Here is a 144,179-nt window from a genome sequence, read left to right on the forward strand (position 1 = left end):
TCTACACACTGCAGAGCCACCTAAGCCTGTGCACCACAACTACTGAGGCTGTGTTCTAGAGCCCCTGAGCTGCAGCTAAGAAAGCCCACAGCCTAGAGCCTGTGCTCTGCAGCAAGTAAACCATCACTATAAGAAGCCCGCACAACACAACGAAGAGCAGCCCCTGCTCACCACAACTAGAAAAAGCCCATGGGCAGCAACAAGACCTGCTACAGCCAAATAATAAAATAAATAAATAATCTAAGGTACTGGTAATATAAAGCATTCACTGTGCTCAGTGTAAAATTATCCACTGTGTGAAAAAGGCATTTTTTAAAAAGAAGACAACTTGTTACAACAGGAAGTTTACATGTGTACTAATCTTAATGTTGCTATTGTAAACTCAAGTTATAATTGTGAAAATCTCTTACACAGTAAAACATAGTGCCTCAGATAAGTTGGCAACAGAAATTATTTTCATGTCTACAGTTTGGGCATGAGCTAGGTGAACTGGCTAGCATTTAGAGATGCTTCACCTAGCACTATTCTCAAATAGCTCTAATTATTTTCTTACCATCATTGAGTACATCTGAATGGCACCAAATATTTTAAATCTGGCCTATAAACAGCTTTATATTATGTATACCTGTGTTTTGTATAGGTTGACATTGGCTTAAATCTTGAAATAAAAGTCACATTTTTCAGAGGCTCTTACTCCATACGTACAGTGTGTTACCAAAAAAGATAGAGGAATAATTCTTAAATTCCTACAAAAAGGGAATTTAGCCTGTGTTTATTATATGACTCTTATATGATACCACCAGCACTACCCAAAAAACATGACCAAACTATGTTTACATAATATATCTTTAAGAGTCAATTTATTATAATGGTTGAAAGTTTAAAAGTCTTGAAACAGAATCTCTCATACACGAATTAAATTTTTCTTCACTAGTGATAAATAAAAATTTTAAAGTTAGAAAGTATGATTTTAGAATGTATGTTTGTACTGTAAGCCTGAATTATTTTCTCAACCAAACAAGTTGTCATGAATAACAAGGAGTAAGTGAGTAAGTGAAAGTCACTCAGTCATGTCCATCTCTCTGCGACCCTATGAACTATACAGTCCATGGAATTCTCCAGGCCAGAATTCTGGAGTGGGTAGTCTTTCCCAAGGAGAATAGAATACAATGAAAATTTCTCCAGTGTCTGTGCTTAACAGTGCTGTGAGGGATATTAGAAACTGTCGGCTTGAAAAATCTTCCTCTTAAGGAAACTGAGCTTCTAATAGGATAACAATTTGTCCAAAATAGTTACTAAATTAATGTGAACTAGAATCTGAGTCTGATAATGACTAATTTATAGCTTTATTTGACAGCAAGTTGCTGAAGACTGCATTTATCTTATGAAGCTACGCAGTTTTTTTCCAGCAGTAATATTTCTTTTTCCTAAATTTCTTTTGCTCTTTTCTTCAGGCGTATTCTCTTCTGGGATATTATATAAATTAAATTATCATTTTAGCATTATATAAAAAGTTATAAAAATGAGGCATGTCACAACTAGAGATTCTATTCTGAACACAAACTTGATAGTCACACTGAAATAGCATGATGACTCATCACCAGTGGCTCTCCAGAAAGGCTAAGAGCCTGTTTAAAAGTTAATAAAATTTTTCATCTTATTCTCATTAGTCTTGGCTGACAGTCTCAAATCACAATTTCATATAAAAATAGAATCATGGAAATTTCAAAAGCTGCAGGACCAGAGTTAAAATCGAGCAATGCAAAGAGCCAAGTCCGTGAGTTTGCAACATTTATTGAGTCCCTACTCTGGGAAAGGTTAAATTCTCATGACAATGATGAACCAAACTAACTCTCACTCCTTCTGCCTGAAAAAAATAATCTCACAGTCTAGAGACAGATAATAACTAGCAGCTGTTGAATTTTTATGTTATAAATTAGCATCATCTCTATCACCATATTTCATGCACACTCAATAACATACACTTCCACTCTCATCTACTAATGAATAGTACACAATTTAAAAAACACACACACACACAAAAGGAATTGAGGTACAGATCATATAATTGCATTGCCCAAGTCAATAAGCTAGTCTATTTGTTCAGCTTATATATTATCTATAGGCCGAAGATAATTAAATATAAAATTGTAGTCAGCTTTGGAGATACTGTTTTCTGTAGTTTGATACTTTGGAAATCATTTATTTTTCTCAATAACTTACTTTAAAACTATCAATTAAGTTACCTATCCCCAAATAACTTAATTACAATTTTCCTGCAAGTCTTTCTCTGGTTCTAGTATCTCTCTTTAACTTTTACCAAACTCCTGGGATCTATGCCTGGACCTGAGTATTATTCATCAGAAAGTTTATCAAAGATATTTTAGACTGAAAGTTACCCTAGAATTCTTTAGAATTAATATTTTCACTTTGTTCCTTCATGTGAGGAGACTAAATCTAGAAAAACAAAACACTTTCAGAACATGATAAAGCTGCATAGTTAATGGAAAAGTTTGGGGTAAGGAAAAGGATGAGGACTAAAACCTGGGTTCCTGTCTCTGATCTTGTATTGCTTTTCTGCATTTTATTGCTTGCTAGTAGATGCTAAGATAACCATTTTCACTATTTTCCAAAATAAATGCTAATAGATTTTAGATGTAAAACTGTCTTTTTAGTATTCTATTTCCATCCAAGTTTATTTTATGAACATTTCATTCTAAACACATATATCAGCTATTATTTTCACTTTTAAGCCACATGTTTTATTTTGTTAATTTAACAAATATTATCTATTAATCATAACATATACTGAATATTAAATAATATATATTTTTATTAATCTCTCAAAATTTAGTGCCTTAGTTACTCAAGATATCAATTCAACTACCATTTAATACAATTGTTCTTATCTTCAAATCAAAGTAACAAAAGATTTAAGTAATATAAGCTCATTAGAGAATATCAAATTTAATTTTTTGAATAATTAAATCGAGCAGAATTTTATTATAGTTGCAATAATAGCTAACATTTATATAGCATATAACATATGCTGGGGAAAGTGGTAAACACTTGACAAATATTTTCTAATTTATTCCTCAACATAAGCTATGGAACTGGCATTAATTTTATTTTATAAATGAAGTCACCAAAATTCAGGTAGGTTAAATAATTTACTCAAGGCCATGTGTAGCTCCCTAAAATGTAGAAATTCAAAACTTCTCATTTTTATAGAAATATCAGCTTCCTTTGCTTTATTCTCCCCAAAGAGAGCTGATTATGTTCCACAATCCAATATGTTTACTGACTTAAATGTCAGTTGCTAGAAACAACAACTTGGAATACATTTTCTAAAGATGATTTGTCATGTAGTAAAAATAGAATTTTAAAAACAATAATTTGATTAATGAGGAATTTGTACAGAAAATAAAATTCTTTAATAAGCCATTCTAACCATGTGGTTCTTGGATTCAAACCAGAGGTGAAGAAGGTGTAAACTAGGCATATGTCATCCATCCTTGCCAATCAAATTTGCAAATATTCAAACAAGATCAATTAAAACATAGAAAAGGACAAAACAGATCATATTTCTTTACTGTATATCTTTAAAGAGCTCTTAAGCTATGTTACCTACAACTATGACAACTATAACAATTTCCCAGGTATAATAATTTATCTGTACAGCTACAGATCTTCACTACAAGTTTCTACTAACTTAAAAGGATTTCTTGATAGAATATTTGATAGATAAAAAATACCTCAAAAGCCATGGAGAGAGCTTTTCACAGTTAGTGGATTTTAGCTTCAGGTTTGAGAAAAAATTTTAGGTTCGCAGAGTTTATTTGCTATATTAGGGCTGCTAAATGGGGACATGCTAAACTTTAATAAAGTCTTTCTGCTTTAATAAACATGTACTTATTTATTTTCTGTAACTATTTCTTTAAGATCAGGATTTGCAGGTATAACCGAGGTTTCACCTTGGATTGAAAGTACTTCCCCAAGGATTGATTGATATATATTTTTTAAGAGCTCCCACAACTCTGAATTATCATACCTAATAAATCTCACTATATTGGCAATCATGTTACAGCACACAAATGTATCAAAGTAACATGCTGTACTGTTCATAGGGTTCTCAAGGCAAGAATGCTGAAGTGGTTTGCCATTCCATTCGCCAGTCCATATAGTCAAAGCTATGGTTTTTCCAGTAGTCAGATATGGATGTGAGAGTTGGACCACAAATGCTGAGTGTCAAATAACTGATGCCTTCAAACTGTGCTGTTGGAGAAAACTCTTAAGAGCCTCTTGGACTGCAAGGAGATTCAACCAGTCAATCCTAAAGGAAATCAGTCCTGAATATTCATTGGGAGGACTGATGCTGAAGCTGAAGCTCCAATAATTTTGTCAACTGATGTGAAGAGCCAACTCACTGGAAAGAACCCTGATGCTGGGAAGGATAGAAGGCAGGAGGAGAAGGGGATGACAGAGGATGAGATGGCTAGATGGCATCACCGACTCAATGGACATGAATTTGAGTAAACTCCGGGAGTTGGTGATGGACAGGGAAGCCTGGCATGCTGTAGTCTATGGAGTCTCAAAGAGTCAGACACAACTGAGTGACTGAACTGTACTGAACTGAACAACTCAGTAAAGCTTTTTTGCTTAGCTTGAGATTCCCCTCTTTGCACTGTCCCCTGGAAAATGCCTTAAAGAGGAAAGGTCCATGTCTTACCCCAGATTACAGGTTTTACCACAGTCTCTCTTCTCTTAGGGATCACAGTTGATGCATTGCCTGTTGTCCAGGGTCTGAATAAAATTATTTCATACGTTTTTTGCTTTGTTGCCAGTTTTATGGCAGGAGGAGAAATCTGGCCTTGTCTTCATGTCCATTAGCAGAAGGCCTTACCCTTATTAACACATTTTTTTAAACTATTTAAAATCATTTTATATATTAAATAGTTTTTGATTTTTTTTATTTGTGGAAATTAGATATCTATCTGATTCTTATTTAATATACTTCAAATAACTGGCTTTAAAATACTTATATGATACTCAAAACTTGTGATTATCTGTCCTTTGCTACCTATCACTTCTTACAAGGCTAGTGAGTTCTTTCTTCATCAATCCTCTTATATATTTTTCATGGAAGAAAGACAGTGTTCAAACTCAGTTTGTTAAAGATTTAAAAGCGTCCCACGTATAAAGTGGATGAATAATGTAAAATAACTTACATAATTTTTTACTTATAATCAGGTAAATAATATTTTCAGAGTAGGATGACATAATTTAATACATACAAACCAAAGCTTCAGTCTTAGCTGTTGTTATTAGCTTTGTGTCCATACCCAAGTTTTAATCCTTTATGAACTGCAATATTCTCCTAAAATGGAAACAGCAATCCTTCTCTTAATGGGATTAAAAGAGATAAAGTATGAACTTCCTAAACAGTCAATATTATGATAGCACCATCATTTGTTTTTACTGTCATTTCTATTTTTATTGTGAGTTTCCTGAAAGGTATGTTACTTAACTTCTAAGTACAAAGGAAGAGAATGAATCTTTCTTTTATCCTTATAAAATGAATTGATTTTTGTTTTGAATTTGTGGCATTGTACAGACGCCACAGTAATCAGGGACTTTAAATATATTATCCTTTTTTTGGTATTAATGCCTCTATAGCTCAACACATCAAATTTATAGACAATTGTGTGCAGCAATGTAGTTTCTGAGCTACTTCATGTGTCTTAAGTCTCTGCTCCAACCACTAAGATGTATCCTTAGTATAACAAGAGAAACCACTGATAACACTGCAATACTATATTGAGAGATATCTAATTTATTGGTAATGTGTATATTTGTAAGAAAGGGAATATTTCCTGCCATATCAGTAAACAAGGATGTCACACTCATCAGTGATTCTAGCCCTCCGATGTGAGTTCCTGAGTCCTAAGGGCACTCAAGGAGAAGAATACCTGGCATCTAGTAGCCATCAGATTGCAGCCACTCCCTACTGTGAGCTCTGAGTAACTCGGGATGCGAAAGACAATGATACTGGGCCCAGATAACTGAGATGGATGTGAAAGGAATGATATCAGGAATCCAGACTCCTGCATCTTCCCATGCCTGGAAAAGCTGCTGCTGCTGCCGCTAAGGCTCTTCAGTCGTGTCCAACTCTGTGCGACCCCATAGACGAAGCCCACCAGGCTCCGTCATCCCTGGGATTCTCCAGGCAAGAACACTGGAGTGGGTTGCCATTTTCTTCTCCAATGCATGAAAGTGAAAAGTGAAAGTGAAGTCACTCAATCGTATCTGACTCTTAGAGACCCCATGGACTGCGGCCTACAAGGCTCCTCCATCCATAGGATTTTCCAGGCAAGAGTACTGGAGTGGGGTGCCTAAATTCCTTGAATTGGGATATCTGATTTCTTTTAACTAACAATAATCTTTTGATGTTCAGACTACTGGCCCTATGTTGCAAAACTTCTGTGTAACCTGGCTCCTCCCCTCACCTCTTTGGAGCAATTCTTTCAGGGTTACCTGAAATGCTATCTCCCAGGCTGGAAGTCCTAAAAATTCTTAGCAAATAAAACATAACTCTCAACTTTTAGGTTGTGAATATTTTTTAAGTTGACATTAGCAAAAAGATGAATAAGATAAATTATTCTGTTAGATGAAGGACCTTGTTTTTAAGGTCCCTACAGAAATGCAGAATCAGCTACTTTATTATTCTGACACTTCCTGTTAATGGTAACAAGTTTCAGTAAATTAAAACATTCTCTAGTGGGCTACACATCCATTATGTTAATACAGGTATAGAAACATAATCACAAAAGATACAAACTGTGGCAAATGTGACTGTGATATGCAAGGATGATTTTACAGACTGATTCTAACTGGTACTATAATACATGTTAGCTGGACAATTCATTTTAATATGGAAGAAATTGTGAAATTAGACATCAATAAATCAAAGATATAAACATAAAGTCCTTAGTGATCTATTGCAATTAAATAGAAGAAAAATTTTAAGAGATTCAGTAATCATAGAGGGTGATTTGGGAATATAAGAAATATATTTTCCATTTCAAAGATGGTATGTTTTTTAAACCCTACATAATAAAGCTTTCAATTTTATTGTAATAATTATTATAACACTGTTGGCCTGATTGCTAGATATAAAGGGCTAATTTGTCTTTTAAATATTTGTTTCTAATTATCAGCATCTGAGAGAGAGAATGAACTACCACCATCTTTTTTTCTTAATGAATGTAAAGGGTATTCTTAAAAAAACTAGAAGACATTACATCTATCTTATTTCAGTCACATAAAATTTACCATGACCTAAAGCTTTACAAAAAAAGAAAAACAAAGAAATATTAGAACAGGTATTAAAAAATGATGCAAAACAACCCTTGTACACTGTTGGTGGAAATGTAAATCGGTTCAGCCACTATGGAAAACAATATGGACTTTTTTCAAAAAATCAAAAAAGTAACCATTAATACCATACGATCCACCAATCTCATTTCTGGATATATATACAAATGAAATGAAAATAGGTTATAGAAGAGATATATGCATTCCCATATTTATTATAGACTTATTCACAATAACTATTGTGCAAACAACCTAAGTACACATTAGGTTTAATCCTTGGTCAGGGAGGAAACCAAGATCATGCAAGCTGTGAGGCACAGTCAGCAAAAAAGAAAAAAAAAAAAAAAAGAAGAAGAAAAAGATGTGGCATATACTATGGAATACTATTCAGCCAAGAGAAAGAAGGAAACTCTGCCATTTGCAACAACAGTGATGGACCCTGAGGACATTATGCTAAGTGAGGGAAGTCAGATAAAGATAAATATTGCATGGTATCACTTGCATGTGTAATCTAAGAAAGCTGAACTCCTAAATATACTCCTAAATATAGAGAAAAATTATAGTTGACAGGGACTGAAGAATGGAAGAAATGGACACCAATAATGACTCTTTAACAATGTGAGGTTTAATCTGCATAAAACTTATAGTTTACTCTTTTTCTCCACAGTTCCTCTGCATCCTCAGATTCAACCAACCACTACCACATAGTACTGCAGCATTTACTACTGAAAAACATCCAAGTATAAGTGGACTCCTGAAGTTTAAACCCATGTTATTCAAGGGTCAGCTGTATTGTATCACAAACGTCAAACTTACTAAGAAACTAGATCTTAATTATTCCCACAACAGCAACAAAAAAAATGACAATTATATAATGTGACAGAGATGCCATCTAACTCTAAAATAGAAATCATACTGCAATGTATAAATATATCAAATCAACATGGCATACATCTTAATCATAATGTTATATGCCAAATACATTTCAATAAAATAATTTGTAAAGTTTCTTTAACATAGTCCTATAATCCAATTTTTTTCTATTGAGTTATTTATTTTCTTGTGATTCAAAATCAGTGCAGATGTAACTGCAGCCATGAAATTAAAAAAAGCTTGCTCCTTGGGGAAAAAAAGTTATGACAAGTCTAGGGAATGTATTAAAAAGCAGAGATATTACTTTACTGACAAAGTTCCATCTAGTCAAAGCTATACTTTTTCCAGTAGTCATGTACGGATGTGAGAGTTGGATCATAAAAAAGACAGAGCACTGAAGAATTGATGCTTTTGAATTGTGATGTTGGAGAAGACTCTTGAGAATCTCTTGGACTGCAAGGAGATCCAACCAGTCAATCCTAAAAGAAATTAGTCCTGAATATTCATGGGAAGGACTGATGCTGATGCTGAAGCTGAAGCTCCAATACTTTAGCCACCTGGTGCAAAGAGCTGACTCATTTGAAAAGACCCTGATGCTGGGGAAAATTGAAGGCAGGAGACAGGGATGCCAGAGGATGAGATGGTTGGATGGTATCACTGACTCAATGGATATGAGTTTGAGTAAGCTTCAGAAAGTGGTGAAGGACAGGGCACCTGGCATGTTACAGTCCATGGGGGTCTCAAACAGTTGCACAGTACTGAGTGACTGAACAACAAGAGGTATAATAAAACTAAGGATCACTCTTTCTTGAGGAAATCACAAGTACATACAATAGTTTTGGACATAAGAATTATACTATTTAGATGGCCATTATGCCACACTTTTCAAATATTCATTCAGATTTTAATGTATACTACTTGGGCTGACACAAGCTATGTAGTATTTTAGTTAATAGAATATTTATAAATAATCTATATACTATATTTGGTTGTAGGGCAAAATGTTTTTTCACTTCTATTATTAGAAATTAAGTCTGTTGCTGATATTGAAATATATGGCAACATTAACTTTTAGAACAAAAAAAATTTAATGTCAGAAAATTACTTCCTTCAGAAAAGAGATTCCACTCAACAAATTAATCATGACATAAAAACGGACTATCTGAGTAGATAAAGATAACTGATTAACTTGACTATTAATCTGACTAGGATTCATCAGTCTTGCTCTCTTTAGAAATGAAATGGGAATTCAGACATTTTTCAACACAAAAAAGAATGCAGTCTAGGTTGGACCAAATCCACTGAAAATATATGCACATGGACTCTGCAATTGATCACTGGAAAGCAACTAATGTGAAAAAGTCATGCTTTAAAAGGAAAAATGGCATCTTTTTTTTTAAGGCCACATGTACATGGACCATTAGCATGATTAAACCCAAAGGCAAGTTAAATCCTGAGGAAAAATATATTTGCACGGATTGATCCTAATCATTAAACATACTTTTCAACTTTGTGCTTCTCCTACCCCCAAAAGAAAACCTGAAATAGTCATAGTCATAGTCAATTTCTACCACTGACTGGGTGGCTCATAAAGTATAGAAAATTATTTCTCACAGTTCTAGATGCTAGGAAGTCCAAGACCAAAGCAAAATCACATTCTGTGTATGATCAGATTCTGTGTATGATCAAAACCTTTTTGCTGTGCCCTCACAGGGTGGAGGACAGAAATGGTATGGACCTAACAGAAGCAGAAGATATTAAGAAAAGGTGGCAGGAAATCACAGAAGAACTGCACAAAAAAGATTTTCACGACCAAGATAATCATGATGGTGTGATCACTCACCTAAAGCCAGACCTCCTGGAATGTGAAGTCAAGTGGGCCTTAGAAAGCATCATTATGAACAAAGCTAGTGGAGGTGATGGAATTCCAGTTGAGCTCTTTCAAATCCTGAAAGATGATGCTGTGAAAGTGCTGCACTCAATATGCCAACAAATTTGTCAAACTCAGCAGTGGCCACAGGACTGGAAAATGTCAGTTTTCATTCCAATCCCAAAGAAAGGCAATGCCAAAGAATGCTCAAACTACCACACAATTGCACCCATCTCACACGCTAGTAAAGTAATGCTCAAAATTCTCCAAGCCAGGCTTCAGCAATATGTGAACCGTGAACTTCCTGATGTTCAAGCTGGTTTTAGAAAAGGCAGAGGATCCAGAGATCAAATTACCAACATCCTCTGGATCATGGAAAAAGCAAGAGAGTTCCAGAAAAGCATCTATTTCTGCTTTATTGACTATGCCAAAGCCTTTGACTGTGTGGATCACAATACACTGTGGAAAATTCTGAAAGAGATGGGAACACCAGACCACCTGACCTGCCTCTTGAGAAATCTGTATGCAGGTCAGGAAGCAACAGTTAGAACTGGACATGGAACAACAGACTGGTTCCAAAGAGGAAAAGGAGTTCGTCAAGGCTATATATTGTCACACTGCTTATTTAACTTATATGCAGAGTACATCATGAGAAATGCTGGGATGGAAGAAACGCAAGCTGGAATCAAGACTGCCGGGAGAAATATCAATAACCTCAGATATGCAGAACACCACCCTTATGGCAGAAAGTAAAGAGGAACTAAAAAACCTCTTGATGAAAGTGAAAGTGGAGAGTGAAAAAGTTGGCTTAAAACTCAACATTCAGAAAACGAAGATCATGGCATCTGGTCCCATCACATCACGGGAAATAGATGGGGAAACAGTGGAAACAGTGTCAGACATTATTTTGGGGGGCTCCAAAATCACTGCAGATGGTGACTGCAGCCATGAAATTAAAAGATGTTTACTCCTTGGAAGGAAAGTTATGGCCAACCTAGATAGCATATTGAAAAGCAGAGACATTATTTTGCCAACAAAGGTCCGTCTAGTCAAGGCTATGGTTTTTCCAGTGGTCGTGGATGGATGTGATAGTTGGACTGTGAAGAAAGCTGAGTGCCGAAGAATTGATGCTTTTGAACTGTCATGTTGGAGAAGACTCTTGAGAGTCCCTTGGACTGCAAGGAGATCCAACCAGTCCATTCTGAAGGAGATCAGCCCTGGGATTTCTTTGGAAGGAATGATTCTGAAGCTGAAACTCCAGTACTTTGGCCACCTCATGCGAAGAGTAGACTCATTGGAAAAGACTTTGATGCTGGGAGGGATTGGGGGCAGGAGGAGAAGGGGACAACAGAGGATGAGATGGCTGGATGGCATCACTGACTCGATGGACGTGAGTCTGAGTGAACTCTGGGAGTTGGTGATGGACAGGGAGGCCTGGCGTGGTGCGATTCATGGGGTCGCAAAGAGTCAGACACGACTGAGCGACTGAACTGACTGACTGACTGACACAGGGTGGAAGGGGCCAGAGGGCTCCTGAGCCTCTTTTATAAGACCCCTAGTCACATCCTGAGGACACTACCCTCACAACCGAATCATCTCCCACATCCCAATGCCACCAATCTGGGGATTACATTTCAGTGTACAAGTTTTGAGGGGACAGAAACATTCAGACCATAATCTCTTACAAATGATCAGTAGTATCATGTAGATTAAGCCAAATGAAAGAGAAAAAGGATTACAAGGAAAGCAAATAAGCTCTGAAAGCAGGGCTTCTCCAGTGGCACAGTAGTAAGGAATCCACCTGCAATGTAGGAGACACAAGCTTGATGCTTGGGTCAGGAAGATCCCCTGGAGGAGGAAATGGCAACCCACTCCAATATTCCTGCCTGGGAAATCCCATAGACAGAGGAGCCCAGTAGGCTGAAGTCCATGGGGTCATAAAAGAATCAGACACGACTTAGGGACTAAACAACAACAATCTCTTAAAGGATAGGGGAAAGAAAGGAGAATTGGGTATGAAAAACCTCAAAACATCTGCAACTCCTTAGTTGACCAGGAATAGTGAGTCCTTGTATTACCATGGTGCTGTTTCATTGATGAGGACTTTCTAGGATGCCCAGGCTGAGATGATAGGCAGAGGTGGACCCTTCACACAATCACAGCTATAGACTGTGGCTACATTCCCACATTGGTTCTCTGTTTGCCAGTTATCTGCAAAGCACACTTTTATGGCTGTCATATTATATAAGCTTTAGTTGAGAGGATACATCTTTGGGTGGAAGACAGAATAATTTTTTTTCGAGGGCAAGATGACACAATAAGCCTTACATGGCCACAGTACCATCCTTACAGATGTATACAAAATAACCTTACTTGAAGACAGTAATGAGACAAAAATTCCAAATTTGAGAAAACCTACCATATATGGAAATCATATGTTCCAAACCAAGGTTGGGTTTTAGCTAACACACTCACTCTCAAAGTTAAAAGATTAAAAGAACTAAGACTGGAAAGTCTATTAATGGGGCCATCCAAACTGACTGCAGGTAAATTTTTAAAAAGATTTTTTTCCCTAATAATGTATGCATTTCTTTATTTTTGTTTATTTCTTTCTTGTTGCTAGCCTTCAGTTCATCCTGAAAAAAATATATAGATTTTCCAGAGTGTGATCAAGATGATTAGGCAAGAAAGTGTGGTGATGCAGTCACCTATCTTGGTCCAGTACAGGAGTTGCCCTGGTGGAACTAACAGAGAAGTAGAAACAGTAGTTACTAAGGATGGTCTTCCATTTGGGCCATATTCTCACAGGCAATTATCAAATGAAATATCCTTACACAGTGCGGAGGAACTAACATAAAAATTAGGTAAAAAACAAAGAGAAAAGAAGACTAACTTACATCTCTGTCCAACTGTCAGGTTAAAACATGTATATTAGTGTTCTATTGTTGCAGTAACACATTACCACAAATCTAGTGGACTAAAACAACACACATTTACTATCTCACAGATTTTGTAGGTCACAAGTTAGGGTGGGTCAGGGTTTCATAAAGCTGAAATCAAAGTGTTGGCAGGGCTGCCTTTCTTAATGGAAGATCAGGAGAATAATCTGCTTCTAAAGTCATTAAAGTTGTTTGGAAGATTCTACTTCCTTGTGACTGCAGGACTGAGGTCCCCATCTGTCTCCTTTGCTGTCAAAGATTTGTCATTGCTCCTTAATACTATCTGTGGTCTTTCTCATGCTTTCCACATGCCCTCCAATAACAGTGGATCAAGCTGCTCTCTTGCTTTCAATCTCTCTGATATTCATCCTGTTACATCTGACTCCAGTTTAGAAAGTTATCTGCCTTTAGAGACTCATGTGATTAGACTGGACTCAGTGAGATAATCCAAGATAATATCTCTATTTTAAGGTCTGTAACTTTTAATGACAACTGTAAAATCTCTTCTGCTGTATAATGTAACATATCCATATATTCTAGGGATTTTGATGTACACATTTTTGTGAATCTATTCTGATATACACACAGCAAATTTCCTAAGTACACTTTTAAAATCAAAATAAAATTATCTAAATTACTCAAATTTGAGTATATGTAAAATATTTACACATGTATATAAACTTATATTCATGTAAAATATTTACACATGTATATAAACTTGTATTCAATGCATGTGTACATGCATTTATATGTCTAAATCACTAATGTCTAAATCACTGATGTCAAGGTACATTTTTCCATCTACTCCCTAATTGCTTCAACTCTACATTTCATTCAAATGTGTGGAAAAATCAAAATATATTTAAAAAATTCAAACACCTTTGAGCAATTTTGATATAAAAAGGCATCAAACAAATCTCATTAACAAAGCATCAAGGGACTCTCACAATATTTATATTTAATTATGTACCTGTTCATCAACACAGATAATAATTCTTCCCTTTTCTATTGAAGGATATACTAGCTGGTTCCAAATTATGGTTAGATTTTATGGCTTATATTCAGGTAAACAATATTGTTTTAAAATAGACTGCATCAGCTTGCATTTCTCTGCAGGAAATTCTGGAAGAAATGAAAATGATTTTAACTACTGTACCACTGCCTACATCAAAATAGAATTATAATTATGCTGTAGGTAGCAAACTACTCAAGGTACCTGCAGTGTGCAGATAAAGTGCTTCATTGGCCATCCATTTCCCAGGTGGTTTAGCTTAATCTGCAGAGTACGTATAATGCATATTAATCCAAACAGACCTGAACTCCAGCCATTTAGAGAAAGTACACCTGTTTTGTAATATGATTTTTTTCCTGGTTCTAATCATTAGTACTGGGTATTTTTAAATGTATCTGGAAGCCCATATTGTTACTCTGAAAACACTTATCCAGAATTTTCACCCTTTCAAGATTACCCTACAACAAAGGGAGCGATGATGCCCTGCATGCATGCCTGCATGTTGTGTCAGAAGATGCTCAAAGTATCACATCATAGCTAAAAATATGCAAACTCCCAGTCAGCATAAATATATCAGGTAGATAACTCCAGTTAAGAAGAAAATTCCTACAGTATGAGTTATTATATCCTTGTTTAAAATAATAGTGTCAGAAAAAGAACAAAAAAGCCCATTTCTACAAAAATATTTATGGTCTATATACCAAACTTTCACATATATTTTAAGATACTATGACATTATGCCAGATTGGCTTGTTCATTTGCTCTGTTGATTACACATCATGTATAATAGGTTGACAAGTAGCTTGTGCCTTGAAACACAAATAACAATCTAACAACAAGCAAATATGATGCCAACTACCATTTATAAATCTATGTTAGCTCTAATTTATTGAGATTTACAGATTGGCATAATATTTTTCAGTTTTCAGCTGACTGTTTCAATGTATTTCAGGTAAAATATCTATAAAGATTCCTTAATTCCAAATACCATTTTTAATACTTTAACACTTCTTGAATTAAGCTACAGAACAAAATAAAATATTATTAAATTAAATATATTTTATCTGGAAGAGAATTCTAAATAAAAATAACTTTTAACAGATTTATCTGTAAAGTCTTTCTACTTTATGATTTCTAGTCAAATTAAGACTGAATGATTAGACTTAGACATGGGGAAATTTAATTTTATTATATCAGCCTTGAAAATTATCTTTAAAATATTCAAATTTTTTATATAGTTCACAGGCTAGCAAGGTAATGCTCAAAATCATTCAAGCTAGGCTTCAACAGTATGTGAACTGAGAACTTCGAGATTACACAACTGGATTTGGAAAAGGCGGAGGAACCAGAGATTAAATTGCCAACATCTGGTGGAATACAGAAAAACTGGATAATTCCAGAAAAACAACTATTTCTGCTTCATTGACTATGCTAAAACCTTTCACTGTGTGGATCACAACAAACTGTGGAAAATTCTTAAAGAAATGGGAATACCAGACTGCTTACTTGCTTCCTGTATGCAGGTCAAGAAGCAACAGTTAGAACCAGACATGGAACAACAGACTGGTTCCAAATTGGGAAAGGAGTATGTCAAGGCTGTATATTGTCACCTTGCTTATTTAACCTATATGCAAAGTACATCATGTGAAATACTGGGTTGTATGAACCACAAGCTGGAATCAAGATTGCAGGGAGAAACAGCAATAACCTCAGATATGCAGATGACACCACCCTTATGGCAGAAAGTGAAGAGGAACTAAAGAGCCTCTTGATGAGAGTGAAAGAGGAGAGTGAAAAAGTTGGCTTAAAGCTCAACATTCAGAAAACTAAGATCATGGCATCCAGTCTCATCACTTCATAGCAAATAGATGGGGAAACAATGGAAACAGTGGCTGACTTTATTTTTCAGGGCTCCAAAATCACTGCAGATAGTGACTGCAGCCATGAAATTCAAAGACGCTTGCTCCTTGGAAGAAAAGCTATGACAAACCTAGACAGCATACTAAAATTGCCAATAAAGTTCTGTATAGTAAAAGCTATAACTTTTCTCAGTAGTCACGTATGGCTGTGAGAGTTGGACCATAAAGAAGGCTGAGCACCGAAGAATTCATGCTTTCCAACTGTAGTGTTGGAGAAGACTCTTGAGAGTCCCTTTGACTGTAAGGAGATCAAACCAGTCAATCGTATGGAAATCAATACTGAATATTCACTGGAAGAACTGATGTTGAAGCTGAAGCTCCAGTAATTTGGCAACATGATATGAACAACGTTGGCTCAATCATCAGAAAAGATCCTGATGCAGGGAAAGACTGAAGGCAGGAGGAGGAGATGTCAGAGGATGAGATGGTTGGATTTCAACACTGACTCAATGGACATGAGTTTTGAGTAAGCTTCAGGAGATGGTGAGAGACAGGAAAGCCTGGCATACTGCAGTCCATGGGGTTGCAAAGAGCTGGACATGCCTGAGAGACTGGACAACTATAATAAGTATCCATGAATCACACCATTATACACAAATGACACTTTTGGCTAAGTTTAGTTGCTCCCATTTTCTCCTCAAGAATCTTATTTAGCAGGGAAACAAAACATAATTAAGGTTTTTAATAAATATGTCTGCCATTAATAAATGGAACTTTTCAAATAGGTAAATATTAAAAGGAAAGTAAGGAAAAAATTTTTTTCATTTGACTTTAGAGAATACTCGCATTAAACTCATCATTTTTCTTTTATTCTTGCACTTACAGGCTTATATTCTTGACTGGGATAAATCTTTACCCAGAAAATTAATGAAACATAAAGATATAATGTTTTATCTATTTTTTTCTCTCAAGTTAAAAAATAAATTTTAATTAATTTTAAAAGGATTTAAATCTATAAAATAATTTAAATATATTCTATAATATACAGAAATGGTTTTAAATTTTTTAACATAATTTTAATTTTGTTTTGATATAATTTCACAACTGAAATCAAATAAAATTAATTTTATGAATAATCCAAAGAAAATAATGTTACATATGAATTAACTAAGCATCAGCCCTGATATACAACTTTTATTTTCATACTTCTTGTATAATGTGAAAGAAATCTCTCCAACTCAGTCAGCAACAATTTTTATAGCTGGCATCTTCACTGCATAATTTGAGGGTTTGGGGAATGCTTGAGTGACAGTGAATGGGCTTGCTATATCTCCATCTAAAAATTAACATTCTAATTGAAAATTAAATGTTATTACTTCCAATCATTAAATGATCATCATTTAAAACTTAATTGGCTCACATTTCTAAAACAAGTATTTTCAATGGATTTTGTTGGGATACAAAATTCCAAATGATAGAATTTTTGTGAATACAATGATAGACTTCAATCTCAAAAACACTAAACAAGTCAGTAATAACTGTGTTGAAATCATTATTTTCTGGTATATTTCATGACTTCTATAAACAGTGACAATGCTGTCTTTGTTCATTTGGCCATCCTTCAAACCTGTCACTGAAGTTTCTATTTGAGTCCTTATCCCTTTCTATTAGATTCCAGGGAGGAAGTTTTTAAATTCATTTTAAAGTCTTGTCTCTTAATCTTAGTAAGGCATGTCCAGTCTAGACAAATCCTTGGCAGACATCTCCATAGTATTATACGCAGTTAGTTGAGGGAAAATATATTTTGAATACTTATTTGGCATCTGTGAAAGATTTCAGTGCATTATTATCTAGGACACAGTGCCTGATACTGTTGTACAAGAAACACCAATGACTAGCAAACATTGAGGACCCCATTCTGATGGGGAATGGCAGCTTTTCATACTATTCTTTTTTATGCTTTCTACAGGTATGATTCCTATCTTTAAATATTATCTTAGGATGCATAGTGAAGGACATTGTCTTTCTGATACCCTTTATTACCTTAAAAGTTATGTCTAAAGTGTTTATGGGTATTAGTCTATGGTTACTTTTTTCTAAATATTTACCTAATTGGAAATGTTTACCATGATTTTCTAATTTTAAATGTCTACAACCTTTGTATATCACTGTATCTTTCCATTGTTGGACATTTAAACTATTGGAACTGTACTAACATTAGAGAATGTTTGTTTTTAAGATTAGTGTATAACTCATAACTTTTCTCACTTTTTTTTCAGATTGCACAATTAACTTATCATTACCTAATCTTATATATATAATATGTACATATATATTATATGTCAACACAGTATTATAATTGTCCTTTAATTAAAAATTAAAATATTACAGAATTCTTCAAAAGAACAAAATCAGTGGACTAGCACAAATATAACCAAGCACAATTAAAACAGTAAATAAGTGTTAAATACAACAAAAACAGGCAGGCCAAACAGTAGAACAAAATTTAAAATAGAGATTAATTAAAATAGATACAAAAATTAAAGATATAATTAAGGCAACATCTCAAATCACTAGTTTTTTTATGAAAGAAAACAGCTAAAACAATAATTTGTATGACTTCTCTGAACATACCACATGAGACTTTCAAATACAATATAATTTTGAATAAGTCACCATCTCTTTAGTATTGCACCCATTTCTGTTTTCCTCTCTTTCCTTCCTCACTCCCTTCTGTCCTTCACTTTTGCTTTACTGAAGCTATACCCCTTCCCTTAATAAAGTGTTAGCATATTATAATTTTCTCTTGGGTTATATTTTCCAGGTAATCTAGGAAATAAAAATATTTCTTTCATTAATTTTATATATAGGAAATATTTTGCCTTTTAAAAATAATTTTAGCATAGAGATGTTTAAATTTTATACTATCAATTTATCACATAAAAGATTTTCTCTAAGAAATATTATTTGGAATCCATTTTTTAATGCATCAAATGTCATCTTTAACAATTATGAATAAATATTGTGGTTTCTGCCTTTGGATTAAACTAATACGCTTTCTAATACTGAAGCCTATTTTCAGTGCCTTTAATGAGATCACCTTGGTTTTGATATTTTATTCTCTTAATATACTAGTGGATTGTACTTGCTAAAATTTTATTTTAGGAGTTGTTACTAGTATTTATATTAGAAATTAACTTTTGTATATATGTCAGTTTTTATTATTAATGATATCCTGAATTTACATAAAAATAAAGCATCTCTTCTGCATTCTGATGAAGAATCTGAATAGAAATGGAATTATGTTTTTCTTGAGGTTTTGATAGAATAATTATGTAAACACATGAGTCTGGTACAAAGCCTTGGGCAGAATATCCTTGATTCCATTCTTAAATACTTTGTACAAATGTCTTAGGTGTTTATTACAATTGGTAAATTTTTATTTCTTTGTATTCAGTGTTGCTTTACTTATAATCTATTTTAGTTTCCCCTCATTTACTACTTGTCTGGAGACGCCAAATATATCACTGGCTTTTGGAAAATCCCTGAATAATAAACATATGGCCAATCCTAAGGGGAGCAGATAATAACCAAAAACTCACTCTCTGGGACAAGAAATTGTACAAGCACCCCTCATTGGCCACTACCCCACTTTCCTTTTTCAAAAATGCATAGGATGTGAGTGTATTCACTTGATTGCAGAACTAATGCCATCTGCTTGACTTATGTGTATGGCTCTTTATTGATTCCACACTTGGATACTCGGTTTTTTTTTTGTCCATCTCTCAAACTTATAATTTGAGACTTTAGTTTGCACTTAGATAAAGGAGAATTTCAGTATTTGTAATTATATGCTGTTTGAGCTTACAGAATTGAGGTAAAGACACTCTGCATTGAAGTTTGCCACCAAAGTCATAGCCAGTTAATTGTTACTCTGTTCAGCTGGCTCTGACTTCTATACTTCTGCATATGTTTTCACATATGCTGCATATGTGAGCATATGTAGCTCACAAGGAAGAATGAATGGTTAAAAGCAGGATTAGGGTATATGGCAGTCTCCTGATACACACCCACTCCAGTATTCTTGGATTTCCCTTGTGGCTCAGCTGGTAAAGAATCTGTCTGCAATGCGGGAGACCTGGGTTCGATCCCTGGGTTGGGAAGATGCCCTGGAGAAGGAAATGGTTACCCACTCCAGTATTTTGGCCTGGAGAATTCCATGGACTGTATAGTCCATGGGGTCACAAAGAGTCGGATGTGACTGAGCAACTTTCACTTTCACTTTGATACATAATAATGCCAACTCATTCTTTTCAGTATTTCTAATTTTGTAGTACCTGTTATAAAGTCACCTCATATACTGAATCATTCTACTTTCTCCATAATGCAAAATTTGCTATTGCATATGAAGATACCCTGTTTTCCCTTCTTTGCTAGTATTCTGTATCTTTAGACCAGCTACATAAGATGGATCAATTCTTTAAATCCTTTCAGGTACTCAAGACAAGCATATGGTTTACTCTTTCACTGTTTATTTATTTTGCTTTTTATTTTGTTCTGAAATACATAATGGAAAAGAGGAAGGCAAAACTACACAGACGTGCTACTGGCATACTGCAATGAACCACAGGTTAAAATGAAACTCTTACACATTTCTTAGACACAGCTTGACTTGTATATTTTAAGACTCCTTCAGTTGGAGAAAGAAATTCTATCATTGGAGTTGACAGAGACATTTGTAAAACAGCAGTGAGAAACAGTTTTTTCTAGGCAATTATTTTATGAAGGGAAAAAAGAAATAATTAAGTCCAAGTTGGAACCAACTTATTTGGTTTAGCATTTCATAGCTATATCTAACGGAGAAGGCACTGGCACCCCACTGCAGTACTCTTGCCTGGAAAATCCCATGGGCGGAGGAGCCTGGAAGGCTGTAGTCCATGGGGTCACTAAGAGTCTGACACGACTGAGCAACTTCACTTTCACTTTTCACTTTCATGCATTGGAGAAGGAAATGGCAACCCACTCCAGTGTTCTTGCCTAGAGAATCCCAGGGATGGAGGAGCCTGGTGGGCTGCCGTATATGGGGTCGCACAGAGTCAGACACGACTGAAGTGACTTAGCAGCAGCAGCAGCACCAGCTACATCTAAAACTAGCAGTTTTCAAAGTATCTTACTGAGGTAATTAATATTTTTTGTTCATAATTATATATTCTAAAAGAAGGTATAATTCTCATATGATTTAAAAATATCATCTATATTTCAAGTGAGTTTCCTTTGACAATGGCAGGCATTGATTTTGCTCTATTTCTTAAAAAACTTAATGACATTAGAAAATATTTTTTATGATGAAAGATGGTATGGGGAGGGAGGTGGGAGGGGGGTTCAGGATTGGGAACATGTGTACACCCGTGGCAGATTCATGTTGATGTATCACAAAAACCAATACAATATTGTAAAGTAATTAGCCTCTAATTAAAATAAATAAATTTTAAAAATTAAAATAAAAAAAGATATGACTCATAACTCTACCATCTGGTAATCAGTTAATATTTAAAAGACCAGAACATTTATTTATATATATTTTATATATATATATAATGCATGGCTTAAAAAGTGTTTAACGTTTGGTTGCCACATGCATGGAATAGTTTTTTCCATTCCTTGACTCTGAGCCTATGTTTCCTTAAAGCAGAAGTGAGTCTCTTGCAGGTGGTATATAGCTGGCTCTTGTTTTATTTTTTTTAATCCATTCAGCAGCCCTATCCTTTGGATTGGAGACCTCAATCTATTTACATTTAGAACAAGTATTGTCAGGAAAGGACTTACTAATAACATCTTATTAATTAGTTTTTAGCTATTTTCTAATTTTCTTATTCATTTCTTCCTCTCTTACTTTTCTCTAATGATAATCTTTGATTCCTTTCTCTTTATCTTTTGTGTATTGACTCTAGGCTTATCCTTTGTGATTGACATGAGGCTTACACAAAACATCATACAGATATAACTATTTTATGCTAACAACTTTGATCACAGACAAAAATTCTAATTTTTTCCCTTTTTATGTTTTCGATTCTCACAATTTACTTCTTTTTATGTTGTATATTCATTAAGAAATTATAGTAAATGTAGTTATTTTTAACAATTTTTTCCTTTAATCTTTGTACAGGTTTCCCCTACTATTAAAAAGTAGAATGTTACTATGAAAACTTTTTAAAGCTGAAATGGCATGAAGTGAAGAAGCAATTACTTTTTCATTAAAGAGAAATTATCTCTATGGATTTCTTTTGTTTAGGAAAAAAATAGTAGATCTTTCATAAAAATGAAGTGTTGTAAAGGGAGCTTTTGGAAAGCAGGAGATACCTGCATTAGATTTAAGTGGTTAACATACTACTATATGGACTTCCCTTGTGGCTCAGCGGTGAAGCATCCAACTTCAGTGCAGGAGACACAAGTTCAATCCTTGGGTCAGGAAGATACCCTGGAGAAGGAAAAGGCAACCCACTCCAGTACTCTTGCTCAAGAACTCTCATGGACAAGGAGCCTGGTGGGCTACAGTCCATAGGGTCACTAGAGTCAGACATGACTTAGCAACTAAACCACCATACTACTATATTATAGTAGTAGAGTATGCTGATTTTTACTATGTATTTACCTTTACTAGTGTGTTGTGTGTTTCCATATGTTTTCATGCTGCTAATTGGCATCCTTTCATTTGTCTGAAGAATTCCTTTCAACACTTTTTGTAAGGTAAGTCTTCATGTTTGCTAAGTTGCTTCTGTCATGTCTGACTCTTGCACGACTTTATGGACTGTAGCTCGCCAGGCTCCTCTGTCCATGGGATTCTCCAGGCAAGAATACTAGAGTGGGTTGCCATGCCTTCCTCCAGGGGATCTTCCCAACCCAGGAATCAGACCCACTTCTCTTATATCTCCTGCATTAGCAGACAGGGTTGTTTTTTTTTTTTTTTTTTCCCCCACTAGCACCACCTGAGAAGCCCAGTCAAGGCAGGTCTAGCCTTGCCTGCATGATGAAATTTCCCAGCTTTTGTTTGTTTGGGCAAGTCTTCATCTCTTCTTTATTTCTAAAGGTCCACTTTACCAGATAAGAATCCGTGGTTGGCAGTTGTTTTTTTTTTTCCTTTCAGCATATAGAATATATCATCCTGTTCTCTCCCAGCCTCTGATGTTTCTGCCACTGAAAAGTTGCTGATAGTGTTATATGAGTTCTCTTGTAAGTTATATGCTTCCTTCTTCTTGATAATTTTAAGAATCTTGCTTTGGTTTTGACTTTGACAGCTCTATTAAAAATGTCCTGGAAAAATTCTCACTGGATTTTCTTGGATACCTATGAGCTTCATGAAATTGTATATCCAAAACTCTCTGCAGATTTGGAAAGTCATTAGCCATTATTTCTTTAAATAAGCTTTCCCTTCCTTCTCTCTTTCCTTTATGGGACTGCAATAGTTCACTGACTGTTTCTCTTGATGATATTCCGTATATCACACCGGCTATTCTCACTCCTCTTTATTTTCCTCTGACTAGTTATTTCAAAGGTCCAGTCCTCTACATTATATATGCTATTTTCTGCTTGATCCATTCTATTGTAATGGGTGCATTTCTGTTGCTTTCTGTTGATGCTTTCTCTTCCATCTTTCAGTTCATTCACTGTACTCTTCCTCTGACTAGTTATTTCAAAGGTCCAGTCCTCTACATTATATATGCTATTTTCTGCTTGATCCATTCTATTGTAATGGGTGCATTTCTGTTGCTTTCTGTTGATGCTTTCTCTTCCATCTTTCAGTTCATTCACTGTACTCTTCCTCTCTAGGATTCTCTGTGATTTGTTTTAGTATATCTCTATGGTAAAGTTCTCTTTTATTTGTGTATTTTTTTTCTAATTTCATTAAATTGTCTTTTTCTGTTTTCTTATGGTTTATAGCTCTAAACTTCCTTAAAAGATTTTAGGGAACTTTTTAGGTTTGCCCCTGTTCCCTGCCCCATCCCCTTCTCTCACTTCTTCTCCAAGTGGTGATAAAGGGGAGGCAGAGTTAGAGCAGCCATGCTCGCTGTAATGAATGATTCTCCCACCTTGAGGGTAGGACTCCATGTGAGCCTCTGCCCATGTGAGAAGTGGGACTCCCCCCCAGGTGTCCAGAACCAGCAGCCCCCACCAGGTCCTTAGAGGAGGAGGAGGAGGGACAGGAGGAGAGGACTGGTCTGTCACCCATTCCATTTTTCTCTTTTATCTTACTGTTGCCACAGCAACACTAGAATTGGCAACATGGCAGAATTCTCTCTGCCCCAGTATGAGGTGGGTTCTTGGGACAGCCATTCAGCCAACACAACTCCTGTGGCTTCCATGGACTCTCCTTAATTTTGTAAGGACTGGAGAGCTGTGGAGGCCCAGCTTGCTGAACTGGTAAGGCCATCTCCCAGAATCCCCACCCCAGGAGTCGGTATGCAGATTGAAGAGTGGCACTATGGGGGCCCACTGGGTCAGTCCCAATGATCCAGACCTAAAGAGAACAGTAGGTCCACCCAGGCTGTGGAGTGGGATGGGGGTGATAAAAGGACAGAGCAGTAAGATGGCCAGTAAAACCAAGGCCAGCCCTGAAGGTGATGGCCCAGGGCCACCTTCTGGCTAAAGGGATGACTGGTGTTCACTATTAGATCCTGTGCTGTGTGCTAAGTCACTTCGGGCGTTGTCCGACTCTTTGCAACCCCATGGACTGTAGCCCACCAGGCTCATCTGTACATGGGATTCTCCAGGCAAGAATACTGGAGTAGCCATCCTCCAGGGTATCATTCTGACCCAGGGATCGAACCCACATCTGTTATGTCTCCTGCAATGGCAGGCGGGTGCTTTACCACTACTGCCAGCTGTGAAGCCCTGACATGGATGTAAGACTTGGCCAGGTGACTCTGTGAAACCCCTGCATTGCCCCAGGATAGCTTTCCAAGAGCTTCAACTTTAATACCATGCATGATGGCAGCTCAAAACAGAGACTTATGTGATGAAAATGTGAGAGCCTCAGTAGACTCACTATTTCAGGGTTTCAATGGCATGGTATTTGTTTATGGCCAGATAGGCACTGGCAGGACATACCACGCAGGGGGCCTGGATAGAATCCAGGTGACAAGGTCATCCCCAGTACCTCTGAGCACTTCCTCTATTTCTTGCATTCCTACTCTCAGCAGTGCCTGGTCCAGTCCTCCCACCTAGAGATATACCTAGAAGAGATTTGAGACCTGGTCTCCAAGGAGTCCAGCAGGAACCTAGAGCTGATGGAGAATGATGAGGCATCTACATCAAGGATCTCTCCTCCTTTGTAGCCAAGAATGTCAAGGAGATTCAGCATATGATGAACCTATGAGAGCAGACTCAGGTCATGGGCAACACACACATGGATGAAATCAGCTCTTGCTCCCACTCTACTTCCTCACAACCATGGGGTACAGTGGCTGTGATGTCCAGGACCACAGCTGTTTGGAAAAACTCAACCTTGTTGAACCTGACCAGGAGCAAGAGGTAGAACAAAGCAGATCTCTACTTAACTGAAGGGACAGCCACACAGTCCATGGGTAGTGATGACACTGGAGGTGGTGGAAGAGAATGGCATAAGGAAGCTTCCAAAATAAACCTCTCTCTGTCTTTCCTGGGCAATGTAATCACTGTCCTGGTGGGCAACAGGAGCACCCACATCCCCTATTAGGATACCAAGCTGATTTGGCTGCTCTAGAACCCTCCTGGGGGCAAAGATAAGATCATCATAGTGGCCACACAGGTGCCAGTTTCTTACTGGCTACAACAAGAGCCTCTCCAACCACTGCTTTGGCAAACAAAGACAAGGAAATCAAGAACAACCCCTGAGTGCATGAGAACCCCAAGGACATATTGCTGTATGAATTCCAGGAGATCACCTACTTGAAGTCTCATCTGGAGAAGAAGGAGATGCTGGAAAACTGGCTATGGAGGAAGAGCAGCAGCATAAAGAACACTAACATAAAAAGTAGCAGTATAGAAAGCACTATGTCAGCCCTCGGAGAAAGCAATGGCACCCCACTCCAGTGGAAAATCCATGGACAGAGGAGCCTGGTAGGCTGTAGTCCATGGGGTCGCTAAGAGTCGGACATGACTGAGCGACTTCACTCTCACTTTTCTCTTTCATGATTTGAGAAGGAAAAGGCAATCCACTCCAGTGTTCTTGCCTGGAGAATCCCAGGGACGCCGGAGCCTGGTGGGCTGCCATCTATGGGGTCGCACAGAGTCGGACACGACTGAAGTGACTTAGCATAGCATAGCATAGCATGTCAGCCCTGGTAGGTTACCAGGAAGGGCCAGTAATCAAAGTCTGGGAGGTCAAAGAGGTGGATAACAACATCAACCACCACCACAACCACCTGCCCCAGCCTCCTGGAGCTAGCCTTGGATGAAAACATGTTTAATTACCTTCAGGTGTAGAAGCAGTGGCTCATGGAAGAGAAGGTGACCAGCCAGGATGACTGCAGTCTTATGAGTGAGAACAGGCAGAAGCTGCTAGGGATGAAGGAGAGGATGCTGCAAGACCTATGGCAGGAGAAGAAGGCCACAGAACTGCTTGCAGTCAAGTACAAGGCCATGGAAAGTGAGCTTCTCCATTGGGGCAAGAACATCAAGAATCACACCAAAGAGAAGTAGAAGACATTGAAACTGAAGAGTGATGAGACTTCAGAGCAGAAATACCATGAGCAGGAAATACAGCAGGAGGTGATGATCTGATATGAGGAGGCAATGTAGTTTCAGGCTATATACACAGCCATGCAGCAGGACATGGAAGTAAGACCCAAGAAACTCATGAAGTTCCAAGTCAAACAGCAGGTTGTGAAGGCAGAGACCTGGAGCCAGCATGATGAGTATATCCACATGTAGCAGAACCTGAAGAAGGCAAAGAATGAGGAGACCTAGGAACTCAGGTTCAAGTATGTAATCACTGAGAGCTTCATCCCACTTGAGGAGAACAAGATTATAAACCTGCTTTTCCTGGACTATGAAGAAAAGCAATAGAAGGGCCAACCAGTTGTGCCAGGTGGATTTAATAACAGCCAAAAGAAGCATCCCATGTCTGCAGTGGGCTACACGAGGTCTATCAGCCAGTACTCTTGGAGTGCCTTGCCACCCCAGCTACCTGGCTGAAAGTATGGGTGGACCTTTTTGGAGCTGGATATATCCCCTCCAGCTGTGTTTATGTTGGAATTCTCTCATGGTCAAGAACAAGACCCCCCATGCATTACATATGGAAAGGCTCATGCAGTTAAGACAGATTTGTGGAAAGAACATCTATCTGTAAAGTCTGAAAGTCCAGATCCTGGTCCCAGAGTCCTCAGTGGCCTCCAGGTGCCAGCATACATACCCCAGTGGCCTTTGCTATGCTGCACACCATGACAATTGTGGACCAAAATGACAGTCTTCAGTCAGGCTACCCATCTGACAGACTCCTGGGATGATGCAGCTAAGCCTAGGGATCTGTCCTGAAAGCACAACTGGCAGTGACCATGTCTCCTCCGAGCTGACCGATCCATTGACCAGCAGGCCAGACACTAAGCTCTACCTGCAGCAGTCTGCCGGCTTTGCCCTCATTGTGCTCTTGAAACAAAAGAAACCCCAGAATCTTAAGTTCAGAGTGTTAGGTAGTTAGAACAGGGAAAAGGAGTCCAAAATGGTGGTGGCTAAAAGACAAAGAAGGGAAAAGCCTCTGAAAACAGAACAAAGGAAGGTCCGAAGACTGGAATGAGGACCTCAGGTAAAACAAACAGCACTCCTGGCTAGTCCAATTTACAAAGGGCAGGCCCAGTGGGAGGAGAAAAAGCATATATAAAGAGGAGCCAAAATTGTGCCAGAGTCTCTCTTCTCTTTGTGTCTTTTGGGTTGGCATGCCCTCACACCTCAAGGATGTATTTTCCTTTACCTTCTAAATAAAACTGAGCTGTAACACTGCTCTGTCACTTCAAATTTTTGTTGCCTAGAGGCAGAAGAGAACCAAGGAAATTACACACTCTCCTGAGTAAGATGGGGGCAAGGGTGGAGTGGAGGTGAGGGTGGTCTCCTTATTGACCTCTGACTTCTGGAACATGTCCATCCCTGAGATGACAGGGTTTAACACGGCTGACTCTCACCTTCGTGGATATGCCTGCTGTGCTATTTGTGTATGGAGTTTCTGTGGTTGTTGCTGTTTTGCAAGTTTACTTTGACACCTGGGGTGTAGATAATGGTTTCCTTGTTGTTGACTTCATAAAGTTCTCTTTCCTCTATACACGAAGTCCCTAGAGGAAGGAAGCACACCTGTTCAAGGCTGCAACAAGCGGGGAGGGGCCTCCAACCTCGGCCGACGGGATGAGGGGCGGGGACCACGCAGTTCGAAGAGGCTGGCAGGGCTGGGTTACCGCAAGAAAACAGGCCAGTGGCCTGGCAGCCAGAGAGAATGGTGCTCTCAGAGAGCTGGGACTGCTGGCGTGGGAGCGGCTGCAGCAACAGAGAGTGGGTGCGGGTTCCCCCCCCCCACCCCGGGGTGCAGCGGCTGGCTGGTTGGCTTGCTCAGGTGGTACTTGTCCACCGCTCTGAGGAGCTACCCGCAGGTGGGCCTCGCAACTTCCTGCGCATGCCCAGTGAGGCGGGGCCGCGCCAACTCTCTTGATGCACAAACTTCTGGAACTCCTGCCGCCGGCAAAGGTTCCTATACATGGTGAGGTCTCAGCCCCCAGACTTTCTCACAGCCTGCATAATAGCATTTGGGCTTCTTTGAGGAACCGAGGTCAGTGCTACTTCGGCCCCGTCAGTAGCCTTCTTTGAGGTCAGGCTTGCTCTAGCCTGGTTTCTTGCTCAGGCTCCAGCTCCACAGGGGCTGGAGATCAGGCTTGTTTCTCGCGGGGCTCGCTGGAGGGGGCGGTGGGGGTGGCTGCACTGCCGCCCAGGGGCGGGTGGTGGAGCGTGGTGGAGTGCAGAGGCAGGGCTTCCTCCTACAGGCCTCCAATTTGCAGTCTGCAAGGGCGTGCGGCTGCGCTTGCTGATTGAAGTCCTCTGGGACCCCTGCTACTGGAAAGTGGAAAGCCATGCCCTTGCCTTCTTGCCGCAGGGCAGCGTGATGTCAGCAGCTTCCTGGGCCCTTCTGACCATGTGCAATCGAGTACCCGAGCAAGGACAAGAAAGAAACAGAATCAACTTCTAGTTATAAAATAAGTAAATAATAGGGATGTGACAGTACAACATGGAGACTAGTTAATACTTTTTGTATGCTTAAAGCTGCTACGAGTGTGGATCTTCTCACCACAAGAGAAAAACCCAGCTATTTTTAATTCTTTATCAGGATGTTTTGGGAATTGATTACTAGAAGATTGCTGCGATCCCCTGTTGGGGTCATGTTTCTTTTTTTCCTTAAAGTTCTTGCAGCTGCTGTCCTTCCATTAGAAGTTGCAGGCACTTTCTCCAGTCTTTACTGGCTGACTTTAGGGAAAAAAATACCTTCCCACTGCTGTACTGGGGATTCTGAGGCTTCCTCAGTCTCTCTGTGGTTACACCTGGGTCATACTTCTTGCTTCTTCTTTTGGCAAAAATTTTAAGCTTCTTTCCATCTTGCAGTTCACCAGGTGGGTTGCTGACAGCTTCCCTTTGACTTTTCCAGTGGTAACTCTAAAGCTCAAATTTGTGGTTGCTTCCTGGTCTGCAGATTGTGGCTGATTTTCTGCAATGCTTACTAGCCATCTGCCAAAGCTTATTCTTCCTGCCATTAAGAGTATGTACAGGGAACTGGCCACACCGTTAGAGGGTGTGTGGGTGAGTTGCACAGAGCACTGGGGGTGCCCATGGGCAAGCTGGGAAGAATCACAGTTAAGCCTTCTCCAGGGGCTCTTGGATGGGCTTCTTGATGGTGCACAAGAGGCATTTAACAATTTCTGGATCCACATCCCTTCAGTGCCCTCTGCCACTCTCCCAGCATCTTCCCTGCCCCAAGTAGTACAGCTCATGACTCAGTTCTCTGGATGAGGTGAAAAAGAAATGATCCTCTGGGACTGCAACTCATTTGCCTGGGGAATCTTGAGTACTCATTCTCATACTTTCACTTTCCCCAAGTGAGAAATCATGGTCCAGGGTGGTCTTCTTTAGCACTAATGTGTGCTGCCTTGGGGGAGGGGTTGTGCAGGTAAAGTCAAACTGGCCTTCTTTCCCTTTCCAATGCATCCAAATTCATACGTATGTATTTTTTAACCTCCAACAGTTTGATGGAGCTACTCAACTGGATTCCTGGACTTCTGCAAAGGATCTCTCATCCATGGGTCTAACTGTTCTCTGGGAGGGCATGCTGAAGAGCAGGAGCCAGTTAACAAGGTATTGCAGGTTCTACCACCAGGACCAAGGTATGTATGCATAGTACCTGAAGCACTTTACGGTGATTGATGTGGACTGGGTCCCAGTGACACTGACGTTCTGAACAAACAGAAAACCCAGCACATTCTGGATGTCCTGATTTGATTTGTGATTGGTTGAACTTTGAATCATAGGAGTGTGATATTCTCATAACCACTGAAATTAATATTCCATGGATCCTTAAAATCAAAAGAAAACCAAGTTCAGTGTTATTTTTCTGTACAGCAGTCCTATTAGTAATTACTTATAAATAGACTAGATTATCTAAAGTTAAAAGAAGGATACTTGATATTGCTTTTGTGTTTATTGCCTTTATTACCCTTTGTGGTGCCATACGGACTTGAGTAAAATTGGTAAATATTTTTTATAGACTCCCACTGTCATTGATTCAATAGATCTATTAACATTTACTCAGTGTTTATTACTTTTAGTGAGTTTTCAAGAGAATATCATGTTTGATGTAATTCAAAATATTGAATATCTTCTTTTTGACTTTTCCAAAAGAAATAGGTTTATTATCATTTTTTAAAGTTTTATTGGAGTATATTTAATTTACAATGTTGTGTTAGTTTCAGGTGTCCAGCAAAGTGATTCAGTTATATGTATATTCATTCTTTTTTAGATTCTTTTCTCATGCAGGTTATTGCAAAATATTGAGTTGAGTTGAGTTCCTTGAGCTATACAGTAGATCCTTGTCAGTTATCTATCTTATATACGTGCTAAGTCGCTTCAATCTTGTCTGACTCTGCAATACTATGGATTGTAGCCCTCCAGGCTCTTCTGTGCATGGGATTTTCCAGGCAAGAATACAGGAGTTGGTTGCTATTTCCTTCTCCAATCTTATATATAGTAGTGTGTATATGTTAATCCCAGTCTCCTGATTTATCCCTCCTTGCCACATTTCCCCTTTGGTAACCATAAGTGTGTTTTCAATATCTGTAAGTCTGTTGAAGTTTTGTAAATAAGTTCATTTGTACCATTTTTTTAAAATGAGATTCCACAAATGAGTGAATTCATATGATGTTTGTTTTTCTCTGTTTGACTTACTTAGTATGATAATTTCCATGTCCATGCATGTTACTGCAAATGGCATTATATCATTCTTTTTATGACTAATATTCCATTGTATATATGTACCACATCTTTATCCATTTCTGTGTTGATGGGGATTTAGTCTGCTTCCTTTTCTTGGCTATTGTAAATAGTGCTGCTACGAACGTTGAGGTGCATGTATAATTTTCAAATTATGGTTTTCTTCTGATATATACACAGGAGTGGTATTGCTGGATTATATGATAGTCCTATTTTTAGTTTTTTAAGGAACCTGCATACTGTTCTCCATAGTGGTTGTACCAATTTACATTCCCCCCAAGAGGGTAGAACAGTTCCCTTTCCATCACACCCTCTCCAATAAGCCCCTTTACTGTTTGTAGACTTTTTGATGATGGCCATTCTGACTGGTGTGAGGTGATAACTCATTGTAGTTTTGGTTTTCATTTCTCTGATAAATTAGTGATGTCAAGCAGTTTTTCGTGTTCCTGTTGGCCATCTGTATGTCTTCTTTGGAGAAATGTCTACTTAGGTCTTCAGCCCATTTTTTTTTAATGTTTTATTTTTTTGATACAGAATTGCATGAACTGTTTGTATATTTTAGAGATTAATCCCTTGTCAGACGTTTCATTTGAAGATATGTTTTCCTATTCTATGGATTGTCTTTTTTTTTTTTATGGTTTCCTTTGCTGTGCAGAAGCTTGTAAGTTTAATTAGGTCCCATATGTTTACTTTTGGTATTATTTCCATTACTCTAAGAGGTAGATTAAAAAAAAAAAGATATTGCTGTGATTTATGTCAAAGAGTGCTCTGTGTTTTCCTCTGTGATTTTTATAGTGTCCAGCCATACTTTTAGGTCTTTGATTCATTTTGAGTTCATTTTTGTGTATAGTGTTAGAGAATATTCTAATTTCATTCTTCTATATGTTGCTGTCCACTTGTTCCAGCACCAGTTATTGAAGAGACTGTCTTTTCTCCACTGTGTATTCTTTCTTCTTTTGTCACAGATTGGGTGACCATAGGTGTGTGGGTTTATCTCTGGACTTTCTATCCTATTCCATTGATCTATATTTTTGTTGTTGTTTTTGCACCAGTATCATACTGTTTTATTAAGGTAACTTTTTAGTATAGTCTGAAGTCAGGGAGCCCGGCTCCTCCAGTCCCATTTTTATTTCTCAAGATTGCTTTGGCTATTCAGGATCTTTTGTCTTTCCATACAAATTAAAAAAAATGTTCTAGTCCTATGAAAAATCCCATTGGTAATTTGATAGGGCTTGCATTGAATCTGTATTGCTTTGGGTTGCTGTTGCTTGCTGCGTCGCTTCAGTCGTGTCCGACTCTGTGTGACCCCATGGACTGCAGCCTACCAGGCTTCTCCGTCCATGGGATTCTCCAGGCAAGAACACTGGAGTGGGTTGCCATTTCCTTCTCCAATTGCTTTGGGTAGTCTAGCCATTTTCACTGTACGGAGTTACTGCTTTGTGCTGGATCCTAGTGTCTGTAATTTTATGTATGCCTTCCAGGAGTGGAGCCTCTGTTTCCCCCAGTCCTTGAACCTTCTGCACTCAAACCCCACTGGCTTTCAAAATCTGGGTGTTCCTCCTCCTGATTCCAGACCCTCAGGTGAGCCTGATAGGGTTCAGAATTCTCACTCTTGTGGGAGAACTTGTATAATTTAATTGTTTTCCAGTTTGAGAGTCACACACCTGGAGGGTGTGGGATTTGATTATGTTGTGACAGCACCCCTTCTACCATCTCATGTGACTCCTTCATTGTCTTTTGAATGTGAAGTATTCTTTTTTATAAATTCCAGTGGGTGTGGGGGTGTGTGGGTGTGTGTGTGTGTGGGTGAGATGGTTGTTCAGCAGTTAGTTGTGATTTTGGTGTTTTCTTGAGGGAAGATGAGTTTGAGCTCAAGTCATTTTACTTCATCATCTTTTCTCGAATAGAGGGCCTGCTTTTAGTTTGGGTGCTTGCTGTCTCTCTTCGGTGTGTGCTGGCCATTATCCCCTTGATATGGGGTGTGCAGTTACAGCAGCCCTTGTGCACTCTTGGGATGGTAGGGCAGCACTTGGCACCTGCTTGTGGGTCTCCTAGGCTGCAGCTGCTGTCCATGCTTTCCCAGTTTAGTGGGGGCAGTGCTTTTTGCCTGCTCGTGAATCTCATAGTTGCAGCCTATGTTCACCTCTGGAGCCCATAATGTGGTGACAACTTTGGAGAAGATATTTAACTCTCTTGGGAAATAGAAAAAAAATATTATGTTGATACCATAAACAGTGGTCCCCAACCTTTTTGGTGCCAGGGCTGACTTCATGGAAGAAAATTTTTCCATGGTTCAGTGGGAGGGATGGTTTCAGGATGATTTAACTGCATTATATTTCTTGTACACTTTATTTCTATTATTTTTACATCAACTCCACTTCAGATCATCAGGCATTAGTTCCCAGAGGTTGGGGAGCCCTGCCATAACATACATTTCCCAAGTGCTTCTTCTAACCAAACAGTGAACTGTTCAGGTATATTCACTGCATGCCTCATTGCAAAGTTGACATATAATATTTAATTCATGAATGAGAGTGAGATATGTCACTTGGAATGCAGTGGTTTTCAAAGCAATCTTCACAGAAGACTCAAAATCCTAAGGCCTCTGCATTAATCTTAATATGAAATGCAAATAACACATTTGAACAGTTGTTCTGCCTTAGGACAAAATATTTCTGACCTAATGCTAAAATAGGACTTCAGTATAAAGGCAAGAATGAAGGTTCTTAAATAAACACACAACAATAAATTTCATTGATTTTTGCCTGTACTTTAAATATTTATGTATACCATTAGGTTGTGATTCAAATGATTAAAATGTATTAGTTCATCTCGTTTCTGCATTTCAGTACATGATGGATACTCTTTGTGTCAACTAATGATTACTTTGCCTCTAGTTAACATGCTGTATTATTTTTGTTGTATGTTAAACTGAGTTCATCATATATACATATACTTATATGAAAGTAGAGAGATTTTTATAATTCACTAAAATGTTACTGAATTCTGATGTCAAGTAAGTTTGTTTTTCCGTTAGTATATACGTCACTTAGGGTACTTACAGTGGTGACATCACTGACTCTCAGAGTAACTTAAAATCAATTAATTTCTGTTCAAATTATTGCAGAAATTGCTCTTTTAGCTGACAAAGAGTAATAAAAGCTAACATCCTTCCTCAGCATCCATCTTAATTGCTTCAAATAACTGCTTAATTTATCTGTCTCACTATGAGGTTATTATGAATACTCTGGCCAGTCGGTTTCAGGTTCATTTCTGTAGGTTGAGGTAAATTACCTATCAAATGAGTGAGTAGCTTTTCTGAAACAGAAAAAAAAGGTTTTCATTATAAGGAAAAAGGATAATGCATTTTCAGAGGTAATAACACTCAGTTTCCATAGCCTGATTCTATAGCCTTATCAACGTCAGTCTATCCTTCAGGGATTTGGCTTCAAACTATACGCATAACCTCTGACAGTCTTGGGAGCTTTGATCTTTTTCAGTCTACTGCTGCTTTCTATACTCAGTAATATTTGAGGAAGTCGACTGTAGGTCCCAAGATTGAAAGTCCTTCAATTTCTGCAGTACAGAAAGAGCTAAGGGTTTTGTTGCCTTGATGAAAACTCCTGAGCCCTTCATTGCTCTTAGTATAAATCTTATCATAACTCTTTCTTTTGGTTTATTTTCTTATTCTTATATCTTTCCAGATATATCTTTCAAAAACTCCACATCTAGAGCTCTGTTCTTCAGTAATATTGAATTTTTTAGTTAAAAGTACTATAGTCATTTAACTCGGTTTCATTTGACTTCTGAATATGCTCGTCCCTCTGTTAGGACCCACCTATGTGCTTCAATGTCTTCACTAAGCTAACATATATAGTCACTAGTATGATTTTACCATATATCATTTAATCTGAGAAGTGCATTCCTCTGAAATAAAGCTGGCAGCCAATTGGTCAGCTTTTCCAGTTACATTATAAATTTGATCCTGTCCCTTTTTTCCCAACATTATATGCATACTTTATAAAATAAAAATAAAACACATATTAGGGCCAAGATATTAAGATGCCCATGAATATGAACACACGCCCAAGTCTGAACTCTGTATACTAAAGTTTAGGGCAAAGGTCTTCATGTTATCATTAGCAAAAGTTATACTATGAAGGCAGTTTTCAAATTCTGGAAACTATGGGACTTTCCTATTTCTCATAGTTCTAGTCAGTGAAATGGTTGCTTTAACTTATAAAATTATGTATATGGATATATATTTTTATAGTTATGCCAAAATGTAGTGTGACTCTAAACTTTAAAGTAACAGAATCAAGATAAGTTCTCCCCTTTATTCTTACAATGCTTCACAGTTTTATCCATGTCTGTGTGCTGTTTTTATATCCTCCACAATCCAATATAAGAGTTTGTTCCCACATGTTAATGTCAGTAACTGGATGGCCTCCTGATTTAGAGATAAGCAAATATGCTGACATTTCATGCACTCAGAAGTTAATAAATGTTCCTCAAATTATTGATAGAATCAGTTGTTCACTCTCCCTTGCAAAAATTTTAGAATAGTAAACTGATTCCTCAGCTATGCTCAGTGAAAATGTGTTAGTCACTCAGTTGTGTCCGACTCTTTGTGGCCCCACTGACTGTAGCCAGCCAGGCTCCTCTGTCCATTGAATTTTCTAGGCCAGAATACTGGAGTGGGTAGCTGGTCCCTTCTCCAGGGGATCTTCCCAACCCAGGGATCGAACCCAGGTCTCCCACATTGCAGGTGGATTCTTCACAGCTGAGCCACAAGGGAAGCCCTTACCCACAGTCAAAACATAAAACATTTTTCATCTCCCCAGAAAGTTCCTGTGTGTCACTTTTCAGGCAGCCCTTCCCTAATCCCTGATTCAGACAACATCTGCTGTGACTATAGATTAGTTTTGCCTCCTCTAGAATTTTATATACATGATATATTAATTTCTGGAGGCATCTATAAAAAAAAATAGCCACAAACTTGGTGGCTTAAAACAGCAGAGCATATTTAATTTATAGTTGCTCTGAGTAAATGGTTTTCTTAAATAGAAAATACAGAAGATAAATGTAGCAAAATATATATAAACACTGTATACTGAAAATACTAAACATTGGTAAAAAAAAAAATCTTATTTCCCTTTTATTTGGGGAATCCATCAGAAGGGTACACCTGAAGGGAGTATTAACATAAAGCATGAGATTTCACCTAACATTTTTGGAGGAAGTGGGAATATATGGAAACATGAGAAAGAAGGTGGGTGGCCTTTAGGAGCAAAGACCAATCTTTTGAGCTAGCAAGGAAATGGGTCCTTACCACAAGTAAGGAAGGTAAGAAAATTAATCCTGCCAATTAAATCAGTTTGGATCAGATTCCTCCCTAGAGACTCCTGAAATGAGCACAGACCTAATAGATATCATAAGCAAAAGCAGAGAGATTTATGGTATATTAGACATCTGAAGATGTCTAATGGAGAAGGCAATGGTACCCCACTCCAGTACTCTTGCCACTCCAGTACTCTTGCCCTCCTCATGGGCAGAGGAGCCTGGTAGGCTGCAGTCCATGGGGTCGCTAAGAGTCGGACACGACTGAGGACTTCACTTTCACTTTTCACTTTCATGCATTGGAGAAGGAAATGGCAACCCTCCAGTGTTCTTGCCTGGAGAATCCCAGGGACGGGGAAGCCTGGTGGGCTGCCGTCTATGGGGTTGCACAGAGTCCGACACGACTGAAGTGACTTAGCAGTAGCAGCAGTATAAGAGACAAGAGTCAGAAGTTACAGTGTATTTACTTTCCCCTTTTATTCCATGGAAAAGCCAGGGCTTATATTCCTGATGCTAGAGGGAAAAAAAATAGGCATAGCAAATGTTGGCTGTTAAGTGCCTTTCCTTCTGTTGCACTTTTTCTCATGCAAGTGAGTTGTTCCAAATTTATGTCAATAATGGACACTCTTTAGATACAAAAGAAACAGAAACAGTACTTGCCTGTGTAAACAAAAGGTTAAAATGAAATAACAAAAGAAAAGGTAGCTGAACAAAATTAGCTTCTGGCTGATTTATTTGCATTCTAAAAGTGTTTTTTTTTTTTAAACGGCTTATAATTTAAATTATAGAACTTTTATTAAAAAGTTTTATATGCCTCATTTTATTGCTGTAGAATTTAGAAAAGAGTAATAAATGATGGCTTACCCAAAATTGCAGCTAGAGAGGAGAATACTATAATCTGTAATAGAACCTAGGACCCCTATTCCTAAAGAAAGTAAATATCTGTTTCCAATTTTAACAAAAATATAAATTACATTTCTATACATTATATTTTGTTAGATAGTTGTATTTATATTCAATGGTTAATCTGAAAATGTTACTTTAAATTGTATGGTAAAAATGCTGAACATTAATACAAAATATATTAAAACAATCTATTCATTGCAAAATAACAGTCATTAATTTCTCAACACTGTGTGATTCTTTTGCTTGCTTATTGAGCCTAGTATTTGACTATAGTGATAAAATGCATTATAAAAGTTATTACAGTAGTTAGTCATGATGCAGCCGGTTTGGGAACCAAACCAGGCATAAATGCAGCAATAATCACAGAGTCCAGAGGACTAGTTTAATCTAAAATGAAAACTTTCTAATCATTCACATTTATTCCAAATTGAACTTACATGGTTAAAGAGTGTATCTAGAGAGTTTCTTTCATTAAAATTATCATTAACTTTAATTTTTAAAGATTATTCCTTTATATGACAAGAAGTATCTACTTAGAGACTTCTGTAAACCAATATTTGAATCGCTGTCAGGATTTATAATTGAAGTGTTTTAAATTTAATTATTGTAATTGCACTCCACTTGATGGTGTGAGTAGAGCTGACATGGGCTAATGTACATTTTGTGTCTGCTGATAGAGATCCCTGTATGTCTCCAATGCTGCATAATGTCTTGCTTAAGCATAGTTCTTTGGGAAAGTGGACAGAAATATGAAAAGCAAATGGGATAAAGAGAATAGTTAAAAAAGAAAAGAAATGAGAATGAAAACTCTTTACAGAGGAAAAATGAAGCGAATGATTTCTAGACTTCAAAGTCTAATTGCTACCATAAGATTGCATAGGTTACAGTAGTCTAATGTGGATTATCAACAAATGGAAAGTATTGGTTTGAGCAGACTTACATAGTGTTGGTATTTATGATAAAGAAACATGAGTTTAAAGAAGAACCCTCTAAACAGTGCTGTTGTTGTTTAGTCACTAAGTGGTGTCTGATTCTTTTTTTTTTTTTTAATTTTATTTTATTTTTAAACTTTACATAACTGTATTAGTTTTGCCAAATATCAAAATGAATCCGCCACAGGTATACATGTGTTTCCCATCCTGAACCCTCCTCCCTCCTCCCTCCCCAATTCTTTTGTGACCTTTTGGACCATAGTCCACCAGCTCCTCTGTCTGTGGGATTTCCCAGGCAAGAATACTGGAGTGGGTTGCCACTTCCTTCTTCTTGCTGCTGCTGCTGCTGCTGCTAAGTCACTTCAGTCGTGTCTGACTCTGTGTGACCCCATAGACGACAGCCCACTAGGCTCCCCCGTCCCTGGGATTCTCCAGGCAAGAACACTGGAGTGGGTTGCCATTTCCTTCTTCTTAGAGATGGCTTAAATGATGCCCTCAAGCACAGCACTAAATTCTAGGTGAACATTAGTATTAAACATAATATAAAGATGTGCTTTATCAAGGCACTCCAAGTTTTGTATCAAACATCATAAATATTTTATAATTTGATATACTTTGTATTATGTTATTTTGAATATGCCTATCTGATAGACATGAGCATGTGAAGAATCTTATATATTTATAGTAAAAGCTAACAGGTTTTTTTTCTTATTTCTAAATGTTCTAAGAATATCCTTTTTTAAGAAAATCCTTTACAGATTATTTCACTCATTCCCTTGAAATTCATCTCAAAATTTTCCTGAAATACTACTAACCCTGCATTTTCCTAAAATATTAAAATTATTATTTAGTCTTCTAAGAAATTGAGAACACAATATGATGATAAAATAATTGTTTAGTCCATGGAATCCAAAAGTGAAGATATAGTTTAAAAATAAAATAGCTACAGACTTTAATGTTGGTTTCTAAAAACATTCCAGATATTTATGTGTGAAGTCCCTTCAGTCGTGTCCAACTCTTGCGACCCCATGGACTGTGGCCTGCCAGGCTCCTCTATCCATGGGATTCTCCAGGCAAGAATACTGGATGCCCCCAGGCAAGGGCATGGTTGCCATGCCCTCCTCCAGGGGATCTTCCTAACCCAGAGATCAAACCTGCATCTCCTGTGGCTCCTGCACTGCAGGCAGATTTTTTTTCTTTTTTTTACCGCTGAGCCACTAGGGAAACCCAAGATATTTATAGCATGAGTTTTACCAAGACACTAATCAAATAATGAATACAATTTAGCATTATATAAGAGGTTTCCATTCTTTCACTATTATCACCATATTTGGTGGAGAAGGCAGCATAATGTAATAGTTCGTGGGACTTGGCATCAGTGAGATCTCTATTGGTATCTCATTTCTGTGGTTTATTGACTTTTTGAACTTGATGTTACTTATACTCTTGGGAAACCTGTCTCGTCAAATGCAAACCTTGGTTAATAAAGACTGGGTTATATAGAGGATTAAATATGTGAAGGAAATGGTATGTGAAATGGTGTCTATTTTCTTTCCTTTTACTTTCTTCATCAGGATAAGGAGCCCTTGTATATCTGAGAAAGGATGTACCCTGTTAATTTATGTGGCCCTTAAAACAATTTTTATAATTATATGCCTTGAGAAAACAAAGGGAATATTAGGAATAATAAGTCAGAGCATTCACTTAATGGCTAAATGAAAATTACCCTTTCCCCACCCAACATTGGAATACTTGAATAAAAAGGATTCAACTGAGGACTATGAGTATTCTGGACCCCACTGAATCCTCTTAACTGAGTGTGGGAGGACCAAGTGACCAGAAACTGCTTATTAATCAAACTGCTGAACTCTCAAACTCTGAAGTAGGTGGCCCATGGGAAAAAAGCTAAAAGGTGATTTAAGATAGATGCAAGAAAACAAAATTTGAAATGACTAGCTATGTTGATTCTGTTTCTTCTGACTCCTGATATCAAGCTCAGATAGTTAACATTTGTTTGGAACAAATATTCTCAAATATTTATTTTCAAACTAATCATTTGTGAGAACTTGTCAAATATTGTGAAATAACTGCCGAAGTGCTGAATAAAAACCATAATTAATCAGGCAAGTATGTAAATATTTATAAAGGTTCTGACATAAGTACAAGTTTATGTTTGGGGACCATTGTCTAGAATAGAGAATGACTTTGCCAAGAAACAAATTTGTAACTTGTAACCGACTGAATAATATATTGCAAGTAATTGACCCCTCACGTCTTAGGACAAGTCTTCACATGAATAATGAAACTTCTCAGGAATCCATTAGTTGATATACTCATACTCATTAATTTATATACTTTTACAAATGTTATTATAGCATATGGGGAATGGGATTGTTAGCATAATAAATTTTGAAAAGACATTGTAGATGATAGGTTGTTCAGCTCATTGATCCTGCACAAGAAGAAAAAATTTAGAAGCCTCACCAGGAAGGTATGATTTGCTTCAGTGGAATGTATTTACAGAAGGCTGAAGAATGTATTTGTATAAGACAGAAAAAATATAGCCTAACTAAACCTGTTTGAAAACATTTGACTGCAAAAGAATAGTTTCAAATCTATTCTATATTAAATTTGCAAAATAAAAGAGAGCTTAGAATAAAGTATATGTTTAAAAATCTTGATGTATTTAATTTCCATTTAAGAAACAAAGATATTGCTACTCCTGATTTGGGTCATAAAACAATCTTGAAAAATATTGGAAAAAATTATTCTTCAACTAATTGTGAGTTCTATGACTCTCTTATTGGTGATCAAATTTTAGGGTAGGAAGGTCTACTTTTTAAATTAATATAATACGGAGCCGAAATAAAAACTAATAGTATCATTGCTGTGTCAAATGGCTTCCATGGTTAATTAATTATTGGTTTTCCCCTTCTTTATGTAAAACAAATATGTAAAATAGGTAAGAGTCCAGCTTTTGTTGGTGTTAAAGTGAAAGTCACCCAGTTGTGTCTGACTCTGTGACCCCATGGACTATATACTCCATGGAAATTTCCAGGCCAGAATATTGGAGTGGGTAGCCTTTCCCTTCTCCAGGGGATCTTCCCAACCCAGGGATTGAACCCAGGTCTCCCACATTGCAGGCAGATTCTTTACCAGCTGAGTCACAAGGGAAGCCTTGGTTGGTGTAGCTCAAGAGTTATTGTTGTTCAGTAGCTAAGTTGTGTCTGACTCTTTGCAACCACATGGACTGCAGGACTCCAGGCTTCCTTGTCCTTCACTGTCTCCTGGAGTTTTCTGGAATTGGTTTAAACTCATGTCCATTGAGTCAGTGATGCCATCGATCCATTTCATGCTCTGTCCCCCACTTCTGTTCCTGCCTACAATCTTTCCCAGAATCAGAGTCTTTTCCAGTGAGTCGGCTCTTTGCATCAGGTGGCCAAAGTATTGGAACTTCAGCATCAGTCCTTCCAATAGAAGGACTCAGGAGTTAGGGAACATAAATAAGTGCCTACTCGCTTACCCCTCTCTGTTAGAGGGATGAGAATAGTTTGAAATCTACCGAGCTTGTATTAAAAGAGTACATTAAATACAAATACACAAATACATTCTTGGTATTTGAGAACAATAGAAACAACTGTTTTAGTATTGAGCAGAGACTTAGGAATTCTAGAATGTATGTGTGTTTAAGTGCTCATATGTGTTTGTAATGTGATACTTATATATTTGTAAATTTTGGTAGAATACCTGCAGCTTTATTATAGGATCATTTCACTTAACTAATAAGTAAATCTTCATACTATCTATGTTTCATCACAGGTTGCTTATTTGGTTATTTATTTCTTATTTGGTTCCCTGGGTTGTAAGTAAAAAATTATGAATAATAATATGTATTTCTTAGAATTACCTAGAAAAGCAAGATATTCTCCTTGCAAGATACAAAAATGAAATGGCAAAGCAAAGCTTCTTAACTAGAATCTAGAAGGTTTTGATAAGTCTGCTTGTGACTCAGAAAGCTCATGCTCTATATAGAAATAGAGAATTTTTTCATAAAATATTCTAGCCTGCACATATAGTTGTTTACAGCTTAAAAGAATTTATGAGAGTTAAAAAGATAATGTGTATTATGAAGATGTGCACAGGAAATATATGACTCTGATGCAAATATAATTTAGGAAGAAGCCAGAAGCCTGTTAAAAAAAAAAAAGAATTTTTCTATGTAGCCACAAGTGCTGCAGGTACCAGCACAGTATTTGAAGCAACCAAATCTGTGAGCAAAGACTGGTTCAAGAATTTTAAGAACCATTTTAATTTGCATAATATGAAGTTAATAGAAAAGGAGGTATCAGTTGAATATGTAACTGAGAAAGTATTCCCTACTAAGGTAGAAATCTAACACACAGAGATGAGCCAAATAGGCAGAATAAATTTCAGTTAGAATTAAATCATTCAAAAATGGAAGAAAATCTGTTTCTAAATATATATTCATGATGTTTGTAGTGAGCACATAGTACACAGGATACAGCAGCAAGTTTTAGGTTTGACAGTTCAGCTCATAATTAATATAACTATGATAATCATTAAATTACAGAATATTATTTATTTTATAAGAAAATATTAATTTAATATAAAATCAACTAAATCAAATTAATATTTCCTGCCTTGCTTTTCAAAACAGTTTGTGTTTCTTATAATATTTTATGAGAGGCTTTGAATATATTAGTGATTTTTACAAATGTGAGTATCTGCAAAGGTCTTGTAAAATATTACTAATATTGCTGGCTGTTCATATATTTAAGATAATAAATAGAAGACTTTTACTTTAAATAATATTATTTTATGTAAATTTTCTGTATAACAAATATGACTTTCAGAAGGATAAAAGAAGTTTTCAGTTTCCTAATTGTGTTATGTATATGGACTTTGCTTTACCTTTTTCCACTAAAGAACTTCACCAGTCTAATGATTATTTGAGTTATCTGGTTAAGTTTTTTTTTTTTTTTTTCCTCCCTGTGAAACATGGAAGCCTCTATACCTATTCTTGGTCTAAGGAGATTATTTCAACTTCTATATGCATCATAATAATTTAGGCCTATGCTGTAGTACCTGTTATTCTGCCAAATCTCAGTGGTTAGACAAAGCAAAAGTGTATTTCTTGCTCATTCTAATTGCAATGCAGTTTCAGATATTTCTTAGCAAAATATGTCTTCCATGTGGAAGCTCAATGGAAGTTCAAATAATTTCCATTTTATGACTCCACTCTTTAGAGGTAAAGCCTTATCCATTATCATCTTTGCAGGGGAGGAGAAAGAGAACAGAACTCTGTGATGACTTGTATTCTGTCTTAGCCTAGAAAAAACACATTTCTCCCACTCATTTTAATGATGAGAATTAATCACATGACCCTGTCTAATTAAAATAAATATCATACTGCAGTCTCTTTTGTACAAGAAAAGGAAAAATAGATATAACAATGAAGACTAGTGATCTCTACGTCAAAAATTTAGCTGAAATTAATGTTTTTTGGCTTAAAGTAAAATAAGTCAAATACTAGGGAAATGACATGAAGGTAAAATTATTGTTTATAGTATCATTTACTTTACTTACCACAGTTAATTTGACTTGCAAACAAATGAGAGGAAATATCCAATTTTAAAGAAAATATTGGATAGCATAGCCATTGCCTCCTAAATATAAAGTTTTTCCACATGACTTCCACTTATAACTCTTGCCTAGAACATCATTAGGAGACACAGTTTCTAAAAAGTCCAATTTACATGTAGAAGAAAACATCCAAAACCAATGTAGCCCACTCTGTAATCTTTTTTCTAAGCGAAGTAACAGGAATATTATCTGTGAAATAGATTGAGCAACAGAATCCTTGCAGTAGGAGACACAGATAGCACATGGTTCAAGGAGTAAGTTTGACACTGAGTGACAGAAAAATTGGAACATGGTAAATGCGTGTGGATCAGAACAATGACAATTAGTGAACCCAAAGGAAAGACTAGACCATATGTGCAGTCAAATGTAAAAATGTGAAAAAGATTTGAGAGGATGATAGAGACCACTTTAAGAGGAGGCATTATTAGAAACTTGATAATGAAGAGATAAACAGAGGGGAAGCAGTGACAAACATGGAACTTTCAGAAACACTAATATCATAGCATCAAAGAGATACTATTTCCTAACCTCCAATGCAAATACAGGAAAAAGTCAACAATTAGTAAAGAAGCTTAACTGTGCTATACAAATATGGTAAACTTGCATGAAGAATCTTGTCAAGCCATTCAAACCACTCAGCCTCATCTGTATACAATTTGCTATAATTAATGTTTAAGAACAATAAAAGGTACTTTTAAAATATACAGGAAAAGTCACATTGCATCCACTTCAAATCTACTACAAGGAGAAATTGACTGTCAAAACCTTTCAGTAGATGAAAACACACCAGCCACAGTTATGAAGCAGAAGAAAATTATAATATAACTCTATAAAATAAATAACATTAAATAAGCAGTGGCAAAAATGAAGGAACACTATGAATCAGAGTCAACAACTTAGAGTATAAGTGATTCATAAATAAGCTTAAAAACAGGGGACGTGAATTAATCTTAAACAATGTACTGAGCTAAAGAAGCCAGTTGCAAAAGACAACATGTTGTATGTTTCCATAAATTGAAATGTCCAGAATAGGCAAATTTTTAGAGGTAGGAAGTAGACTAATGGTTATCTGGGGCCAAAGATGGATGGCAGGATTATTAATGCACATTTTTTGTGTGTGTGGGACAGTTAAATGGTCTGAATGATGATTGAAGAATTCTATGAATATCCTAAAAACCATTGAATTATACACTTTACATTTTTGAATTTTTTAGTATATGGATTATTTTTTAAAAATTCTATAATGGTTAATATTACATTATAATGATTTATTTACATGTCTGCCTTCCAAACTATATGTGAGTTCTTCAGCGTCAAGGACCATTTGTAATAATTTATTTCTGCATATCCCAGAGTCTATTGCTCAGTGCTTGGCATATAGTCATTGTTGGCTAACAGGTGTATTATCTCTTCAGGCTGTAAAGTACACAAGCACACAAATTTGAAATAAAATTGTCTAAGGAAAAAATCCAAAGAAAAGATAAAAACAAAGACTAATTTTAAAAATTATCAAGGGAGAATAATTTGAAAGTATATTTTCCTCAAGGGAACTTGAGGAAAGGAATAAAAGCAAAGAAGATAATTACATACAATAGAAGAGGAAAAACATGAGAGATAGGCATAGTTTTGAAACGTGGGGAGCAAAGACTTATCATAAGTATGATGAGAATATCTGTGAAGAAAATTCAAGAATAAAACTGAACTAATGTTTAGAATTATAATCAAGGAAATGTCTCTAGAATTCAAAGATAACTAAAATCAACATTTTAAAAGGATTCACTTTAGTTCTTGTTAAATTTTACTCGAAATGATGAATGTTGACATAAATGTATGTAACTAATAGATTAAAGGAAAAAAGTAACCTAAATCTGTTAATCTTCCAGGTAAAATGACTAATCACTTACAAAGGAAAGAAAAGAAGGATGATATATGTAGTAACAAGCCAGCCAAGTGATAATGACACAGTAATGTACATTAATGTCCATGAGATGTTAGTCTCTTACTATTACTGTATTAATGTCAATTTCTCCTTTTATGTCTGTTAGTATTTGCTTTATATACAACATCCCTGTGTAGACTGTATGTGTCCAGTGGTTTTGGCATGAGGGCTTCGTTTGGTAGGACACAAGCTAGGTCTTTCCTAAGGGTGTGCTGTCCATTATCCTCTTGATAGGAGATGTGGTTTTTGTTGGGAGTATCTGATTTATGTACCAGGTGTGATACAAGGCTTCCTTTTTGCTCCATGACTGACCCTGCCCTGTCATGGGTGCAATCTCCTTCCCAGTTGTTGGAAGCAAACCCCTGAGGATCAGGTTCAGTCATACTCCCTTGCCCTTGAGTGCACGTCCTGCCCCAAGAAGGTAATTGTGGAAGCAAGTGAGGTCCCTGCCATCAGAGATGACTTTTGTGCTGCCTGTATAGGCACCTACAGTTCCATCCATAAGAAGCCCAAGGTCACATCCCTTTCTCTAGTTTGTTAATCCCAGATCCAGTGCAGGACTGCAGTGTGGAAGAGGCTGAGCCTGAGGATCAGGGAATTGTGGCTGTAGGAATTGAGGTGGCTGTCCTGCCACCAGAAATTTGGGCTGACTCTCTGGCAGCCTTCTCCCAGGATCAGTTCAGTTCAGTTGCTCAGTCGTGTCCGACTCTTTGCGACCGCATCAACTGCAGCACACCAGGCCTCCCTGTCCATCACCAACTCCCAGAGTCCACCCAAACCCGTGTCCATAGAGTCGGTGATGCTATCCAATCACCTAATCCTCTGTCGTCCCCGTCTCCTCCTTCCCTCAATCTTTCCCAGTATCAAGGTCTTTTCCAATGAGTCAACTCTTTGCATCAGGTGGCCAAAGTATTGGAGTTTCAGCTTTACCATCATTCCTTCCAATGAACACCCAGGACTAATCTCCTTTAGGATGGACTGTTTGGATCTCCTTGTAGTAAGGAACTCTAAAGAGTCTTCTCCAACACCACAGTTCAAAAGCATTAATTCTTAGGCACTCAGCTTCCTTTATAGTCCAACTCTCACATACATACATGACCACTGGAAAAACCATAGCCTTGACTAGACAGACCTTTGTTGGCAAAGTAATGTCTCTGCTTTTGAATATGCTATCTAGGTTGGTCATAACTTTCCTTCCAAGGAGTAAGCATCTTTTAATTTCATGGCTGCAGTCACCATCTGCAGTGATTTTGGAGCCCAGAAAAATAATGTCAGCCACTGTTTCCACTGTTTCCCCATCTATTTCCCATGAAGTGATGGGACCAGATGCCGTGATCTTAGTTTTCTGAATGTTGAGTTTTAAGCCTACTTTTTCACTCTCCCAGGATCTGTCTGCACCAAATGTAGTGCTTATCTGCAAAGTGTAATGGCAAATCTGGAGTACTCTCACTGGGATAGAAGTTGCTGCATATGCCCAAGTGTGCAGACAATGGCTACTATTGCCCTTCCTAGATCACACTATAGGCCTCCTGGGCTATCTCTGTGTAGCTAGGTTAAGTCCTCTCCCAGGATCTGTCTGCCCAATATTCAGTACTTAACGGTCTTGCACTGCTGTGGTACCCCACTGTGTGCACTCTGACAGTGTGTACCATGACTACACCAGGATCACACTCAAGGCCTCCGTGGTCCTTCTCTGCATAGCTAGGCTAGATTATTTCTCAGGGTTTGGTGGGCCCAGATTTTGCACCAGGCTGTGTTGTATAGTGAGCAGGGCCAGTGTGTTTACTCCATTTGGATTGAGAATTGCAGTGAGCTGGCAGTCACCATCACACAAGGCTTTCTTGGCCTTGATTGTTGGCAAGCCAGTGTATGCACACACCTCAAAAATAGGATCTAGGATCTAGGGTTCTCCTGTCCTTCTGTCTGTCCTTGCAGTTATCTTAATAGGTTAGGGGACTTGTCACTTCCATGCAGGACCCTAGGACCAGGATGCCAGATCTTGACTTGACTTATTTGCTCCCCAGGATGGGAGTTCAGTCATGTGGATCTTCTCTTCCTTTCATATTTCTCCCAAAGATTTAGTTTCCAATAAAATGCCTCTTTCCCCCCATCTTACCCAGTTACATGGAGATCTTTTCTGCAGCTTTCTTTGTACAGAAATTCTTCTTCCAGTTTCCAATTAATTTTCCATGAGATTTTTTCCACTTGTACATGGATTTTGTTTGTTTGTGGGAGGATGTGAACTTCATGTCCACTTGCATCTTGATCAGAATCAAGAGACTCACTTTATATTTAAGCCATGCATAGGTTGAAGGTAAAAGAATAGAGAAAGATATTACCTGCAAATAGTAACTAAATGAGATTAGGTGTAGCTATAATCAGGGGAAAAAAAAAAAAACTTTTCAGTAAAAAATTGTTTCTACAGAGAAAAAAGGATGCTGTATATAAATGATCAATTATATAAAAGGATCAGTCCATCAAGGAGATACAAAAATTATATCAGAAGCAAATATCAGAAGTCCTAAATATATGAAGAAAACATCGACAGAATTGAAGAGAGAAGTGTACAGTTCTACAGTAATAGTAGTAATCTTCAGTATTCTAGTTTTAATCATAGAAAAACTGGACAAAAGATCAGTAAGGAAACAGAAGACTTGAATAACACTATGGAAAATTGGACATAATAGACATTTATAGAGTACTCCATGCAACCACAGAATGATATACAGTGTGCAAGATGGGCCAAATGTTAGGTCACTAAATGAATCTTAATGTATAAATGGTTGAAAACAAAATATCTTTTCTGATATCAGTGGAATAAAACTAGACATAAACTTAAATGTGTGAGAAACTAGAAAAGTTACAAGTATGTATTAATAGAAATTAAAAATGCATACTCTTAACCAGTGGATGAAAGAATAAATCACAAGAGAAATTTTTAAAAACCATGAGATAAATGAAAATAAAACATAGAAGCTTCCAGGATGCAATGAAAACAGGTAAGGATATCGATAGCTGTAAATGCTTACATTAACAAAATCTCAACAACATAAATTTATACCTAGAATTACTGCAAAAGGGAAAAAATAAACTAAATCCTTGCAAAGATAAGGAAATAATAAAAAACAGATTAACAAAAAATGAGAATAGAAAAACAAAATTAGTGAAACTGAGATTTGATTCTACAAAATAATAAATGTAAATTTAAGAAAAAAGATGCAAATAAGTGAATTAATAAGTGAAAGGGGAAATTACTACTGATTTTGTAGAAATGAAAAGGACTAAAAAAGAGTGCTATGAATAATTGTATGCAAATAAAATATATAACCTAAAATGAAGCATATTTTTAGAAAGAAGCAAGCTACCAAGGCTGAACCATAAAGAAATTGAAAATTTGAATAGGCTTGCAACAAGTAAGAACATTAAATCAGTCATCAAAAATTTCCCAACAAAGAAAAGCCCAGTACCTTTTGCCTTCACTGGTGAATTCTGCTATACACTTAAAGACTTAACACCAATTCTTTTCAGTCTTTCAGAGAATTGAAGAGGACATAATACTTCCAAAGTCATTAGTCTGATACCAAAGCCAGACAAAGATAATACAAGAAAGCAAAATTATAGATCAATACCTAATCTGCCTGCCAGTGTTGGAGACACAAGAGACATGGGTTCGATAACAAAGATCCCCTGGAGGAGGAAATGGCAAACCACTCCAGTATTCTTGCTGGATGGGCTACAGTCCATGGGGTTGCAGAGTCAGACATGACTGAGGATGCACCTCTGATGAATGTTGAAATAAAAATTATCAAGAAAATACCAGCAAAGAGAATTTAACAGCATGTTAAAATGATTATACAACATAGCCAAGTAGAATTTATTCCTGAAAAGGAATAATGTTTCAACATATGAAAAGTCAATCATGCAATGCATCACATTAATGGAAGGAAGGGGAAAAAAAATTCAGCTCGACTTATGTGGAAAAAGCATTTGCCAAGATTCAACACCTTTTAAGGATAAGAACATCCAGCACACTAGGGAAAAATAAGATAATTAAAATCATGTATGAAAAAACTCAGTGTCATACTTTATGGTGAAAGATTGAAAGCTTTTCCTCAACAATCAGGAGAAAGACTCAGATACTGGCTATGACCATTTATAGTGAAAATGTGATTGAAAGTCCTAACCAGAGCAATGAAGTGAAAATAAAATGGCATCCAAATTGAAAAGGAAGAAATAAAATTATCTCTGTTCACAGATGTATTATATGTAGAAAAACCTAAAGATTCCATTCCCTCCACACAATGCCTGCTAGGTCTAATAAATGAATTCAGTGAAGTTGCAAGAATAACTTGTAATTTTGTACATTGTCAAAGAACAGTCACAAAAGGAAAATAAGTTTTATTTATAAGAGCATAAAAAATGAAATATTTAGGAATAAAATTAAGGAGATGAAAGCCTTGTATACTGTAACAAAATTTGGGTGAAAGATTTAAAAAGGAATGAATAAATGGAAAGATATCACAGATTCATGACTTGGAAGACTTCATATATTTATGTCAGTACTAAAAGCAATTTAGAGATTTAATAATATATCTGTCAAAATCCCAATGATGTTTTTTACAGATGTAGAAAAATTCACTTTAACATTTACATGAAATCTCAGTGGACTCCAAATGACATAGAAATCTTGAAAAAATAATGAGAAACTCTCAGGCTTCCTGAATTCAAAATTTATCACAAAACTACAAAAAACAGTGTAATATGACATAAATGCAGACATATGAATCAGTGGAGTGGAATGCAGAATACAGAAATAAACCTTTGCACATGTGACCAAATGATTTTTGGCAAGGGTGCCAATTCTTTTCAACAGGGAAAGGACACTTTTAAATTGTGTTGGAAAAACTGAATATTTACCTGCAAAATAATGAAGGTGGGTTCTTACCTTAAACCATCTATGGGAAAAAAAAAATAAATAACACAAAAAAATAAAACAACACCTCAGATCAAAACCAAAAGGTAGAAGCTAAACTATAAAACTCTTAGGAGAAAACATAAGGGGGAACCTTCATGACATTAGGTTTTCCAATAATTTATTGGATCTGACACTAACGCATAGGCAACAATATTTTTTTAAAAAAAGATAAACTTCAAAATTGAAAACTTGTGCATCAAAGAGTGCTATCAAAAGACTGAATATCAACCAGGAAAACAAAAGCGTTTGCAAACCAAGTATCTGAAAAAGAATTAATATCCAGAGACTCCTACAACAATCAACATCAGAAAAGAAAAAATCTCAGACAACTCCTTTACAAAATTGGCAAAGGTCTTCAATAGACATATCTCCAAGAAAGTTATGTAAATGATTACTAACACATGAAAGATGTTCAACATGTCTAGTAAAATGCAAACTGAAACCACAGTGACGCAATGCCTCACAACCAGTAAGATGGCTATTAATTAAAACAAAGAAAAAAACAGAAAATAACAAGTGTTGATGGCGCTGCAGACAAACCAGAACCCTCCTCTATTGCTGCTGGGAGTGTGAAGTGGTACAGCTAATCTCTTTTGGCATTGTGAAAAATATGCCAGTCATAAAAGAATACTGTATGATATCACTTACATGAGGTACCTAGAGAACTTAGCTTCATAGAGACAGAAAGCAAATGATAGATTCCAGGGCTGGGGGTGTTATTGTTCAATGGTTATGGAATTTTAAGTTTAGGAAGATGACAGAAGTTTAGAGTTGGACTATAGTGATTTTTAAATCACAAAACAATGTGAATATATTTCAGTTCAGTTCAGTCACTCAGTCATGTCCGACTCTTTGCAACCCCATGAATCACAGCACACCAGGCCTCCCTGTCCATAACCAACTCCTGGAGATCACTCAAACTCATGTCCATTGAGTCAGTGATGCCATTCAGCCATCTCATCTTCTGTCGTCCCCTTCTCCTCCTGCCCCCAATCCCTCCCAGCATCAGAGTCTTTTCCAATGAGTCAACTCTTCTCATCAGGTAGACAAAATATTGGAGTTTCAGCTTTAGCATCAGTCCTTCCAAAGAATACCCAGGACAGAATGCCTTTTGAATGGACTGGTTGGATCTTCTTGCAGTCCAAGGGACTCTTAAGAGTCTTCTCCAACACCACAGTTCAAAAGCATCAGTTCTTCGGTGCTCAGCTTTCTTCACAGTCCAATTCTCACATCCATACATGACCACTGGAAAAACCATAGCCTTGACTAGACAGACCTTTGTTGGCAAAGTAATGTCTATGCTTTTCAATATGCTATCTAGGTTGGTCATAACTTTTCTTCCAAAGAATAAGTGTAACATTGTACAGGAGACAGGGATCAAGACCATCCCCATGGAAAAGAAATGCAAAAAAGCAAAATGGCTGTCTGGGGAGGCCTTACAAATCGCTGTGAAAAGAAGAGAAGTGAAAAGCAAAGGAAAAAAGGTAAGATATAAGCATCTGAATGCAGAGTTCCAAAGAATAGCAAGGAGAGATAAGAAAGCCTTCCTCAGTGATGAGTGCAAAGAAATAGAGGAAAACAACAGAATGGGAAAGACTAGAGATCTCTTCAGGAAAATTAGAGATACCAAGGGAACATTTCATGCAAAGATGGGCTCAATAAAGGACAGAAATGATAGGGACCTAACAGAAGCAGAAGATAGTAAGAAGAGGTGGCAAGAATACACAGAAGAATTGTACAAAAAAGATCTTCATGACCAAGATAATCACGATGGTGTGATCACCTAGAGCCAGACATCCTGGAATGTGAAGTCAAGTGGGCCTTAGAAAGCATCACTATGAACAAAGCTAGTGGAGGTGATGGAATTCCAGTTGAGCTATTTCAATTCCTGAAAGATGATGCTTGGAAAGTGATGCACTTAAAATGCCAGCAAATTTGGAAAACTTAGCAATGGCCACAGGACTGGAAAAGGTCAGTTTTCATTCCAATCCCAAATGAGTCCACACAATTGCACTCATCTCACATGCTAGTAAAGTAATGCTCAAAATTCTCCAAGCCAGGCTTTAGCAATACGTGAACCATGAACTTTCAGATGTTCAAGCTGGTTTTAGAAAAGGCAGAGGAACCAGAGATCAAATTGCCAACATCCTCTGGATCATGGAAAGAGCAAGAGAGTTCCAGAAAAACATCTATTTCTGCTTTATTGACTATGCCAAAGCCTTTGACTGTGTGGATCACAATAAACTGTGGAAAATTCTTCAAGAGATGGGAATACCAGACCACCTGACCTGCCTCTTGAGAAACCTGTATGCAGGTCAGGAAGCAACAGTTAGAACTAGACATGGAACAACAGACTGGTTCCAAATAGGAAAAGGAGTATGTCAAGGCTGTATATTGTCACTCTGCTTATTTAACTTATACGCAGATTACATCATGAGAAATGCTAGGCTGGAAGAAGCACAAGCTGGAATCAAGACTGCCGGGAGAAATATCAATAACCTCAGATATGCAGATGACACCACCCTTATGGCAGAAAGTGAAGAGGAACTAAAAAGCCTCTTGATGAAAGTGAAAGAGGGCCTTCTCGCCGAACGCCGCCAACATGGTGTTCAGGCGCTTCGTAGAGGTTGGCCGGGTGGCCTACGTCTCCTTTGGGCCTCATGCCGGGAAGCTGGTCGCGATTGTAGATGTTATTGATCAGAACAGGGCTTTGGTGGATGGACCTTGCACTCAAGTAAGGAGACAGGCTATGCCTTTCAAATGCATGCAGCTCACTGACTTCATCCTCAAGTTCCCACACAGTGCCCGCCAGAAGTATGTCCGGAAAGCCTGGGAGAAGGCAGATATCAATGCAAAGTGGGCAGCCACAAGGTGGGCCAAGAAGATTGAAGCCAGAGAGAAGAAAGCCAAGATGACAGATTTTGATCGTTACAAAGTCATGAAGGCAAGGAAAATGAGAAACAGACTAATCAAGATTGAAGTTAAGAAACTTCAAAAGGCAGCTCTCCTGAAAGCTTCTCCCAAGAAAGCCCTTGCTGCTAAGGGGGCAGCTGCAGTAGCTGCTGCTGCCGCCAAGGTTCCAGCCAAAAAGATCACCACTGAGGGTAAGAAGGCTCCAGCCCAGAAGGCTCCTGCCCAGAAAGCTGCAGGCCAGAAGGCAGCACCTCCTCCTAAAACTCAGAAGGGTCAGAAAGCTCCATCCCAGAAAGCACCTGCTCCAAAGGCATCTGGCAAGAAAGCATGAGTGCATAAGAGGCTATTTGAATCAGAATAAAAGTTCTTTTTGAAAAAAAAAAAAAAAAAAAAAAAGAAAGTGAAAGAGGATAGTGAAAAAGTTGTCTTAAAGCTTCAGAAAACAAAGATCATGGCATCTGGTCCATCACTTCATGGGAAATAATTGGGGAAACAGTGGAAACACTGTCAGACTTTATTTTTGCGGGCTCCAAAATCACTGTAGATGGTGATTGCAGCCATGAAATTAAAAGTCGCTTACTCCTTGGAAGGAAGGTGAATATATTTAAGACCATTGAAATATTTACTTGAAATAATTAAAGTAGCAAATTTTATGCTTTATTTTACCAAAATTTAAAACAGAAAAGAATCTATTTTATAGATAGTTGAGCTGTAGTAAACAAATTTAGTAAAACTCCCAGACTACTATTTCTAAAAAGCTTTTCTAAAAATTGAGTTATGCCAAGATTCATTGTAATAAAAAAAACTACCACTACATAAAAGGAAATACTTGGAAATGTACAGCAGTCACTGAATCATAGCAGTAATAAATCATTGCTGGACCCAGTGTGGAAAATCTCTCAGCCTTGGCATAACAGGATCCTAAATCTGTCTTCTGAGAGTAACTCAGTTGTACACTATACTCCAAAGCCTTCTACCATCCTATGGGACTGTTCCTTTTACATTATTATCCGTGTTTGTGTGTGTGGGGGTGTGTGTGTGTGTATATGAAATAACTTCTAGGGTATGTCTTTCTTTGGGGGTTTCCAAGCTTTTAGGGTTTATTTCTTACAGGTTCAAATTTGGAGGTTGAGTATTGATTTAGGATTAAAATAAGCAATTCATTTTTTAATTGGCTGTAATGTATTGACAAGAAAATTCCTCAAAGACACTGAGCTTCAGATCCATGTAATGTGCCAGGAACCACCTAACCATATTCAAAATTCTTTCCTAATGCTAATCCTAAATTCTTTATTCTCTCTCTCTCTAATGCCAAATACATTTGAAAACATCAAAGTTATCTGAAATAATAGGGCTATCCAACCAGTTTATCCTAAAGGAGATCAGTCCTGGGTGTTCATTGGAAGGACTGATGTTGAAGCTGAAACTCCGATACTTGGACCACCTGATGCGAAGAGTTGACTTATTGGAAAAGACCCTGATGCTGAGAAAGATGGAGGGCAGGAGGAAAAGGTGACAACAGAGGATAAGGTTGTTGGATGGCATCACCGACTTGATGGGCATGGGTTTGGGTGGACTTCGGGAGGTGGTGATGGACAGGCAGGCCTGGCATGCTGCAGTTCATGGGGTCACAAAGAGTCGGACACGTCTGAGCGACTGAACCGACTGAACTGAAGTTAGAAAAACTCTTAATCTGAGCTTTGCACAAGGCTGTGTGATTTTGTTTCCCTGAGAGTCTGTTGCTCAAATCTGTTGCTTGAATATGACTGTTAGAAAGCCAGAAACAGAATTTTCCAAACTTTTGAGAGTCTCTTAATAGTAGAACTCTTTGTTTTCTTTGATCTTATCTATTTCATAAAATATCTTCTGGAGGTAGAAAATAAAAGTAAATTCATACTATCATTTTAATTTTCACATTTCCTTGAACTGGAACTTAGTGTCATGTGGTCAGTCTACTAAGTTAGGACAAGGGCAACAGCTTTAAATGAGGTATCGCCACTGTCCAAGGAGTTGAGATGTTTCTGAGCCATGATATAAATTTCTTAGACATATATCTGATTGCTAAGTCAATTCCACATAGTTTATGATTATACTGTAAAAACATTTCACTTCAATTTACCATTTTTGTATTAATTAAGAAGGCACTATTGCTTTATAACAGACAAAATTGTGTGATGGCACAGTCATAACAGAAGTTTATTTTAAGCTCATATGAAGTTCATTTATGTCTTCAATCTATTGATTCTTCTCATCCAAGACATGACAAAACACCAAACGTATTCTGTTGTGATGGAAGATACCTATATTATCCTTACCATGTGTCTTTCAGAGTCACAGTACATATTTAATATTAAAACAGTACAAAGAGAAGGAGAATAGAAAACAATTCAGGGTCAGTTTTTATGGTTACAAGTGGCCACATATCTTGTGATCACATTCTGTTGATCCAAATTCTTCAAGCAACATGTTATTGTTACCTTGTGCTTAGCATTAGACCTGGAGTGGCTTGAGAGTTTTCTGTGTTCCTGTTCCACTTTCTGCTTTCAGCTACTTCTGCACAGCTGTGCTTGTCCACAGAAATAGGTTCTCTTTCCGTGCTCTGTCCAACAGCAGTACACATTTCTCCTGGTGTGCCCTCATCTTAGTTAGGGTCTAGGAAAATACAGAAGAACTGTACAAAAAAGATCTTCATGACCCAGATAATCATGATGGTGCCCTCACTGACCTACAGCCAGACACCCTAGAATGTGAAGTCAAGTGGGCCTTATAAAGCATCACTACGAACAAAGCTAGTGGAGGTGATGGAATTCCAGTTGCGCTATTCCAAATCCTGAGAGATGATGCTGTGAAAGTGCTGCACTCAATATGCCAGCAAATTTGGAGAACTCGGCAGTGGCCACAGGACTGGAAAAGGTCAGTTTTCATTCCAATCCCAAAGAAAGGCAATGCCAAAGAATGCTCAAACTAACACACAATTGCAGTCATCTCACACACTAGTAAAGTAATGCTCAAAATTCTCCAAGCCAGGCTTCAGCAATATGTGAACCGTGAACTTCCTGATGTTCAAGCTGGTGTTAGAAAAGGCAGAGGAACCAGAGATCAAATTGCCAACGTCCGCTGGATCATGGAAAAAGCAAGAGAGTTCCAGAAAAACATCTATCTGCTTTATTGACTATGCCAAAGCCTTTGACTGTGTGGATCACAATAAACTGTGGAAAATTCTGAAAGAGATGGGAATACCAGACCCCTGATCTGCGTCTTGAGAAATTTGTATTCAGGTCAGGAGGCAACAGTTAGAACTGGACGTGGAACAACAGACTGGTTCTAAATAGGAAAAGGAGTCCGTCAAGGCTGTATATTGTCACCCTGTTTATTTAACTTATATGCAGAGTACATCATGAGAAACGCTGGACTGGAAGAAACACAAGCTGGAATCAAGATTGCCGGGAGAAATATCAATAACCTCAGATATGCAGATGACACCACCCTTATGGCAGAAAGTGAAGAGGAACTCAAAAGCCTCCTGATGAAAGTGAAAGAGGAGAGTGAAAAAGTTGGCTTAAAGCTCAACATTCAGAAAATGAAGATCATGGCATCCTGTCCCACTACTTCATGGGAAATAGATGGGGAGACAGTGTCAGACTTTATTCTTCTGGGCTCTAAAATCACTGCAGATGGGTGACTGCAGCCATGAAATTAAAAGACGCTTACTCCTTGGAAGGAAAGTTATGACCAACCTAGATAGCATATTCAAAAGCAGAGACATTACTTTGCCAACAAACGTTCGTCTAGTCAAGGCTATGATTTTTCCTGTGGTCTTGTATAGATGTGAGAGTTGGACTGTGAAGAAGGCTGAGTGCCAAAGAATTGATGCTTTTGAACTGTGGTGTTGGAGAAGACTCTTGAGAGTCCCTTGGACTGCAAGGAGATCCAATCAGTCCATTCTGAAGGAGATCAGCCCTGGGATTTCTTTGGAAGGAATGATGCTAAAGCTGAAACTCCAGTACTTTGGCCACCTCATGTGAATAGTTGACTCATTGGAAAAGACCCTGATGCTGGGAGGGATTGGGGGCAGGAGGAGAAGGGGACGACAGAGGATGAGATGGCTGGATGGCATCACCGACTCGATGGACGTGAGTCTGAGTGAACTCCGGGAGTTGGTGATGGACAGGAAGGCCTGGCGTGCTGCGATTCATGGGGTCGCAAAGAGTCGGACATGATTGAGCGACTGATCTGATCTGATGTACCTAGGATATGGGAATAGATAGCACTGTATGTAAATATTGGATTAATGTTTTTTTCTCTCACTAGACTAAATTGTTCACAAGGATATATTTTTAATATTATTTTCCTAATACAAATAGCACTATCAAAAACAAGCCTTCAAATAATTATTGAATCAATCAGTAAATGCCAAAGAGACAAAATAGGCAACATCAGTAAGATAACAGAAAAAGCATAAAATAACACAGCATTTTCATTTCAAACATATGAAGAAGTTTAGGCAATTATATTTGAAGGAGATGTTTTAAAAATTCAGTTCATACTCTTTGTTGTATACATGAAGAAATTAAGGACAGGAAAAATTAAATGACTCTTCTAAAGTCACAGAATTCATCAGTGGCCGAGCTTAGAGTAGAAACTAGGTCTGCTGACTCTAAATCCGATGCTCTCTTGACTTGGCTGCTCTGAGCAAAACACTTTGGTATATGGACGTAAGTGTCCATGTTGACAAATCAGGGAAAAGGTAGATAGCCTTCTAAAATATGTCTAAGCCATGGTACCCAAACAGATGGCTGTGTTGCAGCAGCTCTCTTAGGAAAGTTATATTCAGAAAAGGCAACACATCAGCAGGTCTCTTAATCCCAATGGGCAATAAATGATTTCACACTGTATCAGGCAGCACAGCAACTAACATTTCAATATTTCCTCCTGAAGGGAAGATGAATACAAAATAACTTTACCTTCATGCTCTAACCGATGATTTCTCTGCTGTGCCCTTCATAACATTGGTAGAAAAAAATAAAAGAAGGACATGAATAGACTTTGCCAACCATTCCAGGTATTCATAAGCTCAGGAAAAAGCTAAAGTTTCTATGAATACAAATCATTATTTAATACTAATAGTAATGATTCTTAATATTAACTGTAACACAATTTGATTATTACCTAAATTCTTAAAACTTTCCACCAGCAGTCATAAAATACCAACAGCCTTTTCTATATAATTAACTGACAAATACATAGGCTTAGACAGTTTAAGAATCTCAGAGAAGTTAGAAGTGGTAGGACTAAAATTCAAATCTAATTGATTCAGTTGCTCAAAGTTACTATAGTATGCATAAATAATACAGGCATAGAATGTAAACATGTAATTAATGTATGGATCTCTAAAGTATTATCCAGATGCCTTTGTTAGTTTCTTGATTGTCACAGTTAAGGTCTAAATTTGGTGTCCTGAGACAAAATCATCTCCCAAGAAACTGTATGATGGTTTTCAAACCACCATCTCTATCAGCTCTGACCAATAGAAAGATAATTAGACCTATTTAATTTCACTTTTTTTTTGTTAACCACACTTTTAAAAGTAAAAGAAAACAGATAATAGTAAATTTTATAATATATTTTATTTAACCTAATATATCAAAGATATTTTTCAATTCAACTTATAATAAAAAAAGACTATAAGTGAAATGATTTACATTTTTAATACTAAGTCTTTGAAATCCACTGTATTATTTTTCAATTATATTTTACTTTTGAAGTAAGCTTTGTTCTAGTATATAATTTCTACTAATGTATGTTACATTTACAGTAAGCTGTAGTGTCTTTAAAATATAGACATTTGGAAGAAAATGTCAAATATATAGTTGTATTTAGATTCTCCAATAAGCCATGCTGTCTTTTGATCTGAATATTAGATTTTTCACTATAATAGAATAAATTCCATTTTTCCTTTTTTCTCATATATTTTGCAAGTTAGAAAAACAGTTTTGAATAGTGCATCTCTTCTCTGTTCAAGTCGCAGCTAACACCTACGCTGCTGTCTGCTATTAAGTGTAATTGTTCTTTCCATTACCTGGTGTCTGAGTCATTTTCTGTGTCTGTGAATACTGTCTTCATTACCATCTGTCTGACTTCCTTTAACACAGCTTCTCAACCTGACTAACTTTAGACGGTTATCATATTTATTTCCACACTGTGAAAATTTTTCTGTAGTCTCTACTCTGATAATCTTTTTTTTTCCAAAGATGATAATTTTCCCAGGAATCTCATTGTTAAGTATCTTCTTAAATCTACTTTTCAGTTGTTCCTTATATCTTGTTGCCTTCAAATTAATCAATACTTTATATTAATCATGTTACTATGTCATAATATTGCTTGTATATATTTTGTCATATCCCCATACTGGTGCTGAATTTCACTAGAAAAAAGAAAGTTGAACTTCTATAATCAGAAAAGGACCATATCTTTCAGCAGTTTGGAATGCAAAATAATAGAAAGTAAATTAGGAAGAAACTCAATAAGTAAGCATGCCCCATGATATAGTATTACTTATGCAAAACAAGAACCATTCTTATAGCAAATGGTATTTTATAATGGTCAAAATTATTTCATAGCAACGAAAAAAGTAAGTGAAATAGGGACTGTAATATTGCTTGGTACTGACTATGGCAGGATGCTGAAACTCAAATCAAGGCTCACTCATAAGGAAGTGAAAATCAGTTTAATAATTTCTAAAAAATCTGTTTCATACTATTCTATGAATATACAAGTAGCCTATCTTGTAGAGTAGATGTTGGATATTTCAGAACTAGTAATTATGAACCTGTAATGCTGCAACTCCATGAAATTATCCATTCAACTCCATGTCTGTCTTTTTTCATCTGATCATACATGTTCACTTTTCTCTTTTGTCTCATTCTTTTCTTCTTCACTCAATCTCTGATTATTATATCATGCATCCTAAATTTATCTAAATTTATTTCACATGCTAGTAAAGTAATGCTCAAAATTCTCCAAGCCAGGCTTCAACAGTACGTGAACCATGAACTTCCAGATGTTCAAGCTGGATTTAGAAGACAGAGGAACCAGAGATCAAATTGCCAACATCTGTTGGATCATCACAAAGCAAGAGAGTTCAGCAAAAACATCTACTTCACCTTTATTTACTATGCCAAAGCCTTTGACTGTGTGGATCACAGCAAACTGTGGAAAATTCTTAAAGAGATGGGAATACCAGGCCACCTGACTTGCCTCCTGAGGAATCTGTATGCAGGTCAAGAAGCAACAGTTAGAACTGGACATGGAACAACAGACTGGTTCCAAATAGGGAAAGGAGTATGTCAAGGCTGTATATTGTCACTGTGCTTATTTAACTTAATATGTAGAGTACATCATGAGAAATGCTGGGCTCGATGAAGCACAAGCTAGAATCAAGATTGACAGGAGAAATATCAATAACCTCAGATATGCAGATGATACCACCCTTATGGCAGAAAGAAAAGAAGTAAAGAGCCTCTTGATGAAAGTGAAAGAGGAGAGTGAAAACAGTTGGCTTAAAACTCAACATTCAGAAAACTAAGATCTTGGCATCTGGTCACATCACCTCATGGCAAATAGATGGGGAAACAATGGGAACAGTGACTGAGTTTACTTTTTCTGCTCCAAAATCATTGCAGATGGTGACTGCAGCCATGAAATTAAAAGATGCTTGCTCCTTGGAAGAAAAGTTATGACCAACCTAGACAGCATATTAAAAAACAGAGACATTACTTTGCCAACAATGTCTGTCTAGCCAAAGCTATGGTTTTTCCAGTAGTCATGTATGGATGTGAGACTTGGACTATAAAGAAAGCTGAATGCTGAAGAATTGATGCATTTGAACTGTGGTGTTGAAGAAGACTCTTAAGAATCCCTTGGACTGCAAGGAGATCCAACCAGTCCATCCTAAAGGAAATCAGTCTTGAATATTCATTGGAAGGACTGATGCTGAAGCTGAAACTACAGTATTTTGGCCAACTGATGCAAAGAACTGACTCATTGGAAAAGACCCCTGATGCTGGGAAAGATTGAAGGTGGAAGGAGAAGGGGTCGACAGAGGATGAGATGGTTGGATGGCATCACTGACCAAAGGACATGAGTTTGAGTAAACTCCAGGAGTTGGTGATTGACAGGGAGGCCTGGCTGCAGTCCATGGGGTCACAAAGAGTTGGACACGACTGAGAGACTGAACTGAACTCAACTGAAATTTATCTATGCCCATACTCTGTGTCGGAAAAGGCAATGGCACCCCACTGCAGTATTCTTGCCTGGAAAATCCCATGGACGGAGGAGCCTGGAAAGCTGCAGTCCATGGGGTCACTGAGGGTCAGACACAACTGAGCGACTTCACTTTCTGTTTTCACTTTCATGCACTGGAGAAGGAAATGGCAACCCACTCCAGTGTTCTTGCCTGGAGAATCCCAGAAACTGGGGAGCCTGGTGGGCTGCCATCTATGGGGTCGCACAGAGTCGGACACTACTGAAGTGACTTAGCAGCAGCAGCATACTCTGTGTCTCACAATAGACAAGGGGAAAGGAATGACCAGGAAAAAATAATATTGAGGAAAAGATACAAAGAAATGATTTTACAAAAAGATAAATGTGCAAAGATCTACTTAGCAAAGGAAGACTCCACCTTCTGGTGTCTTCCTTCCTTGCTTGTGGATGATAACTCCAGCCAGCTAACATGCATTGTGTGATAGCTCTGTGCCAGAAACTGTTCATCATCTTTTATAAATATTAGCTAATTTAATTCTCAAAAGTCTGGAGTATATCAAATTATTATTTCTATGTTGTAGATACTTTTAAAGCCTAGAAGAACTAAGAAATTTTTCCAGAGTCGCATGGCTAGTGAGTACTATTGCCAGGATTTGACTGCAAAGTGTGGTCCCAGAGCCTGAACATGATTAATAATTCATGATCTTCTGCTCCTGATTTGGGAAATTGTATATATAACCAAGTATAGTGACAAAATTTTACAAAAGGCTTCTTTTTACTAGCTAAGTGATTGAGAGCTAACTGTAGATATGTTCACAGTACCAAATATTATTTCCTTTAACATTGACGTATATTGTGAATCTCCAAGAATGCGATACAAAGTATTTTGTTTTACAAATTCATTTGACCTCATTATTATTGAAGAAATTATTGAAGGAATATCATTCTTTGATATAAATAAAATATAGAAAAATTGAAATACTGAATTTAGAGATAACACACTTTGATTTTGGATTTATAATACATTATTACAGTGACCTTTGATTGTCAATTAATTTTAGTAAAGTTCCTTCACCAAGCTGTGAAGGGTGAAATTTGCTTATTTAGCATATTTATAATGCAGTCATTGCTGACAGTGACAGTTCTCATATGAAACACTGCATATTTTTTTTTTATAGATAAGGACTACCATAAAATAGATTTGTCACTTGATAGAAGGTACATAACCTCTCTAGGCCTCAGTTTCTTTATTCCCACATAAGGACTTCATTGCAAAGAATTGTTGCCCATATAAGATGTCATCCCACTTAAAGTCAAGTCCTGGACTATCCCAGAAAACGCCCCTGCAGCTACACTGACGCCACAGAAAAATCTCGTGTCCAAATTTACATAATAGTTGTGTTTTTTGTTGTTGTTGTTTTTTTTTTTCAAAATAGGTTTTTAAAAATCAGTATTAGGTTCACAGTGGAAGGAACAGAGATTTTGTAATATAGCCTCTGCCTCCAAAAATGAATAGCCTACCTCAATGTCAACATCCCCCACTAGAGTGGTACACATTTCAATATACAGCCTTATATTGACACACCATTGCCATCCAAAGCTCATAATGTGCATTATGGTTCACTCTTCATTTTGCACATTGTATGGGTTTGCTGCTAAGTCACTTCAGTCGTGTCCGACCCTGTGCAACCCCATAGACAGCAGCCCACCAGGCTTCCCCGTCCCTGGGATTCTCCAGGCAAGAACACTGGAGTGGGTTGCCATTTCCTTCTCCAGTGCATGAAAGTGAAAAGAGAAAGTGAAGTCACTCAGTCGTGTCTGACTCTTAGCGACCCCATGGACTGCCGCCTACCAGGCTCCTCCGTCTGTGGTATTTTCCAGGCAAGAGTACTGGAGTGGGGTGCCATTGCATTCTCCGTGTATGGGTTTAGACAAATGTATAATGACATGTAATCACCTTTGTGGTATCATACAGAGTAAATAAGCAAAGCCCTAAAAGTCCCCTGTGCTTTGTTTATTTATCTTTCCTTCACTTGTAATGCCTAGCAACATATGATCTTTTTGCAATCTCCAAAGTTTTGTTCTTCAAGAGTGTTATAGAGTTGGAATCATTAAGTAGGCAACCTCTTTAGTTGATCTTTCATTTACTAATATGCATTTGTTTCCTTTGTATATTTTTATGACTTGATAGCTCATTTCTTTTTAGCATTGAACAAGTATCCAAACTTGTTTGGATACTTTATTTATCCAATTTATTTGGATACTTTATTTATCCACAATTTATTTATCCATTCACTGGCTGAAATACATGTTGATTTCTTTCAAGTTTTGGTAGTTTTGAATAAGAAAGCTATAAACATCCATGTGCATTTTTGTGTAGATATAGGTTTTCAATTCCTTTGGGTAAATACCAAGGAGCATGATTACTTAATAATGTGGTAAGATTATGTTTAGTTTTGTAAGAAAAACCATACTTCCAAAGCAAAGTACCATTTTGCATTCCCATAAGCAATGAGTAACAGCTCCTGTTGTTCTATGTCTGTATTAGAATTTGTCACTGTCAGTTTTCTGTATTTTGGCCATTCTCCCAGGACTGTAGTGGTACCTCATAGTTACTTAAGTTTTGTGTCTGGTTTCCATCAGATAAGCTAGCATTTGCATTCTACCTTTAAATCCAGAGCATTTGATTTGATGTTATGGCTTTACTCTCTGCCTAGCTAACTTTCTGTTTTGCCCTCCAGTATAATCATTCCCATTTTCCTTGGCTCTACATGGGACTGTTTTAATATCATTATTGAACCACTTTGCTACCCAATTCAGTTTCCTATAACCCTTATCTTTTAACTCAAATCTGAAGTCATACACACCTAGAAGGGTAAAATAAGTAATCACCCCTTACCTGAAAATAATCCAAGCAATAGAATATCAGATATCATGCCAGTTTTTGAGGAAAATAGCAAGGCTCCACAGCCAGGTACAGAAGATTTTATTTATCTGTTGTTTGGTACACTGACCCTACAATCAGTGTTGTTTGTTGTGCTGGTTTATCTGTTGTTTGGTATCCTGAGGGGCTTCTCTGATAGCTAAGTTGGTAAAGAATCTCCCTGCAATGCAAGAGTGAAAGTGAAAGTGAAGTTGCTCAATCATTTCCAACTCCTTGCGACCCGATGGACTGTAGCCTACCAGGCTCCTCTATCCATGGGATTTTCCAGGCAATAGTACTGGAGTGGATTGCAAGAGACCCTGGTTCAGTTCTTGGATTGGTAAGATCTGCTGGAGAAGGGATTGGCTACTCACCCCAGTATTCTTGGGCTTCCCTTGTGGCTCAGCTGGTAAAGAATCCCCCTGCAATGCGGGAGACCTGGGTTCAATCCCTGGGTTGGGAAGATCCCCTGAAGAAGGGAAAGGCTGCCCACTCCAGTATTCTGGCCTAGAAAATTCCATGGGCTTGCAAAGAGTCAGACAGGAATGAGCGACTTTTACTTTCTGGGACACTGAATGGCAAAATGCAGACATTTTGTCTTAACAATAGTGTTCAAAAGTGAAATTATTAACTGAAAAGAGTAAGGGCTTAGTGACTAGTGTAGATTATAGAATTTACCACTTACTAGTTCTTTGATCTTGGACAACATAATATGCTCCTCTCTACCTCAGTTACCTCTTTATTGTTGTTCAGTTGCTAAGTCCTGTCCAACTCTTTGCAACCCCATGGACTGAAACATGTCAGTCTCCTCTGATATTAACAGACAATTTACAAAAAATACATATAAAATTTGTCCTCAGATACACAAAAAGTATTCAAGCTCACTCAAAGGTATGTCATACATACCTGGGATGATAGTGCTGAACCAAATTGGGGGAAAAGCTAGCATTTGAAAGCAGGATGTTCCCACCTGCCAGTTTAAAGCCTCCATCATTTATAATGAAATGTGTAAAATATAAGGTGTTGTAAATTGGTAGTTTGAACTGGGAGGGGATTGTAAAAATATGCTGAAGAGAGATGCTAGCATATATATACACTCACACATACATGTATTTATTTTTCTTTAGAAAAACTACTCCTGGCAGTTGGTCTAATTCGCTGATACCTGTTTGTACACAATAATATCCAGAGTTTATTAAAAGTAAAAAGCATGATGACACATTCTCTTTGTGAGGCTTAGGAAAACAGATACTCTTTTATGTCATAAACATTAAAGCTGATGCCTGTTGTGTTAGATTGGGATCCAGGAAACAGATACTGTGATGGAATGTGGCATGAAGGAATCAAGACCTGAGAGAAAAGCAGGGGGAAAGCAAATCTGGATGCAGGAAAGAATGTGACTGTGATATAAGACCAACAAAATCTAGCCAGTCTACAGGAAGACATGGAGCATATATAACCCCTAAGAATTGTCATTTGGAAGCATTTTTGCATTTCTCCAATGAAATATGTGTGGCTATTGGATTTTGTGCACTTGCTATGTCTTGTGTTTAAATTGGAGGCCACCACTCTCACTTCCCCTTCCACACTGCTTGTCTCAGGATACTTCCTTTTATTACAGTGTCACCCAAAACTCTGCTTTGCAAAAATGTAGACACATTGAAGACATGGAACACAATCTGATGTTAATGCTGCCGATTACCTGAAGCTTATTACTCCACAGTGCCTGACAGACGGCACTGTATTTCCCTTCTTTGGATTTCTTGATGCTTTAAGGTGTTCCCAAACTGAGAATTTTTATTTGCTCTATTTGCTGCCTGGATTTCTTCCTGCTCTTCTTCACATGTGGGTGTGTTTTCTTAGCCCATGTTTTCTGCTTAAATTTACAAAGCATTTTTAATAACTATGGGATTCACTTAACTGAAAATTTTATCTAAAATGCTTGAATATATGTCCATAAGTGAAAAAAGCTTTGATTTTCTATTCTTGTACTTTTATTATGGCTTTCAAATGCTACACAAGCTTCTTAAAAAAATATAGTGTGCAATACAATGGGTTTATGTAATACTTGACTATTAGGTGAAATTTACCAGGAAAAAAAAGAAACACACAGGACTAAGGTGGGACAGTGACATTTTATTTATTTATTTTTTTACTTACTAAAAAGTAGCTTACTCATGATTTATGTGTTCCTGTGAATTTTTCTATTTTATATTTTTACGTAAATACTTTCCTTTCAAGTATAGTTGCAAATTTGTAAAGATTAAATTTATTATAGTATTATTTTATCATTTTATACATCTCTGATATGTCAGAATCTATTTTACATTATTTATTCTGATATTTGTTCACTATATTTTCCTTTATTCTTATGAATTTTAATAATGCCTACCAAGATTTATAAATCATACCATTTTAAATTTTATTTTTTTTTTTAATTTTATTTTATTTTTAAACTTTACATAACTGTATTAGATTTGCCAAATATCAAAATGAATCCGCCACAGGTATACATGTGTTCCCCATCCTGAACCCTCCTCCCTCCTCCCTCCCCATTCCATCCCTCTGGGTCGTCCCAGTGCACCAGCCCCAAGCATCCAGTATCGTGCATCGAACCTGGACTGCCATACCATTTTAAAGAACCAGCCTTTTAAAAATTTTTTTGCTGTTGTCTACTCCATGAAAGAGATGGGAATACCATACCACCTAACCTGCCTCTTGAGAAATTTGTATGCAGGTCAGGAAGCAACAGTTAGAACTGGACATGGAACAACAGACTGGTTCCAAATAGGAAAAGGAGTACGTCAAGGCTGTATATTGTACACAATTGTTTATTTAACTTATATGCAGAGTACATAATGAGAAACGCTGGGCTGGAAGAAACACAAACTGGAATCAAGATTGCAGGGAGAAATATCAATAACCTCAGATATGCAGATGACACCACCCTTATGGCAGAAAGTGAAGAGGAACTAAAAAGCCTCTTGATGAAAGTGAAAGTGGAGAGTGAAAAAATTGGCTTAAAACTCAACATTCAGAAAACGAAGATCATGGCATGCGATCCCACCACTTCATGGGAAATAGATGGGGAAACAGTAGAAACAGTGTCAGACTTTATTTTTCTGGGTTCCAAAATCACTGCAGATGGTGACTGCAGCCATGAAATTAAAAGATGCTTACTCCTTGGAGGGAAAGTTATGACCAACCTAGATAGCATATTGAAAAACAGAGACATTACTTTGCCAACAAAGGTTCGTCTAGTCAAGGCTATGGTTTTTCCTGTGGTCATGTATGGATGTGAGAGTTGGACTGTAAAGAAGGCTGAGCGCCGAAGAATTGATGCTTTTGAACTGTGGTGTTGGAGAAGACTCTTGAGAGTCCCTTGGACTGCAAAGAGATCCAACCAGTCCATTCTGAAGATCAGCCCTGGGATTTCTTTGGAAGGAATGATGCTGACGCTGAAACTCCAGTACTTTGGCCACCTCATGTGAAGAGTTGACTCATTGGAAAAGACTCTGATGCTGGGAGGGATTGGGGGCAAGAGGAGAAGGGGACTACAGAGGATGAGATGGCTGGATGGCATCACTGACTGGATGGACGTGAGTCTGAGTGAACTCCGGGAGTTGGTGATGGACAGGGAGGCCTGGCGTGCTGAGATTCATGGGGTCGCAAAGAGTCTGACACGACTGAGCGACTGATCTGATCTGATCAGACTCCATTGTATAGTTCTTGGATTTACTCACCCAAATATTCCTTGAGAGTTTTCTAAGCTTGCTATCTTTCTTCCTTATTTCTTTCTTCCACTCTTATTATTTCAAAAGAATCTGCCATATTTACACATTAATCAATACCACAGAACTAAAAAAACAATCTGTCACTGTAAATAAATGTCCTTCATCTTATTGACTACAAAGAGACATTTTCTTTAAATCCTCTTAACCAAATATCTCACTATAACTACCATTCTTTTCCTTTTTTTCTGATACCTTTATACTAAAAGTCCTAAATACATTTATCTATACTATTGTCCCTATTTTGTCTTCTCTTATTTTGCATTCATCCCATTCCAATAAGAATTTTGGCCCCATTAGAACAATGAAATATACTTTATCAGTGTCAACAAGGACATATTATTATATTCAAGATCAAGTTTCAGTTTTCATGTTAATTACCTGGATGCAGCAAATTATATGATTGCTTTTTTTTTTATTTAATCTGTGTGTTTGTTTATGATTACACTGGGTCTTGGTAGTGGTGGGTGAACTTTCTCTCTTGTTGCAGCAAGCAGGGGCTGCTCTCTAGTTGGAGTGCACAGGCTTCTGATTGCCGAGCATGAGCTCTGGGGTGCACAGGCTTTAGTAGTTGCAGCACACAGGCTCGGTAATTGTAAGTTGTGGCCTCTAGAGCATAGGCTCAGTATTGTGGTGCAGGGGCTTAGTTGACCTGAGGCATGTGAAATCTTCCCGTATCAGGGATTGAACCTGTGTTCCCTACATTGGCAGGCAGATTCTTAACCACTGGACCCCCAGGCAAGTCCCACAACTGTTCATTCCTGAAGCACATCCTTAGCTTGTCTTCTCAGATGCTACTCTCAGTCCTCTAACAATGTTAATCTTATCTCTTAGTTGTGTTGTTTGTCTCTCCATCTTTTATGTGAAACCATTCCCATAGGATTAAAAAGCCCATGTTGAAACCATTTTTCATAGTGTTAACAGAAAGTAGTGACTTACAGAAATTCTTGAGCTTCTTCTACAGAACAGCAAATAAGGAAACAGCTGGCTTAAAAAACCCTCCACTTGCTAAAACTGGGAATGGAACCAATGTTTCAGAACCAAGTCTTTGCAGAATATACTTGCTTGTCCATAGGTGACCTTCTGTTGTCACAGCCCCAAATTCCCCCACATGTTTAATACCAACCCCCTAAATTTGCACGTATGCTTCTTGAAGAAGCATGAAACCTGCCTGTACCCATGTATAAGGACTTCACAGCACTTCCTTGAATTTTGTAACCAACTATTGTCTCCTTTCTTCACCACTTCAAAACTCTAACCCTTAAATATCCACTTATAATTCATTACCATGGAGATGGATTTGAGCCTTGCCTTCTGTCTTCTTGTCAGTCACTTTTTCAATAAGCCTTTTCTTTTCTTAAAAGCCAGTGCCATAGTACTGGCTTCTATGTGCATCAGGCAGTGAACCCTTTGCTGACTTGTATACATGTTCAGTTCACTTCAGTCACTCAGTCGTGTCTGACTCTTTGTGACCCCATGAATCGCAGCACACCAGGCCTGCCTGTCCATCACCAACTCCTGGAATTCATTCAAACTCATGTCCATTGAGTTGGTGATGCCATCCAGCCATCTCATCCTCCATTGTCCCCTTCTCCCCCTACCCCCAATCCCTCCCAGCATCAGAGTCTTTTCCAATGAGTCAACTCTTCGCATGAGGTGGCCAAAGTACTGGAGTTTCAGCTTTACCATCAGTCCTTCCAATGAACACCCAGGACTAATCTCCTTTAGAATGGACTGGTTGGATCTCCTTGCAGTCCAAGGGACTCTCAAGAGTCTTCTCCAACACCACAGTTCAAAAGCATCAATTCTTCGATGCTCAGCTTCCTTCACAGTCCAACTCTCACATCCGTACATGACCACTAGAAAAACCATAGCCTTGACTAGACACAACTTTGTTGGCAAAGTAATGTCTCTGCTTTTTAATATGTTATCTAGGTTGGTCATAGGAGAAGGTAGTGGCACCCCACTCCAGTACTCTTGCCTGGAAAATCCCATGGGCAAAGGAGCCTGGTAGGCTGCAGTCCATGGGGTTGCTAATATCAGATACGACTGAGCGACTTTACTTTCACTTTTCACTTTCATGCATTGGAGAAGGAAATGGCAACCCACTCTAGTGTTCTTGCCTGGAGAATCCCAGGGATGGGGGAGCCTGGTGGGCTGCTGTCTATGGGGTCGCACAGAGTCGGACACGACTGAAGCGACTTAGCAGCAGCAGCAGGTTGGTCATAAATTTCCTTCCAAAGAGTAAGCGTCTTTTAATTTCATGGCTGCAATCACCATCTGCAGTGATTTTGGAGCCCCCCAAAATAAAGTCTGACACTGTTTCCCCATTTATTTCCTGTGAAGTGATGGGACCAGATGCCATGATCTTAGTTTTCTGTATACATGTAGTAATACTAAAAATTCTTCTTTCAGGTCTAATGGCTACATATTTATTTGCGTGGTGATAATTGACTATATTTATTTTCCTTAAATTCATGTTCATATTCAATATCCTATCCAGTGTCTCCACTTTACTATCCAATAAACTTCTCATATTCAATACATTAAGTCATTCTCTGATCCTTTCCAGCCCTTGTTCCTGGCCTGTTCTGTGTACGGACTTTGTAATCTCAGCAAATTTTTCTACTCTTCATTCAGGTGCTAAGGACAAAAAAAAAAAAAAAATGTTATCCCAATCCAAAGACTTAAATGTAGAAAAATAGTATAACAAATTAGTGCTGTTAAGTTTTAGAAAACTTCACAAAAGTAGAAACTTCTAAAAATGTAGATTTTTTATAGTTTGGGAAAAAATGCATTAACTTTTAATAGCACTAACAAGGCAAAACTTTTGACCTAAAATACAAACAATATTATGTATTAGAAATATTCATGTATTATATATTTTAAAGTTCTAGGACCACATATAGGTTCATAAAAAGAGTAATAATGTGAACCAGGATGACATGAGGGGCTTTGACAGGGCCATAGGAGTTATGTTTTTCCCAAATGCAGTAAGATTTGGAGTTTGTTCATATAGCTATAAATACAATTTTGTTTTCTATATGTAAATAGATATTAGATACCCTACTATCAGTAAAAGAACTCTAAAACACCGCCTGAACTCAGGAAAACAACTTGAAAATTTAGTAGAACCTACCTACTATAGCATAAATTTTTACTTTAAAATTCAAATAATAAGCAAAGTCAACAAATTAACAGTACTAAAGAGACCAAACAGATGGGAATCTACAAAGTAGCTATAAAATATTAATTTCCGTTTTACTCATCATCTGTAGTTCTGGCTCTATTTCTATTAGATTTTACTACATTTATGTAATTATAAAGCAATTACATGAAACATGTAGTTTTGGGAAATCACTGGAGCCCAAATGATTATGTTTCTAATCAAGAGGAAAAGCATTAAGAAGGCCCCTTTTCCTATATTTGAAATTGTGGTAAAATATAAAACTGGCTGTAATCCTAATTTTCCAAATGTTTCCCGTTAATATAAAAGTTGACAAAAATGTACAACCTCTTTATCTAGAAGTGTTCATAAAATGAAACTCAGAGTTTCACCCAGTGCTAGTCTTTTCTCTGTTGCAATTATGTGATAGACAACATTTAAGATGGTCCTGTGTTCAAATGCTTGTAAATCCTCTCCCCCTTGTGTGTGGGCTGAGTCTAGTGATTCACTTCATTCACTTCCAGTGAACACAGCAAGTGATGGGATGTTATTTCAGGGATTAGGTTTCAGTGAGATGCTCTATGGAAAGTACACATGCCAAGGAACGGATGTTGCTGGCTGGCACCCAGGAGGATCTAAGTTCTACCAACAATTCTGCTTGTAGGTGAACTTTAAATAAGACTTCACTCCTCATATTGCCTTCATATGAAAGACCTTGAGACAGAACTAACCTGTACACAGATGACTAACCCAGGAAAACTATGAGATAATAATTGTAGTTTTAAGCCACTGTTTTTTTTTTTTTTTGGAATAATAAATCTATTATGTGGATTAATAGATTTGGGGTAATCTATCTAATAGATAACTAATATAAATCCCAACAGAAGTAGTATTTCCATATTTGCTTTTAATCTATGAATTTGGAATAAATGACATTTCAGGTACTGTAACCTTCAACTGATTCACTTGTATTTGTTGTATGGCACATGGTTCATGATCAGTAACTCTCAGTAAATATTAACATTTACTAAAGGAAAAAGCATATGTTATTTAGACGTAAAACAAGGAGGGACAGATTTTTACCTTCTGTTTGGCAATAATTCTTCTGAAATGTTTATGTATAACATTTTAAGGGCTGACTCAGTATGTGTTTAATAACTGACTGAACTACTATTGTAGACTAGTAGTAGGTGTGAAACACTTAAGTGATAATGTTAAATAAAGGCTGGCTGGGGTGAAATTATATTGCATTCAGGATGAACATAGTAAATGTTTTTGTAATTAGAAATGCTTCAGGGTCTCTTGTAGTACTTTTTCATTGTGTGGTTTGTTTATTATACAAACACTGAGAGTAGAGAGAAATTGAGAGAGAAAAAAATAGGCATGAGAGGTATCTTTCAAAATAAATTAATCATTACAGGATAATATTAACAGTGTGTAGTACCATATTTTCTTATTCATATAGTTGATTTATAATGTTGTTACAATTTCTGCTGTATTACAAAGTGATTCAGGTAAACGTATATACATATACACACACACATACACACACACACTTTTTTAATTTCTTTTCCATTATAGTTTATCCCAGGAGTTTGGATATATAGTTCTCTGTACTACAGAGTTCAGTTCAGTCGCTCAGTCGTGTCCAACTCTTTGCAGCTCCATGGACTGCACCATGCCAGGCTTCTCTGTCCATCAAAAATCCTGAGCTTACTCAAACACATATCCACTGAGTCAGTCATGCCATCCAACCATTCTGTCATCCCCTTCTCCTCCCACCTTCAGTCTTTCCCAGCACCAGGGTTTTTCCAATGAGTTACTTCTTCACATCAGGTGCCCAAAGTATTGGCGTTTCAGCTTCAGCATCAGTCCTTCCAATGAATATTCAGGACTGATTTCCTTTAGGATGGACTGGTTGGATCTCCGTGCTGTCAAGGGACTCCCAAGAGTCTTCTTCAACACGACAGTTCAAAAGCATCAATTTTCAGCACTCACCTTTCTTTATAGTCCAAGTCTCACATCCAAAATGACTACTGGAAAAACCATAGCTTTGCCTAAGCAGACCTTTGTTGGCAAAGTAATGTCTCTGCTTTTTAATATGCTATCTAGGTTGGTCATAACTTTTCTTCCAAGGAGCAAGCATCTTTTAATTTCATGACTGCAATCACCATCTGTAGTGATTTCAGTTCAGTTCAGTTCAGTTCAGTCATTTAGTCGTGTCCGACTCTTTGCAACCCCATGAATTGCAGCACGCCAGGCCTCCCTGTCCATCACCAACTCCTGGAGTTCACTCAGACTCACGTCCATCAAGTCAGTGATGCCATCCAGCCATCTCATCCTCTGTCACCCCCTTCTCCTCCTTCCCCCGATCCCTCCCAGCATCAGAGTCTTTTCCAGTGAGTCAACTCTTCACATGAGGTGGCCAAAGTACTGGAGTTTCAGCTTTAGCATCATTCCTTCCAAAGAAATCCCAGGGCTGATCTCGTTCAGAATGGACTGGTTGGATCTCTTTGCAGTCCAAGGGCCTCTCAAGAGTCTTCTGCAACACCACAGTTCACAAGCATCAATTCTTCGGCGCTCAGCTTTCTTCACAGTCCAACTCTCACATCCATACATGACCACAGGAAAAACCATAGCCTTGACTGGACGGACCTTTGTTGGCAAAGTAATCTCTGCTTTTCAATATGCTATCTAGGTTTGTCATAACTTTTCTTCCAAGGAGTAAGTGTCTTTTAATTTCATGGCTGCAGTCACCATCTGTAGTGATTTTGGAGCCCAGAAAAATAAAGTCTGACACTGTTTCCACTGTTTTCCCATCTATTTCCCATAAAGTGATGGGACCAGATGCCATAATCTTTGTTTTTGGAATGTTGAGCTTTAAGCCACATTTTTCACTCTCCTCTTTCACTTTCATCAAGAGGCTTTTTAGTTCCTCTTCACATTCTGCCATAAGGGTGGTATCATCTGCATATCTGAGGTTGTTGATATTTCTCCCGGCAATCTTGATTCCAGCTTGTGCTTCATGAAGCCCAGCATTTCTCATGATGTACTCTGCATATAAGTTAAATAAGCACGGTGACAATATACAGCCTTGACATATTCCTTTCTCAATTGAGTTCCCAATTTGGAACCAGTCTGTTGTTCCATGTCCGGTTCTAACTGTTGCTTCTTGACCTACATACAGATTTCTCAGGAGGCAGGTGAGGTGGTATGGTATTCTCATGTCTTGAAAATTTTTCCACAGTTTGTTGTAATCCACAGAGTCAAAGGGTTTGGCATAGTCAATAAAGCTGAAGTAGATGTTTTTGTGGAACCCTCTTGCTTTTTCGATGATCCACCAGATGCTGGTAATTTGATCTCTAGTTCCTCTGCCTTTTCTAAAACCAGCTTGAACTTCTGGAAGTTCACAGTTCATGTAGTGTGGAAGCCTGGCTTGGAGAATTTTGAGCATTACTTTGCTAGCATGTGAGATGAGTGCAATTGTGTGGTAGTTTGAGCATTCTTTGGCATTGCCTTTCTTTGGGATTGGAATGAAAACTGACCTTTTCCATTCCCGTGGCCACTGCTGAGTTTTCCAAATTTGCTGGCACATTGAGTGCAGCACTTTCACAGCATCATCTTTTAGGGTTTGAAATAGCTCAACTGGAAATCCATACCTCCACTAGCTTTGTTTGTAGTGATGCTTCCTAAGGCTCACTCGACTTCACATTCCAGGATGTCTGACTCTAGGTGAGTGATCACACCTTCATGGTTAACTGGGTCTGAAGATCTTTTGTGGATAGTTCTTCTGTGTTTTCTTGCCACCTCTTCTGAATATCTTCTGGCTCTGTTCCACTCTAAATATAATAGTCAGATCAGATCAGTCTCTCAGTCGTGTCCAACTCTTTGTGACCCCAAGAATCGCAGCACTGTAGGCCTCCCTGTCCATCACCAACTCCCGGAGTTCACTCAGACTCACGTCCATCGAGTCAGTGATGCCATCCAGCCATCTCATCCTCTGTTGTCCCTTTCTCCTCCTGCCCTCAATCCCTCCCAGCATCAGAGTCTTTTCCAATGAGTCAACTCTTCACATGAGGTGGCCAAAGTACTGGAGTTTCAGCTTTAGCATCATTCCTTCCAAAGAAATCCCAGTGCCTGTCTCCTTCAGAATGGACTGGTTGGATCTCCTTGCAGTCCAAGGGACGCTCAAGAGTCTTCTCCAACACCACAGTTCACAAGCACCAATTCTTTGGCGCTCAGCCTTCTTTACAGTCCAACTCTCACATCCATACATGACCACAGGAAAAACCATAGCCTTGACTAGACGAAACTTTGTTGGCAAAGTAATGTCTCTGCTTTTGAATATGCTATCTAGGTTTGTCATAACTTTCCTTCCAAGGAGTAGGCGTCTTTTAATTTCATGGCTGCAGTCACCATCTGTAGTGATTTTGGAGCCCAGAAAAATAAAGTCTGACACTGTTTCCACTGTTTCCCCATCTATTTCCCACGAAGTGATGGGACCGGATGCCATGATCTTTGATTTCAGAATGTTGAGCTCTAAGCCAACTTTTTCACTCCCCACTTTCACTTTCATCAAGAGGCTTCGTAGTTCCTCTTCACTTTCTGCCATAAGGGTGGTGTCATCTGCATATCTGAGGTTATTGATATTTCTCCCGGCAATCTTGATTCCAGCTTGTGTTTCTTCCAGTCCAGAGTTTCTCATGATGTACCCTGCATATAAGTTAAATAAACAGGGTGGCAGTATACAGCCTTGATGTACTCCTTTTCCTATTTGGAACTAGTCTGTTGTTCCATGTCCAGTTCTATCTGTTGCTTCCTGACATGCATACAATTTTCTCAAGAGGCAGGTCAGGTGTTCTGGTATTCTGATCTCTTTCAGAATTTTCCACAGTTTATTGTGATCCACACAGTCATAGGCTTTGGCATAGTCAATAAAGCAGAAATAAATGTTTTTCTGGAACTCTCTTGCTGCTTCCATGATCCAGTGGGTGTTGGCAATTTGATCTCTGGTTCCTCTGCCTTTTCTAACACCAGCTTGAACATCAGAAAGTTCATGTTTCACGTACTGTTGAAGCCTGGCTTGGAGAATTTTGAGCATTGCTTTACTAGCATGTGAGATGAGTGCAATTGTGTGGTAGTTTGAGCATTCTTTGGCATTGCCTTTCTTTGGGATTGGGATGAAAACTGACCTTTTCCAGTCCTGTGGCCACTGCTGAGTTTTCCAAATTTGCTGGCATGTTGAGTGCAGCACTTTCACAGCATCATCTTTCAGGATTTGGAATAGCTCAACTGGAATCCTATCACCTCCACTAGCTTTGTTCGTAGTGATGCTTTCTAAGGCCCACTCGACTTCACATTCCAGGATGTCTGGCTCTAGGTCAGTGATCACACCATCGTGATTATCTGGGTCGTGAAGATCTTTTTTGTACAGTTCTTCTGTGTATTCTTGCCACCTCTTCTTAATATCTTCTGCTTCTGTTAGGTCCGTACCATTTCTGTCCTTTATTGAGCCCATCTTTGCATGAAATGTTCCCTTGGTATCTCTAATTTTCTTGAAGAGATCTCTAGTCTTTCCGATTCTGTTGTTTTCCTCTATTTCTTTGCATTGATTGCTGAGGAAGGCTTTCTTATCTCTTCTTGCTATTCTTTGGAACTCTGCATTCAGATGCTTATATCTTTCCTTTTAACCTTTGCTTTTTGCTTCTCTTCTTTTCACAGCTATTTGTAAGGCCTCCCTAGACAGCCATTTTACTTTTTTTGCATTTCTTCTCCATGGGGATGGTCTTGATCCCTGTCCCCTGTACAATGTCACGAACCTCATTCCATAGTTCATCAGGCACTCTATCTATCATCTAGGCCCTTAAATCTATTTCTCACTGCCACTGTATAATCATAAGGGATTTGATTTAGGTCATACCTGAATGGTCTAGTGCTTTTCCCTACTTTCTTCAATTTAATCTGAATTTGGCAATAAGGAGTTCATGATCTGAGCCACAGTCAGCTCCTGGTCTTGTTTTTGCTGACTGTATAGAGCTTCTCCATCTTTGGCTGCAAAAAATATAATCAATCTGACTTTGGTGTTGACCATATAATAGTATGCATCTACAAATCACAAACTCCCAGTGCATTCCTCTTCCTCCCTCTCCCTTGGCAATGACAAGTCTTTTTTATATGTCTTGAGTCTGTTTCTGTGTCACAAATATGTTTATTTGTGCTATATTTTACATTCCACATATAAGTGATATCATATGGAATTTATCTTTCTCTTGCTTACTTAGTGTGGTAATCTCTTGGTTCTTACACATTGCTGCAAATGGTGTGATTTCATTCTTTTTTATGGCTAGGTAGTATTCCATTGTGGAGAAGGCAATGGCACCCCACTCCAGTACTCTTGCCTGGAAAATCCCATGGACAGAGGAGCCTGGAAGGCTGCAGTCCATGGGGATGCTGAGGGTTGGACACGACTGAGCGACTTCACTTTCCCTTTTCACTTTCATGCATTGGAGAAGGAAATGGCAACCCACTCCAGTGTTCTTGCCTGGAGAATCCCAGGGACGGGAGAGCCTGGTGGGCTGCTGTCTATGGGGTCGCACAGAGTCGGACACGACTGAAGTGACTTAGCAGTAGCAGCAGTATTCCATTGTACACAAGTACCATATCTTTATCCATTCATCTGTCAATGAGCATTTAGATTTTTTCCATGTCTAGGCTATTGTGAATAGTGTTTTCATGAATACAGGGGTGCATGTATCTTTTTGAATTACAGTTACGTCTGGATGTATGCCCATGACCTGGATTATATGGTAATTCTGTTTTTAGTTTTGTGAGGACCTTCCATACTGTTTTACAACTTATTATACATTCCCACCAACAGTATAGGAGGGTTCCCTTTTCTCTGCACTCTTTCTAGCATTTATTTGTAGACATTTTAGTGGTGGCTTCTGACAGGTGTAAGATGGTAATTCATTGTAGTTTTGATTTGCATTTCTCTAGCAATTTATACTGTTGAGCGTCTTCTAGTGCCTATTGGCCATACGCAGTCTTCTTTGCAGAAATGTCTATTTATATCTTCTTCCCATTTGTCAATTAGGCTGTTTATTTTGTTGTTGCTTTTAGTTGTATGAGCTGTTTGTTTATTTTGGAGATAAGTCCTTGTTGGTCACATTGATTGCAAATATTTTATCCCATTTTTTTTTTTTTTTTCCTTCAGGATTTCCTTTAAGGTACAAAAGCTTGTAAGTTTGATTAGGTCCCATTTGTTTATTTTTATTTCTATTGCCTTGGGCAAGTGAACAAAGACATTAGTACAATTATGTCACAGGATATTGTGCCTATGTAGGTGTTTTATGGTTCATGTCTTATATTAAGTCTTTAAGCCATTTTGAGTTTATTTTTGTGCATGGTATAAGAGTATGTTCTAACTTCATTGATTTACCTGCAACTGTCCAACTTTCCCACCACTACTTGTGGAGGTTCTTTTCCCATTTTATATTCTTGCTTCTTTTGTTGAAGACTAATTGAGAATAGGTGTGTGGGTTTATTTCCAGGCTTCCTGTTCTATGCCATTGATCCCAATGTCTGTGTCTGTTTTTTTTTTTTTTTTTTTAACCAATACTGCTATTTTGATTAGTGTAGCTTTGTATTGTTGACTTAAGTATGGGAGTGTTATGCCTCCTGCTTTGTTCTTTTTTCTTTGTATTGTTTTGGCAACATATATGAATTTTTTGGATTATTTGCTCTAGTTCTGTGAAAAATGTCCTGGGTAGTTTGAGAGGGACAACATTAAATCTGTAAATTATAGTATTGCCATTTTCACATTATTATTTTTTAATCCAAGAGCATGGGATATTTTTCCATTTCTTTGAATCATCTTTAGTTTTCTTTCTTCATGTTTTATATCTCTCAGCATGTAATTCATTCACCTCCTTGATCAGATTTCTCTGAGTATTTTATTTTTGGTGTGGTTTTAAAAGTACTCATTTTTAATATTCATTTTCTGGTATTTTTCTTTTAGGGTAAAGAAATACAACTGGCTTCCTAACATTAATATTGTAGCCTACTACTTTATTGAATTGGTTTATCTGTTCTTATATGTTTTGTGTAGATTCCTTAGGATTTTTTATATGTAGTATCACATATTTTAATCCTATATATATGTATATTTTATATATAGTATTATCTGCATATAGTAACAATTATACCGCTTCCTTTCATTTTGGATACATTTTATTTCTTTTACATGCCTAATTGCTGTGGCTAAGACTTCCAATACTATGTTGAATAGAAGTTGTGGGAATAGTCATCTTTGTCTTGTTCCAGATTTTAGTGAGAAGGCTTTCAGCTTTTCATCATTGAGTATTATACTAGCTGTGGATTTGTTATACATGGCTTTTACCATACTAAGATATGTTTACTCTATACCCACTTGGAAAGAGTTATTATCATGAATGGATGTTGACTTTTGTGGAATGCCTTTTTGCTATTGAGATGATCATGTGGTTTTTGACTTGTGTTGATGTATATTACATTGATTTCTGTTGAACTATCCTTATTAACTTTGAATGAATCCCACTTGGACATGGTGTGTAATCTTTTTTATGTGTTGTTGGATTTAGTTTGCAAACATTTTATTGAGAATTTTTGCATCTCTATTCAAAAATATTGGCCTTTAGTTTTCTTTTTTGGTGGTATCTATGTCTGGTTTAGTTATCTAGGTGATGGTGGCTTTATTAGAATGTCTTTGGGAGTCTTCTTCCTCTTTAGGAAGACTTTGAGAAGGATCCATATAATTTCTTCTTTGTATATTTAGTAGAACTCATCTGTGAAGCTAGGCTCCCCAGAAGGCTCAGTAATAAAGAATTTTCCTGTATGCAGGAGATGTGTGTTCAATCCATGGGTCGGGAAGATCCCCTTGAGGAGAAAATGACAACTCACTGCAGTGTTTTTGCCTGGAGAATCCCATGGACAGCAGTGACTGGTGAGCTATGGTCCATAGGGTCAAAAAGAGTTGAACACAACTGAAGTGACTTAGCATTCATGCATGGAGTGGATCTTCCATCTTTCTTGGAAGGCTGTGGATTTCTAAGAACTGATTTTTGCTGTTTCTCATAGATTTGGTATGGTTGCATGTTCATTGTCATTTGTCTTAAGTTATTTTTTTAAATTTCCTTTATGATTTTCTTGCTCATATTGGGTTTTTAGTACATGTTGTTTAGTCTCCATATAATCATTTTTTTCTCATTTATTTTTCTGTGATAGATTTCTAGCTTAAGTCAGAGAAGATACGTGAAGTAATTTCTGTACTCTTTAATTTGTTGAGGTTAGTTTTGTGTCCTAGTATGTGGTCAGTCCTAGATAATGTTCCATGTGCACTTGAAAACAATATGTATTCTGTTTTTCGTATGTCCTGAAAATATCTTAGGTCTCACTTAAGATTGTATCATTTAAGATCTCTACTGCCTTATCCAGCACAAGCTGGGATCAAGATTGCCAGGAGAAATATCAACAACCTCAGATATGCAGATGACACCATTCTTATGGCAGAAAGCAAAGAAGAACTAAAGAGCCTCTTGATGGAAGTGAAAGATGAGAGTGTAAAAGTTGACTTAAAATTTAACATTCAGAAAATTAAGATCATGGCATCCAGTCCCATCACTTCATGGGAAACAATGGAAACAGTGACTGACTTTATTTTGGGGGGCTCCAAAATCACTGCAGATCACCATGAAATTAAAAGATGCTCATTCTTGGAATAAAACCTATGATCAACCTAGACAGCATGTTAAAAAGCAGAGACATTACTTTGCCAACAAAGATCCGTCTAGTCAAAGCTATGATTTTTCCAGTAGTCATGTATGGATGTGAGACTTGGACTATAAAGAAAGCTGAGTGCTGAAGAATTGATGCTTTTGAACTGTGGTGTTGAAGAAGACTCTTGAGAATCCCTTGGACTGCAAGGAGATGCAACCAGTCCATCCTAAAGGAAATCAGTCCTGAATATTCATTGGAAGGACTGATGCTGAACCTCAAATGCCAATACTTTGGCCATATGATGTGAAGAAGTGACTCATTGGAAAAGACCCTGATTCTGGGAAAGATTGAAGGCAGGAGGATAAGAGGGATGGCAGAGGATGAGATGGTTGGATGGCATCACCGATTTGATGGAAATGAATTTGAGCAAGCTTTGGGAGTTTGTGATGGATGGGGAAGCCTAGAGTGCTGCAGTCCATGGGGTTCAAAGAGTTGAACACGACTGAATGACTGAACTGAACTGATTGCCTTATTTCTCTGTCTTGAATATCTGTTCATTGATGTGAGTAGGTTATTAAAGTCTTCTACTCTTACTGTATTCCCATGAATTTCTCCCTTTTTGTTTGTTAGTATTTATTTTATGTATTTGTGTGCTCTTACATTAGGCTTCCCTGGTGTCACAGATTGTAAGGAATCTGCTGGCAATGTAGGAGACCCAGGTTCAATCCCTAGGTAGGGAAGATCCCTTGGAGAAGGAAATTGCAACCCACTCCAGTATTCTTGCCTAGAGAATTCCATGGACAGAGGAGTCTGGTGGGCTATAGTCAGTGGGGTCACAAAGAGTCAGACACAACTGAGTGATTAAAACACACTCACACACACATTAGATGCATATATGTTGATGACTGTAAAGCCTCCTCTTTTACTGATCTTTTTTATTATTAGTATCCTTTGTTATATTTTTCATGGCCTTTGTTTTAAAGTGTATTTTTTCTGGTAAGTATTGCAATTCCCACTTTCTTGTCCTTTCTGTTCACATGAAATGTATTTTTCTATCCCATCGCTTTTAATCTGTGTGTGTGGGTCCATGGGAGCCAGCATATTATAGACTTAAAAAAAAAATTCTACCTACCACTCTATGTCTTTTGATTGTAGTATTCAGTCATTTAAAGTAATTATTGATACATATGTATGTATTAACCATTTTAAAACTTGTTTTCCAGTTGTTTCTCTGCCTTTTTTTTTCCTTTTGTGTGTGTGTGTGTGTGTGGTTTGGAGGTTTCCTTTTATTTTAAGCTTGTGTTCTATTCCTTTTGGTTTTTGTGAATCTTTCTCATCCACATTTCATTATTTTAATATCCTTTTTTACATCTTTATGATAATACTTTTGCTCTTTCTTTGTGTTTCATTGCTTTCTTATATAGTCTTTTTTCCTTTTGATCTGTATACTGGCTTGTTTAAGTGATTTACTTTACAAATGTAATTTCCTTTTTCCCGTATTTTCTTGCTTCTTTTCTATTTAGAGAAGACCTTTCAATATTCCCTGGTGGCTCAGACAGTAAAGCATCTGTCTACAATGCGGGAGATCTGGGTTCAATCCCTGGGTTGGGAAGATCCCCTGGAGAAGGAAATGGCAATCCACTCCGGTACTATTGCCTGGAAAATCCCATGGACAGAGGAGCCTGGTAGGCTACAGTCCATGGGGTCGCAAAGAGTCAGACACGACTTAGCGACTTCACTTTCACTTTCAATATTCCTATTAGTGTAGGTTTGCTATTGTATATTCTTTTGACTTTTGCTTGTCTGAGAAAGTGTTTATTTCTTTTCCTATTCTAAATGATAGTCTTGCTGTGTAGAATATTCTAGACCACAGAACGTTTCCTTTCAAGACTTTGAATAAATTTTTCCACTCCCTTCTGGCTGTCACTGTTTCTGTAGAGAATTCAGCTGATAACCTTAGGGAGATTTCCTTGCAATTGACTCTGTTTTTCTCTTGCTGCCTTTAGAACTTTTGACTTTTTTTTTTTTTTTTTAATCTGTCTTGTAAGTCTGTTTGATTTCATCTTCCTTGGGATCCTTTGTGTTTTCTGTGTCTGGATATCCTTTTCCTTCTTTAGGTTTGGGGAATTTTCAGCCATGATTTCTTTAAATACATTTTCGATCCCCTTTTTATTCTCCTTCTAGAATTCTTTGTAGATTGGCATACATTATATTATCCCATAGGTCTGTTATAGTGCTTTAACTTTTCATTTGGCTTTCTGTCTGCTATTCTGATTGTGTAATTTCCATTATTCTACCTTCTGGATAACCTTTTTGCTTTTGCATGACTCATTCTGCTTCATTGCCCATATACCAGCTTTTAACTTGGCAAAAGAATTTTCTAATTTTTCTTGGTTCCTCCTTATAGTTTATAGTTTTTTATAGTAATCTGTATTTCTACTGATAGCTTTTCTTCATTCCCTCAGTATTTACATTCTTTTTTTGAACTCAGTGTCTGTTAGTATGAAGATGTCTTTTTAATTGTTTGTTCCTTCAGGGAAATTCTCTTGATCCTTTAGCTGGGAGTGGTTCATCTCCTTCTTTATTTTACCTTTATTTCTCATACTTTGTGAGTTTAGTGCTTCCCTGATAGCTCAGTTGGTAAAGAATCAGCCTGCAATGCAGGAGACCCTGATTCAATTCCTGGGTTGAGAAGATCCCCTGCAAAAGGGAAAAGCTACCCACTCCAGTATTCTGGCCTGGATAATTCCATGGATTGTATAGTCCATGGGGTCACAAAGAGTCAGACATGGCTGAGTGGCTTTCACTTGTGAGTTTAGGGAAAATAGTTCTTTACTATAGTCTTGGAGGGCTTTTCCAGTCAGGAATATCCCTGAGTAGCTTATGTGGGTTTATTTATTTATTTTTTTTAATGTGAGGGCTACTTTTATTTTGGATGTTAGCCATCTCTTTCCTTGGCATATGCTGGTCATTATCCCTTTGACAGGGAGTGTTCAGGGTGTTTGATGGTTCATGCAGTCTCCTGGGCAAGAGGAGGCATGACCAGCACCCACTTATGGTACCCTTGGCAATAGTAGGGATCTGTGCCCACCTCTGGAATCTGAGATAGCAGCAGCAACTCACGCCTGTCCTTGGAGCTTGTTCAGCTGGTCCCCTGCCACTTGAGAATGCATGCACAGTCCTTAATAAATATAACTTCTTGCTCAGTGTTTCTGACATAGTTTTACAATGTTAAGAAACTTCTTATGTCTAGTGACTGTAGGCTTTCTACAAAACCACCTTGAGCCTTCTCACCAGACATGCAGCAAGGCCAGTCTACTGACACCAGGTTGTGGTGAGGGAAAGTACAGTGTTGGTTGCAGAGTACCAAACAAGGAGAATGGAAAGCTTGTGCTCAAAAGACCCAAATTTTCTGATGGCTTTGGGGGAAGTGTTTTTGAAAGCCAATGTGATGGAGGGGTTGTAGGGTGCATGATCAGCTCATGCACAGTTCTCTGATTGGCTGGGGGTGAGGTAACAGGATGATTCAGGATTCTCAGACATCAGCCTTCTGGTTGTACCTGGTGTGGGGTCTTTGTGTTGGTGTTCAGTATGCAGTTAACCTCCTCTACCTGATGGGGGTTTTAGTATCAGCAAAATAACTTGAAGACATGGCTCAATATATTATCTATGGCCTTTGAGGAGGAACTAAGGGTCCTGAACTTTGTTTTATGGCTAAACTATTATTATTTTGTCTTGCTTGAGTGCTTTCCTTTATTTTTGCCTTTTCTCACTTTTCTTATTAAATTTGCTCTTTGTAACTCAGGGAAGGCAGAAGAGGATAAAGCTTTTCTAAAAACAAGAGCTAGGGGACCTGGGGTTGTATGTGTGTTGGGAGAAGGCAGTCTGTTCCCAAGAAGGCCTTACAGGGTCCTGTTGGTTTCTGTTTGAATAATTTTCTTTTATGTATGTAAAACTGAGGCCTCTGTGCTGGTGCTCAGTCACTTAGTGGTGTGCAACTCTTTGCGACCCCATGAACTGTAGCCCACCAGGCTCTTCTGTTCATGGGATTTCCCAGGCAAGAATACTGGAGTGGGTTGCCATTTCCTTCTCCAGGGCATCTTCCTGACCCAGGGATCAAACTTGCATCTCCTGCATTGGCAGGCAGGAAACCTTTGTATGTTAAAGTATTAGAGCTAAATTAAAAAAGGGGAATGTTTTCAGCAAGACTGGGATCAAATTCTTCTTAGACTAGAATATTTCACATAAACTGGAACTGCCAGTGAAAGTCCAATGTGAACACATGCCATTTAATTTCCATTGAAGTTGCAATATTCTGAGTAAAACATGCCTATGAGTAAAATAATAAAATATAATCAGAATAGCATTACAGTAGTACCCTACTGGGATTTAGCCACCAGCAGTGGAAGGGGCTGTTCCAAAAGCATCTGTCTTTTTGGCAAAATTCAAATGCAGATGCTCTCCTTACTTTCGTAATGCTACTGAGATTTCCATTTGATTACAGAAATGGTTCCTGCCCTCTGTTGCTAGACCTGAGTCATTTGTTTGCCCTACCTGTTATGTTGAGTTGTCAAATTGCTTTTAATGAGAAAAAAAAAAAAAAAAAACAAAAAACTTCCTGAGAAAAGCCCAATGAAAAGCATTAGCAACTGCTTGTAATTTAAACCCAGGTTTGCCAGCATATATCCTTTTCCCAAATATCAGCTCTATTTGTATTTCCTATATGCTGGATGGCAACAGTTGCAAGCTCAGATTATTGTTCTTATCATGCCATGGTCTCCTGTAAATGCTGTCCTATAAATGCTGACCTGTTATATATTTCTGCTGTCCAGTTATTTCCTTGTAAAGGACTGATAAGTTAAAAATATTTAGAAACTCAGGACTTTCTTATAATGCAAAAATAAAAGACTAATATTTTATCCTCTAAAAGTGAGATGATAAGAGTCTGTGTACACAAGCCTTAAAATACAGTGATGTGTGTGTAAACTATTGAGATGGTAAATCTGGTTGGAATTGGTATTTCATCATTATTTTTTTGCTGATTGTCGGCATACATATGATTTATGTTTCAGTTTACTCATTTGAAAAATATTGAGATAGCACATATGTTGAGAAGATATACATTAAAATTTCATTAAATAGAATATATGTATATTTATCTGAGATTAACTATATCCCTTAAGACACTATAGGAGTACAACTGACTACTAGATGATGGATATCTCATTTAAATGGTTTGTCTTCTGGAGAACATTTTTTATCAACATATCTCATTCTAGTTATCTAAAAAAGTGACTTGTGGAAAAATTATCTCTTGAAATATTTGTTTTCTTCTGGATTCATAATTTTATGTGACACAAGGGGACAATACAGAACAGGTTAAAATTTATAAATAAAGTAAAACCAATCAGGATTATGGACAGAACATTACTCAAAAGAGAAATTATGGTTAGTTGATTATGGAAATTGAAAGAGCAACATGGGTGCAGAGGTTAAGTGGAAATTATGCAGCCAAAATTTAAAAGAAACATACAAGAAGTGTTTGAAAATGAAGGATTGTTATGGCAAGTCAGAATACCAATAAGAGTATGAACTAATTATATTATGTAAATTAAAGCCTAATGAATGAAAGAATCTTCTAAAGCTATCTTATTTTCAAATAATGTAAGAGATAATCTTTGTGGACTATGTGAAATGACATCATTAGTGCATAAAATATTCAGAGTATCACATCCCTGCAATTAGCAGTTATGTTGAATATTTTTTGTTTACCCTTTCTGAGATATATTTTCCACATTTCTCTAATCTATTCTGTGCCCTGGTAATGTCAGTCTCCTGTCAGAACTCCTTTACCCACATCTAGTTGGGTGACAGAGTTTATTAGGCATATTACTAAGGACAGGAAGATAGCCCAGTTAGAACATGCTATCTGCTTATTTCCTTATCTGCCGTGCTATGGATTCCTTCCCTAGACCTCAGCCCTTAGCATCTGTTGGGCTACATGTTTTGATCTCTTACATGCAAAATGGGAGAAATTATTTGTATTAACATAATTACTGTATTATCCCACTGTGGTAGATTAGTTAAATATATGTAAACCTAGAAACAAATAATGATGTAACAACTTTAAAAAGTTAATAATATAAGAACAAAGTATCAGAAAGAGAAGTTACGGAAAGAATTCCATTTACTTTGGGGTCAAAACGAAAAAAAAAATACTTAGGAATAAACCTACCTAAAGAGGCAAAAGATATCTACTCCAAAAGTTATAAGACACTGCTGAAGAAATTGAAGACAACCACTTTTCTGTTTAGAATGGAAAAGTAACACACTAAAGTGAAATTTTTTGCTGCATTATTTACTTCCTATGTAATTTTCATTTCTGTTAACCTTAGTTTTCTAACCTATAAGATAGTTTTAACAATACTAAATTTTAATAACAGTTGTAAAGAGATCATGTTAATGGAAGACAGATGGCTGGAAAGCACTGTTCTGGTACACAGTAGGAATCTGCTATGCCTGAGACACCTAGAGTCCAATTTACTAAAATAATTTGTAAAGAAATTAAACTTTGAGTTCTTATTTTTTTATTTCTTCCCTTTGAAAAATTATTTCTATAATCTTGTGTTTAATGTGTTTTGCTTTCTTATTATTTATGCCTTAAAACTATGTGGCCAACCATCATGATTTTGAATTGCTCTGGTACAGTTCAAATTTTGATTTATTTACTCCAGATTTTCTTCCAATAGAACTTGTTTTTTTGGAAAGCCAATGTTTTTGAGTTTTTTTTTTTATCTTTTAAATTATCTTTATAGATTAAACACAGTTATTTGATTCTAATCTGTTATAGTAGTTACATTATTGGATTTTGACTTACAATTTATAAACAAAAGCCAGTATTTAATAGAATTTCCAATCACATTCACCAGTCAAAAAGGAGCTAAATCATTTCTGAACCTAGAATATCTAGAAATGGAGACATAGCCTTTGATTTTCAGTAATCTAAGTTCATTATCCAATTATTTAGTATTTGTCTTGGATGTTCATAAAGGTAAATAATATTGCTATGTATCTGGACTTATGATGCTTAGTAGTGAAACAAAAGTTTTAAAAGGATATTCACCTGAGTAAGAATAGCTCTGGAGGAACATATTTTGTGACTACCATTTTATTCTTATGAGTAGGCTCCTCATCTCATGCTCTCTACTCAACAAAGATCTTCTATAAATCCCCTTCTATTATTTTCCTCTCCTTTGCTCTACCTTTATTTTCCTTACAGTTTCACTCTCTACATTCAACTTGATACCATCAATTTACATTGCTTCAATTGTCAGCTATATACATATATACATATATGTGTGTGTGTATACATATATACAGATATATATATCTGTATATCTGCATTCTTCTGGCTCTTACTTGATATATGGACCTAAAACTCTATGAATTCAGCATCTCCACTTAAAATTTCTCAGGGACCTCAGAAACTCAGCATGTGTCAAACTCAAATCACTCAGCCTAAATTTATTATGTTGTGGATTAGTATCACTCACTCCACTGTTGAGCCAAAAATCCATTCTTCCTTTACTTATTCCTCCTCCTTATCTTTCCAATAGCCAGTAAGAAATCCAACCATCTAATCCTCTGAGTCCTATCATCCAAATATTTTTTTGAACCTATTCATTCTTCTGTCCCATTTGTCCCAAGATTTCTATCATGATTTAGAACACAGCCACTTCTTTCCTGGATTAATGTTTAGCCTTCTAATAAATCTCTCTGTTCTGAGTTATTTCTGTGTCCACATGGTCTCCACATAGTAGCCTGTTTTTGCTTTCTTTTTGATTATCATTCATTTGCTAAAATGAAGTTAAAAGGAAGCTATTGTTGGATATTAATATCTTCAGTTATTAAAAACTAGTCTGACATTCATATATAGAGAGAGTTTGTCCAAACTCCAGTCTAAGTTGGTTTCCAGTGATTCTTATCAAAAGGAATATCACAAAGCCAGTTGTGAGTTGGTGGGAGGAGGAGCAGTGGTTGCAAAATGATCTGAGTATTTGAGGTACCCATTCCTCCATTCTTGATTCAACTGGGATAGTTCTGCATTTATCTTTTTGTATATTTTAGTTCTGCATTATTTTTTTCTTGAAGGAAAGATGTGACAATGTTTGGAAACCATTATTATGTCATTTTCCATATAAAATTATTCTTTATTGAAAACTCAATACAGGTATGCTTACTAGAAAATATCCTGATAAGCAAATCCATATATCATATTCTATCCCCTCAGAGTCCTAAATTTCCTTGGACATTAGTTTTGTTTTCAATAGAGTGTAGTTTATTTCATTTTTCTTATGTTAGGTCTGTTTCTTCTCTCTCCCAGACGCAAATCAACTTCTCAATCAAAACTAATTTAACTTATTAAATGTATTCTTCTTTTAATTATTTTTTAATTGAAGGATAATTGCTTTACAGAATTTTGTTGTTTTCTGTCAAACTTCAACATGAATCATAGGTCTACATATATCCCCAATGCAAAGATAAAATTTTCAAAAATATTTCCATAGGTGCATGGATTTATCTCTGGGCTTTCTATTTTGTTCCATTGATCTATATTTCTGTCTTTGTGTCAGTACCATACTGTCTTGATGACTGTGTCTTTGTAATAGAGCCTGAAGTCAGGCAGGTTGATTCCTCCAGTTCCATTCTTCTTTCTCAAGATTGATTTGGCTATTTGAGGATTTTTTTATTTCCATACAAATTGTGAAAGTATTTGTTTTAGCTCTGTGAAAAATACCGTTAGTAGCTTGATAGGGATTGCATTGAATCTATAGATTGCTTTGGGTAGTATACTCATTTTCACTATATTGATTCTTCCGATCCATGAACATGGTATATTTCTCCATCTATTAGTGTCCTCTTAGATTTCTTTCACCAGTGTTTTATAGCTTTCTATATATAGGTCTTTAAAGGAGGCAAAAATATACAATGGATAAAATACAATCTCTTTAACAAGTCGTGCTGGGAAAACTGGTCAACCACTTATAAAAGAATGAAACTAGACCACTTTCTAACACCATACACAAAAATAAACTCAAAATGGATTAAAGATCTAAACTTAAGACCAGAAACTATAAAACTCTTAGAGGAGAACATAGGCAAAAAACTCTCCAACATAAATCACAGCAGGATCCTCTATGACCCACCTCCCAGAATATTGGAAATAAAAGCAGAAATAAACAAGTGGGACCTAATTAAAATTAAAAGCTTCTGCACAACAAAGGAAACTATAAGCAAGATGAAAAGACAGCCTTCAGAATGGGAGAAAATAATAGCAAATGAAGCAACTGACAAACAACTAATCTCAAAAATATACAAGCGACTCCTGTAGCTTAATTCCAGAAAAATAAATGACCCAATAAAAAACTGGGCCAAAGAACTAAATAGACATTTCTCCAAAGAACACATACAGATGGCTAACAAACATGAAAAGATGCTCAACATCACTCATTATCAGAGAAATGCATATCAAAACCACAATAAGGTACCATTTCACGCCAGTCAGAATGGCTGCAATCCAAAAGTCTACAAGCAATAAATGCTGGAGAGGGTGTGGAGAAAAGGGAACCCTCTTACACTGTTGGTGGGAATGCAAACTACTACAGCCGCTATGGAGAACAGTGTGGAGATTCCTTAAAAAAACTGGAAATAGAACTGCCTTATGACCCAGCAATCCCACTGCTGGGCATACACACTGAGGAAACCAGAATTGAAAGAGACACGTGTACCCGTGTTCATTGCAGCACTGTTTATAATAGCCAGGACATGGAAGCAACCTAGATGTCCATCAGCAGATGAATGGATAAGAAAGCTGTGGTACATATATACAATGGAATATTACTCAGCCATTAAAAAGAATACATTTGAATCAGTTCTAATGAGGCGGAAGAACCTGGAGCCTATTATACAGAGTGAAGTAAGCCAGAAAGAAAAACACCAATACAGTATACTAACGCATATATATGGAATTTAGAAAGATGGTAACGATAACCCTGTATACAAGACAGCAAAAGAGACACAGATGTATAGAACAGTCTTTTGGACTCTGTGGGAGAGGGTGAGGGTTGGATGATTTGGGAGAATGGCATTTTTTTTTTTTTTTTGGAGAATGGCATTTAAACATGTATAATATCATATAAGTAACGAATCACCAGTCCAGGTTCAATGCAGGATATAGGATGCTTGGGGCTGGTGCACTGGGATGACCCAGAGGGATGGTATAGGGAGGGAGGTTGGAGGAGGGGTTCAGGATGGGGAATACATGTACACCCTTGGTGGATTCATGTTGATGTATGGCAAAACCAATACAATATTGTAAAGTAATTAGTCTCCAATTAAAATAAATAAATTTAAAATAATAAAATATTTCCACAAGTATATACTCAAGAGAAATTGATTTTATAGTGAAAATACAAGTAGTAGTCCAAAGAAACTATTTGTTGAAGTACTTTCTCACTTTAATAAAGTCTGATATTTCTGTTTATGATTTTATATGCTGGTATTTTGGGTATGAATAGCTCTAGGCTCAAGGCACAGGTTATAGACATTACTAATTTGGTTAGGGTTATAGATTCTTCTATGCACCAATAGTTTTGTTTTGTTGATTCTTTTACTGAAAAGCATTTTGATCCCTGTGTGCTATTCCCTGGCTCACATTCCAAAAGCTAACAGGAATACTTGCACCTTTGTTTCCAGAAACCAGTGGCTTATCTGTTTTAAACTGCATTATGGCATCTATGACCAAATCAGTTAAGAATAATACTCAAGGTAGAATCTATTGGCCACACCAGCTCAACTTTTATTAAATTTTTATTAAATATTTGTCCCATCATTTGAACCACCTAATTTTGGAGTTAATTCTGCTAATAATTGCTGGGTTAAAGAAGAATTTTCTCATTTGTAATATCTTCATGCTCTCTCTGACCTTCAATCTCTCCATCTTTTACTAGGACAGAAAAGTTGGGGAAAAAAGGTTCCCAAAGATATCCATCCTCTGTGGCCTCTGCTAGTTCCCTTCAATCAACACAAGAGTGAATGTATCTCATCACTATGGCAACCATCTGCTTTCAGTAGGTTATTTCTACTATCTCTGCTTTTCATTACAGACTCTGTTTTAGTAACTCTTTACTAAAATAAGATTGCCGTGCTTAGCATATTCCTAACCTGAGTTCTCTTATTTCTTAAATCTGCAACTTTCTACTTTTAAACAATTCTGAATAAATTTTACTTCAGTAAACATTTTAAACAAATAGTATAGTTTTGTCAAAAGGACAAATATACTATGCAGTGGCACAAAAATAGTTGCTAATTGGATTTAAAGATAAAGATAGAATCAATGCTTTATGGAAATGGGTATCTTCAAAATATGCCTTATTTGACCTTGTTAAGCAGTTCCACCAACTCCTAAACCAATTTTAGAGTTAACATTTGCTGCTACTGTAGGTGATTTGACGACATTTCTTGGTTACTTACTGACTGGTGCATGGCAGAAATTTCCAGAGGGTTCTCTCAGTTAAAGTTTAATTATTCAGTTCAGTTTAGTCGCTCAGTCGTGTCCGACTCTTTGCGACCCCATGAATCGCAGCATGCCAGGCTTCCCTGTCCATCACCAACTCCCGAAGTTTACCCAAACTCATGTCCATCGAGTCGGTGATGCCATCCAGCCATCTCATCCTCTGTCGTCCCCTTCTCCTCCTGCCCCCAACCCCTCCCAGCATCAGAGTCTTTTCCAATGAGTCAACTCTTCACATGAGGTGGCCAAAGTACTAGAGTTTCAGCTTCAGCATCAGTCCTTCCAATGAACACCCAGGACTGATCTTTAGGATGGACTGGTTGGATCTCCTTGCAGTCCAAGGGACTCTCAAGAGTCTTCTCTAACATCACAGTTCAAAATCATCAATTCTTCAGCACTCAGCTTTCTTCACAGTCCAACTCTCACATCCATCCATGACCACTGGAAAAACCTTAGCCTTGACTAGATGTACCTTTGTTGGCAAAGTAATGTCTCTGCTTTTGAATATGCTATCTAGGTTGGTCATAACTTTCCTTCCAAGGAGTAAGCGTCTTTTAATTTCATGGCTGCAGTCACCATCTGCAGTGATTTTGGAGCCCCAAAAAATAAAGTCTGCCACTGTTTACACTGTTTCCCCATCTATTTCCCATGAAGTCATGGGACCAGATGCCATGATCTTAGTTTTCTGAATGTTGAGCTTTAAGCCAACTTTTTCACTCTCCTCTTTCACTTTCATCCAGAGGCTTTTGAGTTCCTCTTCACTTTCTGCCATAAGCGTGGTGTCATCTGCATATCTGAGGTTATTGATATTTCTCCTGGCAATCTTGATTCCATCTTGTGCTTCTTCGAGCCCAGCATTTCTCATGATGTACTCTGCATATATGTTAAATAAGCAGGGTGACAATATACAGCCTTGACGTACTCGTTTTCTTCAAGGGAAGCACAAAACAGAAGTTAACCACATAAATATTAGTGAATAATAAATGATATCCAATATAAAATTGATGATATAAATAAATGACATATTTAAAATATAAATAAATTATGCCTGTGAACTGTTAGTTTGTATTGGAAGAATCAATGAAGAGAAAGCAAAAGATAGTAATCAATGAATTTTATTGCATTTAATCTTTTTGAGAATAATTTCTCTTTGGAGAACCATTTTTGTCTAATCTCAGTATTGATAGATACAAAATCATCACCCATCCTTCTTTATTTTTCTTTTTGTTACCACAAAATATCATGATTTTTAAAAACCTGGCTTTGTAGTGTAATGTTAGGAAATCAGATTTTCCAGTTCTAGTTGTGCCAGCATTGAGTGTATTTGATTAATAGTACAGGAAATTGAGTGTAGTTGAGTTATGCAAATGCAGAATCAGACCTTTTCTTTATTTACAAATTTTGTATTTTGCTCCTCATTGATCTTTTGTATTAAGTTGGATTTTTAAAGTATTGCATTTTAGACATTCATCTTGAAAGCTGAGTTATTTGCCCCATCCTAAATCCTGCACCTGAAGTGAATGCCTAACTTCTCTTGCCCCAGCCACAGGTCTGTTATTACTAAGATCCCTTTAGAAATTTGAAATATTAATTCATAATATTTAAAGTTTTGTTACTAAAACTGCTAAATGATCATTTATGATTCCATGAAAATGTTATTTTTAAAAAACATTTTTTTCCATAGTCAACAATAACAACATGTGCATACTAGCAAATCATTTTGGCTTTTCTTCAGATGACTTATTAGGAAAGTAGGAAATCATAGTAAGCAGATAAGAAAATAATTGTCTTATGGAGCATCTGATTATAATAACTGAAATTGTTTTTATTTGATGCATTTTTCGAAAGAGTAAACCCATTTACTTATATAAAAGTTGTATTTTTATCTAGGATGGGCTTTTCAAAATGAATGAGTCTAGATCGAGTCATTCTTATGTTAGTTACAATGCTACCGATATTTACAGAAGAAATACAGCTTTAAAATTTTTTTATTCTAACCTATTCGACCTATAACATTTTCTAGTGGTCTCTTCCTCATTTTAAAAAGGAGATTTCCATATTTAGTTGCATATTTAACTAGCTTTGCCATCAGCAAGGCAATGACAGTTAAGGTAAGGAGAGTTTAACATATGGTGAATTGTGTGTTGAATTTATCTATTCCATTGAAGTGATACTGGGAGAGAGAAAAAAAATCTGATAATAAATATTTACTTCTCTAAGACTTGAGTCTTTATTATTTGCAGTTAGAAATAAGTAATTACTGAAATACCATAATGTCCCTGCTGGATTTTATGAATCTAAGGATTGCGTGATTTAATTTTGATATTTCATATATTGCTTGGTATTTCATAATTACTGTGAACACTGGTACATCTGTAGCATTTTTAATTCTTTGATAAATGAATTAAAATATTTTACATTCGTAGCAAGAAATATGCCAGGGGCAAAAAGTTCATGAGAGGGAAATAATTATATCAAATAAAAGATTGAATTCTGTTTCTCTGATGCAGTGGATTGAATATTTGACTTGCTAGTAGAAAAATTACTTAAGAGAGCTATGTAAGTGAAAGCAGTTTTTTTTTTTAGCACTTGGCTCTTACTGTTCTTATAAGAAATTATGTGTTTCTGTTCTTTTCATTAATGTGAATGGGAAGAATTAGCTCAGTGTGAATGTATTTCACAGCATGATGTGCTATAGGAAATAATGCCAAATACACAAGTAGAATTAGTAATTAAAATTAAGCATATATCCATTATCACAGTATGAATAAATATATATATATATATACACTCTTACAAGCATCAATGAAGATGGCACTGAGAATATGTGAAAAGTTCATTTCATAATTCAAGACAAATTTTAATTTTCACTGAGGACCTCAGTAACAACTGAGCAGATTTTGCTGTGTGTGCTTGCCTGTATCCTGATTTTCATGGAGGACAGTAGTGCAAGTAGTTACCTGATTATGGTAGTTTCTACAGTCACCAAGGACAAATCCTTTATACAAAATAAGTCTTTAATTCAGAAAACTTTGTTACTGTCTGTTCACTTACTAAATAAATAAATAACTATAATACCTAAGTAAGTCTTATAAATCAATTTCAAATAGAAACAGGCACCTCACAAAAGAAGAAAACTAAATTTTCAGTAAGAATAAATCCCAATATGAATCAAATAAATGTGCAGTTAAAACAACAATAGAACATGTGTCCCACTAGTGAAAATTTAAATGTAATGAAAAAAGCAGGCTGGTGAGGTGGGGAAATTGAATTCATTATAATTACTGGTGGAAATGTGAGTTGTAGAACCCTTATGAACTGTCAACTAAGATACACATACACCTTAATCATTACTGTTTTAGAAATACATCCTATTAGAAATACAGTTCAAATATAGAGATAAAATAAGCTTAACTCAATTTTATTTTAATATTAATATATAAGAATAATGTAAAAGATCAATAATCAAATCTAATGTATACTTATGTAAAGGAATAATAATATGAAATTTTGAAAAAAAAAAAAAAAACAACAACAAGCTGCTGTTATAGGAGAACAGGGGACAGTATATGGTGAGCAGATGTGAATAGTATATATTCTTTGTAATGAAGAAGATAATAATGTGAACCAGTACAGGGATAGATTTTTATTTTATACGGTATCTCTGCTTAATCCACATCATGTATGCATGTGTGTGTGGAGGCCAATGGCCTTCAGAGCATAAAGCTATACAGTGCTTGCAAAAGTGTCCACCATGAGGAAGCAGTGACTGTGGACAATAGTTATTGTTATAGTGAAACTGTAGGAACATAAAAAGAAGTAATCTTTACAACTTAAGACTTGAAAGACTAGATATTTCACAGAAGTCTAATTTGTTCTTTACTGAAAATGTTTATCAGTAAGGTTATACTAAGCTTTTGGTTGCTACACTCACTAGTGTTTTTTTCAGACTCTAATTTCCCACATCCATTGATACAGCTGAGCACATCTTACATCAGAATATGCTTCCCACCATTCCAACATTCAGTGGCCTTTGACAGTTTTCTACTAAATATTCTCTCATCTGTTTTATCACATCTTAGTCCTCTTTGTCCCTGTTTTTTCATCCAAAATTTTAAAAATTGATATTCTACAAGGTTTCAATATAAACTCTCCTGTTTGTACCTAAAACACCCAAACTTTGCCCCTGTTCTTCACTGAGGACCTCAGTAACAACTGAGCAGATAAGTTTCTAACCACCTTTGCATGGAGAACTATTGATTTTACTTCTTTGCTCTAGACTTTCCATCAGAGTCAGCTACATATTTTCAACTACTAGTTTTAACACCCGGTTCAAAATTCTTTACTCTGATCATCCTGGTCCCTAAATTTTATATCCTGTGCTCTTAACCTTTCTTTCATAGTTTAATATAGTCTCATATAATTTGAAATTGATTTATTTATACTTTCATCTCCATGTTACAGAGAATTAGTTTTTTTTTTTCTTTTTTGGTAAGAGATGCCTAATTTTTTCTCCTTTGCACAAGAACTAGATCACATTGTCATTAAATAATCATTTAAAAGAAAAGAGTTTCCTAGTGAAATACCACCACTGAGTGACCATCATTCAGACAGCATAACTTCCTATGTCTGTTCCCCTAGAAGAAAACCTAAAAAGATGTTTTATCTAGAAATATGATTCTTTGACATATTAAAGGTAAAAGTGTGCCTTCCTAATAAATCATCTTGCAAGAATTTCATGTCATTACTAAAGGTTATAATGCATAAAATGTCTTGAAGCAAAATCACTGAAGAATAAAATAATAAAAGAACCATGCAATAAGAACAAAGTATATTTTCTTGCTTTAAGAAAAAAAAAAAAACTAGTTTTAGGGCAGGATCTAGCATAATTAAGTTGCTTTCTAAACACTTAACTCTAATGAAAAGTGAATTTTGATGATTTAAGAGATTTAAGATGATTTGATGATTTAAGAGAAAGTATCATTCCAGTCATTACTTTCAAGGTTTTAAATAATTCATCAGCAGGGATCACAAAAAACTGAGAATGCAGCAAACAGAGAAATAGTATTGCACATTTGAGTCTTAAAGTGAATGCACCGTGAAGAATCCAGCCCTTTGGAAGAATCCAATCCAAAACATTGGTTGTGTGTAGTCTGCTCAATGACCAACATTGAAAAAGTCATAACAGGTGCTGCTAATCTGCCAAATCACAGTCTTTTTTTTTCTAGCTCATACTGGATGAAATAAGAGAAAATGAAGGGTCAGACAGTCTCCCTGGACCAAGGGCTCGGGAATGCTAGGAAACAGACTGAAAACAAAGAATACCGGTGCCTAATATCCTGCTTTGCTTGTAACATACCAGATGTAGTAGTCCATTAGTTGCCAAATAAAATTATTCCCAAATGAAGATATGTGTCATTTCTAATGAGGAATTATATAATAATTGCTCAAGGAATTAGATTAATCAGCTGGAGAATTAGTACAGTTCAGTCACTAATGTCTAACTCTTTGCAACTCCATGGATTGCAGCATACCAGAATTCCCTGTCCATCACCAACTCCTAGAGCTTGCTCAAACTCATGTCTACTGAGTTGGTGATGCCATCCAACCATCTCATCCTCTGTTGTCCACTTCTCTTCTTGCCTTCAATGTTGAAGAGCATCAGGGTCTTTCCCAAGGAGTTGGTTCTTTGCATCAGGTGGCCAAAGAACTGGAGTTTCAGCTTCAGCATCAGTCCTTCCAATGAACATTCAGGACTGATTTCCTTCAGCATTGACTGGTTTGATCTCCTTGCAGTCCAGGGACTTTCAAGAGTCTTCTCCAACATCATAGTTCAATAGCACCAGTTCCTCAGCACTCAATTTTCTTTATAGTCCAACACTCACATCCATACATGACTACTGGAAAAATCATAGCTTTGACTAGATGGACTTTTGTTGGCAGAGTAATGTCTCTGATTTTTAATATGCTGTCTAAATTAGTGATAGCTTGTATTCCAAAGAGGAAGCTTTTTTTTTTTAATTTCATGGTTGCAGTCACAATCTGCAGTGATTTTGAGCCCCCCAAAATAAAGTCTCTCACTGTTTCCATTATTTCCCATTTGCCATGAAGTAATGGGGCCAGATACCATGATCTTCATTTTTTTAATGTTGAATTTTAAGCCAACTTTTTTACTCTCCTCTTTCATCAGGAGGCTTTTTAGTTCTTCTTTCTGTCATAGGGTGGTGTCATTTGCATATCTGAGGTTATTGATATTTCTCCTGGCAATCTTATATCCAACTTGTGCTTCATCCAGCCCTGCATTTTGCATGATGTACTCTGCAAATAAGTTAAATACGCAGGGTGACAATAAACAGCCTTGACATACTCCTTTCCCGATTTGGAACCAGTCTGTTGTTCCATGTCCAGTTCTACCTGTTGCTTATTGACCTGCACACAGATTTCTCAGAGGCAGGTGAGGTGGTCTGGTATTCCCATCTCTTTAAGAATTTTCTACATTGTGTTGTAATCCACCTAGTCAAAGGCTTTGGCATAGTTAATAAAGCAGAAGTAGATATTTTTCTGGAACTATATTTGCTTTTTCAATGATTCAGTGTATGTTGGCAATTTGATCTCTGGTTCCTCTGCCTTTTCTAAATCTAGCTTGAACATCTGGAAGTTCATGGTTCATGTATTGTTGAAGCCTGGTGTGGAGAATTTTGAGCATTACTTTACTAGCATGTGACATGAGTACAGATGTGTGGTAGTTTGAACATTCTTTGGCATTGACTTTCTTTGGGACTGAAATTAAAATTTTCCAGTCCCGTGGCCACTGCTGAGTCTTTCAAATTTGCTGATATGTTGAGTGCTGCATTTTCACAGCATCACCTTTTAGGATTTGAAACAGCTCAACTGGAATTCCATCACCTCCAATAGCTTTGTTCGTAGTGATGCTTCCTAAGGCCCACTTGACTTCACATTCCAGGATGTCTGGCTCTAGGTGAGTGATCACACCATCGTGATTATCTGGGTCATTAAGATCTTTTTTGTATAGAACTTCTGTGTATTCTTGCTACCTCTTCTTAACATCTGCTTCTGTTAGGTCCATACTATGTCTGTCCTTTATTGTGGCCATCTTTGCATGAAATGTTCCCTTGGTATCTCCAATTTTCTTGAAGCAATCTCTAGTCTTTTCCATTGTATTGTTTTCCTCTATTTGTTTGCATTGATCACTGAGGAAGGCTTTCTTATCTCTCCTTGCTATTCTTTGAAACTCTGCATTCAAATGGGTATATCTTTCTTTTTCTACTTTGCCATTCACTTCAATTCAGTCAGTCAGCCATGTCCAACTCTTTGCAGCCCCATGAATTGCAGCACGCCAGGCCTCCCTGTCTATCACCAACTCCCAGAGTTCACCCAAACTCATGTGCATCGAGTCAGTGATGCCATCCAGCCATCTCATCCTCTGTCATCCCCTTCTCCTCCTGCCCCAATCCCTCCCAGCATCAGGGTCTTTTCCAATGAGTCAACTCTTCGCATGAGGTGGCCAAAGTATTGGAGTTTACATCATGAGAAATGCTGGGCTGGAGGAAGCACAAGCTGGAATCAAGATTGCCGGGAGAAATAGCAATATCCTCAGATATGCAGATGACACCACCCTATGGCAGGAAGTGAAGAGGAACTAAAAAGCCTCTTGATGAAAGTGAAAGAGGAGACTGAAAAAGTTGGCTTAAAGCTCAACATTCAGAAAACAAAGATCATGGCATCTGGTCCCATCACTTCATGGAAAACAGATGGGGAAACAGTGTCAGACTTTATTTTTGGGGGCTCCAAAATCACTGCAGATGGTGACTGCAGCTATGAAATTAAAAGACGCTTACTCCTTGGAAGGAAAGTTGACCAACCTAGATATCATATTAAAAAGCAGCCATATTACCTTGCCAACAAAGGTCCGTCTAGTCAAGGCTATGGTTTTTCCAGTGGTCGTTTATGGATGTGAGAGTTGGACTGTGAAGAAGGCTGAGTGCCAAAGAATCGATGCCTTTGAACTATGGTGTTGGAGAAGACTCTTGAGAGTCCCTTGGACTTCAAGGAGGTCCAACCAGTCCATCCTAAAGAGATCAGTCCTTTGCCATTAGTTTCTCTTCTTTTCTCAGCTATTTGCAAGGTCTCCTCAGACAACCATTTTGCCTATTTGCATTTCTTTTTCTTTGGGATGATTTTGATCACCACCTCGTGTAGAATGTCACAAACCTCCGACCATCATTCTTCAAGCACTCTGTCTATAATATCTAATCCCATGAATCTATTTCTCACTTCCACTGTATAAGCATAAGGAATTTGATTTAGGTCATACCTAAATGGTCCAGTGGTTTTCCCTACTTTATTCAATTTAAGTCTGAATTTGGCAATAAGGAGTTCATGATCTTAGCCACAGTCAGCCTCTCTCCTTGTTTTTGGTGACTGTATAGAGCTTCTCCATCTTTGGCTGCAAAGAATATATTCAATCTGATTTCTGTCTTGATCATCTGGTGATTTAGACTATCTGGAGTAAATCTGGATAATTACTTATAGGACTTATGGAAAGGCAGATGAAATATGAAATAACAAAATACAAGGGGAAAGAGATAAGCACAAAATGTTTTGTCACTTATTTTGGGATATTCTGATCAATTTTATTTATATATTTTTCAGGTAACTCTTATACAGATAAAGTGAACCATAAATTTTGTGTTCCTTTATATTATGGGTTTATTATTTAGTATTTTTAATATTTTATGAATCATTACAATAAGACAATTTATGAACACTGAAGTAAAAATGAACCAGAAGTAAAAATCAGGGTCAGCATTCTGAAGAGTTGTTATTTTCCCAGATATGATATCTGCTGAAATTGTCAATTGAGAATAATGTTTTTATGGATTTGCAAGAACAATTCTTCAGCATATGAAATGTTTAGGGATTCAGAAGCAAAGTGATGAGTTGACTAGATTCATTGTCAAAGCATTTTGAAGTTCTTTTTTACTTGCAAATTGTTACTAGGGATTATTAATATTTAGGATGCAAGATAAGGTTTCCATGAACCACAGTCTACTAGAATTTCATCAGACAATTGGACCACCAAATAAATGTGCCAAATATTTCAGGTAATTAATGAAAACTATTATCAGGCTCTCTGTATAGGTTTTATTAATAAACCAAAAACTACTTTTGTAGAAAATCAAAATGTTCCAGACTCATTGTGATATTCATACTGATTTCATAAGTGTACATAATCACTTTTAGCTTCATAAGGGAAAAGTTTCATCTGGAACACATTAAAGAAGAGTCTAGGAACTAAGCAGCGGCAGCAGCAGTAGTAGTAGTGAGATAAATGTAAAGATCCAAAGATTTTCACTAGAAATGAATCTATAAAAATAATGTACTTGCATCCATTTATAAAGTAAAAGAAATTGAGACACAGTATATTTAACTCTTATCTCAAAGAACTCCTGTAAAATGTGACCAAGATTATTGAAGCAATAGTTTTGTGCTAAGTGGGTACATATATTTCACATTTATCTGACAAGATTATAGCTTTTCACACTGTGCAAAGCAATCTACTAAACAACAGAACTCAAAGATGAATAAACTATGATTCTTGTTTGCATAGAAGAAAAGTAAAGTGCATACATTTTCACATAAGTGTATCTACTCCAATAACTTGGAAATATGTGCATGTGTATATACGTTATAAACATGAAAACCATCCCTTCCCTATTTCATGAATAGAAGGACCTATAAGTATCACTGTTGGGCCTGAGCAGTTCTGAAAAAGCTCAATACATTGGAGAGAAAGTACACTTCAGCACTGCTTTTCATCTTCTTGCAGTCTTTGGTCATGTAGTAAAATGAGCAAAATCTTTAACAGCAGAGGAGTATCAGTAGGTGACCAAGAGGAGACTGGCACAATTAGAATAAATACTAAGTAGTGGGACAGGAAAATTACTGTTGAGAGAGACCAGGAGAAAATGGAGGGAACATTGAAGTTTGTTAGCTCAAAACTGCTTTGTTTTATAGGGATTCAACGGTTTATCAGTAAATTAGTGAGGCTGCTAGAAGACATGTGTTACTTTCGTTTTGGTTTACTTTAGTTCCAAATGTAGATCCTCATTAACAATATATTTACTATTGATTTATTTGTATTTTTATTTTTTAACTATAGTCAATTCTTTTAATATCCATACTCTTGGAGGGAAGGTTGAATATAGACACAGGAAATTCATATATATAAAATTCAAATAAATATATATATATACTTCACAAGAAACTGTGGAAAATTCTTCAAGAGATGTGAATACCAGACCACCTTACCTGCCTGCTGAGAAATCTGTATTCAGGTCAAGAAGCAACAGTTAGAACCAGACATGGAACAACATACTGGTTCCAATCTTCTATTAAATGCACAAGGGCAAATGATGAAGGAATCTAAACATAATCCTAAGGAAAACCAGCAAATCACAAGGGAAGAATGAAGAGAAGAAAATAACAGTGAGGAATTACCAATAAAAACACAGGAAACAGATTAGCAAACTGGCAGTAATTTTATACCTATCAGTATTTACTTTAAGTGTAAATGGACTGCATTTGTCAGTCAAAAAGTGGCTGAATGGTGAAAAAGATCCATCTGTATGCTGCCTATAACGTTTATTTCAAAAGAAAGGGCACAGAAAATGAAAGTTTGGAAAAAAATAATTCATGCAAATAGAAATAAAAAGAAGGCTGGATTAGCTCTACTCATATCCAACAAAATAGATATTAAAACAAAGACTAAAAAAAGAGTACTATATAATGATAAAATAATTAATCCAGAAGGAAGAAATAACATTGAAAATGTATATGCACCCAAAAAAGCAACACTAAGATATGTAAAGCAAATATTAAAGGACCAAAACAGAAATTTTCAGTAATATGATAGGGGGCTTTAACATGTACTTACACCAATGGGTAGATCATCTCTACAGAGAATCAATAAGGAAATAAACTTAGGTGAATAATTAGATCTGATGAATTCGATAGACATAAAGGTAACATTCCATCCAAAAGCAACAGAATACACATTGTTCAGTTCACACGGAAAGTACTTTAGACTAGATTACTCATTAGGTCACAAAACAAGTTTCAGTAAATTATGAAGATTGAAATTTTATCAGGGATCTTCTGAGACCACATTGTATGAAACTGGGAGTAGCTGCCCACTCCAATATTCTTGCCTGGAGAACTCCACACACAGAGGGGTCTGGTGGGCTGCAGTCCATATGGTCATAAAGGTGGACACAACTGAGCGACACACTTCAGGTCAAAAATCAATCATAAGAGTAAATAGGAAAAACTACAAAAACATAGAGATTAAAAAACCTGCTACTGAACAACCAATGGATCATCAAAGAAATCAGAGGAGAATAAAAACTACCTAGAGAAAAATGAAAGAAATATGACAACAAAATTATGGGTTGCAGCAAAAATGGTTCAAAGACAGAAGTTCATAGCAACACAGGCCTACTTCAAGAAATGGGAAAAATCACCGCAGAGTCAAGTTTACACTTAAAGGAACTAGAAAAAGAGCAATTGTAGCTCAAAATTTTAGGAGGAAGGAAATAAGAGACAAAATAAATGAAACAGAGATTGGAAAGAGGTATACAGATATAATCAATCAGTGTTTTATATTCTGAAATGAGTAGTTCTTTTCATGCTCAGAAAAATGATTTATATTGTTAATATCAAATAAACATAATTAATCCAGTCCAATAATCAAGATATTAATGGACTGTCCTTATATATACACAGACTTTTATTTTGTACAACTTTAAAACTATATAAGCCTGTGTATATACATAGAATAAGCATACTTGAATAATAGTATAATATAAATTTGATCAAAGTAAACAAAATGTAACTATTCAAAACTAATTTAATGACTATTCCTATATTTGATACTGTATTTGGTAAAAGAGATTCATTGGTGAGACACAGACCTTTGGACCTTTCTAAGATGACTCAGAAGGTAGTGCAATATTTTTTAGTTATAATACATAACTAAGGATTCATTCATTTAATTCCTCTGTTCATTTATCCATTTGTGATATAATCCTTTATCTACCCAAAAGATATAGTTGAATACAAAGTTAGTGCATGAGAGTTATATCCAAGTTTAAGAAGAATTTAACATAAACAGAATTATTGGTGCATTTTTGTTTAAATAACAAGTGAGATATAAAAAAGTCCACGTAACTACATTGTTTTCTAAATATTAATAACATTATATTTGAAATTCATCAGAGCAAATCTTTATTTAAAGGTATCCTGAGGAAAAGCACATTTTGAAATGGAAATAAAAAGTTCTTAATTTATCCACAGAGTATAGAATATTCAAATGAGGTATCTTTAAAATACAGGATTTTATTTTAATGCCAGGAAAAAAGGCAATGTTTATTCTTAGAAATTCTTTTCCTTTAGGATATGTTATCAGAAACTTAGGAATTATCAGTTTACTACTTACAGTTCTGTAGATCAGAAGTCTGAGAGGGGTCTCACTATGCTAAAATGTAAGAGTTAGAGAGCTATATTCCTTTCTGAAGAAATTAGGTAAACTCCATTTCCTTGCCCTTTCTAGATTTTCACATTCCTTGGCTCATGGACTCTTCCTCCATCTTGAAAGTCAACAGTATTGCATTTTTCTGATCTTCCTTTCATCTCACATCTTTCTGAACATAGTCTGGAAAATGTCCTCTATTTTTAGCAATAAATAAATAATAACTCCTGTGATTAAATTTTGTCCACAGTCATCTCCCCATCTTATGGTCAGTAAATTGAATTACATCTTCAAAGTCCCTTTTACCATGTAAGGTAACATAGGTTGCAAACATTCGGATGTGAACATTTTTGAGGGAAGGGCATTATTCTGTTTCCTATGGGGGGAACAGTAGAAAAGAATTGAGATGATGGATCAGTCTTTGGAGAACTAAATATGTTCATCTTGATCTGAAGATGTGCCTGACTACCAGACAAGGGGCTGAAATAGGAATAGAAGACTTGAGTTGGTGATGGACAGGGAGGCCTAGCATGCTGCAATTCATGGGGTCACAAAGAGTCGGACACGACTGAATGACTGAACTGAAATGAACTTGCTTAGATAATGGAGAATGGAGAATGGAGATATAAGCCTTCAGATATAGTACCATCAATTCTTGTGGTTCAGTTTCAAAATCATCTTCTATCTCAATAGTATGGTTATGAATGTAAATTTATTTTATCTGTATCTGTCAGATATATGTCTGTCTGAGGGAAAAAAATATTTCCCTTCAAGTCTGGTGAAAGAGAAGGTATTTCTCTATACCAGAAGCTCATATTAAATATATTTTTTAAAATCTCTTAATTTAAAATTATTCATGAAAACAGAAAAGCTTCCAGAGATTCTGCCATCATGAAGGCAGATGGTAGGGAGTTGTGCAGGGAGAGAGTGGAGGTTAAACTTGGAGATAGACAGTAAAGAAAAAAAAAAAATTAAGAAAGGGACCCTTACTCCTACCATTAGTTTTTATCCTAGCAATAAAAAAATTGAGTATAAATATAGATATTAACTTTGACTATATTAAATAGAACTTAATATGATGCCAAGTGTTGATTCATTCAGTATCTTTTAGTATCATAATACAGGCTTTCTTTAATCTCCTAAAGCAGAATAGGAAAATTAAAAAAAAAAACAATTTGGTGTTTAGGAATATTTTACTGACTACCTTAATAAATCTTTATTCATGCCTAGAGTTGCTATGGGGAGAAGGCAATGGCACCCCACTCCAATACTCTTGCCTGGAAAATCCCATGGGCAGAGGAGCCTGTCCATGGGGTCGCTAGGAGTCGGACACGACTGAGTGACTTCACTTTCACTTTTTACTTTCATGCATTGGAGAAGGAAATGGCAACCCACTCCAGTGTTCTTGCCTGGAGAATCCCAGGGACGGGGGAGCCTGGTGGGCTGCCGTCTATGGGGTTGCACAGAGTCAGATACAACTGACGCGACTTAGCAGCAGCAGAGCTGCTATGAAATTAGGAATTCTGTCATGAATTGCCAGACATTAATATACAGCTCACTGGGGACTGGTGTATATACAGTGATTATTGTTGGGTGTTCCATTTGGGGCTCATCACTATTCTGTTCACACACAGCTACTGGACAGAAGATCTTGCTTTAAGTAGGTGCTTCACTTCTATCCCAAGATTTTTTTTTTCATACTTAGAGATGCACAGCTATTTATGATATGAATCAGATAACCACAGTAACAGCAGGCTTTTAAAAATATTTGAGATACCTTTAGAATTTTTTTTCACAATTCCATAAAGGATAATTTAATTTTTAATGTGGAATGGAGTAGTTTATATTGGGAAAGAAAAGTAAAATTTTAAATTTTAAACACTGACTATTCCATATGTATTAGAAAAGACACTTATTTTCCTCTGCAACTCCTTTTGGAAATTCAGGATGGATCATGTATACCAGTATTCCCACTTCTCTATGGCATAGAAAATACATGTCAGAAACCCGAAGTGCCATGTTTGCATGTGAAAATTGTGTACTACCCCTTCTAGAAGACTCCATTTGTATGAGTCTTACAAATATGTATGTGTGGTTGTCATAATAATGTCATCAAATGACCATAACATACTTGGGATAACACTACTTATACTATAATTATTTTTAACAGCATATTCAGACTGTCTATATTCAAAGCCCAATATTAACTAAAATTCCTGTACTAAACCACCATCATTGTATTTTAAAATGCTTTTCTTTTATTAATAGTTCAACTGGAAATTGTTAAATATACTAGGCACTAGACCTATAAAAAAATTTAAAGAAGTCATTGGCCTCTCCTTAAAGTTATTGAAATCTTTCAGTTAATTCAAATATGCATATTAATAATTAACAGGAAACTAAATAGAAAATATGTATCAAGATTAAAATTATGAAAAAATCACCATCATGTTGTACTAATTTAGAACCCTCCATCCTAAAGGAGATCAGTCCTGGATGTTCATTGGAAGGACTGATTGTTGAACCTGAAACTCCAGTACCTTGGCCACCTGATGCAAAGAGCTGACTCTTTTGAAAAGATCTTGATGTTGGGAAAGATTGAGGGTAGGAGGAGAAGGGGACAACAGAGGATGAGATGGTTGGATGGCATCACCGACTCAATGGATATGAGTTTGGGTAGGCTCCGAGAGTTGGTGATGGACAAGGAGGCCTGGCATGATGCAGTTCATGGGGTTGCAAAGAGTTGGACATGACTGAGCAACTGAACTGAACTGAGGGCATTTGAAATTATTTAGACTGCAGTCACACAGTAGCAGTAAGACTCAAGTCCCTAAAATTGAATTATACACTACGTCTGACTGTGTCCCTGGTAATTTCACTGGAAAATCAAAGTTGAATCAGAACAAACTCAAAACATAAAGACACTAAAGTTTTGCTGGTCTTTCACAATTGAAAAGACATCTATTCCTTTTATTTATTTATTTTCCTGTATGATTTTTTTCATTCTTTTTTTTTTAATTTTTATTTTATTTTTAAACTTTACACTATTGTATTGGTTTTGCCAAATATCGAAATGAATCCACCACAGGTATACATGTGTTCCCCATCCTGAACCCTCCTCCTTCCTCCCTCCCCATACCATCCCTCTGGGTCGTCCCAGTGCACCAGCCCCAAGCATCCAGTATCGTGCATCGAACCTGGACTGGTGACTCATTCCATATATGATATTATACGTATTTCAATGCCATTCTCCCAAATCATCCCATGCTTTCCCTCTCCCATAGAGTCCAAAAGACTGTTCTATACATCAGTGTCTCTTTTGCTTCCTTTTAGCTGGTAATACGACCTTATAACCCTGGAGAAGAGAATGGCAACCCACTTCAGTTTCCTTGTCTGGAGAATCCCATGGACAGAGGAGCCTGGTGGGCTACATACAGTCCATGGGGTTGCATGGAGCCAGATATGACTGAGCGATTAAAACACACACACATGACTTTATAATCAAGAAGTGGTATTAGTTAATAAGATAGCCATGTATCTAAGACATAACAGTAAAAAAAAAAAAAATTTGTTTCAAGTGACAGAATTCGATATCTATTTACCATAGATCTGCTTGTCTGGCTTTTCCTGGCAGTTCTGTGCTTCCCTCTTTTCTTTTAGTAGGGATTGTTACCTGTCCGCTTTGCCTCACCTCCTTTTTCTGTTCCACTGAGGAGTAACCTACTTTGTTGTGTCTTATTACCTCTTCACTGTGATTAGGGGCAGTTAAGAGAAGGAAGGAGAGACAGACAGACAGATTGGCTCAGACTTTCTATTTTGTCTCATTTGGAGAATTTGGGAGAAATGGTGGGAAGAGAAAGTTCAGTTCAGTCGCTAAGTCGGGTCCGACTCTTTGCGACCCCATGAATCACAGCACGCCAGGCTTCCCTGTCCATCACCAACTCCTGGAGTTCACTCAGACTCACATCAGTCAAGTCAGTGATGCCTTCCAGCCATCTCATCCTCTGTCGTCCCCTTCTCCTCCTGCCCACAATCCCTCCCAGCATCAGAGTCTTTTCCAATGGGTCAACTCTTAGCATGAGGTGGCCAGAGTACTTGAGTTTCAGCTTTAGCATCATTCCTTCCAAAGAAATCCCAGGGCTTATCTCCTTCAGAATGGACTGGTTGGATCTCCTTGCAGTCCAAGGGACTCTCAAGAGTCTTCTCCAACACCACAGTTCAAAAGCATCAATTCTTCAGTGCTCAGCTTTCTTCACAGTCCAACTCTCACATCCATACATGACCACTGGAAAAACCATAGCCTTGACTAGACACAACTTTGTTGGCAAAGTAATGTCTCTGCTTTTGAATATGCTATCTAGGTTGGTCATAACTTTCCTTCCAAGAAGTAAGCATCTTTTAATTTCATGGCTGCAGTCACCATGGGGAAGAGAAAAAGCAAGGCTATTTTATATTTTAGCCCTTGAAGTACATTGTCCTCTATCTAGGTTTTATACATAATCTCAAAATATCCAAACACATTCCTTAATTCTTGGTCACTGGCTGAGAATACCCTCGATTCCCCTCATTCACATGAAAAGATGCTTAACATCACTCATTATCAGAGAAATGCAAATCAAAACCACAATGAGGTACCATTTCACACCAGTCAGAATGGCTGCGATCCTAAAGTCTACAAGTAATAAATGCTGGAGAGGGTGTGGAGAAAAGGGAACCCTCTTACACTGTTGGTGGGAATGCAAACTAGTACAGCCACTATGGAGAACAGTGTAGAGATTCCTTAAAAAAATGAAAATAGAACTGCCTTATTACCCAGCAATCCCACTGCTGGGCATACACACTGAGGAAACCAGAATTGAAAAAGACACATCTATTCCAATGTTGATCACACCACTGTTTATAATAGCCAAGACATGGAAGCAACCTAGATGTCCATCAGCAGATGAATGGATAAGAAAACTGTGGTACATATACACAATGGAGTATTACTCAACCATTAAAAAGAATACATTTGAATCAGTTTTAATGAGGTGGATGAAACTGGAGCCTATTATACAGAGTGAAGTAAGCCAGAAAGAAAAACACCAATACAGTATACTAACGCATATATATGGAATTTAGAAAGATGGTAACAATAACCCTGTATACGAGACAGCAAAAGAGACACTGATGTATAGAACAGTCTTGTGGACTCTGTGGGAGAGGGAGAGGGTGGGATGATTTGGGAGAATGGCATTGAAATACGTATAATATCATATATGGAACAAGTCGCCAGTCCAGGTTCGATGCACGATACTGGATGCTTGGGGCCGGTGCACTGGGACGACCCAGAGGGATGGTATGGGGAGGGAGGAAGGAGGAGGGTTCAGGATGGGGAACACATGTATACCTGTGGCGGATTCATTTAGATGTTTGGCAAAACCAATACAATAGTGTAAAGTTTAAAAATAAAATTATTAAAAAAAAATGTTCATCCTATTCCTTTGCTTTTCCTCCAATTACTTTAGATGACATATGCATGCATTTATGTATTGTCAGTCCCTTCATTTATGCAGTAAACCCAATTTAGGGTCTTATCTACTCCAGACCATTACTCCAAAAATTTTCCCTATTGAAATCCTACATGATTATCTTTCACACTTTACTATATTTGTTTCATCATTTTAAAGCATGCTGGTGTTTTTTCCATCTTAAAATGAAGACACCACAACTGAATAAATTTTATCCTGACTTCTTTCTCCCCACTTTTGCACACCAACTGCTGCCCCATTTATTTAGTTATCTCCCTAGCAAAATTCCTCAGATAAATTGTCTATTTTCACTTTTCCAATTTTTCTCTTTCATTTCTCACAAGCATACTCCAATTAGGCTTTCTTAACTACCATTCTACCAGGCTGATCTCATCAATGACTAATCAGAGTATTTAAAACTATTGGCCACTCTCCTGTCTTTAATATACTTTCTTAGTCTGGATTCCAGAATACCATGATTTTCTTTCCAGCATTAGATAAATCAAGTTTAAAAGCCTCTTTTAAATTGCTCCAAGAGTGTAGGGGCCATGACTCTTTATTTCAACTCTGCCTAGTACCTAAAATGAATGTTCTGCATGCAGAGCCCAATAACAAGTAAAAGGTGGAAGTGTTTATTCTAGGAGAAAGAATCATGAAAAAATACATTAAAGCAAACTTAAGACTTTATGATCAATAAAGGATGGTTTTTTCCTACATATATTTTATTGACTGTTGGCTCTGTTATGGTTGCAAATGATTATGAGGGATATTAGGACAAATTGTTTAACTGTAAGTTTGCATATACCGTGCTTGTTTTCATAACTCAGGTTAAAAATGTATAATTCTATGAAGTCTAGTTATCCTTCTATGTAGGTCTTACTCTAGAATTTTGCAAAATGCTGGAGATTAGAGCATGAAAAGAGTTATGTGACATTCTTCTTCATTAGACCACTTTTGGACTACGCTCAATGCAAAACTCTCTGTGGAGTTTTATGATTTTATTAGACGAAAGCCTCAATTGTTAAAGAAAAAATCATTCTAACATTTTAAGTATCATAAAGAAGACTTTATTCAGGACTATCGTATTAGGTGTTAAGACTATCCTAATAAGGGAGAGAGATGGGACTCAATTCCAAATGCAGGAAAAGCAGCAGGTGACTTGTAGTCAATGAGCAGAATGAGGAGAGTTCAGTGGATAGATAAGTACTGTGAGATCTCAAGATTATGGAGATGCTTGCAAAACTGACTTAGCAGGATTCTTATTCAAACTGGGCTGAGCAGATTAAAGATAAGGCCCAAGGATGAGGTCTAGACAAAAAAAAAAAAAAAAAAGGCACAGAGAAACCTGTCTCAAGCTTACTCAAGGAGAAAATCTTTGTCACAACCTCCATTTATCAAATATTTAAGAGCTTCCAGATGTCCTATTGCTGTTACTGTTTCACAATGTTACAATTGATCAAAATTATCCATAACATCACCACACCTTTAATACCTCTATGTTAAATCACATACTTCAGGCTTGCAACCAGGGTACCTCACTCCAGGGTAAATATTTATCATCCTTTCCAAACCCACTCCTTGTTTTTCAGTTTTATTCATGAGGTTCATTTGTAATTTTTAAACTTTGGTATCTCTTTGGATTACTGCTTACTTTGTTTTCTAATTAGGACATTTTTAAGTTGTTAGATTTCATACCAGTATCATAAACCAGCCTGTTACTGCTGCTGCTAAATCGCTTCAGTCGTGTCTGACTCTATGCGACCCCATAGATGGCAGCCCACCAGGCTCCCCCGTCCCTGGGATTCTCCAGGCAAGAACACCAGAGTGGGTTGCCATTTCCTTCTCCAATGCATGAAAGTGAAAAGTGAAAGTGAAGTCGCTCAGTCATGTCCGACTCTTAGCGACCGCATGGACTGCAGCCTACCAGGCTCCTCCACCCATGGGATTTGCCAGGCAAGAGTACTGGAGTGGGGTGCCATTGCCTTCTCTATAAACCAGCCTGTTAGGTATTCTCAATAGAAATATTTCTCATAAGTACTGTCTTATTTCAGTACCAAAGCTTTATCCTTGTCTCAGAAGGATAGCTTGGGAAAATTGTTGGACTGATTCAATATTTTTGTTTATTCAACTAAGCTGTTTTATTTTATTAATGGTGTTATTAATTATAGTGATTTTAATTGATTTTTACTTAATTTTTAAATGTAACTACCCTAATTAACTGACTTCTTTGATATAATATTTTATTTTTTTAAAATAAATTTTGAAAACAGTGTTTAACACATACTTGCTACCTGCAAGAGACTTTCCTCAGGTCTAAAAATGCATCTAGACTGAAAATGAGCATATATAAAAAAAGATATTACATGCACATGGATACAAATAGAAAGCTGGGTAACAATACTTACAGCAGACAATATCAGTTCAGTCGCTCAGTCATGTCCAACTCTTTGAAACCTCATGGACCTGGAGCCTGCTCATATTCATGTCCATCGAATTGGTGATGCAATCCAACCATCTCATCCTCTGTCGTCCCCTCCTCTTACTGCCTTCAACCTTTCCCAGCATCAGGGGCTTTTCCAGTGAGTCAGTTCTTTGCATCAGGTGGCCAAAGTATTGGAGTTTCAGCATCAGCATCTATCCTTCTAATGAACATTCAGAACTGATTTCCTTTAGGATTGACTGGTTTGATCTTGCAGTCCAACAGATTCTCAAGAGTCTGCTACAATACCACAGTTAAGCATCAGTTCTTCAGCACTCAACTTTATTTATAGTCCAAATCTCACATGCATACATGACTACTGGAAAAACCATAGTTTGGACTAGATGGACCTTTGTTGGCAAAGTAATGTCTCTGCTTTTTAATATGCTGTCTAGATTGGTCGTAGCTTTTCTTCCAAGGAAGAAGCATTTTTTTTAATTTCACAGCAGCAGTCACTATCTGCAGTGATTTTGGAGCCCCGAAAAATAAAATCTCTAACTGTTTCTCACAGATAACCAAGATGGTGTGATCACTCACCTAGAGCCAGACATCATGGAATATGAATTCAAGTGTTCTTAGGAAGCAACACTACAAACAAAGCTAGTGGAGGTGATGGAGTTCCAACAGAGCTATTCAAATCTTAAAAGATGATGCTGTTAAAGTGCTGCACTCAATATACCAGCACTTGGAAAACTCAGCAGTGGCCACAGGACTGGAAAAGATCAGTTTTTATTCCAGTCCCAAAGAAGGGCAGTGCCCAAGAATATTCAAAGATAAGTCGCTCAGTTGTGTCTGACTCTTTGTGACCCCATGGATTGTAGCTGGCCAGGCTCCTCCATCCATGGGATATTCCAGACAAGAATACTGGAGTGGGTTGCCACTTCCTTTTCCAAGAAATCTTCCTGATACAGGGATCAAACCCAGGTCTTGGGCACTGCAGGCAGACTCTTTAACATCTGAGTCACCAGGGAAGCCCAAGAATGTTCAAACTACTGCACAACTGCACTCATCTCACACACTAGCAAAGTAATGCTCAAATTTTTCCAAGCCAGGCTTCAACAGTACGTGAAACATGAACTTACAGATGTTCAAGCTGGATTTAGAAAAGGCAGAGGAACCAGAGATCAAATTGTCACCATCCATTGGATCATCAAGAGTTCAAAAAAATCATCTACTTCTGCTTTATTGACTACGCCAAAGCTTTTGACTGTGTGGGTCACAACAAACTGTGGAAAATTCTGAAAGAGATGGGAATACCAGACCACCTGATGTGCCTCTTGAGAAACCTATATGCAGGTCAGGAAGCAATAGTTAGAACTGGACATGGAACAACAGACTGGTTCCAAATACAAAAAGGAGTACACCAAGCCTGTATACTGTCACCCTGTTTATTTAACTTATATGCAGAGTACATCATGAGAAACGCTGGGCTGGAAGAAGCACAAGCTGGAATCAAGATTGTCGGGAGAAATGTCAATAACCTCAGATATGCAGATGACACCACCCTTATGGCAGAAAGTGAAGAGGAACTCAAAAGCCTCTTGATGAAAGTGAAAGTGGAGAGTGAAAATGTTGGCTTAAAGCTCAACATTAAGAAAATGAAGATCATGGCATCTGTTCCCATCACTTCATGGGAAATAGATGGGGAAACAGTGGAAACAGTGTCAGACTTTATTTTTCTGGGCTCCAAAATCACTGCAGATGGTGACTGCAGCCATGAAATTAAAAGATGCTTGCTCCTTGAAAGAAAAGTTATACCAATCTAGACAGCATATTAAAAAGCACAGACATTACTTTGTTGACAAAATTCTGTCTAGTCAAAGCTATGGTTTTTCCAGTAGCCATGTATAGATGTGAAAGTTGAACTATAAAGAAAGCTGAGCTCTGAAATCTGAGCTCTGATTCTTTTGAACTGTGGTGTTGGAGGAGACTCTTGAGAGTCCCTTGAATGGCATCCAGTCAACCCTAAAGGAAATAAGCCCTGAATTGTCATTGGAAGGACAGATGCTGAAGCTGAAACTCCAATGCTTTGGCCACCTGATGTGAAGACCTGACTCATTGGAAAAGACCCTGATTCTTTCCAAGATTAAAGGCGGGAGGAGAAGGGGACAACAGAGGATGAGATGGTTGGATGGAATCACTAATTCTATGGACATGAGTTTGAGCAAGCTCTGAAAGTTGGTGATGGACAGGAAAGCCTGACATTCTGTAGTCCATGGGGTCACAGAGAGTTGGACACAACTGAAAAACTGAACTGAGCTGAACTCACTCTTTCCATTGTTTCCCCATCTATTTGCCAGGAAGTGATGCATCCGGATGCCATGATCTTAGTTTTCTGAATACTGAGTTTTAAGCCAACTTTTTCACTCTCCTCTTTCACTTTCAACAAGAGGCTATTTAGTTCTTCTTCGCTTTCTGCCTTAAAGGTGGTGTCATCTGCATATCTGAGGTTATTGATATTTCTCCTGGCAATCTTGATTTCAATGTTAATTGATAACAGACAATCTAGACTTCATAAAAGACTGCTTTATGAAAGAAAAAGAACATTACATAAAGGAATCTGTTCTACAAGAAAGAAGATATTTTTCAACATGTTGCTGCTATGTCGCTTCAGTCGTGTCCGACTCTGTGCGACCCCATAGAAGGCAGCCCACCAGGCTCCACCGTCCCTGGGATTCTCCAGGCAAGAACACTGGAGTGGGTTGCCATGTCCTTCTCCAATGCATGAAAGTGAAAAGTGAAAGTGAAGTCGCTCAGTCGTGTCCGACTCTTAGCGATCCCATGGACTGCAGCCTACCAGGCTCCTCCACCCATGGGATTTTCCAAGCAAGAGTACTGGAGTGGGTTGCCATTGCCTTTTCCGATTTTTCAACATAGGGTTATATAAATACATATATAATATTTATATACAATGTAAATACATTATACAATATATATAGTGATGAAAGGGGGGATAGTCACATGATACTAGTGAAAAATTTAACACTTATCTCTATGGACAGATCATATAGATAGGAAATAATTGCGCGGACACTGGCCTCAAGGGATATATTAGACCATATCTACCAACTAACTAACTAGGTAGATATATATGTCTGAAATATATAACAGTCCATTTGAAAGAAGCACAGTACACTTTTTCCAAGTGAACATGGAACTTTTGCCAGGATAGGTCACATGCTGTGTCACAAAACAAGTCTCAATAAATTTTAAAAGTTTGAAATAACATCAAGCATCTTTTCTGACATCAATGGTATGAGACTAGAAATCAATTGTAAGAAAAGCACTGTAAAAATATAAACATGGAGGGTAAAAAGCATACTTATACTTTGGCAGTACAAATGCAAAATTGTATAACTGCTATAGAAAAGTTTTAGACTTTCTTATAAAATGACATATGCATTTACCATATGACACAGAAACCCCACACTTATATAGGGGAGTGAAATGAGAATTCATGTTCAAATCAAAGCCTATAAATAAGCTTTACATGATTTTTATTCATAACCACCAAAAAATGGCAACCATCATTATATCCTTCCTAAATGTGTGGATCAAGAAACTGATACATTCATACAATGAAATACTTAACTCCTCAATGAAAAGAAATGAGTTGTTAATAATACATAATGCCTGGGTGACTCTGAAAGACATTATGCTAAAAGAATAAGCCAGTCTCAAAATGCTATGCACTATCTGATTTCTGTTGCTGCTGCTTAGTCCCTTCAGTCATGTCCAAGTCTGTGTGACCCTATGGACTGTAGCCCACCAGGCTCCTCTGTCTATGGGATTCTCTAGGCAAGGGTACTGAAGTAGGTTGCCATGCCCTCCTCCAGGTCCTTTTTATATGACATTCTAGTAAAGATAAAACTATAAGACCAGAGGAAATATTGATGGTTTCCAGTGGTTAGGGTGAATGAGTGTTTGACTACAAAGTGAATATCAAGAGGAAAATTTTGGAGGTGATGGAAAGTGTTTTGTATACTGATTGTGTTCGTGTTTATACAAATCTATGTAAACTCATTATTTAATTTATATAATTGCAAGGAGACAACAGCAAAAATTTAATTTTACTGCATATTCCCATGTATATGTGTGGTAGAAAGGTGCTTTGCTTATCATATAAATGCCAGAGTCTAGTTTGAAAGAACAGCCACCATCTCTAATATTGCCACTCACCCTTCCAAGGGGAATAAATTAAAAAAAAAAAATATATATATATATATATGTAAAAGCATGTAATGTTGCTTAATGCTTCTTTCTGAGTGTTATACTCACCATTTCTACTTATATGTCTTAAGAAAAAAGTCACATAGACGTATATAAGTTGTTGGACAGTTTAACACAGCCTTGTCACTGGAAGGAGACAGCTGACTAATGAGAACAGTCTTAATGACCACCACACTTACTGAATAACGGACATACTCAGAGCAAATGTGTTGTATTCTACTATTAAGAAATGTATTTCTTTTCATTTGTTTTTTCTTTTTGGAAAGGAAATGCAGAGATGTCTGGCCATTTGTCAGATTGCAAATGTATGTTAGTATTTTTTGTAAGCTGAATTGGTGCTTTTTCATAACCAAAGGTTTGGTCTTATTTCACAATAGCAGTGATCCTTGGTCTGGGTAGGAACAATCTCAAATTGGACTCGAAATCTCCTTCTTTATAATTTGAAAATAAGTATTACCCTACTTCCTACAATGAAGAATTACTTTGGGTGAAATTTTAAGATAGTGAATGTGAAAATAATTCGAATTATAAAATACTATTCAACTATTAAAGTTAATAATTAATATTTTATTTTATATATTATTATAGTCATTATAATCTTAAAGTGCGTAATACTTGAAGAGGTCTAAGTAATTTTACCTGTATGACTTCTTCACATTTCAAAATAGTAGATGTGTTTCTTTGGTCTTTATAAGCAGAGAAAATTGGATTCTTTAAAAAAACAGATATTTTTGAAGATTTTTATTTTCAAGCCTTCCTGAAGAAAGTTTCTTTGATTTCCTTAGATAAATATTATTTCAATTTGGTTCATAACAAACATTATCTTTTAGTAATGTATATTCATTTCGTACTGGTGTTTATCTGTTAGTTATCTTTGGCTTCAGAATACCAGTATTTAATATCTATAGTCTCAAAAAAATGTTTTTTCTTTCCTCTTTGCTATCCTAAAGCCATGTGTCCTTATAAAGGATTTTCTTTTAAATAGAAATTGAAAGATTACACATAGACAGGGAAACAAACAGATCATGGAACTGTATGCTCTTTAAAAGTGAAAAATGAAAAAGATTTAAATAATTTATGAAAACTATTCTTTTCTAGAAAATTTAATCATATTGATGAATCCCACATACAAATAAAATATTTTTAGATGATTTCTCCACAAGCTTTGAACAAACTAGCATTACAGAACATTTTCAAGTCCTTTTCCTTTGTATATACCAACACCATATCTCTCCATGATTGAAGTGGACAAGGGGTGATGAGTTTGCTCATGTACTGTATAAAACCATTGACCTGAAACACAATAGTAAAACTCAGCTTTGCATCAAATAGTTTCTTTCATGTCTTTCTCTTTCTCTGAAAGATTGATTTCTTAAACATGACAGTGTTTGCTTTATAAAATACTGCTGGTTTCGTCCCAGAACAAGACTTTAAATAGGATCCTGTGAAAAATCAATTTATTGAGTAAGAGATCTTGATAATGTTTTTATTTTCTGTTGTTTATATACCATTACCTATGGTGTATTTCTGTGAAAATAAGAATCCTCCATCAACATAAACTAATCAAATAACATCTTCTAACAGAAATCATATATATCAATAATGGCTTTTTTTAAAGTAATGATCAAATATTATTATTTAGACTTTGCAGAAAGCATACAGTGCACAAAGACTGAATTCTAAATATGTGAATTGAGGAGTTTTTTATTTTAGTATTGTGACTTGATATTTCGAAGCTAAAAGGCCCTGAAATTCATTAGGACAAAGAGCAGAAGAATGATGATAAGAGCTGTTTACTGAAATATTTTAGTTGCTGGCCTTTATTTTGTGCTGAGCCACGCAAGTCTCTATTCATCCCTATATATTAATCCCTGTGACTGTTGGTTGAACTCTATAGCTTTCTTTGGAGTGATGATCTTACATGCCTTCTAGACTCATTTTTCTTTGAGAATGACTACTGAGGAAACTGTAATAGTCAGCCAAGCACAGCAAAGCTCATGGCACCAAAAGCCACAAACAGTGCCAACCAACACTTGCAGGAAATTACTCCAACTAAGGTTAAAAAGAATGCTCTTTACCTGTGAACTGAATTTATTGCCCAACATATGTTGGTGCTGAAACTCCAGTACTTGGGCCACTTGACGCAAAGAGCTAACTCATTGAAAAAAAGACCCTGATAGTGGGAGAGATTGAGGGCAAGAGGAGAAGTGGGTAACAGAGGATGAGATGGTTGGATGGCATCACTGACTCAATCAATGGACATGAATATCAGGAGGATAGGGAAGGACAAGGAAGCCTGACGTGCTTCAGTTCATGGAGTTGCAGAGTCAGACACAACTTAGCCACTGAACAACAACAACAATGGTGTATCGTTTCAGATGAATTTTCAACCTATCTCATAAACAGACTTTTCTGTATTATCATCTATAGTACCCACACACTTTCTATGTAGGCAACCTCTACATGTGCCTATAAACTCGTCACAAAGCACTGCTCCTTTAGATCTCAGTATTTATACCTGTTGTTGACAAATGGAATGATAATCTCTTAAATTCCCTCTAGTGTTAACATCCTTTAATTCTATGTCATTTTATTGTGCAAAATAAATATTGAGTGAAAACTAACTCCAACCTTGAACTAAATAAAAGGGTAGCAGGAAAAATTTGTAACTATGCAAGCCTTTTATCATAATATGAATTATATATGAATTATATGAATGTGATTCATAATAATAAATTATATACAATTGTATAGATGCCTGACAAAGAAAATATATAGGTGATAGTTTATTTGGTTTATTTGGTTTTATTTCCACAAACTAAAATTGCTTTGATATAGCCACCAGGGAAACCTATCACTAGCACCACCTGGGAAGCCCATGTAACTGCCACAGATATTTAATTATGGTCAGATAGAATGGCTTATCACTAACATTTCCCCTACTAGCCCAAATTTCATTTTTGGTAAATTTCACCTAATATTTAACAATATGGCAATAAACATATTAATTAATGGATCAAAGATTATATTCAGTGACTTAATGTGATAGTTAAACTTTATGGGCATTTTTAGTTCATTTTCTCCTGCAATTCCTCCTTCCATCCTTCTCTTCATCCCCACATCACCCTTTCTTACTCTCTCCACAATCCCCCGACACACCATTCACTATTAGTGCTTTTGTGCACTCACAGAAGCCTCATGTTTGTTTTGTTTTTGGTTTTTTTTTTGATGCCTTAGATAGGAATTCAAGCCTCTGAGCTCATCTTTTTATTTCTTCATTCTGTCCAGGGACAGTAGAAATAAACAGCCAATCTCATTATATTTGTTAGTTTTCCAGAAATGTTCGCAAGTATCACTACAGAGTAATCCAGTTCCTTGCTGCTTATGAGTGGTTGATTGGGACTACCCAGTTGAGGTATTTTGAAAATATATATTGACAGATTGCACAGTGGACTATCAGTGCTCTCTCTACTATTGGAAATAGAGTCATTAGTGTTTTAAAATTTAATCACATTACAGGTCAGTTCCAGAAACCTGAGAACTAATTCAGAACACTCATCTGTAAAATCCTATTTCTCCAGAATTACTCGAGATAAAACTTTGTATTAATATGGTATCTCCAGAGATAAACAGCTGTAGTCATTTTCTTTTTCCCTTCCTTCCTCTCTTTCTTCCTTTCCTTGTTTCCCTCTCTCTTTCTCTGCCCCCCCATAGATATTGATAGATTCATAGATAAATATTGAAATAGGTATAGGTTCATTAAGTTACAGAGATTGCAGAGTCCCAAAATCTGTAGCCAACAAGATGTAGACCCAGGGGAACCCATAGTATAATTCCAGTTTAAATGGGAAGACAAGACAGGATAGTTGTCTATCGGGCAGATGGACTGGAGAGGATGGATAACTTTTAGGTAGAAGGAATTCTCATTTGTGGGAGGATCAGCCTTTTTGTTCTATTTGTCCTTCAACTAATTGGGTGAGGGCTATGCATATTAAGAAAGACAATCTGCTTTACTCAGTCAATGAATTCAATTATCAAGCTTATCCAAAAATATCCTCATGGACACATATGGAATAATGTTTCACGAAACACCTGAAAGTCCCATTGTCTAATCAAGTTAACATATAAAGTTAACTATCACAGCTTGTGATTTATTATTGGATTTTTAAAATAAACTAAATCTTAAAAGTAATCTGTTAAGAATTATTTTTAATTTAGCTCTAGCCCTGTTTATATATTTTCCTTTTTTGAGTAAAATGATGTGTGTTTATTAATGTCCATAATTCCATCCTCTGTAATGAAATTTATAAGCATACACTGGTTTCTCCATTTGTATAGCTTGAATTCAATTATTTTCTAGATAGCAGTCTCTATTACTTTTTGAAAAATAGTGACCACTACAGTAGTTATACTTTATTAAGCTGTAGAGTCACTTACAGAAGTGTTATTTTCACTATTTCCAAGTAGTTAGAAATGGTTTGGGTATATTGTTTTGTGGTTAAATTCAATTTTATTGCTTTGTTTTTATACAATATGGCTTATATTATTTCTACACTTAAGGCTTCAGTCTTTCCAAGAGACTTGATATATACTACATTAATATACACAATGGAGTATTATTCAGCCATTAAAAAGAATACATTTGAATCAGTTCTAATGAGGTGGATGAAACTGGAGCCTATTATACAGAGTGAAGTAAGCCAGAAAGAAAAACACCAATACAGTATACTAACGCATATATATGGAATTTAGAAAGATGGTAACAATAACCCTGTGTACGAGACAGCAAAAGAGACACTGATGTATAGAACAGTCTTATGGACTCTGTGGGAGAGGGAGAGGGTGGGAAGATTTGGGAGAATGGCATTGAAACATGTAAAATATCATGTATGAAACGAGTTGCCAGTCCAGGTTCGATGCACGATACTGGATGCTTGGGGCTGGTGCACTGGGACGACCCAGAGGGATGGAATGGGGAGGGAGGAGGGAGGAGGGCTCAGGATGGGGAACACATGTATACCTGTGGCGGATTCATTTTGATATTTGGCAAATCTAATACAGTTATGTAAAGTTTAAAAATAAAATAAAATTAAAAAAATGTAAAAAAAATAAATAAATTAATTAATTAATTAATTAATTAAAAAAAAAAAATTAGGTCATGCCAAATAAAACTTTTCTTTGTAGGACTTAAATTTTATGATATAACTGTTCATTCAAGCTGAGTTATCTTTTGTCTGATCTTTAAAAAAGTGAGAGACATTAAAATCTTTCACTATATATATATATATATAAAATGGGTTTATATACACATATTGGAGTAGAAAATGGAAACCCACTCCAGTATTCTTGCCTAGAAAATTCCATGGACAGAGGAGCCTGGCAAGCTTACAGTCCATGGGTCTCAAAGAGTCAGATATGACTGAGCATACACTCATGTTCATATACACATGTGTTTGTGTATACATACATATATAAAATATATGTAAACCATATACATTTGTATATGAATACATTTATAATAATGAATATGTTCTCATATATATGAAAACAGTATATAGATATATTTGTTTCCCCTGTATTTTTCCCTTTTTATTGAGGTACAGATGTTTTACAATATTATATGTTTCAGGCGTACAACATAGTGACTAACAAATTTTAAGTTCATATTCTGTGTATAATCATTTTAAAATATTGGCTATATTCCCTTTGCTATGCTATATATTCTTGTGGCTCAGACAGTGAATGCCGGGAGCCGGCAAGAGACATTCCACTCGTGACAAAGGTCATGAGGAAGGAAGCTCAGCATACGCAAAGGCGGGATCGAGCCTCGGGAGTGCCCCCGGATATTCTCGAGTATCTACCCCCAAAAACCAGAGTCTGCCTACTTTATTGCTTTGTGCTCTCACCTCTGACTTTACTGGGGGCTGTCCCCCACCACCATCTCGCTCTCTCTGTCAAAGAGTTAACTTACAGCTCCAATTAATAAAGCTCCTGGGCAATTAGGAGTGTTTAAATCCAAACCCCTCAGATGGCTCTCTAACTCGCCTGACAAGTTTACCCAGACACCTACAGCTATGCATACGATTGTTTACAGTCTCCCAGCCTTGAGAGGCACGGGAAGCTTAAGATATTCAAATAGCTTAGAGCCTCTCAGAGAGTTAGAAACTGTCAGAATAAAACTAGTAAAAGATTTCATTGATGAGCCAATGTTTGTTGCCAAATTTCCACATCCCCTGAATTGTATCCTTGAATATGTATTAATTAATAGTTGGTATGTAGAAAAAATAAGTAGTGGCCTTGGTGTTAGTAACTTTAGACCTTTAAGGTAATAAATTCTTTCCTTTGTAAACCCATTACACATCCGCCCTATAGGAATGTAATTTTATCTTCGGAAGATGGCACCAAACCTTAAAATAATTACTCTTAGAGAAAATAAGTCTTTGTTGATAAGTCCTTGTCAAGAGTCATAAAATGTTAATAGGCCTTCTGGCCAGAAGATGATGTAAATCACCTAAACCATTTGTATACGATAAATTTGCAGGAAAGAAACTCTGGTTTTTGATAAGCATCAAAGACTGCTGACTTTGCATCCCCTATTATCCTCTATGTGTAACTTAGGGTATATAAGCCCCTGTTAAAAATAAAGCTAGGGGCCTTGCTTACCAACGCTTGGTCTCCCCATGTCATTCTTCCCTTTAACTTCCAGCTGAGTCTCCATCTGGAGCGCGGAACCCACCATGCTTACTAATTATGCCTGGGCTTCTAAGATCCGACCTGGGAAGCCTCAGTGTCTCCTCTCCTTCGGGAGAACGGAAGGATGCCTGCGGCCTACGTAAGTGGTGCAAACTTCTTGTCTTGAAGTTTGATTGGTCTCCCGCGTAAACCAAGCTACTCAGCTTCTTTTCTCCACTGAATTTTCCTACTGAGCTATCCTCTTTTTATTATTCTTTACATCTCTAATTAACATTTGAATAGGTCGCCTAGCCGTCTCTCCTTCAAATACCTTGGATCAGCTGGGTCTGGACCTCGGCAAGTGAAGAATCCACCTGCAATGCAGGAGACTTGGATTCGATCCTGGGTTGGGATGATCCCCCAGAGAAGGGAATGGTTACCCATTCCAGAATTCTTGCCTGGAGAATTCCATGGAGAGAGGAGCCTGGTGGGCAACAGTCCATGGGGTCACAGAGAGTCAAGCAGGATTAAGTGAATAACACTTTTGTGTATAATCATTCTAAAATATTGCTTGTATTCCCTGTATTTATATTGTTGTAGCTTATTTATTTTATACATAGTAGTTTATACCTCTTAATCTTCTTTCTATCATGTCTGTTCCTCTTTCTCTATTCACATCCATAACCACTATTTTGTTCTCTATATCTGTGAGTCTGTTTTTTTTGTTGTTGTTATATTCACTACCTTGTTTTATTATTTTACATTCCACACATTATTGATTCCATACAGTATTTCTCTTTCTTTGACTTATTTCACTTAGCATATATACCATCCAAGTCCATCCGTGTGATTGCAAATCATTAAACTTTGCTCTTCCCTATGGCTGAGTAAGTATCCCATTACCCACACACACATACACACACATATCAGGTCTTTATCCATGTGTTTGATAATGGGTCCTTAGGTTGCTTCCATATTTCCATATTTGACAGTTATAAATAATGATGCTATGAACATTATGGTGTGTATATATTTTCAAATTAATGTTCTCGTTTTTGCTATTAGATACCCAGGAGTGGAAATGCTGGGGCATATGCAATTTCAATTTTCAGTTTGTGGGTAAGCCTCCATACTCTTTTTCTATCGTGTCTATACCAGTTTGTATTCCAAACAACAGTGATTTAGGTTTTCCTTTTCTCCACATTCTAGCCAACATTTCCTATTGTGGTCTTTTTGATGATAGCCATTCTGAAAGTTATGAGGTAATATCTCATTATGGCCTTAATTTGCATTTCTCTGATAATTAATGATGTTGAGCATCTTTTTCTGTGTCTGTAGGCCATCTGGATATCTTCTTTCAAAGAATGTCTATTCAGGTCCTCTGCCGATTTTTTAATTGGAATATTTCTTTTATTGAGATTGAGTTATTTATATCTTTTGAATATAAACTACTATTGGATATATCATTTCAAATATTTTATTCAATTCAGTAGACTTTTTTGTCCTGTTGATGATTTCCTTTGCTGTGCAAAAACTTTTTAGTTTGATATAGCCTCATTTGATTATTTTCGGTTTTGTTTCCTGTAGCTGGGAAGATATATACAAAAAATATTCTTAAGATTTATCTCAAAGAGTGTTTGACCTATGTTTTCTTCTAGAAGTTTTAGGCTTTCCAGTCTTATATATAGGTCTTTAATGCATTTTGAGTTTATTTTTGTATATGAAATTAGAGAATGTTCTGATTTCATTCTTTTACATGTAAATGTCTAGTTTTCCCAGCACCACTTAATGAAGAGATTGTCTTTTCTCCATTGTATACCCCTTGTCATAGATTAATTGACCATAAGCGTGTGAGCTTTCTTTCTGGGCTGTCTGTTCTGTTCCACTGATTTATGTATCTGTTTTTGTGCCAGTACCATCCCATTCCAAATTTGCTGGCATATTGAGTGCAGAACTTTCACAGCATCATCTTTTAGGATTTAAAATAGCTCAACTGGAATTCTATCACCTCCACTAGCTTTGTTGGTAGTACTGCTTCCTAAGGCCCAATTCACTTAGCATTCCACAAGGTCTGGCTCTAGGTTAGTGATCATACCATTGTGGGTGTGATTATAAAGGTTTTTTTTGTATATTTCTTCTCTTTATTCTTGCCACCACTTCTTAATATCTTCTGCTTCTGTTAGGTTCATACCATTTCTGTCCTTTATTGTACCCATCTTTGCATGAAATTTTCCCTTGGTATCTCTAATTTTCTTGAAGAGACCTCTAGTCTTTCCAATTCTATTGTGTTCCTCTATTTGTTTTCTTTGATAACTGAAGAAGACTTTCTTATCTCTCCTTGCTGTTCTTTGGAACTCTGCATTCAGATGGGTATATCTTTCCCTTTCTCCTTTGCCTTTCACTTCTCTTCTTTTCTCAAGTATTTGTGCACACCAGGATCCAGAGTCCCTGCAGAGACTGAGTGAGTGAGTGAGTGTCTCCTGTAGATGCACAGGTCAGCAGTGGCCTGCCATGGGGACAGAGGCTCTAGCTGCAGCAGACCTTGGACACATGGTGTGTAGCATAAGCCATCTGGGAGGAGGCTGTCATTAGCCCCACCATAGAGCCGGAGAGTAGACAACCCAGAAACTGCAGAACAAGAATACCAAAGAAATTATTACAATAAAACTATAATATGTTGAATAAAAGTAGCAAGAGTTGAGATCTTTGTCTTATTCCTGATCTCAGAGGAAATGCTTTCAAATTTTTGTTGAGTGTGATGTTAGCTCTGGGCTTGTCATGTGGTCTTTATTATGTTGAGATACAGTAACTCTATGCCTAACTTCTGTAGTTTTTTTGCTATTAATTGATATTAAAGTGAAGTCGCTCAGAAGTGTCCTACTCTTTGCAACCCCATGGACTGTAGCCTATCAGGCTCCTCCATCCATGGGATTTTCCAGGCACGAGTGCTGGAGTGGATTGCCATTTCCTTCTCCAGGGGATCTTCCAAACCCAGGAATCGAACCTGGGTCTCCCACATTGCAGGCAGACACTTTACCAACTGAGCCACCAGGGAAGCCCAATTGATATTGAATTTTATCAAATATTTTTCTACATATATTGAGATGATATAGTTTTTAGTCCTCATTTTTAATATAATATGTCACATTAATTAATTCACTGATTTGAAAAATCCATGGATCTCTGTAATAAATCTACTGGATCTTGGTATATGATCATTTTAATGTATTGTTGAATTTGTTTTCTAATATTTTGTTGAGGAAATTTACATCTATGTCCATCAGTGATGCCTGTAATTGTATTTTATGTGTGATATCTTTGTCTGGTTCTGGTTTCAGGGTGATACCAGCTTCTTAGAATGAGTATAGAAGTACTCCTTCCTATGCATTTTTGGAATTGTTTGAGAAATATAGATGTTAAATCTTCTCTAAACATTTGTTGAATTTCCTCTGTAATGTCATCTGGTCTTGAACTTTTGTTTGTTAGATGTTTTTTTGTTGTTTTTTTTTAATTACTGATTCAATTTAAGTCCTGGTAATTCTTCTGTTCATACTGTCTATGTCTTCCTTGTTTGGTCTTTAGAGTGCACATTTCTGGGAATTTTTCCATGTCATTGGCATACAGTTGTTTACAGTATGTATTTCTGTAGTGTCAATTTTAACTTCTACTTTTTCATTTTTGATTTTATTTTTTTATGTGTTCTCTCTTTTTATTGATGAGTCTGGCTAATGGTTTTCCTCTGTAGTATTTAAGGTTTGAGATATAAGTGTTCAGTCAAACTCATTTATCTCTTGTCTGCCTGATTTCTCAAAGAGTGAAAGAGACATTGAAGTATCCTACTCAATGTATCTATTATATATTTTATATATACCCACAAATATATACATACATGTATAATATAGATTCATATATATGAAAATTGGTAATATGTATATTTATTCTTCCTGGTACTTTTAATTAACTTTATTTTTTACAAGTTTTACCTTCCCACTGCAATATAGTCACTAAGAGAGACTCACTAGAGGTAAAATAACAGATGTGAATTCATCTCCTGGCCAAATTACTTAATTCTTTATGTCTCTCTTTTCTCCTAAGTTAGAATAATTATTCCACATGCATGATTCATGGCCAGCATTGTTAAGTCTCATTTTGAGGAAGACAGCCTGTATGTGTCTGCATGTGTGTGTGTGTGTGTGTGTGTGTGTATAAACCCATTGAAGATGCCATACTTCCAAATCAAGTTACAGAAAAGCAAAGAAACAGGATGGAAAAAGAGAGAGAGAAACAACCTGCACTAGCTTGAGTCACCTGGAAAATGAGAAAATAAAAATATTTAGGCATTTGAGGAAATCATGTGGAAAGCTTTGAACATTTAAAGATCAGGGAACTAGGAGTATTAGCCAAATATACATGTAAAGACAGATTTGTTATATTGTTTAAATACATATTCTGGAGTCTAATTGCCTGCATTTGGTCTTTGATTCTGTCATTGATTAGTTTTGCAGCTTACGAAACATCTCTGTACCTCAGTTTCCTATTTGTAAAATTGGGATAATAATAACAGTTACTTCATTTATTGATTTGAGGTTAAAATGAGTTACCACATGCAAAGTTCTTTAAAAAGTGATTAGAGCATTATAAGTGATAAGTAAGCCTTTTAAGTAGTAGGATTTTCAATTATTTGTTATTATATACGAGGATAAGAGGAATTCTAACACAAACTAAGGTAAATACTATTTTAATCAACATTGTCTACTTGCAGAATCATTCAGTTTCCGTTGTGCTTAATTACTTCATATTCAGTTCAGTTCAGTAGCTCAGTCGTGTCCGACTCTTTGCGACCCATGAATCACAGCACGGCAGGCCTGCCTGTCCATCACCAGCTCCCGGAGTTCACCCAGACTCACGTCCATCGAGTCATCAATGCCATCCAGCCATCTCATCCTCTGTCGTCCCCTTCTCCTCCTGCCCCCAATCCCTCCCAGCATCAGAGTCCTTTCCAATGAGTCAACTCTTCGCATGAGGTGGCCAAAGTACTGGAGTTTCCGCTTTAGCATCATTCTTTCCAAAGAAATCCCAGGGCTGATCTCCTTCAGAATGGACTGGTTGGATCTCCTTGCAGTCCAAGGGACTCTCAAGAGTCTTCTCCAACACCACAGTTCAAAGCATCAATTATTTGTCATTCAGCCTTCTTCACAGTCCAACTCTCACATCCATACATGACCACAGGAAAAACCATAGCTTTGACTAGATGAACCTTTGTTGTCAAAGTAATGTCTCTGCTTTTGAATACGCTATCTAGGTTGGTCATAACTTTCCTTCCAAGGAGTAAGCGTCTTTTAATTTCATGGCTGCAGTCACCATCTGCAGTGATTTTAGAGCCCAGAAAAATAAAGTCTGACACTGTTTCCACTGTTTCCCCATCTATTTCCCACCAAGTGATGGGACTGGACACCATGATCTTTGTTTTCTGAATGCTGAGCATTAAGCCAACCTTTTCACTCTCCACTTTCACTTTCATCAAGAGGCCTTTTAGTTCCTCTTCACTTTCTGCCATAAGGGTGGTGTCATCTGCATATCTGAGGTTATTGATATTTCTTCCGGCAATCTTGATTCCAGCTTGTGCTTCTTCCAGTCCAGCGTTTCTCATGATGTACTCTGCATATAAGTTAAATAAGCAGGGTGACAATATACAGCCTTGAAGTACTCCTTTTCCTATTTGGAACCAGTCTGTTGTTCCATGTCCAGTTCTAACTGTTGCTTCCTGACCTGCATACAGGTTTCTCAAGAGGCAGATCAGGTGGTCTGATATTCCCATCTCTTTCAGAATTTTCCACAGTTTATTGTGATCCACACAGTCAAAGGCTTTGGCATAGCCAATAAAGCAGATATAGATATTTTTCTGGAATTCTCTTGCTTTTTCGATGATCCAGCGGATGTTGGCAATTTGATCTCTGGTTTCTCTGCCTTTTCTAAAACCAGCTTGAACATCAGGAAATTCACAGTTCACATATTGCTGAAGTCTGGCTTGGAGAATTTTGAGCATTACTTTACCAGCGTGTGAGATGAGTGCAATTGTGCAGTAGTTTGAGCATTCTTTGGCATTGCCTTTCTTTGGGATTGGAATGAAAACTGACCTTTTCCAGTCCTGTGGCCACAGCTGAGTTTTCCAAATTTGCTGGCATATTGAGTGCAGCACTTTCACAGCATTATCTTTCAGGATTTGAAAGAGCTCAACTGGAATTCCAGCACCTCCACTAGCTTTGTGCATAGTGATGCTTTCTAAGGCCCACTTGACTTCACATTCCAGGATGTCTGGCTCTAGGTGAGTGATCACACCATCGTGATTATCTGGGTTGTGAAGATCTTTTTTGTACAGTTCTTCTGTGTGTTCTTGCTACCTCTTCTTATTATCTTCTGCTTCTGTTAGGTCCATACCATTTCTGTCCTTTATTGAGCCCATCTTTGCATGAAATGTTCCTTTGGTATCTCTGATTTTTTTGAAGAGATCTCTAGTCTTTCCCATTCTCTTGTTTTCCTCTACTTCTTTGCATTGATCATTGAAGAAGGCTTTCTTAACTCTTCTTGTTATTCTTTGGAACTCTGCATTCATATGCTTATATCTTTCCTTTTCTCCTTTGCTTTTCGCTTCTACTTCATATTAGTATTTGTTTAAAAAAGTAACATATATCTTCCAAGTTAAAAACCCTTTACTAATTGTAAAATGCATAAGTAATAAACAGGTATATAAGTCTATAAAATAATCAAGAAAAAATCAAATAGAAGCATGTATTTTCTAGAGAATTTAAAATAAGTAAGTGAATGTGATTGCAATGTAAATAATGACTAGGTGGCTATTTTAGATATGGGGATTAGAGAAGAACTCTCTAGGGAGGTGGCATTTAAGCTGAGGTCAAACAACATGAGGGTGACAGCATTGTGAGATAGATAAGGAAGACTCTTACAGGCAAATGAAAAAAACAATATATTAAAGGCTTTAAAGTAAGAATTATATTGGATTCATCAAGGACTATAAATGCACTGCTAATGGGACTAGATTATAGTGGTAAAGGAGTATTGGAAAGAGATGCAGTCAGAGAAGTAAGTAACAGCCATGTAATGTAAGGTTATGTGTTTTAAATGTGCTGGTAAAGTTTCAGAAGGTTTAAATAATAGATGAGAACTTTTTAAAATTTGTTTTTAAAAAAATCACTTTACCTCTACAAAAGCAATGCATTTCAGGGGTTAAGGTGTGTACAGAGAAAGACCAAGTAGCTGGCTATTATATAAAATGAGGGGAGCAGTTTAGGGAGCTTGAGTTAAGCATTCAGTGGTAAAGATAAATGGACAGTGAAATAAAAGAAGGCCAGAGAATCAAATGTAATGATCCAAAAGGGGAGATGTAATTAACTGGGTGAAATGGAAAGGAATAGCTATTAGTGATACTTCTAAAGATTAGAATAGATTTAGAAGGATTGTGAGAGTAAAATATAAGTAGCTTTTCAGAGAGAGTTTGGTCAGAATTGAAGATCAAAGTTATCAAAATAGTAAAAAGACAACTTTTAGTTATGAAATGAAATGCATTAGTAGAAAAGAAAGTAACATGCAATCCTCTAATTAGTAATGGATCAGGATATAAACAGATAACTATTAAATTTGGCAATGGCACCCCACTCATATACTCTTGCCTGGAAAATCCCATGGATGGAGGAGCCTAGTAGGCTGCAGTCCATGGGGTCGCGAAGAGTCGGACACGACTGAGCAACTTCCCTTTCACTTTTCACCTTCATGCATTGGAGAAGGAAATGGCAACCCACTCCAGTGTTCTTGCCTGGAGAATCCAAGGGACAGGGAAGCCTGGTGGGCTGCCATCTATGGTGTCGCACAGAGTCGGACACGACTGAAGCGACTTAGCAGCAGTAGCAGCAGCAGTATAATAGAAGACAAATAATTATGACAATTATTTTTTTATTTTGTTAAACTGATTATAAAGCGTAATTTATTTTTCTAGAATTCATGCTGTGAATCTAACAGTCACATAGCAGTAAATTAAACATGATTTTTGACATGTTCAAAGCTTATTAAATGCAACTTTTATATTCACTACAGTGTGTTTTTTAACATTGGTTTTATGTATTAAAGTGAAAATCCATAGTAGTACTTAAGATCATAAATTATGAAAAATTTCTTAGGAAAATAGTTTATCTAACAGATATAAGTACATATTATCCTAACAAGTCCCACTGACAATATATTGCTAGGGATATATACGTATATAGTAAAACTATGAATAAAAGTAAGGGAACGATAGAGTATTCAGTTTAGAATCATGGTTACCTGTGAAGGTATGAAGTTGTTGGAGGAGCATACCCAAAGCTTCAACAATATTGGTATCACCATCTTCCTTAAATTGCCCAGTAGCTACAAGGGCATTACTTTTATTTCCATGCTATGTCATTTTCATTATATATACATATATATTTGTATAAATTTCTTCAAAATTAAAAAATTAATACAAAGATTTCAACATTGATATGTAAGAAAGTTGGAATGTCTTATTTTTTTTTAATTTGTGAAAAGAAAAGGCAAACCAAAACAAGTATCAATGAACCTATGACGTTAGAATTATTCCAAAAGTTAAGTTTATCTTGAAAAGCAGAAACATCACTTTGTTGACAAAGGTCCTTATAATCATCACTATGGTTTTTCCAGTAGTCATGTATGGATATGAGAGTTAGACCATAAAAAAGGCTGAATGCCAAATTGATGCCTTCAAACTGTAGGACTGAAGAAGACTCTTGAGAGTCCCTTGGACAGCAACGAGATCAAACCAGTCAATCCCAAAGGAAATCAACCCTGAATATTCATTGGAAGGACTGATGCTGAAGCTGAAGCTCTAATACTTTGGCCACCTGATGCAAAGAGGTGGCTCATTGAAAAATACCCTGATGCTGGACAAGATTGAAGGCAGGAGGAGGAGTGGATGACCGAGGATGAGACGGTTGGATGTCATCACTGACTCAACAGACACGAGTTTGAGCAAACTTTGGGAGATGGTGAAGGACAGGGAAGTCTGGCTTTCTGCAGTCCATGGGGTCGCAAATAGTCAGACATGACTGAGTGACTGAACAGCAATGTCATAATCAGAACAGCATGGTAGTGGCATAAAAAAAGACACATAGATCAATGGAACAGAATAGAGAGCCCAGAAATAAATCCACATTTTTATGGACAATAAACCTATAATGAAGATAAGAATATACAGTGGGATAAAACCTCTTCAGTAAATAGTGTTGTGAAAGCTAGAGAACTGCAAACAAAAGAATCAAACTGAATATAAGATCTGAAACCAAAAAACTCCTAAAAGAAAACATAGTTGATAAGATTGACATCAGTTTTGGTAATTAATTTTTGGATTTAACACTACAAGCAAAGGCAGCAGAAGCAAATATAAACACATTTAAACTACATCAACCTTATAACCTTCTGTACAGCAAATAAAACCATCATCAAGTTGGACTGTACCCTACGAGGCTCCTCCATCCATGGAATTTTCCAGGTAATATATACTATATTATATATTTGAAAGTTGGTAAAGAGAGTATATCTCAAAACTCATCAATAGAAAAAAGTTTTAACTATGTATGGAGTTAGATGTTAATAAGACATACTATGGTGATCATTTTGCAACATATACATTTATGAAATTATTACTTTGTGAACCTGAAACTACCATGTTATATATCAATTATATCTTATTTGAAAATATAGTAGAAGAGAGATAGATAATAAAATAATATCTAGCATTATAATATTAATAGTATTAAAATATCTATAGAAAATAGTATTATAGTTACAACATTAATATTATATTATTATATATTAGTATAATATTAGTAGTAATAAAATAAATCATAGCATAATAAAACAATATATCTACAGAAAAGGTCAAAAATCCATTTTACTTTTTAACTATTGTATTAGTATTATAATAGTATTATAGTTAATATTATTAGTATTGATTAACAGCATTATAATAAAACAATATATCTATAGAACATTAATGTTAATATTTTAAAATATGAATTATAATATATCTACAGAAAAAGTTCAAAACCTTTGCATACTGATTAATTTTCAAATACTTTAGTTCAGATTATTATGGACTAAGAGATAATAAAATGTCCTTCCTGTTTAAAGCTCATGTATGTGATAGTAAGAGTGCATTATTTTAGATATCTTAGATATAGTGAGCAAGGCATTGAGTTTTTCAGAGTCCCCTTAAACTGTTAAGATATTCTCAAACTGATTTAAACTTATTTACTTATTTTTAATAAATAATTATGTAATTTATATACCTGGCCTTGTCCTAGAAAATATATGTCTTACTACTTAATGTTCATAATAAGTGTATGATTCAGTCATTGCTATTATTCATTCTTTAATAATGAGGAAATTGAGACACAGAGAGTTTGAGTAGTGTTAAAGAGAGCAAGGATATGACATTGCCAGAATTTGAATCCAGTCTGCAGAACTTGTCTCTTAATAATATATATTATGTTAAAAACAACAAAATAAAAGCTGATAGGTGACAATGTTCTTTTCAAATAACATTATTAGATTTTTTATGATAAAATTTCATTATGTGTAAGGAAATGTGTAGATTAAAATTTTTCCTTTGTAAGCATTCTGATTGCTGAGAAGTCATATAACATTAAATTAGACTATCATGGTCAAATAGTTTCACTGAAAATATCATAAAAATATTTTCAAAATTTGCAACAGAAATATTAATGTTTTTTGTTATGAGTTGGAATGGAGTCTCTCAAATAAGTAGTATAGAGCAATGAATGTGTTAAAGTACTATATTTGAGATTTAAATAAAATTTAATTTTATTAGAATTTCAGTAGATCTGGCATCAGGTACTTAACAATCCACTTAATGTGTTAAAACATTGCTACTTTTCTTTGAAAATTCTGTTATTTCTATGAATAATTATTTGTCTTGTTGGTTTAATATTAAAATGAAATAAGAAAATGATATTTAAAAAATTAATATATCTGAATGATTTGTATGATTTGGAAATAGTATCAAACAAAAGAAGGAGCATTTATAATAGAACTTTAAAAAAAAAATTAAAATATAAGACTAAAAAAAAGGTAATACTTTGTACATATTTTAGGGAGGTAAAATAATAGATTGGGATTTGAAGAATAATAAAGTCCAGGGTTAAATGATGTAAAATGCCAGTTAAAAGATCTTAAATCACATATTGAAGTGTCAAATAATTGAAATAGGATGTAAGAAGTAGCCAAACCATTATAGAAAAGAAGACAAAATAATCATTTTGCACAAGATATTGGCTCAGAAACATATCCACATACTAAAGAGAATCAATAGAAGTTATTAGAATTCAACTTTTTTGTTGTGTTTTTAGATGTAAATTAAAAGTTAGTTTTTAAAAAATAACAATAGATTCCCTACATAACATTTACATTGACAGATGAATGGATATAGAAATTGTGTCACACATATACAATGGAATATTACTCAGCTATAAAAACGAACACATTTGAGTCAGTCCTAATGAAGTGGATGAACCTAAAGCCTATTATACAGCCTGAAGTAAGTCACAGAGATAACTATTGTCTGTTAATGCATGCATATGGAATCTAGAAAGATGGCACTGATGAACCTTATTTGCAGGGCAACAGTGAAAACTCAAACAAAGTGAACAGAACTTGTGGACATGTGCATCGAGTAGGTAATGCAATCCAACCATCTCATCCTCTGTTGTCCCCATCTTCTCCCACCTTCAATCTTGCCCAGCATCAGGGTCTTTTCCAATGAGTTAATTCTTTGCATGAGGTGGCCAAAGAGAGCTTCATTTTCAGCATCAGTACTTCCAATGAACATTCGCTATGGAATTCCTTTAGGATTGACTGGTTCGATCTCTCATTCCAAGAGACTCTCAAAAGTCTTCTCCAACACCACAGTTCAAAAGCATCAATATTTTGGCGCTCAGCTTTCTTTATGGTCCAACTCTCACATCCAAACATGACCACTGGAAAAACCATGGCCTTGACTAGATGGACCTTTGTTGGCAAAGTAATGTCTCTGCTTTTTAATATGCTATCTAGGTTGGTCATAGCTTTTCTTCCAAGGAGCAAGCGTCTTTTAATTTCATGGCTGAGTCACCATCTGTGGTGATTTTGGAGACCAAGAAAATAAAAGTCAGTCAGTGTTTCCCCATCTATTTGCTATGAAGTGATGAGACCAGATGTCATGATCTTAGTTTTCTGAATGTTGAGTTTTAGGCCACCTTTAAACGCTCCTCTGAATTTTCACATTCATCAAAAGACTCTTTAGTTTTTCTTCACTTTCTGCCATAAGTATGGTGTCATCTGCACATCTGAGGTTATTGATATTTCTCCTGGTAATCTTGATTCCACTTACACTTTATCCAGCCCAGCATTTCACAGGATGTACTTGGCATATAACTTAAATAAGCAGGGTGACATTATACAGCCTTGACATACTCCTTTCCCAATTTAGAACCAATCTGTTATTCCATGTCCAGTTCTATCTGTTGCTTCTTGATCTGCACACAGATTTCTCAGGAGGCAGGTCAGGTGGTCTGGTATTCCCATCTCTTTAAGAGTTCTCCACAGTTCATTGTGATCTACACAGTCAAAGGCTTTAGTGTAGTCGATAAAGCAGAAATAGATGGTTTCCTTGAACTATCTTGCTTTTTTGATGATCCAGAGGATGTTGGCAATTTGAACTCTGGTTCTTCTACATTTTCTAAATCCAGCTTGAACATATAGAATTTCATAGTTCACGTACTATTGAGGCCTGGCTTGGAGAATTTTGAGCATTACTTTGCTAGCGTGTGAGATGAGTGCAATTGTGAGATAGTTTGAACATTCTTTGGCAATGCCTTTCTTTAGGATTGAAATGAAGACTGACCTTTCCCAGTCCTGTGGCCACTACTGATTTTTCCAAATTTGTTGGCATATTGAGTGCAGCACTTTCACAGCATCATCTTTTAGGATTTGAAATAACTCAACTGGGATTCCATCACCTCCACTAGCTTTGTTCATAGTGATGCTTCCTAAGGCCTACTTGACTTCAAATTCCAGGATATCTGGCTCTAGGTGAGTGATCACACCATTGTGGTTATTTGGGTCATGATGATCTTTTTGTATATTTCTTCTGTGTATTCTTGCCACCTCTTCTTGATATCTTATGCTTCTGTTAGGTCCATACCATTTCTGTCCTTTATTGTGCCTATCTTTGAATGAAATATTCCCTTGGTATCTCTAACTTTCATGAAGAAATCTCTAGTCTTTCCTATTCTATTGTTTTCCTCTATTTCTTTGCATTGATCACTGAAGAAGTCTTTCTTATATCTCCTTGCTTATCCTTTGGAACTCTTCATTCATATAGGTATATCTTTCCTTTTTTCCTTTGCTTTTCACTTCTCTTCTTTTCTCAGCTATTTGTAAGGTCTCCTCAGACAACCATTTTGCCTTTTTGCATTTCTTTTTCTTGGGGATGGTCTTGATCACTGCCTCCTGAACAATGTTATGAACCTCCTTCCATAGTTCTTTAGCCACTCTGTCTATTAGATCTAATCCCTTGAATCTTTTGTCACTTCCAATGTATAATCATAAGGGATTTGATTTAGGTCATACCTGGATGGTCTAGTGGTTTTCCCTACTTTCTTCAATTTAAGTCTGAATTTGGCAATAGGGAGTTCATGATCTGAGCCTCAGTCAGCCCCTCTTGTTTTTGCTGACTGTATAGAGCTTTGCCATCTTTGACTTCAAAGAATATCATCAGTCTGATTTCAGTATTGACCATATGGTGTTGTCCATGAGTAGAGTCTTCTCTTATGTTGTTGGAAGAGGGTATTTGCTATGATGGGTGTGTTCTCTTGGGAAAACTTTTAGCATTTGTCCTGCTTCATTTTGTACTCCAAGTTCAAATTTGCGTTTTACTCCAGGTATCTCTTGACTTTCTAGTTTTGTATTCCAGTATCCTATAATGAAAAGGAGATCTTTTGGGTGTGTTAGTTCGAGAAGGTCCTGTAGTTCTTCATAGAACCATTCAACTTCAGCTTCTTCAGCATTACTGTTTGGGGCATAAACTTGTGTTACTGTGATATTGAATGGTTTGCCTTGGAAACGAACAAGAGATCATTCTGTCGTTTTTGAGATTTCACTCAAGTAATGCATTTTAATATTAATCTCTTTTGAGCATGAGGGCTACTCCATCTCTTCTAAGAAATTCTTGCACACAGTAGTAGATATAATGGTCATCTGAGTTAAATTCACCCATTCCAGTCCATTTTAGTTCACTGATTCCTAAAATGTTGATGTTCACTCTTGCCATCTCCTGTTTGACCACTTCCAATTTACCTTGATTCATGGACCTAACGTTCCAGGTTCCTATGCAGTTTTGTTCTTTACAGCATTGGACTTTACTTTTATCACCAGTCACATCCACAACTGGGTGTTGTTTTTGCTTTGGCTCTGTCTCTTCATTCTTTCTGGAGTTATTTCTCCACTCTTCTCTAGTAGAATATTGGGCACCTCTTGACCTGGGGAGTTCATCTTTCAGTGTCTTATCCTTTTGCCTTTTCATACTCTTCATGGGGCATGATTAAACAATTAATTTTCATCATTATATGTGCATTTTAATTTTTTCAACTTTTTATTTTGTATTGGAGTATAGCTGATTAGCAATGTTGTGATAGTTTCAGGCAGACAGCAAAGGGACTCAGTTATACATATAGGAATATCCATTCTCTTCCAAATTCCCCTCCTATCCAAACTGCCACATAACATTGAGCAGAGTTCTCTGTGCTATATAGTACATTCTTGTTTGTTATCCATTTTAAATATAGCAATGTGTAGTGTCTGTCCCAAACTCCCTGATTATGCCTTCCTGCATCCTTCCCCCTATATATGCATTTTTAATTTTTTAGAAAAACAGAGTATCTGCACAAATGACACACACTACATTAAAAAAAAATTTTTAAACATCTTACAGTTTTGTTATTTTTTCCAAGTATGCAAAGATGTTCGCATACAATTATTATTTCCATATAGAAAGAGTTATTAACTTTATTAATATAAATTCATATTAGTTTTCTAGGTCATTTTTTGCAATAGTTTTCCTTTAAACATTATCTATAGGAAAGAATTAAGCTAATTCTAGAAAATTGAATTCCAAAATTAAGTTACAGTTTTGTTTTCTGTTCATAGAAACTTCATAAGTGTAAATATCATTCTCTAACTTGCTCTAGGTGAGTCTTAAAGAAATTAAGGCAGTTGTTTTGGTTAGTGACCATTCTTGCCTGTCTCCTTCCTCTGCTTTGGAGGTAACCACGAATGGGCTCTGTTGGGAAGGAAACGATTGATAGGAGAGCTGTCACTTTTCCACACAAGGAAACCTGGAGAAAATGAACTGCTAGAGCAGACCACCTGATAAAGGTCTCTCTAAACAAGTTAATAGGGGTGGTGGCTTAGCTGCTACATCATATCCAACACCCCATGGACGGTAGCCTGACAGGTTCCTCTGTCCACGGGGTTCTCCAGGCAAGAATACTGCAGTGCGTTGCTGTTTCCTTCTCCGAGAGATGCCAAGAAGTCCCTAACTCTGAAACATTATTTTTGCAGTATGTACCTAAGTCTTTCTAGCTTGTATATTGCTGTTAAAATAGGAATGTATACACTTACAGGACATGAGAAACTGGAGAATGGGAGGCAAATTATTAGAAAAAAATTTACGATTTGTACGGAAACTCAAAAGACCCAAATATCCAAAGTAATCTTGAGAAAGAAAAACTGAATTGGAAGAATCAAACTCCCTGACTTCAGACTATACTACAGAGTTACAATAATCAAGATTGTATGATATTGGCCTGAAAACAAATACAGATCAGTGGAATAGAATAGAAAGCCCACTCACCTGTGGTCACCTAATCTATGACAAGGGAGGCAAGAATATACAATAGAGAAAATACTGTCTCTTCAATAAGTATTGCTGGAAAAACTGGACTGCTACATGTAAATGAATGAAATTAGAACACTCCCTAATATAATATGCAAAAATAAATTCAAAAATGGATTAAATACTGTAATGTAAGGCTAGATGTATGCGTGCATTTGTGCTCAGTCGCTTCAGTCATGTCCACCTCTTCGGGACTTTGTGGACTGTAGGCTGCTGAGTCTTCTGTCCATGGGATTTTCCAGGCAATAATCTTGGAGTGGGTCACCGTGCCTTCCTCCAGGGAATCTTCACAACCTAGGGATTAAACCCAAGTCTCCTTCAGTGCAGTCAGATTCTTTACACACTGACCCACCTGGGAAGCCTGTAAGGCTGGATACTATAAATATAAATTGCAGCTAAGTCTTTTTCAATCCATGACCTAAAGTAATGAAAATAAAAAGAAACAAATGGAAGCAAGTTAAACTTAAAATCTTTTGCACAGCAAAGGAAACCATAAATAAAACAAAAAGACAACCCTCAGAACAGGAAAAAATATTTTCAAATGAAGCAACCAACAAGGGATTAATCTCCAAAATACACAAGCAGTTCATGTAGCTCAATATCAAAAAAACAAACAACCCAGTGAAAAAAGGGGCAGAAAATCCAAGTAGACATTTCTCCAAAGAAGACAAATTGATGGCCAAAAAGCACATGAAAAGGTACTCAACACTGATAATTGTTAGAGAAATGCAAATCAGAACTAAATGAGATATCATGTCACATGTGTCAGAATGGCCATTATCAAAAAAATCTACAAATAAATGCTGGAGATGGTGTGGAGAAAAGGAAACCCTCCTAGACCGCTGCTGGGAATGTAAATTGGTACAGCCACTATGGAGAACTGAATGGAAGTTCCTTAAAAAACTGAAAATAGAGCTACCATGTGACCCAGTAGTCCCACTCCTAGACATGTATCTGGGGAAAACCGTAACTGGAAAGGATGCATCCACCCTGATGTTCTTTGCAGCACTATTTACAATAGCTGGGATAGGGAAACAACCCAAATAGCCTTCTAAAGAGGAATGGATAAAGAAAATGTACATATATGCCATGGAATATTACTCAGACAATAAAAGGAACAAAATAGTGCCATTTGTAGAGATATGGATGAATTCAGAGACTGTCCTCCAGTGTGAAGTAAGTTAGAAAGATAAAAACATATTTAATATTGCTTATATGTGGAATCTAGAAAAATGGCACAGATGAACTTACTGGCAAAGCAGAAATAGAGTCACAAATGTAGAGAACAAATTTATGGTTACCAAGTGGGGAAGGAGAGGACAAACTGAGAGATTGGGATTGACATATATATACTGATCAGCCCTGGGATTTCTTTGGAAGGAATGATGCTAAAGCTGAAACTCCAGTACTTTGGCCACCTCATGCGAAGTGTTGACTCATTGGAAAAGTCTCTGATGCTGGGAGGGATTGGGGGCAGGAGGAGAAGGGGATGACAGAGGATGAGATGGCTGGATGGCATCACTGACTCGATGGACGTGAGTCTGAGTGAACTCCGGGAGTTGGTGATGGACAGGGAGGCCTGGCGTGCTGCAATTCATGGGGTCGCAAAGAGTCAGACACGACTGAGCGACTGATCTGATCTGATCTGATGTGTAAAATAGATAACTAATGCAAACCTTCTGGTTAGCATAGGGAACTCTACTCAATAATTTGTGGTGACCTAAATGAGGAGGAACTCTAAGAAAGAGTGGGGGTGTGTGTATGTATTTGAATCACTTCTTCACAGAAGAAACTAACACAGCATTGTAAAACAACTAAACTACAATATAATTTTTTAATGTTTAAGACTCTTAGCTATCTCCCTTAGATCTGGAGCTAATTGTTGATATTGGGAGAAACCATCAGATATTTTTGTTCCAGTTAAGGGAAATTTTACTCATGCTGATTTATGGATTTTGACTGAAGGAATCCACCTGGATTTTTGTTGTTTATTTACCAAGTCATGTCTGACTCTTTTGTGACCCCATGGACTGTAGCCTGTCAGGCTCCTCTGTCCATGATTTCCCAGGCAAGAATACTTGCACGGGTTGCCATTCCTTTCTCCAGGGGATCTTCTTGGCCCAGGGATCAAACCCATGTCTACTGCATTGGCAGGCAGATTACTTACCTTTGAGCCACCAGGGAAGCTCCATCCACCTGGATAATCAGGAGAAAAGTAACACAATACACCCTGATACCTTAACTGACACACATGTGGCCAAAACTACCATATGACCCATGATTTATATTTTACCATTTTGTTCATCATGCAACAAAAATACTTCTCTTTTACATAGCACAGCAACAAGTAACTAATATAGCCTTAACTGACTTCCCAGAAGGAGTCCTACCTTTGCTTCTCTTTGTTAAGGAAAAATATGATCACTTTTCAGGGAGGGACTCTCCATCATCTCCCAGTGTCAGAGACTCCATCTGGTGACTGTCACTCATTACCTTACCAGGGCCCCCTAAATGGTAAACCCTGACCTGTGATCACATGGTCTGGGAATTCCAGTGCTGTGTGCTTCTGTGTGGTGAGTGTCTATTAACCTGGATGACAGGCATGCAGAAATCACACCTCATAGATAATATTTTCAATGTAAAAAAAAAAAAAGTACAACTCCTAAACTGCTTGGGGTAAAGGTTCTTGAACTTCAAAGCACATTATGTTGTTATGAATGAAGCTGATTCATCAAGACAGCTGCTTGGTTATTATAAGAAACAAATTCCTGGGACCTGCCTTATCTGCTAGAGCTTAATGTGTTCTGTGAGTGTCGATGAAATTTCTTTAATAGCCATATTAGAACCTATGGAATTTTTGTTGGAAATGGTCTTGCAGATGCTATGATAGTCATGTATCATTAATAAATCTCTTTGGAGCTTAGTGGCTCAGTGATGGGACAGCTCTTTGGCGCACACAGTGTGAACTATGAAATATACCCAAATGATATTTTCATGTAGGTTTGCAATATTCTTGTGTGCATATGCATACCTAAGTGTACCCATAGAATGATTCATCAGAAATAACAACAAATATTGTGACATGACTGCCAAAGACCAAACTAGGCCACATTACTTTTTCTTTTCTATCCCCCACCCCCTAAATTCTTGTCTTTAATACTCGAT

The 144,179-nt window shown here is 36.9% G+C and overlaps 1 protein-coding gene and 1 pseudogene across 1 annotated transcript; both read left to right on the forward strand.

The window, feature by feature from the left end:
• The first annotated feature begins 24,821 nt into the window (after positions 1 to 24,821).
• Positions 24,822 to 98,959, forward strand: LOC112586203 (annotated as a pseudogene).
• Positions 53,736 to 54,467, forward strand: LOC123334843 (60S ribosomal protein L14). The gene has a single exon (XM_044947004.2). The coding sequence runs from the start codon at positions 53,775 to 53,777 to the stop codon at positions 54,414 to 54,416; it is 642 nt and encodes a 213-aa protein (XP_044802939.2). The 5' UTR covers positions 53,736 to 53,774; the 3' UTR covers positions 54,417 to 54,467.
• Positions 98,960 to 144,179: the final 45,220 nt, after the last annotated feature.

Source organism: Bubalus bubalis, chromosome 7 (genome assembly GCF_019923935.1).
Source record: "Bubalus bubalis isolate 160015118507 breed Murrah chromosome 7, NDDB_SH_1, whole genome shotgun sequence".
In the NCBI taxonomy this organism is placed as follows: domain Eukaryota; kingdom Metazoa; phylum Chordata; class Mammalia; order Artiodactyla; family Bovidae; genus Bubalus; species Bubalus bubalis.

Bases quoted from the DNA above. Each gene is read 5' to 3' on its own strand.
- LOC123334843 (XM_044947004.2), top strand. From the start codon at position 53,775: ATGGTGTTCAGGCGCTTCGTAGAGGTTGGCCGGGTGGCCTACGTCTCC.